Source organism: Falco punctatus (assembly GCF_963210335.1).
Source record: "Falco punctatus genome assembly, chromosome: 3".
Lineage (NCBI taxonomy): Eukaryota > Metazoa > Chordata > Aves > Falconiformes > Falconidae > Falco > Falco punctatus.
In genome coordinates, this window is record NC_137582.1 from 101,450,739 (window position 1) to 101,593,937 (window position 143,199).

Genomic DNA, 143,199 nt, shown 5'->3' on the forward strand with positions numbered 1-143,199 from the left:
TGTGTGACCCCGAGGAAGGGTGACATGCCCGTTTAAAAGTGGCATGTCACAGTGGAAGCGGGTATGTTATTGATTGAACTTTCACATCTCAACCAACCCGCTTGTCTCTCTCGTTTAGATAAAGCCAAGTCTATTTTAGATAAGTAAGGCAAGGAAATTTAATTACACGAACTTTTAAATCTCCACCAGCCAGCTTGTCTCTCTATTTTATAGATGAGTAGGGCAGGGAAATTTAATTGCATAAACTTTTAAATCTCAACCAACTAGCTTGTTTTTCTATTTTAGATGGATGAGTAGGACAAGGAGATTTAATTGCATAAACTTTTAAATCTCAGCCAACCAGCTTGTCTATTTTAGATTTGTCTATTTTAGACAGACAAGTAGGGCAAGGAGATTAAGTTGCAAGACCTTTACTGGGGGCTGAATTGTTCTACTCTCGGTAAAAAAAAAAGAAAAAAAAAAAGAAAAAAAAAAAGAAAAAAAAAAAAGAAAAAAAGAATTTTAAAGTACCCCTGTCCTCAGGCGGCTGAAGGCGGCAGGGCAAATCCGGGCCGCGGCGAGGCCCATGCGCTGTCGGCGGGAGGCCGGAGCGGCCCGGGGTGCCCGGGGAACACGACGCCGGCCGCTCCGCCCCGCCCCGCCCCGCCGGGCTCCTCCTGCCCGCGGCTGCGCGCTGCCGGGTGGCCGGGCTGCGCGGGCCTGGGCGGCCGATGCTGCGGGCCGGGCTGCTCCCCCGCGCCCTGCGGCGCCCCCGCGGCTGGGCGGGCGGCGGGCCCTGCCTGCGGGCCCTGCTGGGGCTGCCGCCGGGCCGGGGCTGGGCCGCGCCGGGGCCGGGCGCCCGGGGGCTGCGCTGGGCGGGTAAGCGGCCGGGCCGGGGTTCCCGCTGCCGGCCCCGAGCGCCAGGCCCCGCCGGGCCTGGTGCTGCGCGGCGCCTCCGCAGGCCCCGAGGTGCGGCCCGGGGCGAAGGGTGGCACCGAGGCGGTGGCCGGTGCGCGGGTGCGCCGTGCTGGAGGTGGAAATGCTCTGTCTTTTTTCAGGTAGATTCTACCAACATGCCACGACAGAGGCCTCCCAGGCCACCCTCGCCAGCGTGTCCCCTGTGTTTGCAGTGGTGAGTACGTGCGGGCGGCCCCGCGGAGCGCAGCTTGTGCAGGAGGATGGGCTCCGTCTGTCTTTTCTTGAAGCATCGTAAGAGCAGGCGGGCTCATCTCTCCGAGAACATCCCTAGTTCTAAGTTGCTGGTGTAAAGTACCCCGACTTGAGGAGCAGTTACGGTATACAGTGTTCATCACGATGTTTGTCTAAGATCCAGCATTTGCTGGAAGTTCTCTTGCCTTGTGAAGGCTGAGAAGGTCTCTCGTTAAGCTGGTCAAGGCTTGCTGATGCCTTTTAAAATTACTATTTTTGTGTCTTGGTAGCTGCAATTCTAAACAACGTAGGATTTGGGGGAAAACAAGCTCGCCATATGTTCCTTTTTAAAATGAGTTTGAAAGCCATTTGCAAGCTTGATTAACATTGTTAGTTAAAACATGCGAGGGAAGGTGAGGCCTCCTTGTTGAGAGCAAAGAGCAGTCACTCTGGATCAAGATGTACACACCTACATCCTTGTGGCTATGCAACCCCAGCTGCAACTCCACTGCAGTGTATGCTTCGGTATGTTTAATTCACAGAAAGTTATTTTTAAAGCTGGTAATATGGAGTTAAGCTACATGGCTGATGAGCAAAACAGCAAACTTTCTGATTAAACCAGACATTGTAGTTTTGGGTTTTTTAAAAAAAAAATTACTAGGAGATGCAAGTGTTACTGATTAATCTGAATGACAAATGCTAAGAGAAGAAGGATTTATAATGCCAGTTACTAGCTTATTAATAGCCTGTTAATGCAGTACTTGACATGAGCACGAGGCCTAACTACCTGATTTGTGGTACTTTTTAATATTTGTAAAATTTTCAAATTGTTCCAGAGGAAATAGAAAAATTTGTAATCCAGATTGTAAGATGCCCTGCTTTGCTTTTCTCCCTGGTCTCCAGTGATAGGATGCATGGGAATGGTTCAGAGCTGCACCAGGGCAGGCTTGCACTTGAAACAAGGAAGAATTTCATTACCAAGAGGGTGTTCAGACCCTTGCACAGGCTTCCCAGAGCAGTGGTTGAGGCCCCGTGCTGGTCAGGGTTTGAGGCATTTGGACCATGCCCTTAATAACGTGCTTTAGCTTTTGGTTAGCTCGGAAGTGGTCTGGCAGTTGGATTTGACCGTTGTTGTAGGTCCCTTCCAACTGAAATAATCTGGTCTGTTCTAAGTCTGATCCTCTGTAAATCACCTCCTTCCCTGTGTTTACAAAGGACCATGGTCATGCAGATGACACTGGTTTTCTTTGGTGTGTATACAAACACAGTGAAATACATGGCAATTTGGTGCAATGTTTTTCTTAATTGGGTTGAACTGTGAAGACAGGCATGAAAAGTTGCTTTTTCTTCATAAGGTGTTTGTCACTTAACTTCCAGGCAAGTGCAAACAATTTTAAAGTTGTTGTTTTATAGTAGCTCTGTGAAAAAGTTACATTTGTTTCCATTCCTTTAGATGAAGCTTGACAAAGAGGGAAATGCTACCTATTTTGGTGAGTTTTCATTGTATGTTGGTTGGTTGGTTTGTTTGTTTGTCTTTCTTCCTTGTCCAATAAATAAGAGCCCAATTGGGAATCTGCATGGGGTAGGAAATGATGTTTGGGTTACTTCCCAGTGTTTGAGATGTTGCAACATTGTTTCTTTTAGCTGCCTTCTATTGGTCTTCATAGTATCTTTATTGTTACAATTTTTTGTATGTTTTTAAGTAATGTTTTCAAAATAAGGTATACCATCTGTCACAGGACGGTCATTTTCACTTTTCCCTTTTTGACCAGCATGCTGCTTTCCCTGCTTTGTTTTTCTATAGGATTACATGAGCTTTCTCAAATAAGTCGCTCAGTTTCTTACATGAGATTCGTTGTCATGGCCAACTTTTTCACTTGTATCTAGAATTTTTCTCTTTCCACTCACTCAAGATACAGTCTTCTAAACTTTGTGAAAAAATAAATTACATTGAGGAATCAATGGGAGGAAGACTGTTTTAAAGGTAGCCTGGCTTTTGTTTTTTCTTTTGCGGGACTTATTAACACACTAAAATGGTATTTCAGAACATATATGCTTGTCTTCTAAATGTCTTCGTCTAAAAATATTTTTATGACAGAAAAGAAGAAAACAGAATTGTACCAGGAATTGGGTCTTCAGGCTCGAGATCTGAGGTTTCAACATGTAATGAGCATTGCAACTAGGAACAACAGGATCATCATGAGAATGGAGGTAATGGTTTCCCTGTAGCTGAATCTGAACTTGAACTGTGCCTTACTGTTCTTGCAGTTGCATTTTCTTGCACAGTTCTTTTAATACCAGCTTTCTGTGACATGCAGTCCAGCAGTAAATGTGTCTTTGGAGCTCTCCCTAGCAATCGGAGGTACAGGTTCACCAGCAGTACATATTAATGACTGTTGTCCTAGCTGAGCATTGGAGAAACATTGCAAAGATTGTTACAGAAGTGGAGGCTTACGACAAGCCTCTTCTCAGTCGTACCACCACTAACTAGCACAGTGCTGTGTCTGAACTGTGGGAGATACTAGTTTGCAGTTAGCTTGAGATTCTGTTATTTTCCTGCTGGAAAAGACATTTGAAGAGTGGGTTTATAAAGGCCTAAATTATCAAATGCACTACAGGGATTACAAGAAGTCTTTGAGGTGTTTTTTTCAGACTCCTATATGTACTGTCTTTTTCAGTTCTTGAAGGCTGTCATAACACCAGAGTTTCTTCTGATACTAGATTATCGTCATTTAAATCTGGAACGTTGGCTCATCAATGAACTAGCAGCTCAGCTGGCTGGGGAAGGTCAACTAGTTACATATTCCCTGCCCTTTGAATTCCGAGCCATAGAAGCAATCCTGCAGTACCGGGTGAGCTATCTCATTTTTATTTAAGTTGTTTTGGAAGGTGTTGCTTCCTAGAACAGTATGATTTTATTCTCGTGTTAATATTTATACATACACATTTGTATATGTGTTCCTCACTTACTGTAGGAGCTCTTTTTTGTTTTGCTTTTGTTGCTTTAGTATTTATGGGTTTGCGTGTATGTGTTTCCATTCCTTTCCCAAGAAAGTGCTAATTGGATGTGATGGCTTCACCATCCTTTGGACAATTAAAAAACGGGTCAGGGTACCTTTCTAGAGACATGCTGTAGCTGAAATGGAAGTCACAGAAAAGCGCTGAGGATTTTGGCCTCTTGGGCAGCACTCAGATGACAATTTCTAGCTATCCTTAAAAATACATGCTTGTTAATGGCAATATGACATTTCTAGTAGTATTTTAGCGGCAATATGACATTTCTAGTAGTATTTTAGCTTTATCAGCCTTGTTGGTGTGGTTGTTGCTGGGTTTCAGTTCAGTGCAAATTGCTTTTATAAGATACTGGTTTTTGCACTGGCTTTATCTTGTAAGTGATGTACGCATAGCAAGTATTTCCCGGGCGTTGGAAAGCCGGTTGTGTTAACTGCCTATTACTGTGAATTCTATGTTCAGAGACCAGAGTCAGTTGCCCAAGTCATTCTAAAGGGATTGCTTTAATTCTTATGAAGGATCATGTTGTTGTCTAGATCAGCAAACTGCAGGGGAGACTTAACACTTTGCAGCCTCAGATCGTTGAGACACTGGAAGCTCTAGTGGACCCCAAGCTTTTGTCTGTGGATAGGAGTAAACTACACATTCTCCTGCAAAATGGCAAGAGGTAAATAAGAGTAAGCCGTGAAGAGACTAGAAGATAACCATAGAAAATTATGTGCAATTAAATGATAGAAAAATGGTACATAATGTTAATTTCCTAGATTGCTGTCATGCTGGGTTGTGCATCTTCTTTGTAAATTTAAAGATCAGTATATGAAATACCTAGCGATATGGGGAAAAACAGAAAAAGGGTAATCTATTCCAACTTGTCAGAAATACAGTTGAGCTTCTTTGGTAGCATCTGGCAGAATGAAACAATACCTAACAGAACAAAACAACATCACAAAAATGTTCCCCATAATGTAAAACAAGATTAGGCTTTGGATTTGTGCTTTAAGATAACTAGTACTAGCACACTGGTACCTGGTGTGTTAGCCTCTTTGAATGACCGTGCAAACAGGCACTCACTACCCACTCACAGAGTGCTGGTTTTTCCTGACTTACAAATACAGCCAGAAAAAAACTTTTGAATCCCTTTTAGTGTGTGTCTGTAGCTCACTGATCCCCAGACAGGTCACTGCCGCTGCTCAGTGTGCGTGGCCCATAGAGGATTTTTTGAAGGAGCTTGTAGAACCGTCCAAGGAAGTCTTACCTGGCTGCTCCTGCTGGCGAGGGTGTTGGCTGGCAAACTCATTTAGAGATTACCTTTCTGCACTGGTGCCAGTGGGGATTACTTGATCTTTTGCCTGTTCTTTCTTCAGCTTGTCAGCACTGGAAACAGATCTTAAAGTTTTCAAAGAAACAATTCTGGAGATCTTAGATGAAGAAGAATTAATAGAAGAGCTCTGTCTGTCTAAATGGACTGATCCACAAGTATTGTATGTATATTTGAAACCACATACATTTTTAACAGTGTGTTTTGTTTAAGGAGAACTTGAACACTGTACTGGGTGTTCCCTGCCAAAAAGCAGAAAGAAAAAGGCTTCCTAATTTTTTAAAGCTCTAATGCTTGCCACTTCAGAAACCATTGTCTTTATCATGTTGGAGAGGGACTCCATTAGCAGGAGTCATATTATGCAGTTTCAAATAGTGCTTGGCATAACAGGACCGCTCATCTAGTATGTAATGGGATGGGAGCAGGATGGCATGAGGAGAAAAAGCAAATATTATTTTTCAATGCAGACTAAATTCCGGGAGAATTTCCCTCAGTTTCACAAAAAAACTCGAAGAGGCACGTTTTAAAGCTTGTCCTGAATAGGTCAGACACCATACTTCTGTTGTTAGATGTGTTATCAACACCTCACTTCTAGCTTTTTCTTGCCAGCAGAACCTGAAAGAAAGATGCCCTGGAGTGATCTTGTTGTGCACCTGAAAAGCAGCATTTCAGGAAAAAATATACATGCAGAAATAGTCCTATTGCACTCTCTCAAGTTCTGGTGAAAAGACAGCACACAACAGCAGCAGCACCAGTTGGTTTAACAAAAACTGAAAATCAAAAAGATAACGTATATCAGATCCCAGCATATTTGGGCTGAATTGTATTTAAATCTTGGGTATACAGACATGTTTTATGTTTAAGCAGATAACAGAAACTACATTTCAGGGTGCTTTGCTAAGTTGCTGATTAATACTTTTGCCTAACGTTGAATGTGGCTAGGAATACTGTTCACACAGTAGTATGGGTTTGAAAACAGGAGATAGTTTCTTGCCCTGCAGAGCTTAGTCTAAACGTGCAGCAGAAACTCAGCATTCCAGAAGTGGGATGTGGTTTGCTTTTTGGATGCCTCTGCAGGAGCAGTATCAGGAGGGCTCTGAATTCCAGGCTGCTCCTGATGCAGCAGCTGGTCGGTCTTTGTCCTGGTTTTGCTCACAGCCTTCCTTCGGACTTAATACAAACTGCTGGCAAGTCTCTTGCCTCATAGTAGGCAATGTGTAGGAAACATCTAGGAAGGACCAAAGTCACCTTGCACTCTCATGCCAGCAGACACCTGAAGTCATCTCTTCTTTCAGACACCGTTGCACAAGGGTAGGAGAGGTGGTGGGAGCTTTTGTAGAGTGGTAGAGCCACACTATGGGACGCAGTGAGGCAGTCCGTGCAGGAGGAAATGCCAGCTACAACAGCACGTTTGCAGGCAGGCTTGCAGTGTGTGGGCAGCTCTCTTGGCTCTGGGACTGATACAGGTGCTGTGTGGTATTTGATGGACTGGAGAAGCCTGAGAAGGTGTGGAGAGTCCCAGTTAGGTGTATAGGTGCCATCAGAGATCATCTGCAGCAGGAATGGTGGGCTGAGCCCAGGGCAGGATGACACAGGCATCGTGTCTGTGTGTGGAGGGATGGCAGATTGTTGAAGGCTCATGAGACAGCCAGAGGCTAGTTAAGGAAAGCAGCTCGGGTGGCAGTTATTTCCAGGTCCCTGTGCCTCTTGTTTCCCTTTGTATATCCATAGGGGAGCCGATGTAAAATGAAGTAAGACCTTGAGCTGAATCTGTAATAGAGTAGATGGTGCTCTAAGGCTTTCAGGTCTGCAACTCCTCTCACCTGCGTGCAGTAAAAGCCTCAGGGTCTGAAGGGCTTTAAAATCAGCCTAGCTAACTCTCAGCTTCTGGTCCATAAGAGAGAAAGAAACTAGGGGCTCTGTTAAAGGTCCTCAGGGAGCATATGTCAGTTGATTTTTAAGATGTATCACTTACTGTCTTGGAAAACCATTTCAGAGAGATTCCTGGTCAGCAATGCCAGGAGGAGATACTTTGGTCCCTCTAGAGAAATAAGGCCACACCACAAGAGAAAAAATTATGTAGAATCTTCCTGGCTTTGCTGCTAGTTTGAAAGCTCTTGTGAATCTCGGGTGCCTCAGCTTTCATCTGCACAGTGAACACTGCCAGAAACGTGCACACATGCTCCAGAGAAGGCTGCTGCACCAGCAGCTGGACCAGGAAGCAAGATGAAAGTCCCTCAGAAAAATTTCACTTAGGAGAGCAGCATCTTCCATTTGATGTTCACTCTTCGGCTCCTTCATGCTCCCAAAACATTTCGCAGTAATTACTGTGTATAGCTGACACACCTTACAACTAAACTATTCTCATAAACACGTAAAACATCTCCTTCACTGTGTAGTTGTTTGTGTGCTGACTTTTGGTTATGTTTTATCCTTGGAGGTTTTGCTTGCACTATTACCAGCTTCCACCACTTGAGGGCACCGAGAAATTAAGCATCTTCTTTCAAAACTGTTAGCCCTTTATAGTAATAATAATATAAACTTTGTAAGTAATATAAGATTTATATAACTTTATAACTTCTAATATCTGAAGAAGTAACATTTGTGGTGGTGTGCATGCCTTGAGCACAGCAAATGCTAACTGCTGTACTCAAAATAATTGAGTGCCTGTGCTGATCAGCTGATAGATATAAAAATATGCCTTTTATTTTAAGCTGTTGGTATTGATGGAAGTTCCTCACTGAAAAGACTGGATTTTGAGATCTGACAACACTGTTGTTGGCTGTTCCCTGCAACTCCTATGTGCCTTGTCTTAATACATCAGTAATACACTTGTATACAACATGTAGCTAACCAGAAAAATATAAATTGTTGCTCACAGTGAGGAGAGTACATCTGGGATTGACCATGCAGAGGAAATGGAGCTGCTGCTGGAGAACTATTACAGACAAGCAGAAGATCTTGCAAATGAAGCTCGTGAACTCAGAGTTCTGATTGACGACTCAGAAAGCATAATCTTTATCAACCTGGACAGGTTAGCTGCCCTCTCTGTTGGACTGCCTGAGCAGAATTCAGTGCTGCCTAGTCTTTCTCAAATCTGCCTGCAAGGAAAGTTAGGGAATTCCGTCTTTGTGAGGGTTTGAATGGACTTGGAGTAACAGCACGAGAAGCTGCGTTGTGCTTTTCTTATCAGTGAACTTGACAGAGCAAAGCAACAAGACACCCTAATCGGTGTGTGGAAAACCCTCCTAGCTAGACATCAGCTTTCCCTAGCAGGAGAAATCGGGCGTCTCGTAGATCCTTCTGCGGAGCTGTTCACTAAAGGGGATGTCTGCAGATTTAGGGGCAAAATAAAGTTCTGCTCAGGAGAGTTTAGTCCTAGGTCAGCAAAACTGAATTATTGAAGAGTCTGGCTAGGCTGCTCAGGTGTTCAGTACAAGTTGCGTTATCACTCTGTGGAGTAACTTTGTAGTGAGTATTTTCTCTCTCTGTATGTTACAGTTTTCACTACTGGTCAGCTTTCTTACTGAAAAATAATTGTAGCTTGCATTTGCAAGCACGTGCCACTCACTGTCTTTGAGGTCAGTGTTTAATAATCCTTCTCCTCTTTACTGGGGAGTTACCTGTAGAAGCAATTGGTGGATGCTGCACCAGGAAACCACAAAAATCCTTTTGGGGTAGACTTAAATATGGAATTCTCCAAAACTGGGTCAAGTTTATGGTCTGCAGCATTTACCGGCCACATCTTTGCAAGTATATTTGTTTGCAAGGAACAGAATATTTTTGTTGTGAATACAAACATAGAAATTCCAGGCAGTTAGTGATGAGAGAACACAGATTTCTGTGAACGTTTACTGTTACTCTGTGTATATACACCTCTGAGAAGTTGAGCGATGCTGGGAAATCTGATGATGATTAAGCAGAACCTGCTGCCTTAGAGGTATCCTGATGCGGCAATTTCAAAACAATAGTCTCTTTGTATTGTTGTATCATGAGCTTTGTGCCTGGGTTGCCTAATGCCAGCGTGGCTTCCTCTCGCTGTTTGGTGTTGGTGTATGCTGTATGGAAGCTGAGAACTGAGGCAGCAAATGAATTTTTGGGTTCCCCTTAAAGATGTTTCTCCTTTCTTTAGCCACCGTAATGTGATGATGAGACTGAACTTGCAGCTGACTATGGGGACTTTTTCTCTCTCTCTTTTTGGACTCATAGGAGTTGCATTTGGTATGAACTTGGAGTCATCTCTCGAAGAGGTAAGGAATGAGTGCTGCTTTTATTAGTGACATTAAACATGGGCCCTGCTCCTGTAGTGCTTTTTATATTCGATATTTCATTTTTTTCTATAGGTAAAGCTCCAGATTTACATAATTTAGTCCAGTGATTCATGTGTTCAAGCAGTCACTGCACAGTATTGCAGCCTTTTTTTCTATGTAATCTCCACAGAAAAGAAATGGAAAGACAGATTTATGGTTGTATAAGGACTGATTTAAAGCATTATTAAGGTTTCTTTAATGATCATCTGTTCTTCCGGAAGGACTAGCTTTGTCTGCCAGATACAAGGGTCTCTGGCAAGCAGCCAGGGCATTTCCAGCACACCAGAGGGAATACTCTACTGTCAGTTACATGTTTATACCTAGACTGGGGGGTACAAATTTACACTTGCACCTGCTATCTTTAAAACAAAAAACCCAAAGGAAAGCAAACACTTCTTCCTTTCCAAATCCATTAAACAGAAGAGCTGAATTTTCAAGCTTCCTGATGAAGCAAGGAAAATGGCGTGGGACAGTAAGAGAATCTAAATAAAATGCTTTGCTGTGAAACAGCCCTTTTCCCAAGGTGGGGCCTGGCTGTTGATGGTAGAGGGTTTACCACTTCCTCCCGTAAAGGAGGAGAACGCTGCTGGGGGGTGAGAGATTATCTTTGGGTAATCACTTTTCTGAAGATAGAGTTGCCTGACTAATGGGAAGGTTCTGTTGGTAGGACCCCAGAATATTTTGGCTGGTGACAGGGATTATATTTCTGGGAAGCGGTCTGATATGGCGACGTTTGCTTTCCTTCCTTGGGCGGCATCTGGAACCTCCGCTACCTCCTCACGTACGTATGGCTGCCTGGGGTTTCTGCTTCAGGCTCGGCACGTATGGTCCGTTTCTAAAGCGGGAATCATGCCGTTGTAGAGGGGTGGGCACAGAGCATGGGGGAATTCAGCTCAGTCCTAGCTGGATTGAATGAAGTGGGAATCCCCAGCACTGGCAGAGAGACACCTGAGCAGTAAGATGCTGCTCACTGTTGGCCAGAAGTGAAGCTGCAGGCTGTTCCTGGGACGTGCTGCGTTTACTTTCCCCTGGCAGCCCAGGGAAGCTGAGGCCAACGGTAGAAGCAGCCCTCATTTGCCTCGGCCGCCGCAGCGAGGAACATAACTTCTGCTGCTCTCCTCCCACCCACGCGCTAACGCTGGATCTGTAGTCCCCGTCTTGTAAAGAGAAGGTAGGGAGAAAAGGACACTGAGGACAGGTGCTAGCTGTAGCATCTCTGGAGGGTGCTGCCATGGCTGTGATTCCTGGCTCCCAGTCCAGGGTTAGTACTGGCTCCTCCCATGCCCACCAGCTGTCTTTGCCCCTGGCGCTGATGGCAGCGCAGAGCCCTGTCGTACCAAGCTGTGCAAAGATTTCCAAGGAGACCGTTTTCAGATGACATGATTTTGTATGGGTCACTTTCCCTGCCGATGACCTCCTGCCACAGCCTGTGGGACCGTGTTGTATTAGCTCTGTTGTGCACTCTGCGATTTGTAACAGCAAAGTATCAGTGGATTCAAAAGTTAAGTTGCTACAAGTGAGGAAAGAAAGGCAGCCCCAGATAAACTCCTCTTCTTCCTCCCTTGCCCCTACCGGGCAGGCGCAGCCGTTTATTGGGGATTGCTGGCTATGGCTACAGCTACCTGGATTATCCTCTGGTGTCGTTCGAAACCAGCTCCAGCACGTACTGACTCTGGCTTGGAGAAATGTACTGAAAGGGATGAGGGAAGGAGAAGCCAGGGAGAGTGTTCTGAAAATCAAGAGGAGAAAAATCAGGGTTTGGGCCTCTGTGAAGCTTTATTTCCTTCTGCTGCATATAGAGCAGCTTCTGGTGTAATCACAGGGTGTTTTGTATCTTGCCTAGGTTCCTGCAGTTCTGAAAAAAACCCAGTCAGCAGCTGGAAGAGTGGAGATAAAGAGCAACCTTAAAGCAGAAACATTTGGGCTGAGCAGAAGCACATTAACAAACCAGTAGGAACAGCAGGACTGAAGAGACTTTTACTGTTACACGGTGTTACTGTTACTGGTCACCTCTTGCACTTGTTCTTCCTTACTGAAAAATGCAAGAATTTCTAAACTTGCTAATTTAATACATATTTTGTGCCAAAACCTATGGTGAGATGTTAATGCTCACGCACGAAAGCCAAGAAACACAAGGGAAAACAGTGACGTGCTTTCCACAGCCGTCTCGCCTCTACCCCACTAATTTTCTGTATCACATACATGTACTTATTTTTTGGGCATTCTCACTGTAAGTGTTGCTGTCAAATACTTCTTCACCTAATGGCCTTTCTTAAAGAGAACAGTATTTCCAGCTTCAAAGATGACAACAGTCAGCAGTCATCAATAATTCTGGTTCTGAGCTGAAGGTTTAGGAAGCTGACTTAAAATGTCAAAGAAAAATCCACCCAAAAAGTGGCGCTTTTTTAATGCCCTATGTTATCGCAGAGAACACATTTTCCAAAGCGAAAAGCAGATCTGCATCTCTTGAAGCACCGCCTCGCAGTTGGCAGTAACCAGAAATAATAGTTTCCTTTATTTTGAGTGAGCAATAACAGGCTTGGAAGTGTAGCTACTTATCTTGGGTATTCCTTAATGATTAATTTAGGCCCAAAACATATCTAGTTTTAGTAACGGAGCACGTTGATTAAGTGTTGGTGGCAAACACAAGTGTGCATCGTCAATGTGCACTGATAGAGCTAGCTGCGATTTAAGGACTGGTAATAATCAACAGACTGGTTTGGGCGTTTCTCTTAGGCTGGGCCCTGCTTGCTCTTTCTCTCCGACAAGACACAGCACGGACTAGCCTGCGCCATAGTAAGTAGCCGCGTTAGTAAAGGGTGTGGAAGCCTGGTGTCCTGTGATGGGCTGAGAGAAGGAGTAAAAGTCTTGTGCCCACAGTTTGTGTTTTTTCTTGGGACTTCTCTCTGAACTCCTGAGGACGTTCAGAGAAACTGAAACCTGCCTGAAACTCTGGCAGGTTTCCCTCTGTCTGTTGAGGGAGCGTGAAATCCTCCTACATCAGGTCTCAAACTGTCTTGCTTCTTGTTTGGGTTTTTTTTTCACCTCTCTGTACCATACAGTGAGTAGCTCCTTAGGTGCCACCAGATAAATCACTGTCCTGGCAGGGGTTGAAAAGACAGTATCTGTAGCTGTGAACTTTTTTACTCGGGACTAACGAGTCAAAAATGGAAATAAAAAGGTATGTAAATTAAAATTATGCAGGCCTGTGATCTTAGTCTGATTTAAATTGGTTGTACGCATTTACTTTCAAACAGTTGTTCTTGCGCTCTATGTGATTTCAACTGTAGATGTAAAAGACATGTGAAGGTGAGAAAATTACTGGGGTTTGTTGTGTTTTTGAATTTTTTAGCTGTATTTTTTGGCAGCCTTTTTGCTGGCATGTAGAGATGTAAAGAACCCTCTAAACTGAGCAATCCAGTGGAAAAAACCAATGGCTCCTGTAGGTGGGCTGGTAAACCCAGGAGAACCCAGTGTGTGGAGCGATACGGGTGCGGATGGTTTGATCAAGCTGTTGTTGCATTAGGCCAGTGCTGAAACACACTGCTGAAGCCTTTGGGAAGCTTTCACGTCAGCTTCCCGAGCCCTGTCTTGTGCGGAGAGGCGTCTGTGAGCAGTACTGACTCCTTTTCCTGTACGTGACTGACTGAAAGCACAATAGAAGCACAGAGACACACATCTTGTATAGGACTGCCTTTCTCTCTACTGCTGTGCGAATGTTCAATGGTTTTCTTACAATTCAAGTAACCAAAATGTGTCCATGTGCCATAAAATTAATCTGAGATAATGCACAGAAAAACCCCCAAAGCCAGCAGAGGCTGTGTGTTGAGAGCAAAGCTGCTACAGAACGTACTGGTTTCATCAGTTTTCATTGAAAACCTCTGCTTTGTCCCTGTAACCACACATTGCTTGTTTTGCCTCACACCACACCTCATGGATCTGTAAGGTAACTGTACTCCCAGTTCCATCAAGTCAATTCTTTCATAAAGTTCAGATTTTAACCCTGGGGTTTTTTTTTTTCAACCAAAATAGATGTCAGAACGCATTATATAGCAAGCTAATAGTCACCTCGGTCTGTTTTCTTTTTATTATTCAACCAACATCCCTGAGAGAGACAATTCCTAAGAAGGTAAGTTGAGGTGTGTCATTGTGGAATCTGACTGTTAGAATTCCACGCTATTCCGCTGATTTGTGTTATTAAAGATAATAGTGATTTGTGAAGGAGGCGAGAGAGAATACATACATGTATGTGCCTAGGGATTGGTGTTGGTAATAATAGCATCACATCTTGCTGCTCAAGTTGTTTAATAGGTAATCGATGCACACTGTTAAACCTGCATCATACAAAATTAGTGTTAATTAGCTGAAGACAATACTGTTAATAATAAAAGCTGTTAACAATTCTAAGTTACCATGGTCATGGAATTTTACACGAAAACACAAAGAAAGGGTGTCAGAATAGTGTCAGCCACGAGTGCGAAAGCAGAAGCATTTCCTAAAACGTAACCAGTCTTGCTTGTGCTTTTTCTCCCTGGGAGAGCCCGGCTGTTCCGCAGCCTGCGCGCCCGCTGCGAGGCTTGCTGGAGGCGGAGGCAGTCCTGCTGCCACCTGGAATCCCCGTCTGTGTCGCTGCATACAAGGAGCTGTAAGTTACATGCTACTTGTCCCCGGTTTGGTCAAGTAAATACCCTGACCAGTAAAGAAGGTGACCACTGAATAGTCCTTACACAGCCGAGTATTACTGCCAGAAGTCCACCCGCCCGCTCATTGTGGCCTCTCAAAGGCTTTCAGACCAGCTTGCTGTAGGTTAAGTGATGCTGCTGCTCACAACAGAAGTAATTTGTGCTTTTACGTGGCTGACATAGCTTTGGCTGGTTTGTAAGTTAAACCACCAGGAAGGCCCATATTCCCTTTCACTTAAAAACGGTGCCCATCCCTCCCTTAGTGCCCTCTAGGCCCCTGGCCAGCCGCCTGGGACATCCCTCTGGCAAAAGCTCACTGTCCTGGGGTCGTTGGTTTGTGAAGGAAAGTATCGCAGACGCTACGGAGATTCTCCAGCACCAGACCGGCCGTGCCCATTCAGAGCGAGTAGACGAAAAGCCGGCCGCCCAGCCGGGCTCTCGCTGAGCTTCTCTCTGCTGCCACTACAACTTCTTTCTGCAGATACAGAGCAAAGGGTTACCCAGGGCGACTGCAGGGGCCTGACTGCTGTGAGCTTCCCTGGGGGGAAACCGGACTGTGTCCCTGTCATGGGCATCGCACAGAACTGCGATGGGGAGTCACCCACCTCATTGGAACAGCGGTTACCAAAACCATTTGGCAAACAGGCTTTATTTTGTTTGGGAAGCTGGAAGAAGCTGGAAACAGTTAAATAACTCCCCTGCCAATGCAAATGCTCTGGGATAAGATCGATACAGATGAAGCAGGAGCATGGTGCCGTGGCAAGGGAGCACAGCTGCTGGGGGAAGGGTGCTGCAGGAGCCCTCCCCACTGCCTGGGTTTCAGGTGTTGGATTAGGCACCCTGACCTCGTTTAGACGCATTTACAGTTCCAGGTGTTTCTCTGCTGCACATTGGAACAGCAAGAAGCCAAACACTGACCGCTGAAGCCCTCAGCCTGGTGCTGAGGCTTTCTCCGTACTCGCACAGAGAACCCCAGTTCCCACACCGGTTATGGCAGGGTGAGCAGAACATTGGACTCCCCTCAGCTGGACAAGCACTAAGTAACCTTCAAGCAGCAACAAAAAAGGATCCTCAGTGCATCACACAAACACAGGGATTGACTTTTGATAAAATAATGGGCACTTGAGGCAAACAGAGAGAAACGGGTACGCAAACACATCCAAAATCATTCAGGAAAGAACTGGGCCTCTCTGTGCTTGGAAATACACTGCACATGAACAGCGCTCGCTGCCAGCGGTAGCCAGGACAGCAAGTGGGTCAGTATTGCCTCACTGAGCACCCCTCTGCACGCCCGCTGGTACCCATGCTCAGCCTCCCGTGCCACCCGTCAGCACGCTCCTCAGCTCTTCAGATTTTGGGCTGTTTTAAAGTGACCTCTTTCAATTCAGGTGTCAGGTGCCAAAATTTTGGCAACTCCAGAGTTCATCCACCTTTTAAATGGTTTTATGTACCAGCTCAGAGAATGACTGATTTATCTATGTAAAGCACTTAAGACTTCTGCAAATGAGTAAGATGCATATACAAGCCAACACCTCTTCTTATGTGAGTTAGAAAGATGTTACAAAGTGAGTGACAACAGTCATTTTTCTCACCTTTCTTTCCGATTTCACAGTGATAACAGAACTCCCAAATCTTGATAGTTCCTGTAAAATAACATTGCTTGTTATAATGCAATTATATATATATTTTTATATATATATATATATAACATGCAAAGGTGTTTTTTAAAGTGGGACTTCTACTGCTTTCAGTAGTCTGTTTTCTAGTTACTCACCTCAGGAGAAATCAGGACATACTGGGCCTGAAGAAAGGAGAAAAAAAAAATAATCAGTGGAGAGACCCACACTAGGATAGCATAAGACCAGTGCAGTAACCCTGGCGCCTGAACAGCAAAGAAATTCAAGAACAAACAGGAGGAGCCAAATCACACAGGTCCAGAAACGTAAGTAAACCACCTGTTTTCTGAAACCAAGTCAGGATGCACTAGATACCTGTACTGGATGTAATTAACTAGCAGTCATTATGACCTCATGCCCTGATTTTTTAAATGCTTTTTATGTGTTCTTACCCAGTCTTCAGGACAGGGAGATACCCATGATTTGCAGTGGCTTGTCACATTCCCGGTGGATGCCTGCTTTCCGTTGTAGATATAAACACGGCCAGCCGCCCCGCTGAACAGTACCGTGGTGATATCGTTCGTTCGCAGCGGGGATGTCACAATCATTTCATCTGCAAATATGACAAGGATGACGTAACACATCAGAAGTGAAATAATGCTAAATCAAAGCACGAGAGAGTCAGCATTTACATACCGCTAGATGCCACAATTCCTATTAAAGACAGTTAAAAGAGTTCTGGCTGAGTTGCTTAGGATTTCAGAGCCGCCTCCCCCCGCGGCACGATGGAATAACGGTACAAGCCCACTGAGGACGCAGGCTGTGTTTAGCACGTGTATCAATACGTAGGTGACCAGTCTTCCCATTGCCAAATGTAAAACATTTCACTTCTCAGCTAGATTCATCAAGCTTTACCTAGTCCGTCATTATCCAGGTCACTCAAGTATACATCTCCTCCAAAGCGAGAAAACCTCCTGTCCCCACTGAAGGTGCTGAGCAAAGAAGGCTTGGTGCTGTCTGCCAGGTCGTACACCAGAGCCAGGCCAGCCTGGTGCAGCACCGAGGATATAAATGAAATCCTGGACAGGCTGTCTGCAAAAACACCAGCAGTAACAGAATGTGAGCGTCAGGTGTAGGAACTCAGGTTTAATACCTGCAATACACTGACAGCAGGTAATGCTGGCATTACATGATGTGGACAAAATTAATGTAATTTATGAAAAAAGATTGAACGTTATATGGCATTAAAAGTAACTAGCATAGAAACAGTCTCTTAACAATAGTATCGGGGGGGGGGGAAATGGGTTCAGGTTAGAATTCTGCATTTTTACTTTCCTAGTTCCTTACTGCCTGCTGCCAGAATAAGGACAAAATACTGTGGTTTTTTAACTCGCAGTCTACTAGCAAATCACTGCCACATAAATGATGCAAGGTGGTAATGCCACTTAAGCTGATTTTAAGGAAGGGAAAAAAACCTCCGTTGAAGTTGAGGTATAGAGAAAGAACTCTACATGTCAGGCACTTACAGGTGATTACAGCAATTATTTCTCACTTTTGGGTTTGTTGGTTTTTTTAATTATGTGGCAGTATAAAGGTCCCTTTTCTAACTTTTAACTTTGTATCTGTCCCTGGTCATGCAGAAAGAAACAACCCAAAACAGAAACGGTTTCCAGCTTTCAGGACGTACCTGCAGTAGGGGCACCCACCACCAAAACTGTCCTTGTGATCCCAGCCACAGACATCACACCGCTGGCCAGAGACAAACCTGTTCTGCCCATCGCCTGTGAGATTTTTCAAACACCTATGTCATTTCTACAGACTGTCACGTCACTTCCAGTTATCCCTAAGCTCCCGGACTACAGAAGCAGCCCTACCTTGTCTCCAGTCACTGCAAACCAGCGCTTTGTGCTTGGGGGGTTATAGCCATACACCTTCCCGACGCTCTGTCCCACAGCCGATGAGAAGGGATTGCAGCTTGAATTACGATGCAAAAGATATTTATATATTTGGCTAGGCTTGCTCCTCTTAAAATATTTTCCCCTTTTTAAGTTTGGAATAATAGCAGCTGCCAAATTCCAGAAATCTATTTTAGTGATTCCCATGCTTGTTCTAACTAGTTAACGTTTAAAGCACATACCTGCTCTGTCTATCCATTTACCACCCAATACATTTTTGTGTTTGGTTTGCTTTTAAAAATGCTATCTTGAAATAAATGCCACAGGATTATTTTAGCTGCACTTTTGTGCCCCTTCTCCCCCTCCCCAAGAAAATCCAAGAAATTCTCAAGTATCTCTAAATGACAAAGACCCTCTCTATAGTGGGTCTAAAAAACCCCTCTCCATAAGGAAGGCTGAAGGCATGAAAATATAATTTAACAAAAATATTCTAAGCAGGACAAAGAGGAAACTTCCTGAAAAGCTGGAAGTCTAATTATTACAAATGTTAAACATTGTAAAAGTAGGGCAGAATGGAGGAGAGAGCAAGCTGTCGTACACCACACACCTGGAACAATTCTTCCATGTAGGGCTACCGATCAGCAGTAACGTTATGTTCTCCAGCTGGCAGCTGCCAAGTGAAAATCCGAACCAAGCATAGTTTTCTTCCCCTGTTACCATCCAGTTGGCATCCTGTACTGACAAAAGTCCTGACAGACCAGAAAAATACGAATTAAATCTCGGTGTACCCTGGCATAGAAAAATCTGTCAGCAACCTTCTACTGATTCACCGTGGGACAAGTTTCTATACGCAGTCACACCGCACATGACCCGGCACCGTAGCTTGCTCAGCCGGCAGCTGGTGGCCGGTGACAGCATTTATTCACGCGAGAGCTGTCGGTCAAGCCTGCCCCAAACTAGTGACTCCTCCTTAGGGACAGGCCAGCACAGAAACCATTTACCAGAACTCGTAATTCGTCAGAGGCGGTGGGTGGGGTAGCTTCAGATAATCCTGGCTTTAAGGCAAATCATCCTGTTTTGGTTTCACAAAAATGTCAGTCAGCAGTGTTTTCAAACCCATTTTCCCTGTGGCTTCTAATTTTACATGAAGTAGAACAAGCCACAGAAATTAAGCCTTCCTGGAAGTCTCAGCTACGTGGCTCTGACAAAGCTCTGAACACCTGCGTATCCCGCCCAGCCCCTCTGGACCCGGCTTAGCCCCACACGTGGCCTTCCCTCCCTCAGCACGACGGTCCTCACCACCTGCACTCATTAGCTGTATTCACTTGTAGCGTTCCCCTTTAGCCACCTGAGGAGCACACAGAATGATAAAAATTCATCTTTGGAGGTACGTTTGCCAATGCCCAAGGCAGAGGTGAGCCTGCCCTGGTACCACCAACACGCAGCGGACTCGGCTGCTTTAGCAAGGCCTTCAGCGCCATCCCCTGCAGTGCTGCTGTACCCCAGCTGGGACACTGCAGCCTGTGTGGGTGGAAAACCAGAGGGGAAACTCCTGGCTGTGATGCCCTCACAGGGCAGTGGTTAGTGGGCTGAGACAGTGGAGTGCCTTCGGGCATCGACCTTTAGGCTCATCCTGCTGAACACTTTTATAAATGATCGGGAAAAGGCAACCACGTGCTCTTCCATGAGGTTGGTGGATGACAGGAGACTGGGGGCTATCGCTTGAGGGCAGGGCGACCATTCAGAGGGCCCCAGACAGGCTGGGGAACTGCACAGGAACCTCACAAACCTCACGAGTATGAACACAAAGCCCTGCCCCGAGAAAGAGATGCTCCAGCAGTGACGCAGGCTGGGGAGCAGCTGTGTGGAAAATGTCCTGGCGAGCCTGGCAGGCAGAGTGCTGAGCACGGGGCTCTGACAGCAGAGATGGCCAGCAGCATCCCAGGCTACACAAGCAGGAGCATGGCAAAGAGACTGAGAGAAGGGCTTGTCCCCCCTCCCCTCCTCCCTAGACCACACCTATTGCTCAGTTTTGAACCCCACAGAACAAGAAAGATGTTGATAAACTGGAGCAAATAGAGGGCCCCCAAGATGGCCGGGGGCTGGAGCACTTGTGCTGTGAGCTGAGACTGGCAGACCAGGACTTACTCAGCCTGGAGGAGAGGAGGTTTTGAGAGGACCTAACGGCACCTGCCAGTACCTATAAGGACGTTAACAAGGAGACAGAGCCAGGCTGTGCCCAGTGCACTGGGGTACCGATGCCTTCTGTGCCTCTGACTTCACTGGGCGTGGGGGGAGGACAACAGGCATAAGCTGAAGCAAGAGAGGTTCACACTGGCTGTAACAAGACATTTTTCCCCGATAAGGCCAACCAAGGAGTGGAAAAGCTGCCCAGAGTGGCTGCACAATCTCTACCACTGGGGGCTTTTAAGCTCTGACTGGACAAAGCCCTGAGCAATCCAGTCTGACTTCACAGCTGTCCCCTTGGGTAGGAGGCTGGACTAGGCACCTCTCAAGATCCCTTCAAACCTGAATTATCCTACGATTAGTTAGGAATAAATGAACAGTCACATGAAATATGGGTGGGTTAATCTACTCAATAGATATTACCTCGGTCACTCCTGTTGAAATAAGAGTAAAATGCAACCACAAATCCTCTCTGCTGCCCACCACCAGGTGCGTACGGAGAGCCCACAACCAGATCAGCATTTCCATCTCTATCAACATCAGCTGCCAGGAGGGACCAACCAAGATTACAGTAGGAATACTGCAATAAACAATTAGTTTAAGCCTGACATTGAACTGAAACCACCAGTTCTGTAAAAAAATAGAGCAATTTTCTTCTAAAGAGCTAACTTTGCTTCTGATCAAATTACCCTCCCACTCTCTGACTTCAATTTCATTTTCTTTGAGGGACTTTTGAGGGCTATCCATCTTTCTGTTCACCCTGTTGCCTCCCCTGCACTGGAGTACAAGTGTATTTCCCACGTACAATCAACCCAAGCAAGCATCTGCTTGCATCATCCCCATCAGTCTAAATCCCCTTGCAATTAAGAATTTAACATTCTTTTTTTTTTAAGCCCATAAGCGCCCTTCCCCCACCTCCTGCCTGGGTAGCCCTGTGTTAATCTGACCCATTTACCTGACAAGTTATGGTAACGTTTGGCTGAGATGCCAAGCCTCTTCCCTCAGTGCCAAAATAGACATACACAGCACCCTACAGCAGGGAAAGCAAACACAACATGAGAGCACCTGCATGTCCACACTGACCAAAATCTGGGACAAAGCACAAGGAGTAAAACAGTTCTGCAAGGGCTATTCATAAATATTAATTTACATATAAAATATTAGAGCCTTCCCCTGATACTGTCTTTTCCACCCCAAACCTAATAACACCCGTGCTTCAATGGGTGCTGCTATAACCAGGCAACAAACTTAGAGACGTACAGAGAAGTACATTTTCCTCATACTGTGGGTAAGGACAGTATACTGGATATTTATATTTGTTAATACACACATTCAGGTGGCTCAAATTTTGTTAATTATTATTTAATGCACTGGTGCACAGTGCCAAGTACAACAGGTGCATGCAATTTTCCATGCCAGTGGGTCTACGTGAAAGCATTTAAATTCCTATTTAGGCAGCTATTTTAGGATCTGAAATTCTGAAGAGTTTTAAGCTTAATGGATGTGGTTTAAACCAAAACATTTTGCTTCTCAGTTCGTGTGAGCTGAAAATACTCAGGGACCGTTATGTGGGCTTATCTGGTAAGCTGCAAGTCATTAAGCCTCTGTAGCTTGATTATTTTATGAAGTGTGTCTGTGTTTGTATCACACTTTAGATATCATATGTTGGCCTGTGACAGTGACAAGCAGATGACAAGGCTCACTGACCCATGATGCCCGTTCCAGACTCTCTGTTCCCAAACAAAAAGAGTGCACCTGTATTTTATGAACAGCTCCTTACATTTCCAGCGCATCACTGCTGCAAAGTTGGAATCTGATTTGGACTGCTAACGTGCAAAAAGGCCACTGGAAGAGACACACAGGCAGCTGCCACTGCTCTAGTCAAAGTACCCACAAGGGTTAATAACCCTTTGTGTTGAAATTGCAATGTGCCTTGAGCAACCACAGAAATTCTCATTTTGCTGTTCAAAAAAAACCAACGCATCAATAAAAATGTTCTGCTCGGAGGGAAAAAAACCCAAGAAACCCGTGTGTGTGGCTTACTTTGTAAGTAAGAAACTGAGATCCCACAGAAGGGGCTCCAACTGCCAGATCTGGCACTCCATCCACATTGAAGTCCAGGATGGCCAGGGCAGAACCAAATCTTCCTGAAGGCTGAAAGAAGAGGGAATGCTCCCATGAAAATAACAGACACTTTCAAGATGAAACCATCAAAACCTAATGCACGTCTGCAACCACAGCACGGGGAAGAACTGGAAGCAGAGATGAGAAAAATCTATCCCAAAAATCCTTCAGCTTTTCTTAGTGTCACTGTTCTCCCAAGCCACAGCTGTCATACTAAGACACTAACTCGGCTGTGGAGGTGCTAAAACGTGCACTACCTGCGCAGGATGTGGTGCTGCTTCGCTGTCGCCTCTGCCGAGCCTAATGCCCCCCTGGGGTTATACCTGTGACCCTTCCTGTTAACAGCATCATAGCTGTGAACCACCACAAGGTGAAAGGCAGCAGCTGGTAACGCCACAGTGTGTAAACCACAGAAAGAGATTAAAGGGAAATGTATCTCATCTCTCTCCATTCTCTTCTTTGTAAATATTTTGTACAGAGGATCGTCTTTATTACTCAAAGAGATGATTTGATCCTGCTTCTCAGTCACAAGCCAGTCACCATGTCGAATTGTAGTTTTCTCATTTTTTAAAATAACATGTACTCTTAGTAAGGACAAACAATTTTTTTGTGAGAAGTTATCAATTAATGAAAAAATGTAGCTTTGAAGGGATTGAAACTTAAGTTGAATTAATAATTTTCAATGAAAAAGGAGGGGAAAGATCACAGTATTTTCTTAAATGCAGGGACCAGCATGAGCTATACTGTGACTTACAGAGACACTACCTCAGTTTTACTCAAGGGCAAATTATGTTCTAATACTCACTTATCTGGCACAGCAATAAAAGTGAACCTACAGGTGACCATTGCTTTAATTGTTCCTGTAACTCCGGGAACAGTTCCTTTTCTTGAAAAGCATACAGCATCCTTTTATCAGGGGGGTGTATTTCAGGCATAATCCTCACCCATATTAATGACACTGTTGCTCAGTCAAAATTTACATTTTCAGGCAAAAAACCCCCCACAAACACCAGATATCTGATGTGACCCCTCACCTGATGACCCTGGAGCACTTGGTCAGCTCTCTCATCCAGATCCATGTCCTCTGGTGGCAAACCTGACTGGTTGCCGTAGATGACATACACCCGCCCTAGCTGAACGTGGCCCAGCGTGCTGTAGCCTGGCGCTCCAGCCACCAGGTCCTCGTACCCGTCCCGGTCCAGGTCAGCTGAGGTCACTGCCCTGTTCAGCAAGGGAGGCAACAAAATCATAGCGTGAGCTTCCAGACTACCACAACATTAGCAGAAAATATTTCCACTTCTTTCATGTAAACCAAGACCTTGTCTTTCCCCACCTATTTTTGTAAAAATCTAAACAGCTTTTTTCATTTTATATATTTGATTTTTGTTTTCTTGAATTAAATAAAAAAAAACCCAGAGCCTTGAACATTCATCTTCCATTACGGCACCGGAGATCTGTAGGAACTGCTTTTTACTTACTGACACAAGGCACCCGAGAGGAATCAGAGCAAGGAGGATGAACAAAAGCTGCTTGCATATGACACAGAATATAAAAGATGAAATTAAGTATCTTTTTAACAGAACCTCTGGTTTAATCGATGGACTTGACAGTAGATAAGCAAAGGGATCATGTGTCTCAGTAACATGCTGGAGTTTAGACAGGGAATGTGGAGACAGAAGAACTAACTACTTTTAATTTGGCTGGTGTGAAGTAAACTCAAGAATTAAATCTTCAGTTTTTGAGCCAGAAGAAATAAAGCAAGATGAGCAGCATTCCAAATTTATTTTAATTCTCTTCCCTGTTGCAGGTCAAGCCAGAACCTCTCAGGCAAGGAGAGAGAATATGCCTCTTTCTGCGTCCTGAATCTGTCTCCCTACTGGTCCTGCAGTGTTTCCATGAACACCTGCTAGGCACCACCAGTGATCAATTCGGGACAAACAATTAATTCTGCAAAAACATCAACTGATAACCAAAAAAGGGTAACAATGTTCCTACGCTGTTTAGAACTAGAGCCTGATCACAGACAGAACACTGAGCTCCTTCACTAAGGAGAGACTGCAAAAAAAATTACAAGATCACCCTTCCACAGAAAGAGGTTATCTGACCAGAACTCACAACCGAATGCAAATTTTGCTCTTGATACAGTTTTATGCAATACCGGCACAGAGAGGCTTACATTAACACCTGAAAGGTCTTATGGGTGAACCTGTTGTTCTGGCCAGATAAAATAAGCCATTCAGCCAGATTTGCCACTAATTGATTTGGACTATCACCTTTCAAGAGTATCCAAGGAATAAACATTAAAATTTTGGTGGGTACTCAAAATTTTCACAAATTAAGAGGGAGGCGGGAGGGAAAAAATTACCAACCATCCAAGTCTAGCGTAGGGTGAAGTCAGAAAATATGAAGCTGATGGCTTGGAGATGTGCTTAGATTTCCAAGGTGTTGCTGCTAATGCTCTCCAGACATTGGTTGCAAAACCACGGTTTAGCAAGCGGAGGGAATTCTGAATTAAAAATAATGGAGAGACACAAGAATGGTTAAAAGACAGGCTGAAACTCTAGAACAGGGGTCCTCAAACTACGGCCCGCGGACTAGATACGGCCCCCCAGGGTCCTCAATCCGGTCCCCGGTATTTACAGAACCCCCCATGCCCCCCCTCCACCCCCACCCTGGGGGTTGGGGGGGGAAACCAAGCAGCTGCAGATGACTGCCTGCCACTTCATCTGCGCGCTGGCCCCCTGTTTAAAACGTTTGAGGACTCCTGCTCTAGAACTTTATGGAGCACCTCAAAAATCAAGTCACCAACGGTGGAAATCACCACATTGATCTAAGTGCTCTCTGGCTCAGGTCATGAGCACCATTTTCTAGAAAGACAAAGATCTGTATGCTCTAAATGGAGCACTGCTAACTGCTCACTGCTATGCTTTGTTGGGACTTCTTACTCTCAAAAAGTGATTGTATGATTCTTCAATACTAAAGATACATTTCTGTTATATTTAGCACTGCAAGATGCATTCTAACTTCATTACGCAATGAGCAAAGCATAAAAATTTAGTATTTACAATGTACATATAAATATACAGATTAACAATGGTGCTGGAATCTCCATGAAGTGAAGTCAGAGAGTACTGTTGACATCCAGAGACCCTGCTCCACCATGCAGCACTTCAGACAGAAGTTTCATACAGAGCTGAATTCTACCTGACACATTTGTTGCTTCTCACTTACTGTTGCCCAAGGTTGCATGTTGAACTGAACTCCTCTCTCTGTAAAACTGATATTCTTTTCAAGTGTTTTTGTAAGCAAAGAAGTCGCATTTTTCTGATGTTCATGTTTTGACTGTTTGCTTCTGCTAAAATAAAGGCAGTCATAACAATTAATATAACTGAATTAATGGCTTGAGTATTTTATGACAAAGCTAGGATAAGCAAATATATTGCATCTAATCAGGTGACCATTTCTCCCACATATAAACAGAGTTCTCAAAAGAAACCAATTAAGCTGGTTTCTCTCGAGATGTTTGCCAGAGGAATACACACACTCGTGCTCCAAACAGCGGAGTTCTGTATTTCTGTACATAACCCAAAAGATCTCTAGTTATTAATAGTTCACTGTCCACACTAGCGGAAGACTCTCCTTTCATCAGTAAATCGTTGAACCTTCAGAGCCGTACTTACTCATAGCTGACCTTGTGCTCGCTTGTGCAGTTTATAAACAGAGGGTTCTCGGGCAGGAAGCAGCCACTGAAGAAACATGCAGAATGCATTTTAAAAGTTTTCCCACAATGGAAGTGAAACTAAAAATACACCATCCTATTCTTACTGGTTCCTCTGTTAGAAGTCGTCAGATTCCTCAAGAAAGCCTGCTTATTCAAATTCAGAGCACCACCATGATCCTTAGGAACCCCTTTGACATTTATTTTAATGACCTCCATTAGGTTCTACATGAATCTCACATGTCTTTATATAATGGAAATGTATTGCAACTTGTCCTGCTAATTCTATTGATCTAAAGCACTTTTAATGAAAGTGCCATTCTGGAACAAAGAACACAACAGATTATGCCATATTGTATTTCAAACATCATTTTCCCAAAACAGTTGCGGTGGTATTTTCCATATAAATGCATGGATTAATTGCCACTGTTGGTCTTACGAAGTCGTTTATGGTAAGGTTATACTTGTAACAGAGCAGTGCAAGACTAGAACTTCTATAAAAACAGGGCGTTCTGAGCTTCCAACACTAGAATAGATACCCTTACTCTTTCTCATCTGATTTTCCTTCAGTGTGTGAAGGCAATATTTGACCTCCCCTAGGAAGGGCCACCTTTGCTGGCTGATGACAGCAGCCAGAAGGGGCAGCCCCAGCCCCAGCCAGGCCCGGCAGAACCTCAGGGCAGGGCTATGCGAAGCTGAGGCAGCCCCTCGAGCACCGCTCAGCACCCCGGAGCCTTGCCTGGAGAAGGGAGGGTGAACACATAACAAATGTGAATTCAAGGTCTATGTCATCCTGCGTGCCCAGGTAAAAGACAGCCACAGAAATCCCTTTGTCCCAGTGAGGATTTAAAGCTCAGCACCTTTTCTAGGAAAGAACCTGCCTTCAGGAGAGCAATTAATGGGTGTCAGAATTGGACTACTGTGCTCATTGCAGGAAACACGCCGTACCTGGTTCCACTCTCCAGCATATGGCTCGTCAGCTCAAAAATATTATTTGTCCAGAATGCCATGTCATCCACTCCTCCCAGGAAATACTCGTGGAACTTCTCCACCAGAAACGGAGATTTACTAGCATATGTTGAAAAAAGCTAAGAGACAAGCCACATACTTAATAAGATGGATTACATTGTCTTCATGCTGTATGTTCATTTTTATAAAGAAAACTGAAAACCAACCCTGCTAACAGCAAGCCTTTCTCCAAACCTGAAACAACAAGAAAAAAAAATCAGAAACAAATTTGCTTAATTTAATAATATTTAATTATTTAAACAGTTCTTTGCAAGGCTTTGGTATGGGAAATACTATGCAAGTCATTACATTTCCTTGTTGGTTGTTAACATAATTTTTAAAGCTGTAATGTGAGAATTAATAATATTAACTTTATTGCTGCCCTTAGTTTGGAGGGATTCATTCATGGTATTTGTAAATGCTGTGTGACTATTGGTAATTAACTGAAATAAAGAATACAGCTAGGCTCTTTATGATATTCAAAAGCAGACATCGCCAGTCATCCGAAGCCTCTTTTGAATTATTCTTGGACTTGAAAGGATCTACATAAAGTGTAGGTAAGCCATCTGTTTAGGTATGCACACTACTCCAGTACATGAAATTTATATTGCTAACATGCCACAATGCAATGGTACCTGAAGATGCAGCTGTTTCGAAATAAATAGGCATAAATGCATTAAATAGCTAAGACGCTGAATATGTGGTGTAATTATGAATTTAACAGTCATTAAGCAGTCCAAATTTGTATTCTAGCCATTAAAAAAAGATCAGCTGTTTTACTATTTTGGGGTCTAGTAGGGAGTCTATATTGCTGGCATCAATGCAAAAGGCATATCAAATAGTATCATCATAATTTTCCTACATGAAAATTTTCACTTATGAAAAACCAGACAAAGCTATTCTACTTACAGTTCAAGAAACAGCAGGTAAGTACAGTCAGTAATTGTGCTTTCAGTTATGATCTCTTTTCCATAAAATTCCTTATAGATAGCTGCTAGGTCTTTGACTGGCACATACCTTAAAACAAGACAAAGGTATTATAACAAGAGAATTCCCACATCCCCTGATAAAAGGTTCTGTAACAACAGTAGCCTGCCTTAAAATGTTCTAAATTTCAAAAGAAGGTCATGCCCGCAAGCCCAGGACTGCAGGCGCAGTTACTCTTTGCAGCGCTCTCCTGTTGAAGCTCAAAGGCAGTGGCCCACAGAGCCGTTCCCCTAGGGCTGCTGCTGGTGGCTTCCACACTGCCCACGCTGGATCCCCGGCTTGGTGATCACCTCAGCCTGGAGGATGTCCTCCAGCTCTCCTCTGCGCCGAATCTACTCATGGCCAAACAGGCATTTCCCACAGCTGGGCCAGAGTTTTATTAATGAATGGTGCCTTCTACACCTGGAGCAACCACATCCTACTCAAACAAAACAACTCAAATGACCTACTTCATCAACAGGAAAAGAAAAGAGTTTTTTATCCCAGTTAAAAACTGTGAGGGAAAAAAAAAAAAAAGTGTACATCTAAAACTGCTGCTTCTTTTTATGCTTTTACAACCTGTCTGAATTCCACAGCATCTATAACCTTAGACATCCTCAACCGCCAAAACTTTAAATGGAAATCTAAGTGAGATTTGTTGAACTAATTGCTAGGACATTCCAGCAAACCATTTTCACTGATTATTTTATATATAATTATTTATAATTCCCTTCAGATAAAAAAAAATTAAATCCTTCTTGCTGTTCCTATACATAAACCACTTTTTTTTCTTCTCTCTTTCCATTTTTTTATGTCAGAGGACAGTAAATATGCATACAAGGAATACCAAACAGAAAAATTCCAAGAGCCGCAAGGATTTCTTTTGAAAGAAAGATAAAGGACAGCATTTTGTTAAAACACAGAAAGTAATCTCATTATCTTACCAATTCGATGCCAGATAACTGAAGTCCAGCTCAAACTGACTCACTACATCTCCTCCTGTGGATGGAAGAATGAAAAAACCCCACAGAGCCCAACAATCCAAACCTGGTAAGTACCTATGGTGGGTAACAGCATGACTGAAGCTGTGTATGGCCATGCTATCTATGCTTATATGGTAGATCCTCCAGCTATACATTTATAATACAGAAATGGTTCACCTGAAAGTATGCTGCATATCTTATACATCCAGAGAATAAGAATATTGTAAAATTTAAAATCACAGTAGTGACTCCATTTCAACATTAGCATCCTTCAGCCTGTGTTTTGGCTTTAGAACAAGTGTCCATATGTCCTACCACACCTCCTGCCACATGCAGCATGCGGACAGGTATAGCAGAGCTTCACAAGCTGGGGGGAAGAGTGAGAACACAGTGCCCACAGGACCCATTCCTGGCTCCCGCACTGCATGGGGTAGGAGCCAAAATCACCCACTATGGTTTTGAAGAGGACTTCCAATATTATTGCAATAGAAGGATCCAAAATCAGCAAACGGAAACGTTACCAAAATCGCCAACATTGTGAGCTTCTGAGTATGAACCATGAAAATCAATCTGGAGAAAAAGAAAACCAAGAACACTGTCCATTTATTTTACTCATTCTTCCATACAAATGTACAAGCAGCAACAAATCATCCAAGCAGCCCTGATGTTTACTGGTCCCAAACCTGGCCAACTTCATTCTTACAGAGTTTGTGACATTACGTGTCTCCAAAAACCTTCCTGAAACAGGGCTCCAGCTTTTCTTTTCCCTCCTCACCTATGTCCAAAGCTAAGCTATCTCTTCCAATAAACCCAGTTATGTCAAGAAATAAAATAACACAGGCTTACTTCTCCCATGGCCTTGAGAAATCCTTGGTCGATGCCCAGGCTATGCCAGCTAACATCTGCCACCATATGTGAGGCAATTCCAAACAGGAAAGCCACCAGCTTCTCTGTAGCCTACACAACAACAATCCACTTGTAGTCACAGCAGTAATTTCACTCCTATCCTTCAGAAGAGTTGAGCATTTTACAGAAGTACATTATACAAGCATAAAGGTGAGAAACTCTTATAATCCAAGAGTTTAGCCTGAGAAAGTGTTGACCACTCATTCCTTGATGCTGGAGACACGTTTTTGTGACCTGAGAAGCTTTAAGCACTTCATACAGCCCAAGGCCATAGAATTGCATGGTTGACATTAGGACACCTTGTATGCTTCCAAGTTAGATGTGTACTAAAGTGTTTTTCTGGACTGGGGACAAACAATTCCACTTCCAAGGAGCGAAGCCCCTCTGCCACCGTGGGTGTTGCATGGGCACAGATTGGAGAGACCGGCATTCCTGTGCAAGTGCTGTTCACCATAAAAGTACCTGATTAAAGTCCAGATATGAAATCACTCATTCTCACAAACAGAAAAGTTACTTGGAATAAATTTATAAGCAACACTAAATTTCTCCAGAAAAGTCTTCTTTGCCTTGAATCACTCTAGTTTCCAGAGGTCTTAAAAAATCTGTAACTGAATCATAGTTTTTGATGAAGTGATACTTCCCAAGAGTCACAAGACCAGTATCACCGCTGGCCCGACAAAAGGCAGGCAGACTTGTTTAGGTTTTAAAGAGTGCATACTCTCAAATGTTGCTCCACCTGGATGACTCTCCTGAGCAGAGAGAGAACAGCAAATTCTCCAGTAAGGAAAAGAAAATATTACCTTCAAAATAATTTTCACTTCTGAAAATTTGTTTTTCCTCGCCTCCTGTGTAGCTCATATACCATAAACAAAAGCAAATCAGGACTAAGTCCAAGGTTTCACAAGTGTGAATTCTAAAAGACACATGGTTTTCAAGCGGCTAACACACAACCAGATCCGAGAATAACTCAAGATCACCAGTCACATTTGGATGTTTGGTCCCAAGAAGTGTATCATAAGCACCAGACCACGCTGGAGATAACTGATAGTCATGGGAAAACCGTAACATTTTTGTCTGGTAAAGATGAAAACAGGATTTCAAATTTTCCTCTATCAGCACAGACTTTAATTTAAAAACATCTACTTTTTCTACACTTCCTAAAGGATCAAATTGTAACAAGTAGTGAAGGTGAAGAAAACAGTAGAAAGCAAAGTCAAAAGTTAATGAAATTTTCTTACTTCTTCCCAAGGCTGAGGGTAATTCCTTCTGATGTAGTGAATACTTGCGCTGAGAAATGGTGACCAGTGAGTGTCTTCAGACACATCATGGAATATTCCTATTGCAATAAAATTGTATCAGTATTTGATCTATTCTTGGGGTGGGAGAAGAAAAAAGAAATAGAAAAGGTTTTCCTCATGAAAAAAAATACAGACTCTTGTTCAATTTCGTATTGTAGAGATGATACATTTTGCAATCCACTTACATGAGAACAGCCAAATGAGATGTATTTTTATATGATTTATATTGTCAAAAAAGATACTAGATTTACCTTCTAAGATTTCAGTATGAAGCACTGGAAAGTTTTTTGCCTGCTCCCTTTCTGTGTGCCTGTGACTAGGTACAGTACAACAAAAAACTGCCTCCCAGATGGAGAGGATAAAGAGAGCTGACCGAGAAGCTTTTGACTAAATGAATGCATCAAATTGTAGGGCAGGGAGGCTGATGGGCATGGCAGCCAACTCAAAATACCCTACTTTCAGACAGGTAGCAGTTTCCACAGGGCGGAGGAGGGCTATGTCATCATAATCATCATTTTCAGCAGAAAGGCACACTTGCCAAGATGCAGTCAGTGTAGGAGCAGAAGGGCAGAGGAAAGCAGGAAAAATCAGGTTTTCCTTTGACGCGTCAATTATTACTCTCACTTAGATTTATGCAGAAGAGATTATGTAGGACCTAACAATGACCTTGCCTAAAAATTTCTGTGTACCTACATAAAGCTAAGGGCAAAGTGACGACGTGACAAGATCAAGCAGCATGATATTAAATTCTCTAGGAGGGAAGAAGGTGGGACTCACTAGACCAAAATTAAATGTTCACAGTGCAGACTTCTACACCTAAGTTTGTCTCCTGCCTGCAAAGGCAGTCTGGATGGCTTTGTTCTTGATCTAAACCAGCTCAGATCTGCAGAGGCCCCTATTTCTTCCACACTGACTAAGGAGACTGCTGACAAGTGCCCCAAGTGAAAACAAGGGAAGAAGGACCCCAGCTTCAGTGAGGGAATATGGGCTGGAGGCTGCAGGTAGAGAGGCTCTGGCTGCTATAAGGCAGAAGTCAAAACTGTTAGAAAGGGAAAGATGAGATGGAAATAATCAATTTAAGGTAGGAACTGAAGAAATCCCAGGAGAACATCAGTCCTGAAAACAGGGCAAGCGAGACTGAAGTTTGGGACACAATCTTAAGCAGGGCCAGGCAGAACACCAGGAACAGTGACCTGGTGACAGCAGACAAAACTGGTATTGAATGCCAGAGCAGAGGGGCAATCTGGATTTGAACTGGGTACCACGACGTAGCAACAGAGAAGATCCCCCATTAGGCAACCCAGATGGGGCAACCTGCCTGTCAGGATATAAACCAAACGGCCTGTAGCTGGCATAAGCAACAGTCAGCATCAACAACCTGTGACTGAGAAACAAGAAGTCTAGCTGCCACTATGTGCTTTTAGACTCTAAGTAAAGCAGGCAATGGGAAAAGATGAGGAAAGTGTCCTTGGAAAGACAAGGATTTTGCAGCTTGAGGCAGGAAAAACAAATACTGAGGTAAGCAGAGGCACTGGCAATCACCTAAAAAAAACCATAAAAGATGAGGCAAACCAAGGATCCTAAGAACACTTCGAATTTCATGGACCTGAATTTGCCTGACCCACTAACATAAACCACCTCCCCTGCTTCACACTTTCGGTAAGATCTTAGCAACCATCTGGCCAGATGCCCTCACCCGAACCAGGCATCACCGCCTTGTCTCTGCTGTGTGCCTGAAAAACCAACAGCCTGTTGTTGGAGCACGGACTGCCTTTGTCCCATTTGCTAATTGCCACTATCCAGATTTACCACTTCAGTAGCAAATACCCTGGAGCAAGCCCTAGCTGGCTGTTCTACACCTCTGGTGTTGCTGGAGAAGCTGATTACACTCAAGAGCTGATCCACCAGAGCTGCAAAATCAGGGGACCACCTGCCAAGTCAAGACATACTTTTTACAGCCATTGCAACAGGGAGGTAATTTTGTAGTGCAGTCTTTAGATCTTCAAGCAGCAAAACTAAGACTGACTTTTATTTCAAACAGGAACCAGTAAAATGTAGAAGACAGCAGTCTGGAAAAGAAAGGCTAACTAGGATGTTACTCCCCCCGCAGTAAGTAGTACACTGTTCTGGTTTGGTGGGGTTTTTTTATATATTTTCTTACTGTCTTTGTGACTGATCTGAAAGCAACCAATACTTCCTAATACAGAAATCAGCTCTAGGGTTTCCCTAAGACTTAGAAAAAAAGATAAATTTGTCCTCTCAGTTTCCCCCTAAGACAGCACTCAGTAATCTGACCTAATTTAATCAAACAGCATCCTTCTCCCAAACTGCCCTACACATTAGTTGAAATGACCCAAAAGTTACTTTCTACAAACATTTTCAAATGTATTATTTTCTTACAGAGTTCTACAAAAAGGCTCAAAATACTAACAAAAATGGTAGACGTTTTTGCAGGAAGGTATTTTTGACCCTACTTCATTTCCTACAACATAGCTATTTTCAACCCTACCAAAATCTATAGGATTTTCACATAAAAATACAGGTGTTGCAATATTTTACTTAAAAGCTTTTCTTACCTCTTTTGCAGATCATAGGATAAAAGGCATCAGGATAAATACTCCCAGCCTGAAATGCATCTTGGTGGTTTAGTAATAACTGGGGAAAGGATGGGGAAAAAAGGAATCAGAATGCCTTTGCAAAGCATGAAAACACAGTTTACTGCCAATATAGAAGAATTTAAAATATAAATATCCAGCAATATAATATTTTTATATTATATAATATTATGTGATATATTATACAGTATGCAATATATAATATAATAAAATATAAATACCAAACCTATAAATCATTTAATTTAAATATCCAGCTTCAGCAGCAGCAGCAGCAGCATCTCACACCATTCCCGCCCCCCAATCCTTGTAAGCAAAACTAAACTGATCGGTATACACTGCAATTTGAAAGGCCATTTAGGCAAGTATTCATATGATCTAACTTTAGGAGCTGGTGAAGTCACGAGTTCACCTTCTGAAGGTGCCCTCCTCCTGGGCTAAGCACAAAGCCTGGGCTGCTAACTCCCATCCTCTGAATCACAGCATAGCTGTCTACAATGGGAGTACCTCCCTGGAGCGATCTCCTTTGATAAAAGATCGAGTTATATAAAACGGTCTTCTTTACACTGCCCTAAAGGATATTAAAAACGCTTCAAACAGAAAACACATACAGGGGTTGCTCATACATTTATGAAAACTGTCCACGTGTTTACAGTGCTCAGCTGGATACAGCCCACGACAGAAAAAGCTATTTGCACCAAGCAGAAATCAGTTCAGTGATGTATGCGGTGCACCAAATTCCAAACCTTGCTGCCATTTTGCTGTCCTTATGTTTATTACATCTCCATTCCAAAAGTCCTCAAGTGATTCTAATAAAACTACTTATAATGAGCATGATTTAAGAAGATGGGAAAACATGCGAGAAAACACACAGAGTATAAACACATCATTATAATTGCTACATATTTGTAATAGTATTCAGAAGGAGTCAGAAGATTTTCAACAAAAAAAAAATGCAAAAATACAGTCTAGGCACAATATTTACACACATATTACTGAGAATAAATAATAAAGAAAAGAAAGGCAAGAAGACAGACAGAAAGACATTCAGAAGAAAGGTGTACACAATTAAGCAATAATATGCTTCCTACCTGTCTATAATTAACATTCCCTTCACGCCTAGTGAAAAATTCCAGAGCTCTATGTGCTGAAAAACAACATATTGAAGTATTGATTTACAGGTAGTGTGGCCAGGCCCCTGTTTTTAGAAGCATTATCAATCCCCGAACACACTGCATTGCCGTCCCCAAGCCAAGCCGCACAGGTGCACCTGTACGCGGCAGAGGGCACATTTCCTCACCGAGGGACCCAGGGAGGAAAGGCCGTTTCGGTGGCACCTCTGGGCACTGAGGTCTCCTCAGTCTGTCTCTAAGCCCCAGCTCCCAGGCCGACCCACAGAGCTGAACCCGCAGGGAAAAGGAACTCCCCACATCCAGAACTGAGCTACAGCCACGACCGACACCACCAGCCCCAGCGCGGCCCCAGCGTGGATCCTAAGGGTCCAGCTGGAAAGGACCCACATTAAACATATTTAAATATCACTGTTGCCCTTAATGTTGAAAAAGGTACTTCAGGAATCAATGCGGATGTTTAACAATTTGATTAATTTTTAATGTGTATGAAAACAAACAGAAATCTAAAGTCAGCAAGGTAAATACTACTATTTATTCACTGAATAGGCAGACATTCTTAATGCAAAAATATTTCTTGAGCAAGCATAACAGGACAATGAAATACACTGACATCGCTTTTCTTTAATGAAGTCTCCTTCTAATTAATGTTAGATCCTAAGGATAATCTATTAACACTATTATAAAAATGCCCAGCGTTGCCTTTAAAACTATTTGGTTGAAACTGCACATGTAGGTTATCTTCATGCCTTCCCACACTATTTACAAACTAAGGCTGATCAAGATAACCCAGAATATGCTGATTTTAATTGAATCTTTACTAAATAAACCACAACACACAAAAAAAAAAAAAAAAAAAAAAAAAAAGCACCCCCCCCCCCCCCCCCAATAACCCACTTTCAATCTGGAATAAGACCTAGACAAAACTATATGGGTTTGAATGATCTTTGACTTTGAATTTTACTCACTGATCTAAACCATCCTTAACAGATATGTTGAGATACCTTAAGGACCAATCTTGTACTAAAACAGGAATAACTTAAAAATAGAAATAAAAAAGCATTTTAAGGCTCAGCCATTTCAACACACATCTCCATTCCCGGTGTGGGAGGTCTCATCCCCCCCAACTTCTCTCCTTACTCCTGTGGGTCCAAGTCCTACACATTCACCTTTGGAATGAATTCCGTGAGTGCTCCCACAGCCCCACAGAGCCCCACAGCCCCACAGAGCCCGCAGCCTGCCACCAGCCCCGGCCTCCAGCGGCACGGCTGTGGCAAGTAGGGCACAGCACAGCTCTGCCCAGCATGCAGGACATGAGCAACATTTTGAACAGGCAGAGCTTTTCACTGTTTTAAAAGTACTTTCGGAAGTCTGTCCTGGATAGACTTTGGTGCTGGGTTTAAGTCGGAGGAGTTTCTTTCTTCAGACTGTTGGGTTTTCCCCCCCTAGGAATACTCAGTGTTTGGATTTGGTAATAGCTTTCAGTATTTATCATCATGGGCTTTTACTCGCACAGTAACAAAAGCACTGATTTTAGCAGCATCAGAGCTGACCCCAGTTTAATGTCATTTTCAGACAAACAGACAAAAGTTGTTGTAAACCATGACCCAACAGTTTGGTGTATGCACTACCCTCAGACAACCAACATTTTTAATTTATATAAATCCAGGGTTTCTACAATATGCTTCCTTGATTAGAAAAAAATGTCTGCTTTGGGACAGATCCGTAAACTGTTTCTCTTTGCAGATTTCTTGCAAATACACTCTATTCTAACAAATCTGTTATTTCAAGTTTCCAGAAGCTCATAGTAGTTAGACCCCCTAGCTTGCAATGATGTATGCACATGCCTAACCTCAGGCAGCGCGACGTATACCCATTGCTATGGGTTTTTTAACGTATGGTTAAGAAAAGCAAATGGCTGCAGCACGCTGACCGAGGGTACAACACTCAGCAAGGGAACATATTCTCAGTCTCAAATGAATGCCATTAATAATCCCAGCCTTTAACTTGTTCAAAGTGGTGTGCATTCAGTAAAGTCTGAGATTACCTAAACAGAGACAACATCATACGTTTTACTATGTTTGAGCAACAGATTTAGAGTCAGAAACAGAAGAACAAACAATTGAAAATGTTTCAGAATAACCTCACACTCCTCAAAGAGTGTTTTGCAAGAGCTACAGCAGAAACCAGATTTTAAAAATAACACATGTAAACAAGAAATTCAGAACAGAAATATTTCCCCACTTTGATGTTCACTCAGCTCTGTCCTTCATTTCTACAAATCTAGGCTGTTCAGGCTAAAGATAGCAACATACCAGAAAGAGGCACGGAACAAAAAATGTTCACAATGTTAGTTATAGATACAACCCCCTTACGCTATTTTATGCAGATCTGTTTTATGCAGATCTGTTTTATGCAGATATGGCAAAATTAATACATGATGGTTTGAAAACACAGCTACCACGGATGATCTGTGTTATTCTCTAGTTTAAATATAACAATCCCATAAACCGCATAAAGTATTCCTCTTCTTTCTCCAAAGCAAACCCAGTCTGCCTAAGCCTCACTGACACAAACACCCCAGTTACATAATGCCTGTGTTTTGGAAGACAGAAAAATACGCAACCAAATTGATTCAAGCATTTTGCTTAAAAAAACAGTAAATTTTTGAACTCCAAAGACAAACTACTCATTTATCCTATGTGCTATTCACATTTTTTTTAAATGATGTAGAATGCTCATTACTTTATTCCTTCCCTTAGCTTTCTAGCCAAATCCAAATTTACTTTTCCCAAGCAACTCAAAAGACAAAAAAATTCATCCCAAACACGACTTACCTATTTCAACATGTGTTGAAATTCCACTTGGGATACCTCTTTGACAGCAATAGCACAATATAACCAGCAAAACAGACCAAATCTTCAAACCAGCCATGACGCTGGCTCCAACGGTGATTTCCAGATGCCTGGAGCGGTAGCACCGTGACCTTTGAAATGTGGGTTACGGAGCATGCCTTTTCTTTCGGACGTATCGCTGACACAGCAAGTAAACGACTGCCGTTATTTGAAAGGCTGTTTTATACCAATGCTTTTCTTTACCTCAGATAAAGTCACCTATAAAAAAGAAATTATCTAGAGGTGTTCTTCGCTCTTGAATTCTGCAACCTCTCCGGGGTTTGGGCAGCACAGCAGCAGTCAGCTTTCTGTTAACGTACAAAAGCACAGCACAGAAGAGCATCCTCCCAGTTTGCCCAGCTCATGGTGAGCTGCCCTTACAACAGATATGTCAGAGTTCACAAAAAATCAAAGCCGATTGCCAAAGCAGGATTAGTAGAAACACACTCGCTCCCGACCCGTAGGCAGCACAAACTCTCATGCTTTGCTGAGCTGACAGGCCATTACACACGTGCGTTTGGGTTTCGCGATCCAGACTGAAAGGCAGACTGATACAGGGGGAGATCCTGCGCGCTCCTGCCGTGCGTATTGCTGCGAATGCCTGCCTGACTGCAACGGCTGGGCATGCTGTGGCTCCCAGCCATCCTCCATCCCCCGGGCCTGGCCGCCAGGCCGGGCTGCTCTGCTGGTGCCCAGCAGGACCGTGGCACCGAGCACTGGCTTCACATGGCCCTGTGGCTGCTGTGGGACCCAGCAGATGGAGGTGAGGGCCACTAGCCCTCATGGCAGAGGCTGACCATGGCCACCACGGGACCCAGCAGATGGAGGTGAGGGCCATGGCAGAGACCAGCCATGGCCACCACGGGACCCAGCAGAGAGAGGCAGGGGCCACTAGCCCTCGTGGCAGAGGCTGACCGCAGCCATTATGGTACCCAGCAGACAGAGGTGAGGGCCACCAGCCCCCTCAGCAGAGACCGACCATGGCCAGCACAGGACCCAGCAGACGGAGGTGAGGGCCAGTAGCCCTCAGGGCAGACGATCAACCACAGCCATTATAGGACCCAGCAGACGGAGGCGAGGGCCACCGGCCCTCACGGGGCACTGGCCGCTGCCGCCACGGGACCCAGGGGACCAAGGCAAGGGCCGCGGCCCCAGCGCGACCACAGCCCCCCGCGGGCCGGTGCCGCTGCAGCGCAGCCACCAGCTCCCCCGCCGCCGGCACACGGGGCGCCGGGACGCGGAACCCCCCGCCCCCCCGCGGGGCAGCCCCCGCGCCCCCGCCTCGCCGCCGTGCCCCGGCCCCTCCGAGCTCCGCCTCCGGGGCGGGCTGGGCCGCGGCGCCGCCGCCTGTCAGCGCTGCGCGGCCATGGCGGGCCTGCTGCCGGGCCGGGCTGCCGCCGCCCGCCGCCGCCTGCTCCTCGTCCCCCCGCCGGCCCCGGCCCCGGCGCGGGGCGGCAGCTGGGCGCTCCCCGCCGGCCTGGTGCGCCGGGGCGGGCTGGTGGGCGGCCGCTGGGTGGAGGCTGCCGGCGCCTTCCCGGTGCGGGACCCGGCCAGCGGCGCGGAGCTGTGCAGGGTGACCGACTGCGGGGCGGCCGAGGCGCGGGAGGCCGTGCGGTCCGCGCACCGGGCCGGCGCCGCCTGGGGCCGCCTCCCCGCCAAGGTGAGCGGCCGCGGAAGGTGGCGGAGGGGGGTCCCGCCGGGGCGGGCGGGCCGGCAGGCGCGGGCAGCGGCCACGGCAGCCTTCTCTGTCCCCAGGAGAGGAGCCGGCTGCTGCGGCGGTGGTACGAGCTGGTGGTGGAGAACCGGGAGGAGCTGGCGCGGATCATAACGGCGGAGAACGTGAGTGCGGCGGTGGGGTGGCCCCGCCAGCCCAGCCTGACAGGGCTGCCGGCACCGAGATAACCCCAAGCCGGCAGCACCAGAACACCCTGCGTGCCCGTCACCCGCTAGCCACAGTACCTTCCCTCCTTCATCACTTAAAAAAGCCGAGCCCAGGGGACACGTTGTGCGCTGGCGTCGCGCCCTTGGGTCGGCGGGTGACACCTCGGGTGCCTCCCTCGGACACACGCAGGACACCGACTGTGGCAATGGTGGGACCCACCGGCCAGCAGGAATGGGCCCATGTTGTGCTCTGCGTGGTGCGCCTGTGCTTTGCTTCGGTAGAATTACTCTAGATAATTACCATCAAACGTTCGTTGTGTGATGTTGTGTCGTTAAGGGAAAGTTAATCAATAATTCCAAGAAGGCACTAAAACAGTCTTCTTGCGAAGCCAGATCTGAAACCAGATTTGGCAAAAGAAGTTCAGCCATGGTCAAGATAAGTCTGTATGGGGAAAGCAAATTGAGGTTCAGTCCCCGACAGCTGTAACTAGAGGGTTCACTGTTTCTTTGAGACCCCCAGAAGACTAAAATACATGTAAGGAGCATGCATGACACCTAATTAACACAATACCACCTATTTCTGGGAAATGAATGAATATGTATGGCTATTCCGACAGGTCTAATGCATAAACATACGTATGGTCTATATAACCTTGCCTAAATGTGGCACACACGTTAGGTGGAGCAATCCCCTGTGCATCCAGCACTGCAGTAAAGGATTGCCGGCTGCTTAATGCTACATTGGCATTAAGGAGCTTTCTTATTCCCAATATTGGTGACAGTTTTGGCGACCCAGATGGGTCTTCACAGCAGAAATACTTGTGTTTTATCAGTTTCATTAACTCGGGGAAAAAATTGCAGTGCTATTAAAGCAAGTTGGACTTGCTCGGTGCGCTTTGGTTTGCATCACAGAGCAAACTGGGAGCTTGCAGACTGGTATCATTTTGGATGAAACCATGCTGGAAGATACTTCAGCAGCTCCTCTGTGGTGTCCCAGCTTCTAATGGTCATTCAGTCTGTGGCATCAGACCTGGAGGTAGTCCAAAGTAATACTTCCCCAAAACAAATGTCCCTGGCATAAACTTGGAACTCTTTCGCCATGAGTTGCATCTTCTTCAGAATGGTAGTAGCAGCTAACTGCAGAGACACGTGCTGCGTTTGCTAGTCTAGCTCCTTGTCACAGGCAGGTATGAACCAACATGCAAAATGTTGAACATACAATGCTGGTGGATTCGAGCTGCGCAGCTACTGCTGATGTAATCACATAATCTTTTTTGGAGATCACAGTGTACGTGTTGGAGGTATTATAACATACTCTGAAAAGAACAGAAACTCCAAAATTACTTGAATTCGGGTTTATTGCTTTGGTCTGCTGCTTACAGTGTGTCTTCAATCTGATCTAATCAAAGGGGAAGCCTCTGAAAGAAGCACAGGGTGAAATCCTGTATTCTGCCTCGTTTCTGGAGTGGTTTGCGGAGGAAGCTCGCCGGGTTTATGGTGATGTCATTCCAGCATCTGCGAAAGACAGAAGAATCCTGGTGCTGAAGCAGCCAGTAGGAGTGGCAGCCATTATAACCCCAGTAAGCATAGCTGAATTTTTCAAGTCATGCGAGGGTTTTTGGCTCAGCCCGCAGTGTGGGGCTGTGGCCTTATGTCTCCTCCAGCTCTGGTGAACACCCTTGTGAAGCTTCTTTTGTGCCTTCTACTCACTTCTTCCTGGGTTGGCAGTGCTTCTCTGTAATGTTCAGTTAGATGAAGCACACGATGCAGGTCTGTTTAAGTTAGCGCATAATCACAGAAAACATCAGCTACTTCTGCAAGAACGGGAGGCAAACTTTTCTCCAGTTTGATTGTACTTTTTTCTCTCATCCAGTGGAATTTCCCCAGTGCTATGATTACCCGGAAGGTTGGTGCAGCTCTGGCAGCTGGCTGTACGGTGGTGGTGAAACCTGCAGAGGACACACCTTTATCAGCATTAGCTCTTGGGGAGGTGAGCTTTTGTGCGAAGGTGTACCTTAGCAGTGAGCTGCAGCTGTAAGTGGGGAGTCTGGTGGGCTTTGAAGATAACTTCGGCCAGCTTCATACATGAAGAAAGGGCAAACTGGCTGACTTGAGCTGCAGGTTTTAATTTAGTAAGAATCTCTGAAAGTTGCCTCTGACATGGCCTAGAGCCTCAAGGAGGACCTGGCCGTTTAGCTACTCAAAACATCTTTATCTTTTTCCCTTGGTTACTTTGAATGACAGCCAGCCTTAAACCAGAGTGAAACCGCTCTTTTGACACCATGGCATCTGTTACTAGTTGTGCTGTGCACTTTGGGCTTCCACTGACTTACAGACTGGCTTCTTCAAAACAAACAAGTGTTAAATGACTATTCCTCATACTAAATGCACTGATAATGCAAATTCTCTGTTTCTTTTGTTGCAGCTTGCAAACCAGGCTGGAATTCCAGCGGGAGTGTATAATGTTGTTCCTTGTTCCAGAGAGCAGACACCGGTTGTAGGGGAGGTTCTGTGCACTGACCCATTGGTAGCCAAAATATCTTTTACTGGCTCTACAGCAACAGGAAAGGTACATAAGGGCACAGAATATCCTTGAAGATTATTACTGTGGTTATACTGGAAAGGTAGGGGCAAAGTTTGTGCCTTTATACAGAGCCGCCTTCTTTTCTGGCTGCTGTACACAGATTGTCAGATTGTCCAAATAATTGTGTGCTTGAGATACTGTCTGTTTACTTTAATATCAGTACTTCACAGAAGGATGCCTGTGTGCAGCTTCGGATAACTGCCCTTTATTAAATTATAATGTGAACAGTTCTGTAGAGATGCTCTTGTTCCATATCATAGCATGACAACATACTGATAAGAACACTGCAGTTGAGTTCAAAGGTGTTATTCAGAAATGGCTTCTGCAGTTGAGAGAAAGTATTAGAGAAGTGAGGCCCTTGAATCTCTCCTGTCAACCTTAGTCAATAAGCAATCTTGTCACCATCTCAAATGAAATCAGTAAAACAGAGTGACAAGAAGATGATAGAATTCTATGGGATAGCTATATGCAGAATGAAGAACTCTTGGTATCAAGGCAAATCTTGATCCCAAGTTCTGTCGTATCGTGGAAGAATTTTCTAAGAATAGTCAAGATTTTTATTACCAAAAAATGAAAAGAACGAGCAAACAAGAGTGACGATATTAGTGTACAAAAGCCTGACCTGACCTGAAATTGATGAAAATCCTTCTCTTTGTTATTTCTTGGCCAGAATTTGATCTGTAAAGATTTTACTGAATGAAATTAGTCCTTGTTTTATATGAGAAGGCAGATGGTCCAGCATTATAGAGAAGATGCAGATTAATTCCCTGCCAGAGTTAGTTTTTCACTGCTTTCCATCTGTGGTTCCACACTTTACATGTGGTAGAGGTACAGACTCCTCTGTCTCCTCTGTTGCCTGCAGATACTGCTGAAACATGCAGCTGGCACTGTGAAGCGAGTTTCCATGGAGCTTGGAGGACACGCTCCTTTTATAGTGTTTGACAGCGCCAACGTGGAGCATGCTGTTGCAGGAGCCCTTGCTTCCAAGTATAGAAACTCGGGGCAGGTAAGAGTAACCTTTTTGTCCTTGATTCTGCAAAGCGAACTGCTGTACATGTAGTTTAAGCTGTAAACAAGTTATTTTATGTTAAAGGAAAGCATAGAACATTTCATTGAGAAGAGAAAGATGCTGGAGTCATGCATGGCTCTGGGCGCTCGAGCGAGTTGTCAGCGAGTCTGCGTAACACCACTGTAACATCCTGTGTGCTTTCACAACATAGTGGCAGTCAGTAATATCCGTGAGAAGGAAGATGTTCACCAGTCATACGCTTTATTAGCATTACATTCATTGGAGAACTACAGCTCTGAAAAGACACCATCCTGCCTGAGTCCTCAGGATTATATTTTGTAACATGTGCCTAGCTCTTTCTTAAAATCATGGCTTCAAGGCTCATGGTTAAATGTTTCTATCTGTAAGACTGTGTGTTTGATTCAAGTCTTTCCTTAACACCCAGCAGGAGTTAAGGGGATCAAAATCTGTTAAGACACTCGTGGCTAGATTTTTCCACATTGAGTAGCTTAAAAAAGTGATAGACAGGATTCAGTTGTACATTGCTTCAAATGTATTTTACTTGGAGTAAAAAACTTTTTAAGAGCATCACTTTCCAGAACAGCTGAGTAGGGCTGTGCGGAGACTGGTCCAGCCTTGTAGGTATTAGCCCTACACATGAGTTGACGAACTCCAGCTTTGGAGAAGCAGCAAGGTTTTGGCGGGATTGGGAGGTCATTTGATTGGGAAAACGTTGCTTGAATAACACAAGAATTAAAAATAAGACTGATCTTGGGGAGAAAGAAAGGAAACAAAACAATGGAATGTGGACAAGGACCACTGAGTCACAGATTGGACAAGATCTAATGTAAAAGGTGCCTCTGCTGCTACATAGAAAGATAAAGCAGCTGTTCTTTGTGAGAGACTGTAGCCATCAAAATAGGACACAGTGAGAGCAAAGGGGTAGCACAAGTAAGTAGGCTACTGAAAGCACTTAAAGACAAATTCCAGGAAGAAAGGAAACTCAAACTCAATTCATGAAGGAGTTAGAAAAAAGACCCCACACCACCAAGCGTGATCTGAGGTTCTGCTGCTCAGCCCAGCGTTCTGCAGTCTAATTAGAAGGCGTTTCTTGCAGCTTCTGGACCTTGGTTGATCCATATATCGGAGGCAGAGGACAGGTCACTGTAGTAACCTGATACTGTGGCTTGGTGGCCAGAATTGATTAATGGGTAGATTAAATAGAATATAAACCACTGTTTGTTTTTCCTTTTTGTGTTTGTTTTCAGACCTGTGTTTGCACTAACCGTTTCCTAGTACAAAGGGGAATTCATGACCAATTTGTGGAAAAGTTTGCAGAAGCTATAGAGAGAGAACTACATGTTGGAAGTGGATTTGATGCAAAAACTACCCAAGGGCCACTGATTAATGAAAAAGCAGTGGAGAAGGTATAAATAAATATTTCATTTTTGGTATCTTAATTTTCTTTTTGTGAGCTATAAAGTAACTAGATTTAACAAAACAAGCATGTAAAAAAGTGCAATATAGAATGTATTTGCAGTGTGGCTGGAAGCATGTTCTCTCCTCCAAGTCCATGTGCACAGACAGCCAAACAGATGCGGCCAGTTAATGTATCATTCCCGTTTCCATTAAGAGAAGAAGAGATTCCTGCTTTAGGAGAAACAGATTCCTCCCGATTATTCCTAACTGTTCTCAGGAATCTTTACTGAAATTGGATATACTGTGAGAGTTGTGTGGTGATCCTGCAGCTCTGAAGCACTGTGAATGACAACTAACTTTGAAGAACAGTGCCTCTGTTTTGGAAAAAGCTAAGCCAAATAATAAATTGAAGTTAAAAATACTAGAACTCTGGATGTTGTAATGACTTGAAACATTAACGTGCATGGTTTGGGTCTTCTGTTGTGGGTGGCTCATGACTTCAGGAAATTATTTTTTTGTAAAATCACAGTAAGTCACATTTTCTGTAATATTTTACTTTTCCTTAAGATTAAAGATTATTAAATTATGTGGTTCATACTTTCTAAGATACTATGGCTCAGTTATACGCAGGCTTGGTTTTAATCCTGTTACACTCGAACGCTGCCAGAATCTTTCTGCTTATCAAATAATAGAATATGGAAATATTCCGAGTTACCTGGGAGACAGAGGATACTCTGTACTTTAGGTCTTTACTTCCTGCCTTCCCTTTGTGCATCACAGAAGTATAGTGTGTGTGTGTATGATATACATCTAAATAAGCAAGGACTTGTATATACACACGTATATAGTCACTACCTGCCTTTCTGTAATTTCAAAGGACAGTATTCTAGGTGGTGACTGCTACTTCAGTCTTCTCATTACTTTCTCATCTTTGGATGAATTGTAGGTGTAGGGGGTAGAAAATGTTCTTGCCAGTGCCATCTTGAAAGTTGTCTGTTTTTCTTTAAATGACAGATGTGTAAATCTGTTTTCATAATGCTTGATCACTGATACCAGGTGTACTTAGTCCTGCAAAGACTTTTTTTTTGTTCTCGTAATAGATGTAACCTTTTCATTTCGACAGAGAAGCTGAATCTATAATATCCATGAGACTGGGGCCATACTTGTAATTTATCCCTCTGAAATTGTCAAACTGAGAGAAATAAAAATCCAAGGGAAATTTTAAATAATACTGAAAATGGTGTTCTACAAAGTATAAACCTCCTAAAAATCTTCTATTGAATACTGAAGAGTATTAATAATTTTGTCAGTGGAAAATACACTATTGTTCATTCCTAAATGCTGCGTTTCTGTTTTGCATACCTCAGGTAGAGAGACACATAAATGATGCAGTTTCTCAAGGAGCATCTGTTGTGACTGGAGGGAAACGACACAGCTTGGGGAAGAACTTCTTTGAGCCAACATTACTTAGTAATGTTACAACAAAAATGCTTTGTACCCAAGAGGAGACATTTGGCCCTTTAGCACCAGTTATCAAGTAAGATTAGTCATTTTCCAGATTAAAAATTGCAATTAAAAAACCAATGAAAGATTATTTTGAATAAATAAGATTTGAATGACAGTTTCCCAAAAGATGCTTTTGTAGGATCACACAAGTCTTGTAATAAGACTAGGTTACACATGTGAAGACTTACTTTGGTTATGTGGCTTGTTTCTCTTCTGACCCAATTTTAGCATCTCTGCAGCTTTTTGAAAATTTTATTTTAAATTGTATTAGCAGTTAAGCAAGGGTAGAGAACAACAAAATTTTCATCAGCTTCATGATTAGTGCTATGAAGTAGGAGGCAGGACTTTGCAGTTTGTCCTGTGATTTGCTAGTCCAAAGTTTTTCTAATGAAGGGTAACTTGGAGCTCTCTTTTCTCCATAAAACCTTCCCTGCCTCCATCCAGAGCAGCTGGATGGGATAGAAGAAATACAGTTACCTCTTAGCTGAGAGTGCTTGTGTAATTGGGGAAATTGGTGGGGTGACCCATGTGAAGTAAATGTTTTTGCTACCAGTATCTAGGGAGGAGAAAGGCAATCTGAACGACGTAACCACAGTTTAAATTAAGAAGAAGTGGTAGGAACTCCTCCATTGCTTCAAAGTGAAAATTACATTAGATGTTTAAAATACACTTTTGGGAAAAGCCTGCATCTTGACTTTCTTATTTCTGGTAAGGCTGCTGCTTGTTTGTAAGTCAGCAAGACGGCAGATGAACCGCAGGCCTCATTTTTTTTTTTTTCTCTTTATATTGACAGATTTGAGACTGAAGCAGAAGCTATTGCTATAGCGAACGCAGCTAATGTGGGTTTAGCAGGTATGTCCCTCTGTCAGATAAATGTATTTCTGTGGGTTTATGAGTGTTATGGGGTGATGATTCTTAATGTCAGTAAGTCTGTTTTTTACAGTCTTCTGCAACTGTTCTTCCTGATTTTAATTTCATTCCTGTTATGTCTGTGTCTGCACGGCAGGATATTTCTACTCCCAAGATCCAGCCCAGATCTGGAGAGTTGCAGAACAGCTGGAAGTTGGAATGGTTGGTGTTAATGAAGGCATAATCTCAGCAGTGGAGAGTCCTTTTGGTGGGGTAAAGGAGTCTGGCTTAGGGCGAGAAGGTTCAAAATACGGCATTGATGAATACTTAGAAATAAAATATGTCTGCTTTGGAGGCTTATAAAAATCTTCAAAAAGCACAATCCCAACAGCTTGGAAAAGAGTGCTGTAGTTTTAATAAGCTTCTTGAACCAGAAATAAGTATGAATGCAACTTCTGCCTTTAAAACTAAGCAACCCTGTTCTGTATGTGTAGAGCTATTTACAGTATTATGTGCTGCTGTGTTTTTACACGTTCTTTGTATGTTTTTTCAGCAATGTGATCACAATGTCCATCATTTTTAGTAAGGAGTAGGGAAGAATGCACATTTATTATTCTCGGATTACCTCTGTGTAACTGGGAGGACTTGGAGACTTGTGCGTAATGAAAACAGATCATAATCTATGGCAAGGGGAAATCAGACCCCTATATTCTACTGCCTGTAATGTTTCAGTGTGGATGTGGAACGCTTTTGGGGATGGCAGTGTCCCCTTTAGAATTTTGTGTAAATACTCACCTTTTCTAATGTGGTTATGTGAGTCTCTTTTAGAAGCAGGAGTGTCTTTTTCTTTTCTTTTTTAATTTTGGGAGAATCTGATGCTTATGAAAGGTAAGGAATTGCTTTTAGCTACAGCTCAGTATCCACTCAGGCAAACTGACAGCTTTTTCAGCGCACATTAATGCTGGCTGTAGAGCTGCCACCTGCTCAGCTGTAGTTTGTGCCTAACAGCTTGCACGCCTGGAATTAAACATCAAACAGCCCTTGATTGATGGTTTGTGAGCCCCAGCATCCTGGGAACAGGACAGTCCAGGACAAGGACTTGCTGGTTTAGTGAGTGGGAGGAGGCAGATGGGATGCTTACTTGCAAGAATAACTTGCAGAATTGTAAGGGGATGCTGTAAAAGTTGTATGAAGGAAGCGCAAACGGTGACAGGATGATACAGATAAGCTCCCTTTCATGAAAACAACTTGGCTTTCCTTTGGGAGAAGTACAGTCGCTGATGCAAATGTTGTTCAGTGTCCAAAGGAACGTGACTCACCACCTCCAAAGAACACGAGCAGAGAGATGGTTACATTCCATGGGCTTTGTGCCTTGAATTGGATTTGTGGTTACACAGGTGAATGTCCATTAGGGAGGAATGTTTAAAAGCCTTTAAACTTGGCTAACTTGTGACCTAATAAAGATTTAAATAGAAGTGATAAGAGGTGAGACTTCTACACATTGCCTCACTATTTTATCACCTTCAAAAGATGACATAAAGCTTCTTTAATACAAAAGCAATGCTGTTTTAATGGCAGTCAAAAGCAGCACTTCAAAAACCATGCAATGTTAATTTGGCAAATAAGTCAGCACTGCAGAAGCTAAGGGGAATAAATTTCATTTGTGTTGGTTAACTTTACTTGGTGGGGCTTTACCCATTAATTATTAAAAATAAATAGAAGGAGGCAACAGAGCTCTTCTTCCTATACAGTAATGAATGTACCCTGTGAAATGGGATATTTTAAGGTATTTTATCCAGTCAGGAAAAGAGGTACCGGGTAGCAAAAGACCTGGGGGGGGTCATGGGGGAAGCAAAGCAAGTCAGAACTGAGTTTCATGGGGGTTTTAAAAGCGCACATAAGGTAGCATTGATTGCTACTTATTATTTCTAACTATTTTTTATGGTTCTATTTGTGTAACACTTGAGACCAGGTGGGTCTGGAGCACATTATCTGGCAGCGGAGCATGTGTGCACATGATGCCAGCCAAAGGGCGGTTATAGGATGCTTGCTGCCCTTCCAGTAATTTCCAGCGCACCAAAGATGCACATTTAAGATAGCAAGGACTTAATACTGTTACCAGTTGCAGCATTATGTGCTTGTCAAGAACAGGAAAAGGATGGCCTATTTATACACTAGTTGCAAGAAACTTATCTGAACAGCCAACTTCTAAGCTTATGCTATTGAGCGCACAAGGCTGCCTGAATTTGGGGAATACGGTGGTGTGGAAGAGGCAGCTGTTTGCCAGCCCTGGCTGCCACTACATGTTTGTCCATTACTGAAAAGAGTAACTAGGAAGGCGGCGGCCGTACTTGGTGCCTGGGTACCAGAGCGCAGTGATGCAGGCACACTGCTGTATGACAGTGCAGTCTTGAATGTGGGTGTACTTGTTGCATGGTGCAACTGGAGGATAAATTCTTTAACGCATGCTCTATTCATTGCAAAGTTATTGATCTGATGCATTGGTACATTTAAAAACTTGGTGTCTTTCCCCTAATAGCACTGTTAAAATTAATGAGTAAATGTTTACTTTTTTCCTAGCAAATGATACCTTTTACTATGCCTGATAACAAGCACAAACCATAACTGAAGATAACATATGTAATAAACTTTAAAAATATCTTTGTCTAGATTGGATTGTGGTTGGAGTCCAGCATTGTATCCTTGTGTCAGTAAGGTCTACTTCAGTTAAGCACAGAATAATCTTAAAGTTGTCTTCATGACAAAAGCTGTGATTCTTCAACAAAAGATACACTGGAATTCTCACACCTCAGTTATGTTGATTACACCTGTGATAGTTTAGCGATTTCTGGCTGTTAAAACTGTGATAGGAAAAATGTTTTCATTTAATAAATAACTTCTGTGAAAGCACTGGATTATGTGGTTTATTACCTTATTAAATGTGGACTCGACAATCTGACAGCAGCCACATTAAGTTCAGTCTCAGATTTGCACAGAGTATATTTTTAACCCAGCTTTAACACGGGAAAGAAGACACTTCTTTGCATCCACATGTTCATGAGGTGTAAGATTTTGGTTACCCCAATTACGGTCCCTTGCACCTACATCAAATCAATGAGACCACTGTGACATACCAACACACCATCAGTCATTTTGTGTGCAAGTCTTTTATCTGAACCAAACATTCTACCACACGATCTAGGCTTTGTGGATTAGAGTGGCTTTCCCTGCTTTCAGGATATGATTACTGACATAATTCTTTACTGCAGATTTTACTTAAGATTTAAAAGAGATTTTTGGAAGCTTTTTTATTTTCGTTTAGTTAATACAGTTTTGAAGCTTCAGAAACCGTCTTCAGTTTCCATCCTGACTTAGTCATGGCCAATTTCTATTTTGTTTTCCAGTATTACCCTTTAAAGAGCTGTTGTTTGATCCCCCACTGCCTGTCCTCTCTGTGCAATAAACTCTTGAGAAACTATGTTTACCTGTTCTACTAGGTACTGGCATTTTTAGCTTTAACAGGCAGAAGTTACCTCCAACCACAGTGCACAAGCTTTTTTTTTTTTGCAAGTCACTCTAGTAACACTTGTCCATGGGTACGCTAAGCTGGCAAGGCTACCCTGGGTGCTCAGGATGGGTGAGGGAGGCTTTTGATGCTGCTAACATTGATCCAATACCAGTGAGGACAGACAGTCAGTCTTACTGAGAAGTATGTCAAGCCCAACCACTACCTAGTACTTAATTTTGTTCACAGTAGCTGGCAGACTGCATCTAGTTACCTCTTGTCACCAAGGTCAAAGACATGTTTAAGCAGGCCAGTGTTCTGCAGCCTATTTCCCAGACACTGGTGGTTTTAGACACATTTTATGATTATGATTACCTGTATGTTTTGTGACTTACTTATGAAAGCAAATAGCAGTTTAAATAGTTTGCACAGACTAAAATATTTTTTACTGTTCTAAATCAACGGGGCATCCTTTAAGTAAAAGCAGCTCCATGCTTTGACTTGGCATCAAAGTAACTGTCTTGCTGAAACTGGCAGAGCCAGAAGTGTAACCGGTCATGCCCTTGGTCCCAGCCCCACAGCTGAGGGAATGATTGAGCTGTCTAAAGGAGGAGGTTTAAGTATGGTGCTCAGAAGCTCCAAGTTCAAATTTAACACTTGTGTAAAGTGTTTTCAATGTCAAAACTCTCTGCCTATGACCTTCCAAGACAGAAGTTTTTGGTGGTTTATTCACTGTATCAGCGAACGCTGAAGCTACTTGACCCTGCTGGCTGGAGGTGTCAGGAATCACTGCAGCAGGTTCCTGACAGTGCAGGGGGAGGCTGCTGCTGTCACCACCATCACAGTGCAGGAATGGTCGGGCAGGCTCCATCCCTCAGCAGAGGACACTATCCCACCAGCTCTCAGCAGCCATGATTCCCCTGCAGGGGCAGAGCGTGACTGGAGGAGGTACCCTGTGAAGTGCGGCACCACGCACCCAAATACCCTTACCGCTGCCTGATGCGTTGCAGGAGCGGGCTGGAAACTAGGACCATGCGTGGCAATCAGCTGAGGGGAACGCGCTGGAGCTTGTATAGACACAACAATTAACACGATGAGTCATGCTGAGAGAGCACAGGGGAGCGGGGGACAGATGGCACCAAGGGTGGCACCAAGGAAAGGTAACACCTTGCTGTTGATTGATGGTAGTTAACCACCAATCGGGGATTGCCTAGTATGCAATGCTTAGCTCAAAAGAACCAATCTGTTTAAAATGCACGACTTCTGAAAGTATATATAACTGTGTTTCTATACAATAAATTGACATTTGCTTGCATCAAGCTGCGTCCTGTCTCTCCATCGCAGCACCACTTTGCTTTTGTCAGTTGGAAGGGAAGGGATCAGATCGTGCACTGCTGCTATGTCTGAGTACAGATAGGAGCGATGGTACACAACTTACCTCTGCTGGGCTGACCTGAGTGTTGCATCCAATACAGAATACCATGTCTAAAAGAGTACCTGACAAGTTCCAAGAAGGAAAGACAAAACTTTATTAGTAGTTACATAAATGTAGTAATTTTGGCTCAGAAATGGTTCCAGTTACAATACATTATCATTTGCAATAAATAACATTTTCTAGAAACAGATTCCTAATAATTCTGTAATTGCTCACCCATCCACCCACAGGGAGAAGCGTTTCCATACAGAGACAAGTGCCTGATGTGTGGCTCACCTGCAGCTGATTTGTAGCCTGTGCAAGAGAAAATTATTTGCCTTTTCTCCCTCCTTTTTTACATTTTATTTCTAAGCTTTAAGGTTCCCTCCCTTGCCTTGGGGAGTTCAGGACCAAAAGGAATGTAAAATAGGTTCTCCTTTGCTGCAGAAGTATGGGATTAGTATTCTAGTTAGGGATCAATGATAAGCAATAGCTGGTCTTAGGAAACTAATTCACCTCTATTGCATTTCCCTTCTTCTAGAGGAATGTTTAAGTCTCTCAAATGTCACATAAACGGCTCACAAAGACTAAGGTAGCTGTCATCTTATTACCACCATCCCGAAGGTCCAGCTGACTACTGCCCATTATCATTATATTGAGGGGCGAAACTGGTTTCACTTGAGGCTTAAAACAGGAATAGGAAATTTGCCCAAGAACTTGATGATTTCAAGATCTTCATAACTGTCTAAGGAACATTTAAATTCAGCATAGAGAACGCACGCACGCATTGACTCTCTTTCTGTCAAGCTCCTTGCATGTGTGCGCACTTCTGTTTGCCCACTAGAGACCAAGAAAGGAAAATTAGCATCATACAAGCAAACACAGCCTGACAGCACAAAACCAGATGCTTGAACAGTACCTGTATCTGATGCATCACAGACTGCTAAGACTGTTTACCTAAAAGGACACAGTTGAAAATGTACTCTTACACATGAAACAAGAATAACCTTTTTTCTCCTCCCCAAATAAACAAACCTCTACAATTAGACTGTTCACATTTTGCTTGAATTTCTCAGCAATTCACTCAGTTAATATGAAAAGCTGAACCACAGGGCAGAGAATCTGGATGTGCATCTCAGCAGATTTGCCAAGGTAAATTCTGTTTCATACTGCAGTAGCATTTTGGTTAAGAAAATTAAAAACACAAGCCAAGAACCTGTTCGCAGCATGGCAGTTTCATGCTCCATATCCACTGTGTTAAGTACTGAACCTGTTTAACACTGCTGGCAGTAATGCTAAGGAAGTTTTTTTTCCAAAATATACTCCTTACTTAAAACACAAGCACCTGCAGTCCTTCTACATAGCCAGACAATCTCTGCTTGTGCATGCATCAGCACATATGAATGTAAAACCCAGATGTAAATGAAAATCCAGTGCTTACATCAAGGCTGCGAGGGACCCTAAGTATCAGCACACTGTCTGCCTTCAAAGAGAGGCAGTATCTTAGCAGTGCCACACTGAATTTATTCTTTATTTTCAGTGAACTTTGAGCCATACATGACAAGTTATATCTGGTTTCCTCTGCTTTTCAGTGCAGACAAGACTGTTGGGAATATCCCCATGCTTATTTCACAAAGAAGCTGCCAGCACACCTTCTGTATGTGAAGGAAAAAGGCATGTGGAAGTACATGTGAGGACTGAGAACCTTCTTCAATCGCACCATAACCCAAACCAGAAGGCTAGCATCAGAATCTACCGTTGTGTTTGCACCGTAACAGCTAGCCCTCTGACCCTTTCAGTCCAGGTATGACCTGACATTCTGCAAGAAAGCAACAGTTCTAGAGATTATACTGAATCAAGATACAAGGCTTGCTACAGTATCTCCTAAAGTGCTGATAAAAATGCTTGGTCATGTGACACACACAGTATCACAAATTCAGAGCCAGAAACTATTAGTTTCAACTTCTGTGCAAGTTTCATATTAAGAGCAAGCCTGATTTTATGTAAGAGGAATGAGTACTCCTTCCAAGGAGGTGGAAGGATCAAACTAGTAGAATTAGAAGCAGATCACAAATGTAAACTATATTCAACTTTCAAAACATACCTAAAATACCATTAGCAACAAAGATGTCAAACCATCATCTAGGGAACAATTTAATAAGCAACTTCCACTCGCTAGGAACTTATACATTGAGAATTGGTCAAATGTTTCTTATTTGTTCAAGTCAGAAATACTTAGCCAGATCATGCTTATGTTCTCATGGCACACGAACTTACCACTGATCCAACAAGGATCTGAACCCACAGCATATGTTTGTGTGGGAGGGGGGAATAGCTCTGGGAACTCTGCAGCTTTGAGGAAAGCAGGTTTATGATTCCTGTAGTTGTTTTACAAGAGAATCATTCTTTAAGTTTGTTTTTAACAACAACAACAACAAAAGGTATGAATTAAGCTATGTTTATAGATGAAGGCACACTGGATACAGTATTTAGCAGAAGCATTAATGGCACTGTGGCCAATACAAAGTTGTGGTTCCTAATGCAACGTTCTTTGTTTGTTTGCTTAAAAATGCATGTTTCCTAAAGCATAATTCCTGCTACAACATTTTTGGTATTTGTGCAGAATGGATTAAGCCTAACAATTTAATTTAAAAAGGAAAAACAAATTAGTATTTTGAGTGGGCCTTAACTTTCTTCAGGAATGTTTTAAAGTGAACATTGTGTTATGATGTTAATGCATCTGGAGCAGAAATTGAAAGGCGTTTGATACAAGCTGACCTTACTTTTACTGACCAAGTTATTTAAAAATAAATATATACACACACTGAAGAAAGGAGAGGGTGAGATAAAGTAACTTGTTTCAATAGTCTACAACCTCCACACAAAATGAGTTAAAACTTGGCTTCTGAAGAACACAGATCATACCATTTATACTGCATCTTGCTGGTGGGCATGGGGAAAACGTGGAAAACACTTGCATTAGCCCTTTCTAGGTCTTCACAGCCTCTCCCACCACTATGACTCCTGTGGCCACACAGCTCTCACAGCTCTCCAGAGAAATGCAGGGCTGGGCACAGGATAAGTGTTCCTCAGTGCAGCCTCAGGGACTGTTGCTGGCTGCATTTGAGAACCAAAAGTATGAAAGCAGTTAGGAGCATGCTATGTTGCTGCAACTTTTGACTACCAATTCCTTCCAACCCAGACAGTTATTCTGAATTTTGCCCAGTGTTCAACCCAACTACTCTGTTGTGCCAGACTTCTATGAAAGGATGGAGAAAGCCCCCAAATTCTCCATCAAATCATTCCTTGCGATGGAGGTCAGTCCCCTCACTGACCCTTCCCATCTCCTCCCCCTGATTTCTATACTGGTCCACCCTTCTGTTAATGGATTCTCCACCACCAGATCTAAAAAACAAAAAGGTTTATATTTAAACCCAACAAAACTACCTGTCCAGAGGCATGTTTTCTCCATCAGAACACACGATTCCTCCAGCTCAGTTCACGACTCCTGCAAGTCAGTAAAGCAACCCCAGGAAAGTACTATCTGGCCACGATGTTGGTCTACTGACACAGATGCCCCCACAAATGAGTTTTACATATAGAAGTCAGGATTTCAGTTTGGGATTTCAAGAAAAGTATTGGTGGCATGGCTTTAAAGCCTAACAAGCATGCTGTGAAGAAATTATCCAGATTGCGAACAAGAACATCAGAACTCCAACACATCTATCCTTCCTGAACACTGCAAGGGATCTCTCTAGTCACTGAATAGCAAGAAGAAAGAGTAAAACAATCTAATGTTCAAGCTAAAACCTTCCTCAGCACCAGTTCTCATGACAATGGAGGTAGGTGTTGAACCTCTGGCTCCACATAGCATATTTTGCCACAATCAGTTCACCACACAAACACCTGGCACATTCTGTAATTGAGCAGTGAAGCTGACAATGAAAACCCATCTCAGCTGAGGGTTCACTCTCAAAAGTTCCAGAGCTCTTCAGAAGTGCTCCCTCAGCAAAAGGTTGTTTGAAGGGTGCTCAAAATGCTTCTGGAGGCACATCTCAACGAGTCCTTCCTGCCTTTCTGCTGCCATTTCCTGGCTGGATGTGGCAGACTCCAGAGAACCAAAACACCTTCACCATCACAGAAGCAACCTAAGGCTGGACTTCCCTGCAAGCACCATCCTTTCTACGTAAATACAGGGAACGCTGCATCCTACAGGACACAGATGTATCACAGTACAGATGATTAAATGCAACTGCTAATTGTAAACTTTCTTTGAAACAAAGACATTCCCATCTGATGAGCGCTACCCTAGAAAAGGAGGTCACAAAGCACAGTCAGAGATAAATACAATGCACAGAAGTGCTCTCTGTGTTCCCAACCTAAACTGAAAATGAAGATGGAGCCTGTGGTCACATATTGCTCTCCATAGTTGTAGGGGAATTTACTTATGCTGGCTTTTGCTGCTTTAGGCCAGCATCATAATCACATTGCTTCTCTGACAGAGAGAGGGAGGAGCACAGGACACTAATCTGTATGCATCTTAGTTACTACTCTTAGTAGTGTAACTGCCCTGGCTAGTTTTGTAGCAGCGATACAGGAAAAGAGGCCTTCTGAAGTTCAGACAAACACTCAGCATGGAACATGCAAGAAATAAGATGTGCTTTTCCTTGTTCCTATAACAGTGATAAGAGGAGTTAGCTGACCATCTAATCTTTCCTTCTTCCTTCCCCTAACTGTGCTATAAATCTACCCTTTCATCTGCAATTAGTTGGTATTTTAGGAAGCTTTTGGTTCTGGAAAAACAGAGGTGGGCCAACATGTTTCAGATGTGTTGGACGAGTGTGTTCTGTGCTTTTACCCTCATTCAGTTATCTGTCTTTGGAGCTGTAGTTGAAGGAAACTCCATTTCTGATGGATCCATTCATGAGAGTTTTAGGATTCTCTCTTTCAATCTTTGCTCTGCTGAAGATAGTGTCCTGATCACTGTCAAACTCTGATTCAGAGACCATCAGACTGGAGTTGTGTTCTGTACTTCTGTGTTTTATACCTGACAATAAAAAAAAAAAGCAAAACAAGCTCATTTGAAAGGTTTCACTTCTTAGTAACAACTAACCATCCTCTCCTCTGCTGTGGTATGAAAGGTAAATGAAAACATTCTCTGCAATCCAGCACAACAGTGTGCACCACCATCGATACAAAAACTGGCCTAGGAGGTACCATGTACAGTTGGGCAGATACTCTTGTGACGTCACTGAAGGCCCATCACTTTGGGGCTCTGAAACGTGAATATATGTGTTTCAATTTGAAACAATCGGATGATCTTAGAACATAGCTAGTAGACTTCTAATAGACTGAATTTGGAAATTAGTCTGTCCACTCAACTATCTGATTAACATGAATGGCAATGAAAGGTCATGGTTGCTACAGAAATGTGATGTCTGTCTTTCTAGGGCAGCAGTTTCTCAGGATGATTTTATTTCCCTGGATTCCAGTATTTCCCCTGCTAAAAACTGAAACCCAGGTAAATGAAATTAAGTGTAAATGAGAGGGTTGCTGCTGAAGTTTACAGCTCTTTAACAAGGCACTTACGGGCCAGGAGGGAACTGCTGCATAGCAACAAAACCAGCTCCACATAAAAGTGGGTGCAGGAGAGGAGGGGTTACATGGAGAAAGCGTGTGGGACAATCAGATGGTCTAAATTAAGACTAACAAAGAAGGTCAGAGCAGTGGCTAAGCGCAAGGCCTCGCGAAAGAAATGAAGAGATTCTCCTCCAACCCTTTCATTGTTTATACTTGTGCCTGCCATTCCCAAACTTCTAAGCCAGCTTCTGAGCTCCTCCCAGCTGCGGGTGTAAACCCAAACACACTGACTGTAAGCTTGGTGGGTGAGCTCCTAGCTGAAACACTTACCGTATTTGGGTCGTAGCTCCATTCTCTCCTGCTCATCTATATTATCTAGGATGGTGTATTTTGTTTTCTTTCTTATCTTAGTTCTCTTCCTGCTAAAAAAGAAAGTTACCACAAAGACATTCAGTTCTCACATAAACCTGCTCCCTCTCCCTTTTCATACACATAGCTACATAGCCCAATACACAGAACCTCATTGTACTTCTGCACCTCCACTCAAAAAGAGCTGTTCCAGTTTATACCTGTATGAAGCAGCTGTGCAATCTTGACCAGAGGGTATAACTTAATTTTTTCTCTGATTTCCAAAATGCAAAAAAGCAAGAAAGTGACTTGTTTTCCTAGGCCAGATGGGTTCAGTTTGTTCAATTTCAACATAGTAACTAGACACAAGGTAGACATACATTCGTTCGTTTCCAAATAAAATTTCTGTAAGAATTGGTTAGTCCCAATTTTTATATTTTTAACTGAGAGTATTTAAGTGGTGCTTGTCTGGTGATGCTGATAGAGAAGACCGGACAAAAACAGAGACGGGCTCCCTCATATATAACTCAAAGCCTTTAAAACCCCCAAAACTCCAGCCAGATCTTGGACTACAGCATATATTTTCCCTGTAGTTTCCACAAGGCAAAGGGCATCTCCTCCCATTCTGTCCTGTGCAGCATGTCCCGCTTTTTTTTACGTGTATCAATAAGCTCTCGCTCACTGGCACAAGCCACATAAGGACAAAGGACAGAAACTCCATAAACTATCCCTTTCTCATCAAATCCACACAAGCCTGTGAGGCTCCACCCCACAGCTGTGGGGGTGAAGTGGGGACACACTTATTTAAACCTTTCCACTAACAACACTGTTCCTTCAATCACAATAAGGAAATCAGTATCAACTCCCATGCATTTCAAACCACATCCTTTACATACTGCGAAGACACCCTAGAAAAAGTTGAAAACCTGGAAATATTTTGACAGCATTTCATTTTTGCTAACACCTGAACAAGCTATTTATTTGCTGAGCTTTCTGAGCAGCCTCAAGAACACTTGCTCTACTGACAGAAGTTGCAGGGGCTTGTCAGTTAAAAGAGAATTTCTTGCTGGCTCACTAGGAAAGACTGGAAGGGGTGGCGGGGCAGAGAGGGAAATGACTTACAGTAGTTGGCAAAACTGTTTAAGGGAAGAGGAAGTAAGAAGTCTGTGTGACTGAGACCACTGGACTCCTCTCCTTGCCTGTCAGCCAGATGCAGCCCACCTGCCCACCCTTCCCGTTCAAGGGAGACACCAGGTCGGGAGCAGCTCCCTTCCCAACATTCCTACACAAGTGACCTTCGGGACATGCCTATTTTTTCTTAGCATAGAGTACCTGGAGGACTCAGGGGGAGACATGAAGATCTGCAGTGTATTCTCAGCATTTTTACATAAATTATCTCTTAATATGAAAGATACTCCAATATCAGCTTTTTGGTGTTCAAAATGCTGAAGATCACAGCGCCACAAATGGATACTCCTTTTTTTCAGTGAAAGTGTGTCTATACAGAAATAGCTACAGGAAGCTCCTCAAACGTCTGTAAAGAGTTCAGCGGTATAGTACTAAGGACTGGACTAAAATGTTGCAGTTCTGTGCAGTTTTTGTGTGTACCCCATCAAAAAGAGACAGAAATCATGTACCTTTTGCAGCAGCAGATGCAGAACCAGGCAAGCCCTATCATGACCACAATCAAAATGAAAACAGATACAGTCACATAGAGTATACTCCACTCTGAAAAAAAGAAAAACATCAGTGCTTTGTAAAGTGGTATGAATAAGATAATTTCTAATGCAACTTTATTAAAAGAACCAATCCTGAGGAATGGGGAGTGGCAACAGGGGTTTAGGAAAACTTGGCACCTCCATATTCTCAGAAAAATCCCTAAAAATTCTTAAGCTTCCAGAGTGGAAGTGCACATCAGAAAATTTTCTTCCACTCCAATACATTTTACCATTCCCCAAGATACCTGAAGCCTATGTGGGAACTGAAAATCAAGAGGGCATCACTACCACCTCAGTTATTCTCTAACTGAAATAAACACAGGTATACTCTGGGTCTGGCATTTTAGCAGTACTTTAAGAGAACAGTGGGTTAGAGATGCACCCTTCTACCTGCATGCTTACATTTGTAAATCCAGGACAACATGAGAAGGATACAGAGATGTGCAATGATGTGAACTCCAACATGTGAATAGTCACCATTTCAGTGTTACTATTATGCTACGGAACAACACAGCATTAGGGCAGGGCTGCAGGAGATCCCAGCCTCAGGCTTAAAACCTATTGTGCCATTTTAGTTGGTCAATTAGTCTTTCCTCACTAAGACACAGACACATGATCCTCTAATGGCTTGTAGCAAGCTCCTTATAAACGTCTATAGATTTACTTGAAGACTAGTGCATTGCTCAGCAAATATTTCCAAGCCTGCAGAGAACTACAAGCTGAGATTTATTCCAGCTTAAGCAGAAGACCAATTTAGTTAAAATAAAGCTATTAAATATCTGAAATAGTTTTAGCTGATATGTTAGGTGTGCTACAAAATATAAACGTGATTAAGCTGATGAAACTAAATTGCATTTCCTGGATGCAACAGGCAAACTGAAAGAAACAGCGAAATTAATCACAATAAAAAGCTGACATTTTAAACGTGACTATATTGGTTAGCCCAGAACGCCGGTGTTTTCTTCCTTAGCTCAGATCACATTTCTGGCACAAAAGCATCAATCACCTACTCAAAGAATCTAAATTGTTGCCTATTTTTCAGCTTTGCAACTGTCAGATGAACACTACTCAGCAGCTTCACAATGCCCAGGCTATTCAGCAATCCTTCTTAACCGGCCCCAAACTGTTGCAAGATCTCCCCCACATGACAAAGTTTTCATGCTTTTTTTTTCCTCCTCAAATAACAACACTTTTTAGATTTTAACATTTAAAAATAATTTAAATACAGGCTATCACTATCAAGACATCATTTCAAGACATTATTTGAATATCTTTCTATAGATACTGCTGGGCTGGAAAACAAAGAGACAGTTTGAGTCTTCCCTCAGCATCTACCTCCCAAGTACTCCCCATTCTGACAGCAAATAATCAACGGTCTCACAAAATGAGTTATTCCTGAAATACATCCCACAACACCCAAACTCACCACAATTACTCTCTCCATCATTTAGGTAACGATGGATCACGTTTTCCATCCATAGCTGGTAGCAAATGCAGCGCTTTGTTATGGGGTCACAGTGTCCGTGCCCAGAGCACTTCAAAAGACAGGCTAAGAACAAAACCAAACATAGGGTCAGTTGTGTAAATGGGCAACTTGTCACACATCCTCTTGCTGTGAGATTAGATTGGTGGTAAAGCATCTAGCTCATAACATCCCGATACATTTTAAATCTCCCTTTCCTTTGCGGTTACATTTTAAATAAATTTATAGTTCAGCAGACCCTGGCTGTGAAAAGAACGATAAGAATATATCTTATGCATACAATATCAAAGTTGCGTTCAAGTCAAGAACAGTTTATTCTAAACAGAAATAAAGATGAGTTTAAGTTATGGAATTCAGACCTGGCTCCTTTCTTTATGGCATTTGTAAGAACTTCTAAAGTACCTGAGAACTGAAGAATATCAGCGTTCTCAGGTACCAGAAGCCAAACATCATACCAATAAACTAGAGTGTATGTCAGTATTTCAAAACAGAATTACAGCATCTGAGGCCAGAACATTTACATAACTCATATGCTTACAGTAGTAACTATTGCTAGATCAATATGTCTTACCAGATTAAAATAAAAAGTTATGCCCCTTAAAACTTAAGGGTAGCAGATTTGCCATGTTGAGAAAAACATTAATGCATATTTTCAAGTGACCCTATGCATTTCAGTAATCCAAGTACATTTACAACAGAACAGCAGTCCTTTTCAACAGGTAAATAAAGACAGAATTTACTACAGAATCAATGACTATTTTATTACTAGAGCTCACTCACTTTGTATTTGGATCATTATGTCCTGATTTTAAATTATGGAGAAATTATATCTATAATATATGGGTATCACAAAGGATTCAAATTATTAGTGGTTTAGAATAAGCTTAGAAGTGCATGCACCTTTCTGTGGAAAATAAAAGGGTCTTTATAAAAAACCCCAGCAGCCTGTCTACATATTAGACTAAGTTATAACAGTGGTCGCCCAACCATTTTGCCCCATACAGACAGACAAGAAGAAGTTACGTTACAAGCCCATTACTGAACGCTAAAAGGCCTGAATGAACCAGAGACAGGAAATATTCTATATTACGGCTGCATTAAGTTTCGCTCATCTTCCAACAAAAGACGCAATGAGTGGGATATCTTCATGCTCATTCCCTAGGCCCTCCTGATGCAGACCAGATTAAGGTGTGCTTTTAACTGCTGTTACAGATTTTGCCTTTCAAAAGAACAGAAGTAACTGGCGCCAGAGTACCACAAATGAACAAGCATTTTAAGTATTATCTTCAGTGTCGTCTTTCAGAAAGCTACATCCAAGGCCAGACACCAGATGGCAGACAGAAGGCCTTCATGCACTGTTTCTAGGTGCTGTGTTAGCCAAATACCTACAAAGTTCCAAGATGATCAAGCATGATCCAAAACATACCAGCAGTGTCAACCCTCAGGACTTTAAAAAGCAGAAAGTCAGCCTTTTCTTTCAAAAGCTGCATGTGCAGAGTTCGTGAGACATCCGATGCCTCGATCACCTTGGAAGGATGCCCGTTCTGCACGTAGAACACAACCGCGGTGCTGCAGAAAGAACAGTTAAGGTCACGACTACTGTCAGAGCACTTTTGTCAGGCATGCAGTATACAGACTTTTGTTCCGTTTGTTTCTGGGAAGTAAGTATCACCACTGATAATGATTAGGGAACTCTGTCCATGGATCAGTCAACTCCATCCAAACGCCATGGACTTCATCCTCAGCCGGCAGGACCAGCAGTTCTCTGGCTTCTCAGTTTCAGAGAAGGCGAGGACAAGAGCAAATGTAATTCCCTCTTTGGTCTTCCTGAGTCTTGCTCTAAGAGCCATACGTACACATTTGCTTTCCCCACTCTCATCTATAACCTGTCAGAAAGCACTCCAATGCAGTTTGAGGAACTTAAAAAAACCCTGAATTTGAGGCGCGGAAAAGCTTGGAAGCAAGGGAGCCAGAGAACTTCATGCAGCAGCCCTCCTCCCACCCCTTCACTAAGATGGTGTCGATCTCATCCTGTATCAAACATTTCAGGGAACATCTTTATCTGAAAAGCAGTAATTGGAAGCTGCGATCAAAAATATCATAGCTATAAATGCCAGATTTTCCAAACTCTTTGGTTTTAAATTTTAAGAGATTCCCCAAAAGCTAAATAGACACCAAAATAGGTTTTAAATTACCAAATAGTTAACAAGAAGCAATTTAAAGATAACTTGTGTCAACAGGTTCTACCAATCATGCTGAGAAGCTTCTCTGGGTACGCACAGCCACCTCTAGCCCCCTACATCAAGTAGAGGGGGTATTTCTACTTCAGAGTAAGATAACACACTTAGGAGTACCCACTGTGTAGGTTTTTTTTCTGCAATTAATGGATTTTCGTCACTGGTTATATGGGAATATGTTTATAAAATAATTAAGAGTATCAAAACTTTAGACAGGAAGTAGAAAAGGGGAATAGGTACAGCTAGAACCCTAATTTGAAATATAATACTTGCTTCACTGTGAAAAAGTCTGCCTGTCTCCATCCAGTATTTAGGAAAAACTAGCAGCACTGTATGAAACAAAGACACTGCCATATACACGTATATTTCTTTAAAAGAATAAATAATAAAAACTATATACAGAATTTTAAGTTATTATTACTCAGAAGTGTTCTGAGTCTCCAGAGAGCTTAATTCATCAATTTTCTACAACAGCAGAAGAAATTCATTTGAGAGCTATAGCATTTTTTGTCATCTTACAATTAGCTGCAAAATGATCTTTTCTGAGCTGTGAGTCAATGAAAATCACAGATCTTCCAGACATAGCAGGATATCTTTGTACCTTATATCTGAGTAGGCTTGTATCTTCTGAACTTTGATATCTGAATCCAAAACATTCAGCAATACAGCCAGCTGTCTCACCAGGGTGTCCTTCTGCTGCTCACTCAGCTGTCCCACTCCAACTTGCAGAATCAGCTCCACCAGACCACTCCTTTTGGGATCTGGCAGAAGACAAACATGCTATTCTTTCAGAGCCTGGCAAATATTTCAGTACCACCTGAAATACAGTGTGGCCAGCAGGACCAGAGCAGTGACCATCTCCCTGTACCTGGTACTGGTGAGGCTGCAACTTAAATCCTGGGCTCAGGTCTGGCCCCTCGCTGCCAGAGGGACGTCGAGGTCCAGAGACAGGCAATGGGTTTCAGGCACCAGGCTGAGGTGGGAAGCAGGGGGAGCTGGGGGGGGCAGCCTGGAGAGGAGGAGGCTCGGGGGGGGCCCTGATGGCTCCCTACAGCTGCCTGACAGGGGGCTGTGGGCAGGGGGTCGGTCTCTGCTCCCAGGGAAGGAGCGACAGGAGCAGAGGGAACGGCCTCGAGCTGCGCCAGGGCAGGGTTAGGGTGGGGGTGAGGGGACATTTCTGCCCTAGAAGGGTGGTCAGGCACCGGCACAGGCTGCCCAGGGAGGGGGCACCCGCACTGGGGGTGTTTCAGAGACACGTAGATGTGGCGCTTGGGGACAGGGTTTAGTGGTGGCCTTGGCAGTGCTGGGTTAAGGGTTGGGCTTGGTGACCTCAAAGGTCTTTTCCCACCGAAATGGTTCTGTGATTGTAAGACAACATGCAGTACTCAAAAGTATTTATTAATACTATGTTTTCCTGCATAAGACCCATATCCCTTATAAACCCAAACCTTTTGTGTTCTTACAAAAGTACTTAACCTACACTTTCTCATTCCCTCTGTAACAAACCTGGTGGGTCCTAAGATAGCAACCCACCTCACCAGTTGGAAGAAAGCGCTTCAGTGTGTACTTCAGTTCAGCGTTACCACATTTCTGTGCAGAACAGCAAGTTCTGTTCCCCTAAATGCTGTCATCTTAAGGTCAGAGGTAAGTGCTAGACAAGCCTAATTCTTAAGTCCCCTGCTAGTTATCTACTGCTGGCTACCACCTAGGAAAAGGGAGGCAAAGATGGACTCACATGGTGGCATGCAAGACTGTGTGAGCAACTCTAAATGAGGATGGTCGATCTGAGAAATATCAAATATGTTTACCTTCATAAATTGAGTGTTCTGTTAAGTAATACTTGAACTTCTAGAGTGCCTTGCAAAAAAAACAAGCTTCACAGATATCCAATGAGAATCCTGTGCCAATTATTGTGACTACATTCAATGATAAAGTGAGGAACAGAAATAAAATCATTGCCTGGGAACCAGACAAACAAGAAATCTCTGACAGATGGAAGGTTTCAGACTCATTTCCCAAAATGCCAACTTATGCTTCCATCACAAAGCCATTTATCGTGCACTTGAAAATAAGTCTATATATCAACAATATCAAACCATGAAAAGACAATTTAAAAATCCTTGAAGCCTTTGATGTTTGTTTTTGTCCTTCATGATGAAAGAAGGAAAACAAGTATAAAAACGTGCTTTCAACCATCAAACACAGAATTGCAGCATTTGAACCTAAACTTAAGGCTCAGCTCCCATCTCTTTCCATTGACCAAACTAATTAACTATAAAAAAGTAAACAAAAATCTACAGTGAATGAAAAGCAACAAAAAACCCTAATGAATATATTAACTAGGAAGTATTATTTTTATTTATTTATGCTTCCAGTAAGGCAATGGTGTAATTGACAGTTAAGAAGCCTTATGTCTTTTTCTAACTCCCTCAGCCCTACAATAAGAAGGTAGGAAGAGAGAGGTCTGTTTGCTTTTGTGTTTTAACTTGAGACAATCTTGTCAACATTGAAATAAGTAAGTGAAAAGGAGAACAAAAGATGGGGTATCCACAACGTATCGATGACCTTTTAATTGTCATACCAGGCCGCACTTCAACAGTTGCTGAATCAACATCTGAGTCTCCTTTGGCATCCGTCACTTTCAAGTGAAAAGTATAGGTTCCTTCCACCAGATTGGTTAGCTGCAGTACTGCTTCGTGGTCTGAGCCGTGGATCACATCCTGCAAAAAAAAAAGGTAGCGGGATGACTATAACCTCAGAGAAAGTTGCAGGTATCACTATCAAGTTGGGTATCTGGTATGACAGCGTGAGTTCTTGCTTTGGCTTTTGCGACAAATGGGTGCTACCGACAGTTTATAGCAGAGCAATGCAAATTTTGAGGTGGCAGTTAATGAGGACGTCTGCACAGTATGGGTATTTCCATTTAAAAAAAATCTCCACAGAACAGCTGACATTCTCAAGTACTCATCAGCTTGAAAATCTGAAACAGGTACATTATTCTTCATTTCCACTCCAGTATCCTTAGTTCTGCTTTCTTAGCTTCCAAGTTACTACCTTTCCTCAGACTTCATGTATTTCCAACTATCATCTCTGCCAGCTATAATTAAGCTGAATCTCTTCAATTCTTCTCATACACTCACATGAATTGCTTCTAGAAGATTAGTTATCATGCGCTGTTTCTCCTCTCCCAGTTCTGGCTGATTCGCTACTATCTTCCTGACTGCAAAGAGCTATCCATAACGCTTTGTGCAGGTAGACAGAAGAAGTTATCACAGTTTTAGTAGCTGACATAGAAACTTCAGCTTCCTGAAGTCCCTACTCAGAGAGCAGGCTCCACTGCCCTAATGATCCAGGCTACTCACTGTGGTCAGCCAGGCAAGGTATCTTAGCGTCTAGTGCCAAACACCATTTTCATCGTAAACGGCAAGTTTCCCCTCATCTGGCACCAGACATGATTCCTTAGTCTTTATTAGGACTTTTTGCACTCTCAGACCCTTCCTCTTTTGGACTATTTGGATTTCAGATTATTTTTCTCTCAAACACATTAGCTTGGTACTGTCACCAAATACTCCTAAAGAGACACGACTTTATTCTTCTATCTCAAGCCTTACCCACCTAAGTCTACGCTGCTACAGTCCTCTTACTTGGCTACCATATTCTGTAGCTGTACTGAACATACCACAAGCTCCTAGAACCAAAGCATTAGAGTGTGCAGGGGAGACAAACCAGACACAGACACCATGCCTCATACCATCTTTTAAGTTGTACGTGCTTGCCCTGCTGCAGTAACACTACACGAGTAACAAGAGCCAAATCTGACTTGCTACAACCTTCAAGAAACTTACCCCAGCTGCTGGGCTTCGACCATCCCGAATCCACAAATATGAGACAATCCCCTGGTCATCAGCAGACCTTGAGCCATCCAAGGTAACAGAGTTATTTGGAAGCACTAGAACATGCTTCCCACCAGCATGCGCCCGGGGTGGACTGTTGTTTTCTAGCCATAAAAACAGTGGAGGAGAAGGATTTGCTTTCAAAACATGCGAAATGTGACATGCCATTGCCAGTACACCCACACTGCAATTCTTTATCTGATGATTACAGGCAGTAACGACAGAATCTCATGACAAAGGTACAGGGAGAGGATGAGTGCGTACACAGAATTCGGCTCCAGGATTAATACAACCTTACAAAAGCAGAGCTGCACTATGAGGAGAATACCAATAGGAGGTACGATCCAAACAGATCTTTTTCAAAAAGCATTGTGGGGTACTCTATTTACAGTCCACAATAACTCAACCATCAGGTCTTCTTAGTCAATCAAAAAGATTTTCTTACTCGGAAACACAGCCCAGCAAGAGATCACCCTGCTGGGCTCTTCTCATCTTCAGAATCACTTATTACCTGATAGAAGCTTGTGTAAGGTCTTATATCTTCACAATGCCTGTATTTAAGGCAAAGTGTAATCGGGAAACTTCAGAGTAAACCCAGTTCCTGAATGCTTTTTGCTTACTGCTAGCAGTGAAATTAAGGCATGCATTGGGAGTACAGCCAAAGAACACCAAAGAAACACGAACGCATTCTCTTTCCAGAAATGAGACATCACTGATCTTCGTGTAGAACACAACTGATATGACAGAGCTCCAGGAAGCTGTGAGGCTGAGTGAAATACCTTGCTGGTCTGAGTATTAGGTTGGACATAAATAATTTGATTTTGGGCAGATCTCTAGAGCATTGGCTGTAACTCTATTCTTTAGAATAGCAGAGTTCTCTGTGATACAAGTGATCTTGTCTCTTCAAAAATAAGCCAGTTGATTAAACTTGGCTATTGGAGCACTGAGTATTTTCCATACTGAACCTGTGACTGCGTTCAGTACATTCTGTGGCTACACTTCACAGCATCAATGAGGCCATGAGGCACATTTGGGCAGAGCTGTTGCCATGTGTTTCTGACTAAACACCTAACTGAAATCCTGAAACAGTTCAGCCAGTAATGGACACGGGTAAAACTGAGTTCAGCTGCTTCTCCAAGATGCATATTGGGGCAATCCCAAGCACAAATATAGGCTGGGTGGAGAATGGTTTCAGAGATGCTCTGAGGAGGATGTATGGGTGCTGGTGGATGAAAAGCTCAACGTGGCCTGGCACTGCACGCTTACAGCCCAGAAAGCCAACCAAATCCTGGGCTGCATCAGAAGAAGCATGGCCAGCAGGGTGAGGGAGGCCATTCTCCCTCTCTAATCTGCTCCCATGAGACCCCACCTGCAGTGCTGCATCCAGCTCTGGGGTCCCCAAGATGAGAAGGACACAGACCTGTTGGAACAGGTCCAGAGGAGGCCATGAAGATGCTCAGAGGGATGGAGCACCTCTCCTATGGAGACAGGCTGAGAGTGTTGGGGATGTTCAGCCTCGAGAAGAGAAGGCTCCAGGGAGACCTTACAGCACCTGCCAGTGCCTAAAGGGGCTGACAAAGCTGGAGAGGGACTTTTTACAAAGGCATGAAGTGATAAGACAAGGGGTGATGGCTCCAAACCGAAAGAGGGCAGATTTAGATTAGGTATTAGGGAGAAATTCTTTACTACAGGGTGGTGAGGCACCAGCACAGGCTGCCCAGAGCAGCTGTGGGTGCCCCATCACTGGCAGCGTTCAAGGCCAGGCTGGATGGGGCTGGGAGCAGCCTGGTCTGGTGGAAGGTGTCCCTGCCCAGGGCAGGGGGGCTGGGACTAGATGGTCTTGAAGGTCCCTGCCAACCCAAACCATTCTGTGATTCCGATTAACTCATTCTGCAGTGATACCAAGTGAAAGAGAAACAAGGCTGCACTGTTTTCAAGACAGTAGCATCTACAAGTCTAATGAAACTCTATTATCATTTCATAAACGGTATAGGTACCACACTTGCAGAGCCAGAGTGCATCGCTACCCTCAGAAAACAAGGTATGCAACAGAGCACCAAACTCCGGACCAAACAATATTTGAAATGTATTATGCCACCTTCTTTAAAATGAGGCATAGGTCCACAGAGACCGCTAAAATCACTCATAAGGAACATGAGGCAAAAGATGGTTGGATTATCACCACCTGCAAACTTGAGGATGCAATGTAAGTCAAAGCCATAAAATCTGTCAGAAGTACCTGACAGTACCTCTGCCAGAAGAGCAATGGAGCCATGGAAGGGGTTGGGGCACCAGGCTGAGGGGGGAGGCAGCCTGGAGAGGAGGGGGCTCGGGGGGGCCCTGATGGCTCCCTACAGCTGCCTGACAGGGGGCTGTGGGCAGGGGGTCGGTCTCTGCTCCCAGGGAAGGAGCAACAGGAGCAGAGGGAACGGCCTCGAGCTGCGCCAGGGCAGGGTTAGGGTGGGGGTGAGGGGACATTTCTGCCCTGGAAGGGTGGTCAGGCACCGGCACAGGCTGCCTGGGGAGGGGGCACCCACACTGGGGATGTTTGTAGATGCAACACTCAGGGACAGGGTTTAGTGGTGGGCTGGGCAGAGCTGGGTTAATGGTTGGACATCATCTTAACAGCGGGTCTTTGCCTACCTACACAATTCTATGATCTCAGGGAACAGGTATTATTATCATAAAGCCTCTTCTACAGCATGCATGTTAGGGGGAAAAGTTAATACAGAAATCCAGGACAGTGACTGTTTCTCTGTATCAAAACCCCCAAACAAATACAGGTCTTTTAATATTAAGATTTTAAATGCAAATTGGCATACTCTGAGACCTCATTTCTTGGATGTTACTTAAAAACCACAGTAAAATTGCATTTCTGCTCAAAGCTTAATGAGAATAAAATAAAAAAACATATCCTCTTAAAGTAGACACACAGTGGTCAAAAGCAGTATTGTGGAGCATTTTTGTTACAACTAATCCTGCACATACTTAACTTTTAAAAAGCTTGCAATAAGCTAAGTTGATTCTACCAATCACATACTACTTTGTTACAAAATAGCTGTTAACTCTTCTTGAATACCCTTGAAATATGACAAGAAATACATTATCCCTTTCTGTCTGGTTTCCTTCACAGCCTGTCAGTGACTGAACCAACCTGCAAGGTGCCTATGATATTCCAAGCAGCAGCAGCTAGGCTTACCTTCCTTCACAGTAATAGACAGCACAGATGCGCTGCTTAAGCCCTGTTGGTCTTTCACGGTCAACCTGAAGCGATAGGTACCAACCTGAAGACCAGTCACGGTTGCTATTGCTTTGTCACCATTTTCCATCTGTACAGAGCTTGGTCCACTGAAACAAAACATCTCAAAAATAATCCTGCACAGCGAACCAAATCGTTCTTTCAGCAGTATTGCTTGTATCGTTTGCTTTTATGCATATTGTAGTTCTACAACCACTATAAGAACTGATGGTTAAAGAACTAGATGAGACATGAGTTTAGTTCAAAGAATTCCTAAATCCATTTTTTCAAGACATTCAAAGCATTCAAACTTCACATACCCAGGTATCAAAAGAGTAGAAAAAAGTACCCTAAAAGTTCAGCCTCCTCACTACACTATTTTATGGGAGGAGGCAAACGCTGTTGCTCTAAGAGCCACTCAAAACATGTACAGGGTGCCAGCAAACCTCCTCTTGTACCACAGACGTGACAGTTGTGTGAGCAAATACCTTGTTCTTTTAGTAAGGATCAATTGTTTTGCATATAACAAACTTTTGTAAAACACTTTCAATGATCATTCAAGAGCACTTTAGTCACTTACTATTGAAAGCTCAGGCTAAAAAGATTTCACTTTACCTTATTATTCAACAAACAAGTGAGTAAGAAAACCTAGTTCTAAGGACAAATGGGAAAACTTTGTGTATTACAAGAGGGTACCCAAGCCTGTTACTCGCTTTTTAACAGGAGACAGAAGAGAAAATGGCAGGAACTTAACTTTGTAACAGTAGGCCTCAAGATGACACATTGCAAAACAGAGGCAGAGATTGCCTCAGCTTTCCAAGTTGACTTTAAAATACCTGTCTCTCACCCTATATCCACCTGCATGGGAAGATCCTCAAAGCAGTTCTCCAACAGTGCATCACCTAACACAACTGCATAAGAGGCTCTGACACCCAATCACTTTCACATTGTTCTCTATTTTACAGAAGATTAGTAAAACATCTAGATACCTGACATTTTCCCAATGATAGAAGACGATGCCTTGGTCATCTTGGCTTTTGCTTCCATCCAGTGTAGCACTTTCTACTGGGAAGATCAATTCCTTGTCAGGGCCAGCCACTGCTACTGGAGGACTGTTATTTTCTGTAAAAGTAATATTTAGTGTATGACATTTGCTAGGCAGTCACTGGCAAGGACTGCCAATCTCTTTGCCCTTGAGGAAGACACTGGCTCAGGTTTTCTGCTACTCAGGGCCAGCAGCATGCCACGAATTGGTGCCAATTCAGAGCCTTGGAGGATTTAGTACAGGAACGTATAACTTATTTTGTTTTCACCCTCTGCTTTTGTGGCATGGTAGAACTGGCAATGCTACCATTTTCCTGCGTATTTATTATACCCTTAGAGTTGACTTCAGCAATAGCACCTTTCTAGTTTCCCACTAAAAGGCACCACCACACACTGTACTTCCAATCTGTGTTCTTGATTTCTGTGGCAAATGCCCACTGTAAAATTTTCTGAGAAGGGGTCATCTACAAAAAGATGTGAAATAAGCAACAACAACAAAAATAAAGCACTACCCCATGGTGGAATGCAAGACCTTCAGGTGGGCAGAAAAGGCCACTTTGAATGTAATCGGCAAAGACAAAGAAAAGCACAAAAAAAAAATATCTCATGAGGCCCAGACCATTTGGGCCTGTTCATCACTTTGCTCCCAGATCTAAACAGACATGTGAGAGATGTAGCTTTTGAAAATTCCTGGCTTGATACTTTTCCCTAGAAAGTACAACACAGTTCTAACTCAAATCACACAAGGATTCTTGAAGGAGGACTGCAAAACACTAAGAAAACTGAGCACAGCACTGATTGATACTCTGAACAGCTTTGTAAAAACAGACTTTGTAGGACATTAAACTCAAGAGCTACATTTTAGCTCTTAGCAGCACACTCAAACACATCTCTGTGTAGGTTTCCTTATGTAACAAGGCCAGTGTGAGCTCTCAGGACCACCACCTGGACTTTCTATGATTCTACATCTGTTATAATTGTTTGCTTTGACAGAATATGGAGCCGGAAGAGTCCTCGGTGCAGGGATACCAGACATTCTGACTGCTGTTTCAGTGGTGCAATGCCAGGAGGTGAGGCATTTGAGGACAGTGCTAAGGCATCAGGCAGGCCCACCCCAAGGGACCCAGACATGCCTGGCAGCTGACTTACCAGGCTGTACAATCAGTGTGACCTCAGCTGTGGACCGCTGCCTCACAGAGTCTGTGACAGTCAGCTGAAATGTATAATCTCCTTCCTGCATTGCAGATAATTGGAGGTACGGTGTCCGCACTCCCTACGTGGCATTTATGAAGACAGAGAGTGTGAGATAAAACAGAAATGCTCATTATTATGAAACACCTTACAGAGCAAATACTAATTAAACCCTTCACAACTAAGAAGTTTGAGCAAGCAGTTCAAGCACTTTGTAGACAAAGACTTAAAATTTGATAACAGATGTAACGTATTCACTATTACAATTGTCCCTACCAATCCAGAGAAATACCCGTAGACAATAAAAATACCTGTAGACAATAAACCTTAGTTTCTTACGTTGACCTAAGCACTGCAGTTTTTCTGAACAACAATAATTGTGAAACACATGGGATAAACTTTCTTAATTAGGAAGTTAAACACTGTCGAAAATTGCTAGTTTATTCCATTTCCTTAGAGGTATTTTAAAAACAAACATCATTATTCAATATAATATTTACAAAAATTGTTAAATAAAAGACCAATCTTGATTTGATCCCAGGCTTATGGAATATTAAACAAGATGACTGTCCCAAGTACACTCTTCCAGCAGTATTGATTAATAGCTATACAAACTCGTAAAATGACCAGGCTCAGCTATAGGTCATTTTGTTAATAAAATAAACATTTGTGGCATCTCTCATATGAGGAATAACGAATCACAATGCAATTAGGGGTTTGGGTTTTTTTTATATAAAGATGATAATGAGAACTAAGGGCCTCGATAAACGATTAACTGACAAGCAGAGGTACTTATTACCCACAGTTAGTGTACAATGTGACATGTAACACACCTGAGACCGGCAACCTCAGCTTTAGGGACATGAAGATTACTAGGCTCTTGAAAAAACTGTAAAATGCTCTTGCATTTCCACATTAAATACCCAATAAATCCATTAGATATGTCAAACAGTCATTCCCTTCTTTCAAGAAGGCTTCTTTATGATTGAAAAGCTCTTAAAAACTACAAGTTCAGGCTGCATGGATGCTTTTGGAAAGTTTTTGTCTTGGTAAATGAATAGAAATAAACCATTACGCTATCAGCCCTTCCATAGATTTGTAAATGCCTCTACAGCATAGGCTTGTATCAATATCATTCCTTTCCTAAAATGATCTACAATGTGATCTCTTTCCAGTTCTGAAGGTCTAAAGCATTGGCAATGTAGCAGAAATAATTTCTTATAAACAATGGCTTCTGAGTTTCAGGTGGCTTCATTATGCTAATTACCTCAACTACCTACAGAGCTACAAGAATCTCCAACTTACTGAGTGCAAGTCCACTGAAAATTTTTATTAGCTTTCATCAGATTAAAAATAAAAAAATACAGCCACACAAATAAATTCAGTTAGCCTTCACAGGAAACCCGTGGTTTACCAAGCATAAAAACCCCCATCACAGTGCATGGCTGCATAACATTGCCACAAGTCTTGTCATCTTTCACTCAGAGAATTAAGTTTCTGTGAGTCCTACTTTCTCCAGGAGCAAGTGTTACAAGAAAACTCTGACAACCACCACATTCTCCCCAAACCAGTTTTCAGCATGTTCAGTGTCTCAGAAGAGAAACCTGTGGAGCAGGGTCCAGTGACGGATATAGGGAACTCAAAGTCTTTCCAAACCACCAGGGAACAAACAACAGCAGGAATCAGAAATGGCCATAAGGAATGAAAAAAAGTGATGAGAAGAAATTAAAAGTTGTATCTAAAATAAGTGGTGAATACATCAGAGGGGAAAAAAAATACACAAAAAAGAATAACAGCACTCTAGATCTTTCAGTGCTTCCGAGTAGTTACTTAGGTATATGTTTGCTCATGTTGGAGATGAAAGAGCTTTTCAATCCTATGCAAGAAGAAAGACATACCTGCATTGCTACAACCTTGCCTTTGCTTTTGGGACTGAGTGACCACTCATAGCTGACAATTTCATGGTCATCACTGCTCTGGTTTCCATTCAGCGTAATGAAGTTCTGGGGCAAGGTGACTGCCTGATTAGGTCCAGCATTGGCAATAGGTGGGTAATCCACTGGTTTGTTAACAGTCAGAGATGCAATGGTGGAGTTGGCTGCTCCATCTGAATCAATCACTGTGAGTCTGCAACAGTAAAAACAATATTGGAAATCTGTTAAGGTGGATCTCTGCCAAGTCAAAGTTCAAAGCACTTTTTCAAACACCACCTAACACCGAGCCACTGATTCTATGAACTTCAGCTTCAGAAACACGTATCGCTCAGCTGAGGTAGAAAAGAAATTCAGAAGACCGTTTTCAAACACAGCTTTCAACCTTTGAAAAAAAAAAAAAACCAAACCAAAACCCTAGCTATTCTGTATTCTGGATCCCAGATGAAACCCTTCCCCTGGCAACTTCGCCAATTTCCAACAGATTTAAATACAAATTCTTTAAAAAAATTACTTGGTGAGAAACAGGGATTTCATTCATCAGCCACAGCAGAACAGTCCCAGTTAACACCTATATCCAAAACTACTGTGGATGTTCAGAAGCTCTGCTTATAGCACAGCAGCGGTTCCTAACTTCTTACTTCTCTGTGGCACACTGCTACTGATTTTAATGAAACTTTGTGTCAGCTCAGATTTTTTAATATGTCAAGTCACAAAACTAAAGTTCAGGGTTTAAAAAGAACCACTACTACCTCTCAGAAACACGAGGACAGATCAGCTTCAAATGAGATTGCTGCAGACACCTGAAAGCGATGGAAGACTGTCCTCCGTAGTATGGGAACCAACTACATCTCTAATTCACCTCTGCTGTGAAAAGGGAACCACTCTTGAAGCTTTTCCCAAATGGCAACAAAACTAGTTAATTCTGTTGTTTATGTTTGAAAAAATGTTAGTGCTCGTTAATTCTTGCGGAACACATACTTTTGCTGTCAGTGCACATCCATGCATCAGAAGCACTAGATTTTGTTGACCAGCTCATTTCCTTTAAGTCTGAACATGCTGCTCTATTTGTTCAAGTACCTCAGCCTCCCCCAGAGGTACACAGATACAGCAAGTGATTTCTTATTTCCCTGAGGTTTGGAACACAATTAAGAGCACTGCTTATAAGCAAGCTCAGCCCCTCTTAATACAGAAAAAAAATCCTATGGTCATTTCTGCCTCTGTATAATAAGGAACAACTTCAGTAAAGAACATATAATGAAAGGTGAAGCTATGCAATTTTTGGTGAAGCTTATGCAAAGCACCACATTTAACGTATGCATATACTGGCTTCAACATTCTGCTGATGCTACACTGATACATAATACAGTGACTGGCAGGCTGTCACCCACTGGCAGCCAAATAACCCAGGCTGGGTCAGTGGGAAGTCTGCCTCTGCACAGACTAAGCTTTAAGTTAAAAAGTTCAGAAAATGAACTTTGATTTTAATTAAAGCACACAGAACTGCAAACATTGCTTCCACTGTCTGGACAAAATCCAGCTTCAGCAATGCATAAATGGAGAAAAAGAGTAGCAAGGCAAAGGCTTTTATGAAGAACAGAATGACTTATTGAAATCAGCACACAACGATGCCTTGCAGGGATCAGTCTCCCAATATTGTTCTGTCTGCCACCACCCTTCAGGGGATGACTTTCACAGTCTGACTGCAGATTTTCATCTCAGGACACTTGCCAACTTGTAAGCTGGAAAAAAATAAAAATAAAAAAATAAAAGTGTTCTGTCACAGTTGTTATTGGTGGGAGCGGGAGGTATTTCATTTCAGATGCCTTGTTTTGCATAATGTCGTGCTGTGAAGTATCACTTCACCAGTATCACAAAATCACTGCAAGCACTTTTTAATAAAACTGCTTCCTATGCCTTTCCACTATGCAAAATGAAGGGTAACAGCACGCAGAAGAAACATTTAGTTTTTTGTTTAAGGAAATATATGTAAGCACAATGAGAAACATTTAACTGACATCACAGAAATAGTTAAAACACCAAAAGGAAAGCATCTGTGCCGGTACCTGAAGGTGTAGTTTCCAGGAACAAGGTTAGACAAGTGCAAGACAGGTGTGTCAGCAGATGCCTTCTGCTCTCGTAAAGGACCTTTAATTTCCTCCCAGTGGTAACTCACTATCTTCGTATCATCTATACTTTCTATATTCATTAAAGGAAAACCATATCAGTTTCTTGTAGCAATTGCTGAAATGAATACTAAACCTTTCATGCACTGATCCCTAACACGTTTTCTACAATTATCTTTTCAAGCATATTCAAACAGGATTTATGTACCATAGCTGTTAAACCACAGATTACAAGTTCCATTTGGTATGGTTTGTCTAAACAAACAATTCTTCACACACACAAAAATCGGTCTCAGACTCCGCACATTCCAACTTGCCTGCTCTCAGTAATTATGAATGTAATTATGACATCTCTTCACACCCTGTGTGACAGCTCTCCACCATGGCCCCAGCTGTACTGGCACCAAGGCCTTCTGGGCAGGACAAGAGGCTGTAGGAATAGCTGCTCTCTGGATACAGCAGCCTCCGACACACTGCACCTCAATCCCCAAGCAGGGATTTTACCACTTTTTTTGTTTGAAGTAATTTATAACTGAACTCAAATTCCCACAGTAAATAATGATTTAGAAGACTTCTGCATAGAGCAAGAAGGAATTTCACTTGTAATTGACAAATACTGTTGTAATGGTGTATTACAAATCCAGAATATAAGCACAGGATGGTCCAGTACATACGACTGCCATCAATGAAGGTAGAAGTTGTAGGCAAAGAAACTTCTTGTACTTCGGGTGAAGCAACGGCAACAGGTGGCTGGTTAACTCTGACTGCTGTGAGACGGGGAGGAGAGGAAAGAAAAAAAGAAAAAAAAAACCAAACAGTAGTGAAAGCCCTGGCAAAACTAATCTATTAACTCTACAGACCAACATTTCCCAGTGATTTAAATCTAGGATTGACAGCCTTGCAGAATCTGCTGTCTTTTTTGGACAAGGGAGAGAAAAGGTTACTGAAGAGTATGCTGACGCAGCAGAACTGCTGCAGCCACTTCTAACTGGTATAATTTAGATAAGATCTGTGCCCTGTAACTTGCAGCTAGAGCGGTTCTGCACTTAATTGCTGTTCCTAGCAATACTGGAGAAGGGAACCATAAAAGGTGACATGATGCTATCTCAGGCCTTGCCTGGGGAGGTTACAAGACCAGAGAGCACTTTAACACAGTGAGCAAGGTCCTTCACAATTTCCTTTAAACGCTTTATAGGCACCAGGATCTGAAACATATCTGCGTGACTGGACTACCAGATGCCCTTGACAGACAGTAAATAACAAACTGTTAGATAAGCATGTTGTACTTGTGTTGAAGAAACTAATTTCATTATTTCAGCCAACTGATTTACCTGGTTTGACTGTGACGTTTACAAAACCTTCACCAAAGGCATTTTCACCAGCAACTGTCACTTTGAAGGCATAAAGTCCCACTGATAACTGAGACAAACAGAACAAACTGGGTTACATGTCGAATTATACAAAAGCAGTATGCATAAATCTGCCAATCATATTTTAAACAGAAAAAAACAGATATCTGAAATCTAGAGCTCCTTTTACAAATACACACACAAAAGACCACAAGTCAATGCTCAGAAGTGGGAATACAAAGCAAACACTTAGGAATTTTTATTCTAAGAAAATTACTAGAGAACTCTAAAAAAAGCCACTTGTAATCTGGCAAAGATTTGGTGACACATGCAAATGAAGAGAGTCTGGCAGTCATTCAAACTCCTTGAATCAAGGTGCCCTTCCCCAGAGGTTAGAATCCTGTGAAAGCACCACACAAACACCATGAGCCTGAGCTTACGCTCACTTACATGAGAGAGCTTCAAGGTCTGGCTGTGCCTGCGCTCCATTTCACCACCATAGTCAGCGGGGTGACTGATTAAGCTCCACTCATAGGTGTAGGCTGCTTCTAAGAGCAATAAAACAGCATAAGAGTAATCAGCTTTGCCTTCAAGGTAAGCCCATGCAACAAAAAAATCAAGTTCACCATCTGTCAGATAAAATGCTACAGTAGGAAATCATGACTGCTACTGATTAGCCTGCAAAATGCAGTACCAATACATGTTAAACTTCCACAGTATGCTGTAACTTGGTAAAGCAGCAAGGATGCAACAGACTTCACAAATAATTGACTTCTTCACAAAAACCAGCTTCATGCGAAGCAAATGCATGTAACATACCTACCTACAAGATACCTTAAAACTACAGCTTCCAAACTGCAGCAGCAAAGAATACGTAAGTATTGTATTCAGAACCTACTTTTCCCCACCTCTGCTTTACAGCAAGATGCTATAACCTGCACCACATCATCTTTTGGTAGAAACCACAGGCCTTTTCTTGAACCATCTGGTTAATGAGTTCAGGTTCTGAAAACAAAAAGCCACTTAAAAAACCCAGCAACCTCAAAAATCCAAAGGCGGCAATCTTCTCTGTAGTTGAAGCCACAAAAAAGGGAGTAGTAGGAGATGAGAAAGACTGTTTTATCTTGAGGTGCAGATGTTCACATAACATCAGACTTGTCTGCATTTACAGGTTGGTGGTGTGTGCATCTCCTTGCAACTCACCTGTAGGTGGTGGCGGTACAACAAAGGCATTCAGTTCAACCTCATTTTTGGGTAGCATCACTTGTATGTTATCTCCAGCAGACACAGTAAGTTCTTTTATTGTATCTAAGACAAAATGAGAATGCTATGTTTTAACAGATTGGATGGATATAAATTTAGTATCTTCAAATATTACTTGTAATGGATTAAGTAAAATCTGATAAACACTCTACAGTGAATAGGCACAGATAAGTAAAAAAAAATATTTGCTTATGTATTGAGCAATTTCTTCTTATAATGATGACTACGGCTCCTTCACCTTTTACCAAACAAAAAAAATTTTCTTCTTCCCAAAATATGAAGTGTCATTTCCCCTACTTTTGTTTTAGAGAAAAGCATTCTAAATATTTCTGTCTATCACAGGTAACATTGCTCTGCAAAAAGAATTATGCATTTTTCTTAGTAACTGGATGGGACTGCAGGAATTAAAAAATACGTGATTACAGAAGACAAAGCCATCTGCACCAGGACAAACCTCATTAAATAAAGTAACATAGTCCATACTAGAACTCTAATATCACACCTTCTTTCACGAAGATGACTTCTGCGCTTGTGTGGCACTTGTGAGGCATGCCTCAACGTCCAGTTCAGTGTTCCTTTAAAAAATTCCACTTGTATAGCAGGGCAAAGGTGTTACTTCATAGCTGAACCGCAGGTTCAACCAATACACCACCCAGGAACACCCTCCTGCTTCTCATCTGTGAAAACTCTTTCCTCTTTCAAAAATGCCAAAGTTCACAAATCCAGACCGCAACAGAAACATACCAAGCACAACTTCAGGACAGGTTCCCACAAATCTGTATTTCAAAGGTTTTCAATGTCTTCCTTTTAATATTGGGAACCCACAGAACAAAGTTTCTCCAATGGCAACATTCTCTAGCATCTAAACATCCAACTTACAAACTCTGAATAGATGAGCAAGAACCTACTCAGCAGTGGCAGCAGACAGGTCTAAAAATGGATGAAGAGGCCACATTGACATCATGTTTTCTACCACTGCTATTTAAATGCACCCAAAGCTCCATAATGGCTCACAGGACACCAGTGGAATGGAGGTTTGTACCTGGACCTCCACATGAGGTGAGAATAAAAATGGCCAGATGAGGGTGACGACCAAAGGAGAGGCTTGAAGACTTGCGAGACAGTAGAGCTGAGAACACACAAACTTGAGGCAATCCTTGCACAAATCAGTACTTACAGTGAGATTTATCACAACCTTCCCTTCGGCTTCTTCTTCTAAGCTCCTTTTTGAGTACTCTTCAGCCTCCTCCAGTGAAGGAGGAGCTGCCTAGTCAACACTCAAGGGTAATTGACCTTGGAGAGGGATCTCTTGTAGCTCATCTCCCTGTTACCTGCTACCACTATCCTGGCTGGTAGGTTGAAGTCTGGCAGATGGTGCCAAGAACATCCCAAACCAGATCTGCTCTACCAGGAAACAAAGAGCTTAGCTCTCCATATCCCTCAGTACATCAGGAGTGCAGAAGAACACACATCCGTGCTGCTTTGCTTCTTATGGCCCCTCCACCTTTTGTCAGGGTGCACAGGGAGGCAGGGAACTCAGCAGGAAAAAGGAAATATGCTTACGTACACACAGAATTTAACACAGCTACAGAGGACATAGTTGTTAAACATGCCCTTTTCAAAATAAACACTTTTGATCTACGGTTAGAAGTCTGATAAGCTTCCTCACAGCTTTGAAATCAGAGCAAAACATTTTTCCCCTCCAATATGAGGAGGCCACCTTCTCCCCTACTAAGGGCTAGGCTTCTCTTCTACTAAGGGCTGAGCTTCCTCTGGTCCCACCTATGTTGCTGCATGGTATCTGACTATATATAGTGGGAACTCTACTGAAGAGCTGCTGAGAGGGGCTAGTGTTCTGAAGAGTCACACAAAAGTAACAGCATGGCTAGAACAGACTATTCTGAAACTCTGGAAAGCCTCAGGTATTTCTCACCAAGTATAAAAATGAACCCATTTCAAAAAGGCTTTTAACCTCTGCTTTTTACTTTGCTGTATTTACTTGAGTTATCATTTCCCATTAATGGCCTTGGTAAGAGTTTGGCCTCAGAAGTAACTGTCCAAGAGGTCTGGAGTTCACAGCATTACTGTAAATCTACAGGCTTAAAGTGCAATGATGTTACATTTGGATTAAGAGCAAGCTCATAACTAACAGGTTGGAAGCCTGACGGTAGTAAAGGAATCCCCGCCCTCTGTCCAACCTGCAGGTATCCCTCAGATCTCCAGCTATGCTGAAACATTACCTGCTTTAGCAGCAGTAGCAGGCAGTGTGAACTGCTGCACGGGCTCAGATGGTACAGTATTAGTGGGAAGGAGCATGATCCCATCTTCAGTGACATTCTCTGGGGCTGCTGTGGGAGTCTGCGTTTTCTCTGACACATGCGGGGGAAAATCCGGTTTGTCTGAAGAAGGGGAAGGCGTAGCAGTCTGAAAAATGAATTATAGGGAAAGAGTTGTCATAAGTGAGCCGTTTTCCACGTTTCTTGATCTAGAGGTATGCTCTTTCTAAATAGCACGTAGGGTACACCTATTGATTGATGTTACTAGGATGTTTTATTCATACAGAATATTTATGAAAGGAGGACTGGTTTTTTCCCTATCAGGCTTTGTAAGCAATGCTAATTATTTGCCAAGTTTCAGATGCCGAGCAGTGTAGCCTACAGTCATCAAAACAAGGTACCCTGGAATACAACTAAAGCTAACAATCTCAAGAAAGAACAGTAGGACAGGTCTAAATAGTCATAAACCTTTAAAAACCAATGACAGAAAGTCTGTGTGGTATTATTGTCTTCATGCTGTACACACAGAAATGTTAACAGAATCCCTGCCGCCTACTACATCTGTTCTGACCAACACTTGCTCATGTCTTACTTCCTCACCACTAACACCCTAAATCTCTACTTCGGTCACCAAGCAGTAGTGTTGTTCTCACTGACCCACCGTTAGTAAATCAGAACTGCAGCAATGCACACAGCAAGTTTTGCAGGTCTCAGCACTGCGTTAACCTTGCCCATCATCTTGTCCCTCTCTCTCATGCCCCAACACCTTTCAATGACACGTAAGTCTCACCAGGCCAATAGCTTTTCCTTCCATTCTCAAGGTTTATTTCTGACTGAAATTTAGAGAAAAGCATTTTGCCAATTATGGCTACTGTGTGGCACATGAAGACATAACATACTGCTAATATTTGTACATTATCTATTAAATGAAGAATAGGATTATTAAGGTTGGTAAAATGTACACTCTTATCACAGAATGGCTGAGGTGTGAAGGGACCTCTGCAGACAGCCAAGCCCAACCCCGCTCCTCAAAGCAGGGTCCACTACAGCAGGCTGCTCAGAAACATGTCCAGTCAGGTGCTGAATATATCCAAGGACAGAGAATCCACTACCTGTCTGGAAAGTCTGTTCTTTCATCTTCTGTTTGACCACCCTCACAAGAAAAAAGAGAACCATTTTCAGTGTTCAAACAGAATTCCTTGTACTTCAGTTTGTGCCCATTGCTTCTTGTCCTGTCACTGGACAGTGCTGGAAAGAGCCTGGCTCCATCTTCTTCACTCCTGCCATAGTCATTTATACACATTGGTAAGATCCCCCTGAACCCTCTCTGCCCAATGCTGAACAGTCCCAGTTCTCAGCTTCTCTCTGTATTTCAGGTGCTCCACTTTCATTCTGCAGCCTGTTGCCTCCTAGGTAACAAGAGCAGCTCTGCCTTAGATTTGTGCAGGATGGAAAGCTCCCCATGCAGCTGGGAATGGGAAAGCAAAGTCAGGGACTGTTGCTTCCCAGCCTGTGAGGGCACAGAAAGTGTGGAAGTCAGAGAACCCCCTCTCTGCCTTCAACAAGGACAGAGAGAAAACATCCCTGCACAGCTGGGACAGTGACACAGAGCTTAAACTACAAATGTTAGCAGGCAGCGAACTGCCTAGCAGGTAACTGGGGCAAGGGCAGTACCAGAAATTGAGCTCTCGGGCAGAAACTATTATGGAGAGATAGGCTAGAACAGATGTGGAGGGCAAGATTAACCTAAATTCCAGGAACTGAATGGAAAAAGGAAGAAAAGAAAGACTCCTCCTGGGAGTGAGCAGAGTAGGCAGTTCGGCTGATATGGGCTTTGGGGGCTTTTTGTTTGCTTTAACCCACCTGTACAGCCACTGTTGCTTGTTACAAAATAAACACACCAACCATGAGGGCCCACATCCTTCAGTTCTCAGGGTTTGACTTGAGCACAAATCTCTTGAGAATTCCAACAGAAAACAAGAACACCTTCATAATCCAAAAGGAAAGAAACATAGTCATGCAGTTCCCTGGAGAAGCTCAAAGTTACCGTGCTGGCAACAGCATCACACCAAGGAGAAATCCTTCCCCACTTCTGGTCCCTGGCTGACCTCGTAGATTGGCACTCTCATTTCTCCCTGTGGATGGGAAGGATGAGCCCAGCCATGTTGCCTTGCTCCATCCTGATCCTCCAAGGCAACCCACCTTACCCCCTCAAGGGAGCATGAAGAACTCCTGAAGACAACTGGTCAGGACTCTGGTGAGTCGATAGCTGCTGGTGTTGCATTTTTTACGACTGCTTCCCCAGCACTGTTTCCTCCATGCCCCTCTGCACATGACTACTACATAGAGCAAGTGGTACTACAGTTTTCTCGTTCACCTGGAAAATCACACGAGGAGCAGCCCTGTCAGCAGTGAAACTCTGCTCTTTCACTAATATGCTTTTCCATCCTTCTCTGCATTCAATTATCTAATGATTTCAAGCAAGTATGACCTCTACTAATTATGTACTTGGGGAGCTGCAGAAGTGCAAATCATCATACTGTATGACAAGAAGTGCAGACTTCGAGAAAGAAATAAATATTTTTGACAAGTAAATCTAAATATCAAAATATCCTTCAGGGCTCTTATTCCTGATCCTAGGATCCCCTAGGGATTAAGTAAATGCATTTTTAACCAAACACAACTGTTGAGCATTCACAGGCCTCAGAACTGAAATAAAGCCAAAATAAGATATGAACATCTCTGATATTTCACTTCATTCTAACCCTTAAATATAAATTCTGAAGGCATACCAATTAGACTTTAAAAGGCTCATTACGTATATTCTCTTAGCCATCTTAAGCTTTCTTAGGTAGAGCTTTATGTATTTTGAGTGCACCATTATTCCTGCAAATCCAATACACTCAGGACAAGTCAGGCCTAACCTACTGAATAAATGTTTGACACACTGCATTATCAACAGAGCAGTAGCTGGAATCTAAGACTTCAAAAACTTTACCTTGCTTAACAGATCAGCAGGTAACTGGAAATTTTAGAAAGATGATGAATATTTCACAGGTATCTCACTTCAAGGATGGGAGCACTGCAGATTTCTGACTTGGCCAGCTTGACAACATTTAGTCTCTACAGATTTCTAAATGTATACAAGTTACTGAGCTGCTAGAGGGTGGCAGACCATAAGATCACTCTGAACTCAATGCTCTATCCCAAGTCACATACAGAACCCCCTATACCTGACTGCATTTATGGCAAGGATGCTCCCAGGGCACAGACTCCGGAGGCCTGTGTTTGGTTGGTCTCGCAGTTTAAAATCTCTCTTCAGGTTCTTGCTCAAAAAACACAGCACCCAAGGACACTGCATCCTGATGACTACTGTGAAGGGAGGAACAGCATTTTTGCCACCTGCTCTGTCTTGCTTGTCAAAACAGCTTTGTCTGGAAGCTGCAGAACAGTGTGTCAGCATGGATTTAGGAACAGAGCTATAGAATAGCTGTGGTAGAATTAAGCATAGGATAGGAAAGTGTATAACATGCAATGAACAGAGGGTATTTCATTAAAGTTATTAGCAAAAACATTTTTAAGACCTTCATATTTTCTTAATCTATATAAAAAGACCACAGTTTGAGAGTTTTCTTGCTGGTATATAATCCAAACTATTTGGAGGCATCCCAGCCTTTTCACTCCAGTATAAAAACTTAAGATTTCCTTAATAACAAAATTTAGTTTCCAAAGAAACTTTTTTTGAGAAGGAAACACAAATATCTCCATATGAGATTTGATTAAAATATCTGCTTGCTAGACAAAGAGACACATTAAAAAGGAAAACCTATCACCAGAATTTATCACAGGCAGCATCTTATTTTACTAGAGTCACAAGTGCCATTCCCAAACCAAAAAAACTTGAAGGCAAGCCAGAAGTTTGTGTTAGACATAACTGGCAGGGTTTGGGGGTGTCAGGGGACTGGCTACAGGGGTCACCCCTGCGGTCCCTGTTTTGGCAGTGGATGAAAACAATCCACCACACAGCAACACTGCAACCACTTGGACACAATTAAGAAAGGGCAATATCCACCGGGGGCAGGAACACGGAAGGAGGTGGGTGGGATGGACAGCAGGAGAGGGGTGATGTGGAAGGGTCATTATTGGGCACAGGGCTGGAGACAGACTCTTGGAAGAAGACTCCACGCCACCTCCCAGGGGACTAAGACACACAGAGAAGCCCACACCGGAGCAGAGGAAACAACGAGGAAGGAACAGTGGCAGAAAAGAGAAAGAGCCAACAAGTGGCAAAAGAAAATTTCTGCATACTGACCCCAACCTCCTGTGCTGCCTGTCACCTTACCAAAAGGGCCGAGCATAACATGCAGTGAAAAGAAGGGCAGTGGAGACTAGGAAGGGGAAAGGAGATGCGTCTGGACTGAAGTTGAACCTGGGGAATGCCAGGGAAAGGCATTTGCCAAAACCGCTTGCCATCTTCACTTCTTTATGGATGTCTAAATTCAAAGGATTCCCACTTGGGAAACAAAGGCTGCACAGGCTTTGGCAGTTTCTCAAAGCCTTCTGCTTCTCCAGATTCTATACTTTTTTCAACGTTAATAGAGTCATTTAGAGTCATTTCACGATTCATTTAATGAACAGCTTTCAATGCTATTCCATCAACTCTCTACAGCTCTGCTAATGGAGCACTGCCCTATCACCTTAGTTCTAACTACTGTCTTATCAGCTCTTCAACATCACTACCAGGTAGAGCTAAAAACTGACCCAGTTGTGGAGCTTCATCCCTTCTGCAAGAAGCAAGCTCATTCCTCAGCCTTTCCACAGGAATTTCAACAGCTGTGTTAGCATAACATTAGCATAATATAAAGGCCACACAGGAATGCCTCTGCTGTGTCCCAGTGAGAAATAGTTTTCTCTGCGTTTCACTTCACAATAAACTCCCATCTACCCACAAGTGGTGCACGAACAAAAAGAAAAATCTTTCTATGTTGGCTGGGATGGCAAAAAATGAAAGTAAAGACTTAAAAGTAGGCTTGGCCAGATAATATCATTACCATTACAAGATGTGAAATTTCAACTATCATAAAGCTGTAGTCACATGATCCCTTAAGAGATGGGGAACAAATTCGCTCGGCTCCGTTTGTCACACTTCAGGTGAACTCAAAGTTGTATGGCACAAGGCATAAGCAGTTCAGTCGGCAGAGATCCTGGCAACTGGCTAAAGCTTAGCACAGTGCCCATGTGGCTGCCATTTGGCAGCAACATACAATGGGGACAAGCTTCAAGTCTTACCGCACACCCAAAGTGCACAAACATGGTGGTGCGTGAAGCTACTGCAGGTTCTTTCCACGACTTGACGTCCAGCACACAGCACTGGCAGTAACCAGAAGATGCTTGTTTGTTTTCCCTAGCAGGTGGAACAAGAAACAGGATATGACCTTGGTACAGCAGTGGTTGGTTTCCTTATTTTTAACTTTTTAAGAACAGCTCAGCTATTGCTCTTTGTTATGCAACTCTAGTACATGACAGAATGTCACACCAAGTTCTATCCATGGGAACAGTATACTTCGGGATCACACTTTTCATATGTGCATTTATATGTACTTTTTCCATACTAATAGAAAAAAAACCCTAGTATCTACCCCTCTCACCTAAACTCCCATATTAATTTATGCTCATTTCAAGGTCTGCATGGTAGATACCTTTTAAAACAAATCTTCTGTAGTGAGCTCTGCTTGCAGAAGCAGCACCCACTTTTGAACTTGCAGTAGCACTTTATCAAGTATTCTTCCATATGTATGGAGACAAGTCCTAATCTCTTCTCACTTGTGCCAACACATTCCAGACAACTTGGTCAATCATAAAAGCTGCAGGCTATCTTGAGCCTGGAGGAGGTGATCCCTGAAAAGCAACCCGCTCTCATGGTCCCCACTTATCCCCAGGACAGTCCCCCTTGGGATTCTTCCAAGCAGATCCCACAACAGGCCAAAGGCTGCTCTCCTGAAGCCCGTGGCTGTGACACTGCTTTTTGACTCATTCCTGCCCCTCTCAGGAGTCTGAACTCCACCTCCACTTCATGGCCACTCCACCATCCCTGACCAATGCCTCCTTGCCTGCAAGGGTGAGAACCAGCAGAACCTCTCTCCTTGTCAGCTCCACAATCACCTCTGATAACTTCAAGAAGTTATCACCAACACACTCCAGAAACCTCCCACATTTCTCGCACCCTGCTCACTTGCCCTCCCAGTAGGTACTGAGGTGGTTTAAATCCTCCAGTAAGGCCAAGGGACTGTAAATATGAGGCTCCTCCCAGCTGCCCGATTCACCTGCTTCTTCCTGACCAGGCAGTCTGGAGCAGACATGCACCCTAATGGTGCCCACAACAGCTGGCCTGCCAGCCCCGACCCATATAAACTCTTGACTAGCTCATTGCTGTCTCTAGGCAGAGCTCCTAAGCCTTGCCTTAGAACATGCTGAAGAAGAACCCTCCGTGATCACAAGCCAGCTAGGGCAAAAGCCCAAAGCATTCTTTGATCAAGAGCAGCTGACAGAGCTTCTGAGAAGCTGCTAGAGGCCCCAGCCCCTGCTAGTCGTCCTTCTTCCAGCTGCAGGAACCACTTAAGTTCCTCAAGCAAGAATCCCAGAACTTCTCAGAGTATCTAGAAGATCTTGAAGCAGAGCCCAGGAACTGCCGCACCTCTATGCTGCAATGGTATCCAAGACATATTGTATCTTAAGCCTTGCTGTTCTCCACACAATTTTGCCATTTCAGTCACCCCCTCTAAGAACCTCAGTTGTCACAGATGTCATGCAACTTTCTTACTTACATGTATTTTTCTTCCCTACAGTAATGGCAATACATTATCTTTATACAGCAAGAGACAGGTAGTTGCTGGTTACAAAAATCTAGTGGAGTTTAGAGCAATCCAGCTAACATTGCTTAATTTCCTCTTCCCTCTAGCTGGAGCGTGTGTCAAACCCAGTAAATGCTGAGTTTCAACTTTCTAACTGATCCCACTCTGTTCTTCAGGAACCAGAGCCCCTTTAGTCTCAACTGATCTACCTGGGTGGCATAAATAGAAAACAAGTGCATCTCACTGAAGTATTTAGGGTTGAAGTATTTAACTTATTTTTCTTATTGCCAGACTCACAAAAAGGATTCTGAGACTAAAAACATCTTATCCACTGTACTCCACTGTACATCATGGTCCAAACCCACCACTGTCCCTCCTTATGCCTGCCTCTCTTAGATGTTTTAAAAGCATTACAACAGGTGTTTACCCAGCACCATTTCACCTGTAACACCACTATGTGTTAGTAACATGAAACCCCCAAAACACGGTGGATTTTATTGGTGGAGGAGCTTATGCTTACTGGTCTTGGCCTTTGGATACCAGATAATCCACGATTGCTCAGCTAACTTCTAATGAGTCACCAAGGGTCAGAAGGAAGGATATTGTAACATTATTACACCAGGTCCAAGCCCAATCATCTGTATACTTTCAAGCAGACCCCACAATATCCCCAAAGGAGCTCTGCTCCTTATATAACAGAAAAATTAAGAGTCCTTTAGCGATTCATCTGCCTATTAAGACAATCCTCTCCCCTTCAGCATTTTCTACACTGTAACAGCACTAAGTTATGTGAGTGTTGGGGTTACATAACAAAGCAATAACCTAATTTGATTTGAAAAACAAAACATTGCCAAGTGGCCTCACCATACTCTGCCTGCTTCCTGAAGGGCAAACATACCTCTTCTTGCAAAGCATCATCAGGTTGTGCAAGAAGTTGAACAGCTGCTTCGCCTTCAAATGCCTTCCTGGGGAACGGTGTAATCTCTGGGAGAGATGACCACCTCTCTATGGAGTATTCAGTGGCAGAGTTCAATTCAGAGCTGTTTTTATTCAGAAGGCTTTCCACCTTCCCAGTCTCCCCTTTGTTTTCAGAAAAGTCTTCCTGATTATCTCCATCACCACCCACGGAAGAGTTGAAGCCATTTTCACCTGCCACCATGAGGCTCCAGTCAGCGTAATCCGTGCTCTCCTTCTGCTCATGTTTGATGCTCACCTGAAAGGGGTCCTGTTCCAACTCTTTATAATCATCAATGTATTCAGGTATCTCCTCAAGGCCGGGATCTTTGCCAAGCAGAGACAGCTCCTTCAGGCTACTCACTTCCTCAGACAGCTCATTCTGGAGTCCCACAGAGTGGACCATGCCTGGGATCGCTTGCCCAAATCCTAGCAGTGAGGCTTGCCTCTGAGAAGGCCTCAGCACAAAAGTAAGATAGGACTTCACAGTTTCAATTTTTTTAGGTTCACAATTCTCTTTGTGTTGGCAGTTCACGATGTAACAGCGTCGTTCAAACATCCAGGACAAGTCACAACCAGAGAGGTCACAACATGCTGCGATGCAGTCAGACACTGACATAGCACGAGGAACTCGCATAATTTTTGTGTTTTCTAAGTTGGGAGATATTACTGCACCTGAGTAAGTGGCTCCTTCTCTGCACTGCTCACAACTGGAACCTGAAACAACACCACCAACATAAGACACAACACTACAACCAAGCCATAATATAGTTTACTGTGACCAAAAAATGGCTTATCACAGGAGACAAAGACAGGTGGTACCTCCTTAAATAAAGTAATTTCCTTTCACTAATGTCACTACTACTTTTGTTTCAGCATGCCCCTTTGCAGTAGTATTTATACTTTAGAGGATTTTTCAGTGTATGATCTCTGTATGTTTTTCATCATACCTCTTGCTCCCTTGCTACAAATACATACAAGTGAAAGTGAGTTGCCAATACTTAAAAACTGGAGCAGAGCAGGGAACATACAAAAAATAAATCATGGAGTATCTTCATTACCCCCACAGCACAGTGAGCAAAACATGTTTTAAAACAAAACTCAAGTAATATTCTGTAACATGTCATTGTTTCATCTGAAGGAGAAGGAAGCAGAAATCTACATAAGAGAAACATTTACCATCTCACCTGAACTTCATGAAGAGGCCCTCACACCAACATAATTGCTGGGCTAATATAAAACCTGGATCAAATTCTCAAACTTTTGCTACTTTACCCACTAGTTCTTGTGAAATCCTAAGAACTTGCTCCAATAGGGAGCATCTTTCCTTCCTTTGCAGTGAAGTTGTCATCTTTTCGTATGACAACAGAATTATTTTCATAGCACATCACAGACTGAGCGTGAAGTGTTCAAGTCAGGCATGAATCTACATACCGTATATCTGAGGGAATTTTTAACATCTCTTCTAGGTGTTTTTCTCCTGGTTATAACAGCTCTTCAGAACTCCTCTCTCCAAAATGCAACTTAAAAAAATCTAATCAGGCTACAAAAAACACTTGAGTAAACCCAGGACATTCTTCTTAGCAAGTCTTGATGAAAATCATGTTAACTCAATCAATGAAAACAAGATGTCACCACTGTGGAGCTAAGACAGCAATGGAAGACAGAATTATTCTGCCTTTGCATTTCATTAACAGTTGAATTCTGGCTGCAGAAACCTCATTATTCACAACAGTATATGGCAGGGGAAAAAGAAAAAAAGCAGCTTGACTAACGGATCCCAGCTCAAATCTGTTGAGCTGACGGGCAGGAAAAATGAAATCAAGTATGAATAGGCTGGCAATCGGGTTTAGGTCTGGCCATGACCTTAGAGATGCAGAGATTCTCCCACACATGCAGTACATTTAACCACCGCCCTACAGTTCCACTCACATCTTCTGGGCTGAACTGTAGTATGGTCCCTCACAATACATGACCTGAATACAGCTACTGAAATACTTGTGGGGCATCATACTGCCCGGGATGAATGTACAGCTTCCAAAGTAGGTTTCAGTTCAATGCAAAAACCCCAAACCAAACAACCCCCACCCCCCCCTAAAAAAACTAAAAATTGCACCACACACTGAGGGATAGAGAGGACAAGACTTTACAAAGGTTTTGCAGAGCTGGATATTTGGGATGAGGAAAAGACAAGAAACAAAAACAAATTTCAAGAAAACATCAATTACTTGCATACAGGTATAACTGAATAGGAAGCTGACAAAAAGGATAAACAGCTTCAAGTACCATTTTTCTGACTGCAGCTGCTCCTTCACACACAGCTGGGATGCTATTTACTCTTCTATTTTACACTTTCAGTGAAAAATCTGTCCAGGGGAACATGAATTTAAAACAACCTATCCTGTTCTAATATAGCCCCGACATGAAGTTTCTTTACCTGTACCCAGGAGATGCTCAGAATTTGTGCATTTATTTATTTATTTATTTTCACACTGCATGTAAATAGTTCCTCTACATTCCCTTTCACCTCCAGGAATGTAAGAACCTGGCAGAGACTCTGAACTGTCATCACAAGTCTTTCCTTTAAGTCGTCTGCACAACTTAGGACAGGGGAGCCAGCAGAGCTCTGGGTTAAAATGAAGTATAGGAGTCAGGCTGTCCACTTAACCATTCGGTCCTTTTTCAACCCATATCAATTTAGTTAATCCTGTAAATCAGTAGGGATATGAGAAACAGGCCTTTAAAACAGGGTAAAACAGAAACACAATTCTGTGCGAATGTGCAATATTAGGTCAATAACAACTCATTACAATTAATTCCTTAGGAACAGCACTATTGAGGTGGGTCGAAACTCCTCTGAGGGCTGTTTTCATCCCTTCCCTTCTTTACCTCACCCCTGAAGGAGAAAGTGACCAACCTGTTAAGAAGTTTTGAGGTTTCATTATTTATTTGTTCAGAAAAGAATGGCCAAAAATTCTTGTCTTAGAAACAGACTTACACAACCGGAATAATCCAAACCTCTAACCTGAGGCCAGACTTCAAGTCCTCACTCAGCCTGATGACAAACAAAGCTTCAGGTCTCACACTACCATGTTCAGTTTGACACACCAGCTACCACACTGCATAGTCAAGCTCCCACAAAATTAACGGTGTTTCTTTATCCAGAGAAACAAGCCCAGCATATTCCTAAGGTAATGCATGACTTCCCCAAAGCAAGCATCCTAGCCACAGGCCTTAGCTGCTCCCTTTTTCAAATGTCAGAAGGCCTTGGTTTCATCCCAATATAAAATGGAAAAAACATTAAACTTCAGAATTTCTGTACAACAGGAAAATTATTTCCCTGCCAACTCTAAATTAAACGTAACAGTGTAATCCAAATATCAAAGTAATCAAGGTTTCATGTTCTGCTTCAACTAGGGTTTTACCTGAGTAAAATTCTAGCAGTAGGTGGACAAGAAAGGGTGAATTTAGCAGGCTATTTCAGCCTGACACTAGGTATGTCCATTAATTGTGTTCAGATAGAAAACAGGTAAGATCTACTTCGAGTGAACTTAGTCTGATCTCTGATTTCATATTCCCCTCACACTGTCCAATCTTCAGCCTGCAATGAGCTCAACTAAGAGATAGCAAGGTCTCTTATTTACAGAAAATTTACTGAAAGCGTGCCACATGAATGGTCACAAAGTGAGGTCTGTGTCTATTAACACATTACCTGCCCATTACCTGCTGTCTGAGGTCATAGCACAGCTGTTTTCCATTAGTTAACCGAACTCAGAAATTAAAACACTGTTCTATTTTAACCAGTAATGGCAAAAAAACCCAGCATCATGCAATCCTGTTTATTGTTTCAGAAGTACTCATCTGTGTTACCAACAGAAAGACTGCCTCCCTTTATTATGAGCCCTGAAAGCCTTCTGGTGCCTGGGCTAGCAATATCCTAAAGGTTCTGCAAACCAGGTGTTCCCCTCCCTTTTAGCTGTACCTTGTTATGTCTAAAGCACGTCAGCACTGACCCAGAGACCTAGTCAGGCAAGCTGGTTACCCTAAAATCCCAAATCCATACACCCCACCAAAACCCTAATAAAAAGAGTCACACTGTGGAATACAGCTTCATTTTAAAGAGATTCCTTCCTTTAGTGAGGAAACATCCACACCCTTCTTGGAGCTGTATGCTACAAATCTTTCATATCTTGGTGCGCAAGCCCACGGATGTCAGGAGTCCAGCAGGAACACAGCTGTTCCTGTCACAGCTGGCTGGAGACCTTTCCTCAACTGGACATGGAGAGTAGCTGCAAAGCCTAACAGATGCTCTCTCCCATCTCCACCAGGCTCACACAACCATGAGGGCCTGGAGCGCCTGAATGACCTGGAGGCAAATATTCTTCAGTCAGTAATTAGGAAACTGTGACAGCGCACTAATGCTGGGTTTACCATGGCTAACTACCCCAGTATGAAACCCTACAAGGACAGAGCGACCCACTTTGTGGGCTGGTCTATTTGTTTTCCCTAGCAGCAAGCAGTACAAGCAGCAGAAATGGGATTGAGGAAATGTGCAATAGAGGAGAGCTCAGATTCAGACCCTGCACCAAGAATAGTCACATTTGACCAGAATCACCTCCCACTACCTTCTTGCTAGCAGCACAGCACTGAGAGACCATGTGGCACACTGTTCTCACAGCCTGAGAGCCTCTGAATGATGTGCACATGGAAGGTCCTACAGCAGTTTCCTACAGGAAGATCAGGATTGTCCCTGCTTTCTTGACATCTGCTCCCTCCACTCTAAGCAACAAACTAGTTGTATTCTATTTTTAGGGTTAATTATTTTTTTAAAAATCTATCCAAATAACTTTTACCTTATTTTGTTGAGTTTTGAGATGAAAGATGCGGTATCACTAAGAAATAACTTTTTTTCCTACCACCATAACACGTTGAAACAATTTTTTTAAAGTTCTGGAAGCAAAAAAAATATTTCAGTTGCTTCAGAGGAGAACTTGAACTCCAATTTTCAAGCTAGGGCCAATCCCACAGCAGAGTTATAAACCACCAAACAGCACACTTTATATCATAAATTCTGAAAAAGACTTATTTTCCAGCAGCTTTAGCAAAGGCCTATAGAAAGTACTGTCCTAGAAACCGGAAAAGCTGTATTACTGAGAACTTCATCAATAACTAAAAAGTCACTGCATTAGTTCCTCTAACAACAGCTAACACCTCTGTACACCACAAATATGTTTTCATTCTTTTTTCTACAGGCTGCTTTTAGGTTATTTGGTGTTTCCCCTCCCTTTCCCTGAAATCTCACAGGACTTTAAACAGGGATACATCTGGCATACCAAAGTGTTCTTTTGGGCCTCAGTAACGATGCTGACTGCAGATTAATCACTGCAAGAGGAGGAGAAGGAGAACAAACAGACAAAAAAGAAAAAAGCTCAGTTACATAAAAGCAAATTCTCAACACAAACCTAAAGCCAAGAGCATTCTAGTTAAATCTACAAACAATGAAGCTGCAAAGTATTTCTGGCCATTACAGCAGCCTTCATGATGTTTATCATTCACTTGGTGTTCAGGATCAGTTAAAGCTCCCTAATTAGTTCAGTGGGCCTGACAGTCCTCTCCAAGTATTGTTTTCATTGCATGAATTGTTATCATCCCTGTTTGCCACTGATAAATCAACCAAGTGCTATCTAAAGACAAAAAAACCCCACCTAAAAACAACCACCCAGCCCCTAAAGAACACATCTCCCTCCCCCATTTTTTTTTTTTTTTTTTTTTTTGTAAAGCAGGCTGTGGATATGCTCACGATCCAAACGGGCCCAAACTGCAGACCAGGACCTAGCCTGTCAAAACAATTCATCCAACCCATGGCCCCATTCTTCCCTTCATTTACACACAAGCATCTAAGCCCAATGAACCACTCAACAGACAGCTTGTCTGCCCCATCAAGGACACAGGATATTTGCAGTTGGAGGCTAGAAGGGTCGATGCATAGGTGCAGCCATTACATCCCTCCACCAGGAAACACCAGACCACTTCTAACAGACATGGACAATGTAAACTAACCTGGCATACTGCATAACTCACTATAATCTCAGAGATCATAATCAGGCACTACACCATCTTGTCTCTCTGGAAAGATCTGTGTGAACCAGAACACATTACTAGAACATCTAGCCATGGCAGTACAAGCGAGAAGAACTGCTAACCTGGGGTCACAGTGCATTCTAATTGGCATTTCAGAGGCATACTACGTTTTAAGGCATCCTTTGACACTCCATGAACTTTCATGCATTAAATACATGGGAAGAAAACAGTATTCATCTTGTTCTTCAAAGTCCAAGACCAGCAATAATGAAATGTGTTGAAAATTGATGGCTTGTAATGTATTTAGAAAAACACTCCCCTAGAGCAAAGAAAAGTATACTAGTGATGTGCAGCAAAGACTCTGGGAGGTCATGTAATCTACAGCTGGGCTGCATGGAGACTAGACTGCACAACACCTGTGACTGCAATTACCCACTAATCCATCTTTGTGCCTTTGTTGGAGTGGCTAGTCTCAGAACAAAGCACTACAGTATGAACACACAGTACGAGAAAACTGAGAATCAGCCATGAGAATGCTATTATATGTGCAGAAATGCATTTCAATAGCAGTATCTGCAAGTTCTGCCTCAAATGCCAGATTAGAATATGCCTGATAAAGATGAGAGCTAGACTGAATGGATTTCAAGGTGTATTCCGAGTTGCAAAATAAACCCTTGTTTCTGTGGTGGAAAGCAAAGTCTTCTATATCTCTCATAGGAAAAAAAAATAATATTTGGATGCATTAGCTTAAAAACTATTGATTTTATTAATGGCCAGAATAATTTAAATCTGTTTCCATACAAGCTGATTTCATCAATGAATGGATATAAGCCAGTGAAATGAGACTGGCATTACAAAGAACACCTGCATGGCGAAATTGGGAGCTGCATCCACAGGTTTCGATGCTAAAAAAGCACAAGCTCATATGCAGAGGAAAAATTGCTAAATGAACATCCAGAAAATTCTGAGCCTGAGCCAGGTCACCATAAAGCTTGCACTAAAAATAAGTCCTTCTGACTTAAAGGTGAGCATCCATTGCTGATTTATTTCAGCAAACATATCCTGGAACCAGCAAGTACCTTCCATTTTAGGTAAGGGGTAATATTAATTGGACAGAAAATACTGTAAATAAATACTAAAATTTTTACTAAAATAATATCTGATGCTGGAAAGTATTAGCCCCTAAACATTATTGCTGGTACCTGAGACACAGTGAGAGGCTTGGAATACAGCCAGCACCTGAGTATAATGGTCATGTTTTCAGATAAATCAAGAGAACTTCGCAAAATTGCAATTACAGAATGAAAACAAGACTTTTTATATGCACATGGAGGATATTCTAGCCTGCTAACAATTACCAGCATTATAAAAAGCACAAAATTGTGACATGGTCTACAGCCAAAATTCAGTATTTACTGCACATTATTACCTTTTATTGAGGTGGCTGTGGTTTGGTTTTTTTAAAGATAGGGCATAGACCCTATAGCTGGTACTCATTATGCCATCGGACAGCATTTTATTTATTTACAGAAGGCATATTTATTGTTTACTACAGAAAAAAAACATCAGCTCCATGTTCCCTTCAAAAAACTTAGCACCATGAGATCCTCAGGGTGATCTAGCTATCCCCCCATCACCCAACATTTCCAAATTCAGTAGTCAGTTTAATTCCTAGCACATTATAAAGGCTCTCTCTCATGAAACAGCCATACCTGTTTATACCACAGGAGATGAAAGCCAGATTACCGAGTATTATTTTCCCAATTCTTGCCAATATAGACTCTGCCAGTATCTCAACAGCCAGAATTCAAACACTGGCTTTTAAAGAAATAAACCTCATCTTTGCATATATTGTCCTGTAGGCACCCTGTCGAAACTGCCTTTGCCAGATTAAGTCTTCCTGTGACATGGGGGCAGTATTAAGAATTACTATCATTCTTCATCTGATTATGGAAATAATTTACCTATATGTGCAGCTGAAGCAGAATCTTACAGAACTTCCCTGTGGTCTTTGAAAAGAAATACATGTCTGTAAATCTGATCATGAGGTGAGAGAGATAAACAAATGCATTTATGCTTCTCATAAATCATTCTATAATACTTAAGGAAAAATGTAGCTTAGAACACAAACAACATGTCATTCTTTAACTGCTGTCCTGCAAGAGAAAGGAGAACTCTGAACCCTCCCACCACCCCTCTTGCCCCATGCATCTCTCCTGAAACAGCCCTACTGAGATTGGCTCCAGCTACTCACAACTGCCTCCCTGCATTGCAATCAACCGCCAGTTACAAAGCTGTACCTTACAAGAACTTTTTGCACTGAGGAGTCACGAGATTTCCCAGCTCATGCCTTATTCGTATTTCATTTGCACCTGTATACACACTCCAGGAGCATGTCTCACTCATTCCATGTGACTCAGACACACAAGTAGTAAACTCCTACCTGTTATTGCCCACAGTAACAGGCAGAGAACACCAAGTCCAAATGCCATGCTGCACCAGGAAGGCAGTGACAACTGCTTTTCTAACCAGCCGTGTGGATTTAAGCCATATGTCTTAATGTTGGTTTCCTCTATTATCGTTTAGTACCCTGCTGTGGCCATGAAGCACTGCAACAGACAGCATAGGAAAAAATAGGTCAGATGTGAGCATTAATTGGAATGTCACAGTAAGAGCCAATAGATAAGTTAAATGCAGGCTTTATTATTATTTCCTGACTTCTTGATGGATGACGTAGCAGATCAGGCAAGCTGAAGATCGAGAACAAACTACTTACCTGGAAATCTCATTCTCTGAAGATGAGCAAATGTGCTAGGAAGATTTTCACGCTTGGGCTCCTGTACCTCAAAACCCACAAATATTCTGTCTGCAGTTACCCAGACCCTGGTTTTGCTCTGACTAGCAGGTATCCTTACCTGAGGAATCACAGACAGTATCATCCATGTTAAAATCCATGCAGTACTAAGTCAGCTCTTGAGGCAGCCCTCAAGCTGTTCTCTCCCAGCTATCAAGGTAACACAAGCAGACACTTCTCCAAAACTTCTAAGGAGATATTCCTTGACAGGACACTAAATTTGCCACATAAAGCAGCCTAAGCAACAAAAAAAGGCAGTTCAGCCAAACTCACAATTCCCTCACCCCCCACCCACCCCTGCTCCCCCCAAGGATCTTAAGAACTTAAGTAGATGCTTGACCAAATAACCACTTCTGTAAATGAGAACACAGGCAGTGCTTTTGCCAAAGAACAGCCATTCTCAAGGCAAAATATCCCAGTAAATTCCCTTTGACATTCATTACATGACTTGGTAAAGGTAATGACTTTCATATTTCAGTTGCCTGGATCTACATATGATAGAAATGCTGCTAACTGGCTGCTTTTGGCAGGTTCCTTACCATACATAATTTTATACGATGAAAGACCATCTTGCTTTTCTCCCCTGAACTACTTACTCCTCAGTAGGCCTATTTGTTGCTTAGGCTGTCTTATTTGGAAAATTTAAGACCGGTAATGAGAATCACATTGGTACTGTGATTGAACTGTATACTGCCATTGCTGTATTTTGCCAAGCGTAATGTACATTTACATTGTGATTTCAGTATATTTTGTATTGTTCTAAACCAGAAATCCGCTGTCACATCAAGTACCTGAAATTAAAAAAATTTTTATATTAAACATCACATCCTCCACACATGGAATATCTAAAAGAACCCCATCAGAGAGTACTGGACTCTGACAACTTCTCCTCAGGTCTGTGGCACAAACACTAATTCTGCTCAAGACAAACAAAATGACCACAGAACGTCACTAGGGGAAGGGGAAGGAAACCCCTTAGATTTAGGAACAACTCCCAAGTACAAAAATGTAAGACTTTGGGCAAGCTCCCCACTAAACCAGGAAAGATTGTATTATTAACTTTCCAAATGCCTGATATTTGATTTAAAATACAGCTTCACTTTTGTGACCTTTTTTCTATCCAACATCAACAAGTCCCCCTCCTAAGGCAGCTGCAAAGCAGCCAGAACACTGAAGAGTAAGCTGGTCTCCCAATTCCCTCACATGTTGCACAATTAGAAAAACTATCTCTGATCACAAGGAATAACTGAACTGTCACAAAAAAACCCCGAGAACACAAAACCACCACCAAAATGCACCAGACACTACACTGCTTCTAGTATAACCTTGTTTTGATATCTGCAGCTAGATATTCTCTCAGGAAGCAGCTCCTGACAGAACACACATAGCTGTGTTTCTCTGCAGCGAACAGGACTCATTTAGCAAGGCTGCACACTTCAGAAGGAGCAACAGGTTGTCTGGATGTTCCAAGATAGCACACTTCAGCAACAGGGCCTTTTTTTACTGTCTTGCATTTCCCAATTGCTCTTCTGTCCTTCCATCAATTATAAAGTTACTTGGTTCTGTAACAGACAAAAAGCCCCAGAATTCTTGAAAACTTTAAGCCGTGTCATTCCAAATGTCCCACTTGGAAGGCAGGCACTGAAACTGCTGAGCCCTGAGCAGTGTCAGGGTACAGTATCATCAACAACTGAACAGAAATGAGCACTTGAGCATACGAGGGAATGTGTTTAAGTCAGTCCTGAAGGTCCCACACTGTGGAGCATCCTCTTTATTTCACTGTAAAGGTGATGCACAGAGAATTGTTCCATTTTGCACTACAATGGATTACACAGACTCACACAATCAATCCACAGAATTGCTGAGTTTGGAAGGGACTTCTGGAGGTCACCTTGTCTCCGCTCCTACTCAAGCAGGGCAGCCTGAAGCAGGCTGCCAAGGACCACATTCTGACAGATCCCACTATCTCCAAGGATGGAGGCTCCACAACCTCCCTGGACAACCTGTGCCAGTAAGTGCTCACCCTCACAGTAAGAAAGTGTTTCCCGAATGTTCAGGGGGAGCCTCCTATGTTTCAGTTTGTGTTGCCTGCTGACCTGTCACTGGGCTCCACCTGGCTCAATCTTCTTTACATCCTCCCTCCAGGCACTTGTAAACACTGAAGGGTTCCCCGCAAGCTTTCTTCAGGCTGAACAGCCCCAGCTCTCTTAGCCTTTCCTCATAGGAGAGATGCTCCAGTCCCTTAGTCATCTTCAGTAGACTCCCTCCCATAGCTCCATATTAGTCCTGTACTGGGGAACCCAGCACTGGGCACAGTACTCAAGGTGTGGCCTCACCATGCTGAGTAGAGAGGAAAGATCACCTCCCTTGACCTGCTAGCAATGCTCATCCTAACACAGCCCAGGATATCATCAGCTTTCTTTGTGGCAAGGGCACAGTGCTGGCTCACAGTCAACCTGGTGTCCACCAGGACCCCTAGGTCCTTTTCTGACAATCTTCTTTACAGCTGGGTGATCCCAATGGAGCTGATCTCCCCCATGGGCACATCCACTTGCTGAACTTCATGAGGTTCCTGACAGCCCATCTCTCCAGCCTGTCGAGGTCACTCTGGATAGCAGCACAACCCTCCGCCCTCCACTCACCACTCCTCCCAGTTTCGTGTCATCAGCAAACTTGCTGAGGGTACAGTTTTGTCCCATCATCCAGATCATTAATGAAGCTGTTAACCAGTACTGAAGATGGACCTAGTATTGACCCCTGGGGTACACCTCTAGTTACTGGCCTCCAACTGGACTTTGTGCCACCAACCATTATGCTCCAGGCACAGCCATTCAGCCAGTTTTCAATCCACTTCACTGTCTTGCTTATTCCAGCCCTTCAACAGCTTCTCTACAATGATGTTATGGGACAGTGTCAAAAGCCTTACTGAAGTCAAGGCAGGCAACATCCACTGTTCTCCCCTCATCTACCAAGCCAGATTTCTATAATGAAATGACTAAGAGGTTGGTCGAGCATAATTTCCCCTGGTGAATCTATCCTGGCTCTCAGCTATGCAGGCAGTGATCTCCAGTGAAAACAGATTTCTTAAGCCTTTCCAGCTGAACCCACTAGCATATGCCTGCCCATGCTTAGCATCTGCTCATTTATTCTAACACATTGCTCAAAGTGATTATTTTTATTTAGTGTTGTACTTCAGAACATTTAAACTAAACCGCAGAGCTGTACAGAACATACAATTTGTATAGACTCTACCTTCCAACAGTTTTTGGAGTGTTTCTGTTGCTTTTGAGAATGAGAACAGAGGAACATAGATAGGATAGACAACTGAGTAAGTATTTACAACTTATTAATGCAAAAACTCTATGTATCTCAGCAGACTGAGGAGAAGAGAAGATGATATAGTGAGACCGTTAATTCCACATGCAGCCTTTTTCCCGATTCTATGGATATCTGCCTAGATTTGGAAAAGTTGTTAGCCATCAAAAACTGATTTGCAGAAGAGCTCATAACTGAAACACAAGGTTTCTGAGATATTGTGCATTTGCTGTAACCTTCATTCATTCCCAGAAGCAGGCAAATGGACCAGATGCCTAAGAGAGAGTTTCAATCCTTTAGCCCAAGGAAAAACAAATCAGGCTCAGTATCAGAACATCAGGAGGTCAGAACTAACTGCAGTTAAAGGCAGAAAAATAATTTTGTTGTTTTTATAGGTCTTTTTCCTCTGCAAGGCCATATTTGCTATCTCACTGCCGCTAAAATGAAACAAGTAGCAGCTTCCATATCCTACAGAACAGTTGAATGAGAAATCCACATCATTACTTCCAGCAACATGAATAAAAACACTGACAGACAATGCAAATGATCCAGATTTTTGAAGCATTACTTGTCCTGAGTTCAGAAACACAAGTAGTTGTAGCAAACAGCTGTGATTAACAGTTGTGGTGGTGTTTTGTTTTAAATTTATATTAAGAAAAATATGTTAGCCAAGTTACAAAATGCCAGACTTTGGACTGCATGCACACTCTTGATTGAATCCTTACGGAACATACCATATGAGGATACAGTGAATGCACAAAACCAGCACTGTGTCCTCCCATGCTTTTTTGTGGCTACACATCTATTAATGTTTAATTTCCACGTAATAGAAGAGCTTGCATTCACTGCAAAATTGGCTTGCATTTCCTAATGTTAGGATCAAGCTCATACACGGTCACAATTCAGTGCATAGTTTCTGATCCACAGATGAGAACACAGCTACCAAAACCTGCATGCTTTCTTAAGCAGTTAAGATAGTAAACACTGCTGCAGTGTACGCGTGCAATGCTCCTATCTTCCCCGTTACTATCCCCCACAAGTGCAAGTTTCATCACAAACGCAAGAGGCATTAAAATTTAAGAAGGCAGCCAGCCTTAAGATTTCAGCAGTTAAAAATAACTAAGGCCACAAGATTAATTTTCTAGCTGAATCTCTATCCTTCACTGATATCAAAAAGCCCATTATTTTCGTAACAATATGAGCAGACAGCACTGCTGGTAATGACTTTGGAATGTCTTGGCACTCTTACCTAGGTAGATATGGCAGCCTTGAGAATTATATAGGCAGGTACAGTAACTATGTTACACACATATTGCCTTACTCTGAAAGCCATGGATTTTTTCTGTTGCAGCTGGCAGCTTTTGGCAGCGCTCTAGCCAATAGAAGGGGAATTCTGAACTGATCTCCCAATACAAGCATTTCAACTTCACAAAGTTTTAAACATCTGCAGTTGCTGGTCAGGACCTCAACATCTTTTGGCAGGTAACACAGGAATTACAACAGCTTTCCATGGAAAAGGAATTGCCTCTATTGTCTCAGTCTTCTCCAATCCAAATCTCACTCTGCATTTTATTCACCTGGACTTCAATGCAGACTCAATTTTCTCCCTTAGAGAGAGAAAGAGGTCAGCCAAGCAGAACTATGTTGCTACCTCGAACACATAATGAGGCCAGGGCAGGGCTAAAACAGTAAAAAAAAGTGTATGGACCAAATGACCTGTATCTGGGAATACATTCAAATCCTAGAGCCGCCAAACAGCAAATACAGCATCAGGCAGTACACTGGCACCCTACAAAAGGTGCAGCCGAACCCCTTCACGCTAACAGAATCAGAGACAGGAACAAGTAGTGTCATGAAATCAGGCAGAGAGCAATGCCAGACAACAGAAACCTCAGGGACAGCGATGGCCCTGAATGCTGGGCCCAGCCACACTTGCATCGGTGGGAAAGGCAAGCAAGGGCTTCTCACCTCCTTGCCCTTTCAGACCTTAGCAGAGCTAGGCAACGTGCCAAAAGAAATACTGAAACAGCATCTGACAGTCAAGCCACAGCTAAAGCAAACCCCCTATTTTTCAACTGACAGCATCTCTTAAAAAGCAGGGTGGCTGAGTAAATGAACACATTACCGATCTGGTGGTCCTACACTTAATGAAAGTGTCTGTATACATATATACACACACATCAATATTTCTATTAAACACAAGACAATCCTTCAGGAAATCTCATGAAAAAATGAAATTAGTTATTTCATCAGCTACTGTACCTGCATTAATACTCAAGCCAGTTAGTTAACAGCTGAGCATTAATACTGCAGAAGAAAGAAAAATATAACTTTAATATGTCCCTAATAACAGAGAAAAACAGGACATGTGCAGGCACTAGGAGTTCTAACATTAAACAGGTACTGTACAAACACATACTACCAAAAGAGCCACAGGTGAGGCATCTAAATAAAGGGGATAATTTTCAAGCCCTTCAGCAGATGTGGAAGACATCGGTCTCATCAATGCTTATCACCTGTGCACAGTAACCTTCCTCTCACAAAATTTTCTAACAGTAGGTACCTATACTTGAAAACAAAACCATGACTACTGATGAAAAGTTATTGCAGCTATATATATATATATATAGGATATAGCTATAATTACAAACATCTCTCTGCTTTATTCAGAGGGGCTCCCACAGGTCTTGCTGAAGGCTGACATTAGATTGGCATTACATCCCAACTCTAAATCAATTTCCTCAATCAAGTTCAGGGCACAAACAGCAAGTTAATGGTGACAGATAACAAACTGAATAGCTGAAAACATCCTGCCATGTTAATTTAACATGCTACATGTTAATTTAACATTAACATGCTACATGTTAATTTAACATTAACATGCTACATGTTAAATAGAATGGTTTTAGTTGGAAGGGACCTTGAAGATCATCTGCTTCCAACCGCCTGCAGTGGGGAGGGACACCTTCCACTAGCCCTGAATGGACTACATGCTCCACTAGCTCCACTGACATCCCAGCTCTGTCAACTGCTAAGTGACACCAACCAGACAAATAAAACCAAAACCAATAGTGCTTCATGAAAAGAATCATTCTATTCTACAAGATTACAAAGCAGCCTTCATTACAACTGCTGTGGAGAGAGCAAACAGTGGAAATCCTAAAGGTTAGCAGGTGTATGTAGTGTCAAGAATTATTTACAGGGAAGAAAAAAAAAAGATTTGAACTGAATGGTGGAACTGCTCTGCTGAGAAATTAAAACACTATTATTGGTGTCAGGATTTACATCATATTATGGCATACAATAATACGTTTCCAAAGTTCAGAATAATTCAGGATTGTTACTCCTTGATTTGTAATACAGACATTTCTATAGCCCTGAGGTCAGCCAGACCAGCTGGGAGGGGGCAGCAACTAATCTAAAACTACCCTTACTAAGAGTTAGCAGGACAGAGTGAGATCTTTAGACACCTGAGAGCCCCACACTCCCCAGTGACAGGCCAGGGATGCAGAAGTATCTCACCTCAGAAGAGAGGCAAACTATCAGACAGTTCCTCTAAAACAACATACTCTGGCTTCCATATGTTTTCCATTTTCACAGGAAGATGGCCTCACTTACTAATTCTCTCTGCTGTCATCAAGTAAGTACTCTGCAGTGAAAATGAAGTGAGACCTGGAAAGGGAAAGCTTGAAGGAACAAGACTGTATCTTGTCCCTTCCACAGCCCAGAAGCAAGACAAGCATCCTTACATCCTCCTCTGGATTTTTATCTAACCTGTCCTAAGCTTCCCACGAAGGTTATTGCAGAATTTCTCTACCTATCTTCTTTCACTATTTAGCTATTTTTACAGCAGGAAAACAGACCACAGAATAAATCTATCCGTCAGGTATACACAACAATAGTTTTGAGCTTTGGATGGGAAAAAAAAAAAAAAAAAAAAAAGATTTAGTAGACTGCCTGGAGGAAGGAGACATAACACAGAAGAGGTGGTACAAATCTTTTCCAAACTTGCAGAGCTTAAAGTTCTTGCTGTCCAACAGCTGACTGAAGGCTTGTGTGACAACTTTGCGTGGTCTCAATCCACTTCTAAGTGCCATTATGACAGAAAGCAACACACACAGCAAGCTGCTCTGCACAGCGGGCTCCAACTAGAGACCAAGACATCCTTCTGCAGCAGAAGTACAATTTGCAGGTGAGGGCTGATGCTTCTGGAGAAACTTCCATAAATTATAAGGAGGGTTAGAAGACAGATACAAATGGTTTAAGCTGGATCACAGAAGTGCACAGAACACAGTAATTTACCTATTTTGCACTCGTTCAAAGTAAAAAATGACCATACTAAAACTATGATAAAAAATTTGCTGTAGTGCTGGGTTGAAAATGAGTGTTTTTCTCTTCTAAAATGATAAACCCTCAGAAATAAAAAGGAACTATTAGTTGATTCAAAGCACCTTTGTACTGCATTTCTCAGGATTTTGACAATTCTTCCTTAAGTGCTGTTTTCTAAACTACAGTAATTCTTGAAAAAGCCTCAGTCATCAGCAGGAAAAAAAAACCAAACCACACTCTCTCTCATCAATGCAGAGAAAGCCCTATAAATTTGAACCTACAAGATTTGCTGTCTTTCACAGACTATCAAGACTTTAAATACAGGGGTTTGGGTGTGTTTTTTTAAAGGAAAACTTTATGAGGCATGAATTTTAAGTCAGTGTCAGGATTTAGGAGATCTCATTTATAATACATGAACCCTTGCAATTGTTAATACTGCTATTCAATAACTAATACTTTAAAATAATCAACTCTTCTTGTAATTTGATCTCTACCTAAGTATCAAAGCTAATCTTTACAGATCTGGAGGATGAAAGCTGGTAAATATGATATGTAGGAACCCTGGACACTGATCTCAGAAGTGCTGAACACAGACATGTTCGCAGTTCAAAGGAAACTGCAGACACTTGCTATCTCCACAACGTAGAGGCTAGCTACCACGTAAAACATGAGGTTGACTTGAAACAACTAAAGTTCACAACTTCAACCAAAGCAATACCAGCTACAGAAAGGGTAGCAAAAGCTTTTATGTTATTTATTGCCCAGTGCAATTTGAATTGCTGCCATTAAATCAACTACTAGATTTTACTTCAACTTTATAGTGGCAATAGTACTTACCCTGCAAACATTGTGGAAGAAGACAATGCAGAACGAATACATTAAAATCTTACTGCAAAAGTTCATTGTAAGTGAAGTTGGTTCCAGAGAAAAGCAAAACTTTCTGTTCTATGGACTTCAGGCAATCAGTATTACCGTCACTAATTAACAATACACCATACAGTAGAAGAAACAATCTGACACAAAGTCAAATGGATGTGCTAGGATTTCAGGTAATATTTTTGTATAAAAAGACTATGGTGTTATAAAGCCAGAATTAGAAGTTATATAAGTACATCTAATTTATTACAGCTTTCAAGTGCTGTTCACAGACTGACTGGCAGAGACTGGCTCAAGCAATACAAGTAGTTATGTCAACAAAGCTAACTGACCATTTTTGAGATTGGAATATTGAACATGCAGATAGTCACTGCCCGAGATACAATCACACACACTATAGAAAAAAACCTTGCATAAGGTGGTGTGGGTATAACAGCAGATAGCCAGAAAAGCCAAAATCTTGCAAGTGTATAAGCACTCTCTCCATTTGTGTCTTGCTATTTTATCACCAAGAAAAGACTCTTAATGCAGTTGGATGCTGTACATCCATTTATAGACTTGAAATCTTGTGTGTTGATATAAGAGCAGAGAAATGAGTAAATTTCCATGGCTAAGGAAGGGCAGGGGGAGGATGGGGAAGTCTTTTCACCCACATAACCATGCCAAGTTTTATGTCCATTGTTAGCTTGGTCTCCTGCAGAGAAAAAGCTTACTTGACCACTGTGTAAATAGATATTTTTTTTTTTTTTTTTTTTACTTACAGTACCCTTTTACACCATCACCTGATTTCAGCCAGAGAAGAACAGATTGCCAGCATGTAATTAAGTTCCTATCACTTCTATAAAAACAGCCAAGCCAGAGAAGGCAAAATTGTAATATGAACTTCTACAGGCTCAACCCCAAAACATGTCATCCAGTTTCCGTAACTGAAAATGGTAGCCCACATGTCACCCTGTCAGTGCAGTCTGTGGAAAGGGGGAATTGCATGCAAAAAACATACAGGCACCTGCAAACACAATGGAAAAATCCTTGTTTGACCTCGAGACACAAATTAAGCGCAATCTTCTTCATTAACTCTCCTGTTCAGAAAACTACTTGCTTTTTATAAACAGGTGAAGCACATGTGCCCATGCACAGCCACTCCCCTAAGATGCAAAACCCTGGAGCCCCACCTCAGATGACTCACTAATCACATTTTACTTCTTTAAAATCCATCTATTATTTAACCAGTGGAACTCCTTGTACTGTGCAGATAAGCTGATAAACTGTACAGAGGACAGATTTATCAAGGAAAACACATCAGGACAGGAAAAATCCACTAAACTGCCCCTTCATCAGCATTAGGCTAACCGCATTCATATTACTTCCAACTGGATTGACTGAATTCCTATCTGCTCAAAGTCAGATCACCCTGAAAAATACTCAACAGTCATGCCCTGGCACCATTCAGAAAAAGATTAGGTACTTAAATGGAAAAGCAACTATATCTGCAGTCAAATTAGATTATAAAATTGTACAGAAAGACACTTTGTGACAGAAATTGAAAGCTAACTGCCTGAGAGTAGGAAGGATTTCTCCCCATGGGTACAATATCCATTACAGTGGTTCTGTGCTTCCTCTACAGCGCTGAAATTGGAGACTGCTGGATATACAGCACTTGATCACAACCCCACCTTTAATTGCCAATTTCCTAGTAAGGACATACATTTGGTACTACTAGCAAACATAAAGCATCACCACATGCTTTCTTAAAGGAAAGACCTAGAAGCAAAGTCCATATAACTAACCAGTATGTGAAGAAGCCCACAGCAAGGCTACTTTTTCAACATCACAGAAGGTACAGCTGGAAATAACCTGAAGGGCTCCCTACTTGAAACCAATACCATGCCTGTGCACCTGGGGAGGACAGGGAATCAACTGGTTTTGAAGCATTCCTGATGGAGATTTCACTAGCAGGCTCAGAAACCTGACCATGCAAACTCTGTCATCTCCACGCCACTGAAACCTGCAGCCTGCGCAGACAGCATCCAAAACCAATACAGCAAGAAGTCAGCTGTATGCAAAGCTGAATTAAAATACAGCATCTTCAGGTTAACAAAACTTCACTCTACGTAGCTCATTAGAATTGACAGAATTGCAGCTCATTGGTAGGCAACTAATGAAGATGTAACAGATTCATACTTGCTTACATCCGTTTTCTGTGGAATCTTAAGTTTTCAAAGTGTTACAGAAGTGCACCTCCAGCCCTCCATCACAGTACTCCCTGAAAGAAAATATGGGGAAAGACTAAACTGGGTAAGCATCCCCACAGCACAGCCTCCTCCACAGACCACAACCATAACTCCAATTAGCTTCAATAATGTAAAATCCAGGCTACATTGCATTTTCTGTGCTCACCCTACCCGCACCACTCAGACATACTATTTGACGTGCAACATGCTGAGCAGCTCAACCCCCATCATCTGAGGTACCAAAATTTAGTATGGCCAGTATCAACTACTAACTTTGTATTATGCCAGGTTTTTAAAGATTCAGATGCAGCCCAAGAAAATGCCTAAATGTGAAATATCAACTGCAACAGTCAACCTTCTGAAACATGAGTGGGTAATTAAACAAGACAAATGTCCATTAGACTTTTAGTAGGGGACTGATCCTCAGCTATGCAAGATATTGTAAAGGCAAAGGCAGATACAGACCCTACCCCTGACTTTAAAAGCCAATATATCCTGTATGAACTCCACTATCTGATCAGTAGAGTCAGTACGAGGCACATAGAATGGTTTGGACCTCAAAGATCATATAGTTCCAAGCCCCCTGCCGTGGGGGGAAGACACTGAGAGTGCTCCTACAGTACAAACAGAGAGAAGGAACACAGGGCAAAGCAGTTGGTGCCTGATTTTGTTCGCTCAGCTATGTGGCTGTTCATAGGTTATCTGTAATATGCTCCTGAAGGGGGTCAGGGGAGTGACTGAACTGCCTTCTGGTTTTGTAAGCGATCACAACATAGACGGGACCCAAAACTGCAGTGATATAAAATTCACACATAGTATTTTCATGTATTTAAGCTCTGCTCTACCACTCAGAACACAATCTGACAATGCACCTGACACACAACACATGAGCACTGTGCCCACCGGTCACACAGAAATTACATGTTTAGGCTGCAACAAACACACTTTGTCAGAAGACTGGAGACAAGAGTAATATTCTTACATTCTTTGGATATGTAAATATTCAAGTATCTATATACACACACATATACATGGAGGACAACAAAGCTATGATTTCTTAGTTCAAATCAGATATTGCCACACAGACAGGCACGCTTAGGAAACATCCCAGCAAAACTATTTGATCCTTCATACGCACATATATATAGCAAGATATACTTTTATATATCCATATGAGTAGATCTACCTGCAATGAAATACCAAAGCACACACACCTTCCCCGCAAGCAGCGCACGGCTGCTCCTGCCCGCTCCCGGCCCCCCCGGCTGCCCCCCCGCGCCGCCCCGGGGCAGGGCGCAGCGCTCCCCGCAGCCCGGCTCCTGCTGCCCCGGCGCCCTGCGGGCCGGCTGCGGGCGGCGCTGCCCCGCGGAGCCCAGCGCCTCTGCGGGCAGCCGCGGTAGCTCAGCTCGGGGAGGCACTCAGCCGCTGCCCAAGCGAGGAGCCGGGCAGCACCGAGCCCGGTTTTCCACCCGCTCCCCACCTGCGGCGGCACCTGCGGCCGCGCCCAGGCCGCGGCGACCAGCCTACCTGGCAGAGAGCAGGAGCCGGCGGGGCCGCCGCGGCCCGCTTCCTCCCCCGGTGCTCGGTGCCAGGGAGGGGCTGGAAACCGGCGGGGTGCCGGTGGAGCTCGGCGGGGCCGGCCCGGGCGGCGAGGTGCCGCCCGCCTCCTCCCCGCTGCTGACTCAGGAGCGGGCGCCTTCCCTCCCCGCAGCCTCCCGGGGGCGGCCACCGCGTTTCGCGCAGGATCACGGCCCAGAGACCCCCACCCTCAGCTCGGCACGCACCGCCCACCGCCGCCCCGGCGCTGAGGCGGCCGCGCCCGCTGCAGCGGTCGGGAGCTGTACCTGTGGGCAGCGGCTGCCTCAGCGGAGGGGAGAAGAGGCGGGAACCGGCCCCCAGGCAGGGACGCGGGAGCTTCTCGCCGCCGGCAAGGCGGGGAGCTGCCGCGCGTCCATCTTGAGGAAGGGGCGCGGGAGAGACGCCGGGCGCAGGGGGCAGAAAATGGCGCCGCCCGCCGGTAGGGCCGCCAGCCCGGCACGGGGCCCGCGGTGTGTGGCCCGGCTGCCTGCCCGCCGCCGCTGCCCGCCGCAGCGGGGTCCAGCGACTGTGGAGCTGGTTACCTCCCACAGGGCTGCCCTGTGAGGAGTTTTACCGGTCCAGAGGCTCTACCGCGGTGCTGCTGTGCTGGAGATAGGTAAAGCAGCGAGGGCCTCGCAGGCCTTAAGACCTTACATAGAAATTCTTAAAGGCGTGGACTCAACAAGCCTTTGTGACAAGGTAGCCGAGCCCTCCATGCTGCCCAGCTTTGTGTGCCAGTGCTCAGAGGGCAAGGGCAGTGTCCTTGTCAGCCTGCCACCGGGCCTCGACGGGGGTCCCCATGGTGTCACTGTACATATGTTTACGTATTCTGTTAAGGGAAGGTTGCTGGCTCAGCAAAAGGTCTTAACCTTTCGTTGTGTTCAGGTTTATCTTGAAAGACTTTTGCCATATAAGGGACAGGATGACTAAACCCCCCAGTTATCAGTCACTGATTTAGTGTTTAGCTGTATGTTAAACAAATCTGTGCACACAGTTTAGGCCAAGCTGACTTTCTGAAGCTGTTAAAAGTGATGAATGAAGGGACAGACTTCTAATCAAGGGAGTCAGCCTTGGGAAGGAGGGGCAGCAAAGAATGGATGGGGAAAAGAACTATGTTATCTTGAGTCATGCAGAAAGAAGCCTCCAAGTGAGGAAGTTCTGGCCGCAAGAGGGGACAAGCTGATAAGGTCTGCAATCCACGGAAAGCTGGTTGAAAGTAGGACAAAGGTAATTGTGGCAGTGGGAGACCACGACCTCTGACTCAAGGGGCTTGCCCGAGAGAGGGCAGATCCCACGTGGGGACCGTGTGGAGTTGATAAAAAACTTCAGCAGTGCTATGTGAGGGTGTGTGCTAGTTTGCATTAGAACCCAGAAACTTGTAACCAATCCTGTACGTGAATGAAAATGAAAATGTAACACACAATGGATGTGCAAGTGCTCTGCTGTATCGAATGTGTACCCTTGAGTAACTCTGTGAGTGCGCTTGTAAGAAACATTCCCCCGTGCTCCCAGGGCTGTAATAAAGAATGCCTGCCTTCTAAAACTTCAGATCAAGTCTTAGAGGGTTTTTCTCCATGACTGACTTTATGGTGTTGCCACCACCTGTGTACGGTCATGCTGCGTGGTCCCCAGCTCTCCACCACCTGCGTGGTGCTTGGCAGCCCCGTGTCCACACACAGTGTCTTGGGGACGCTGGCACTGCTGGCAGGGCTGTTCCGCAGTGGCTGGGCTGCGTGGTGACTGCAGCGGGAGGCTCGCACCCGTCTGGCGTGAGCTGTGCTGGGGCAGGCCCTCCAGTCTACACATCTTTGCACCTTCTGCTTCTTTACAATTTTCTGGAAAGCATTGGGCCAGAGACCTGATGTTGCTTAGCTGGCAAAGCTCTGCATCCTAATAAATATCTCTGGACCCTCTATAAGAGTACCCATAGCTTGTTCAGCACAGGTTTTCCATAAAATATTCAGCATTTCTGCATCTTTGATTTATCTCTGTCCTGGTTCTCGCCTCATTCATATTTTCTGCTGAGGAGCTCTGTAGTGTTTGCAGTCAGAGCATGCAAAAATAGTTTGTGTCTTTGATTTTTACAACTGCACTCTGAAATAACTGGCCTATTTCCTTTTGGAAAGAGGCATTTTTCTACTCAACACCAAAACCCATGTGCCATAAATAAGTAGTTTTATGTTTGTCCATCTTAGCAAAATTTTAAAAAAGAAACTTCAAGTAAAATAAAATGCATAGAGCTGTGAGTTTCAAGTTTTAATTGCAAAGGTTTCATGCGGATTTGCACCAGTCTGTCAGTGTCCCAAATCCTCTCTTCCACCTGCTAGTGATGCTAGTGTATTGCCAAGTTCTGCTTAATCTTTAATGAACTGCCAACACTTGACTCAGGGTAAATGGTATTTCACAGGTGCTATAGGATGATGAAAAAAAAAGTGCTGTAAAGATGTAAAAATGTCATCTCTTGAGCATACAGCTGCTTTTATCTCCTCTTCTGATTCCCACTTTACCGACTTTTATTAACAATAGTCTGTATGACATTTCCTGAAGCTACTTAAATACTCTTGGCATGGGGAGCCCGTAACTCATGTGCTTGCTCTGTAAAGCAAGGAATTAAATCTCTGAACTCTAATAGTGGATTGCATGTGAATATATGGAAAGGAGCCAAAACAAATTGTCTGTTGACTTTTTTTTAAATATATTTTTTGCTATGTGGTTATGCCAGTTTGGATTCCTTTGATTCCACAGGATCATTTTTTGTGATTTCTTTGTTGGCTGTTTGAGCCAGCTTGTGGAGGCTGAAGTTGCTCATTTGAAGTAAAAAGGATCATGTGCATTCTTAAGAATTATCAGAATAATAACAACACAAAAGGATTGATGAGAAAACCGCTGTATTTTTTCCGATGTTGACCAAGGCCACTTGACTTTGAAGAGGAGGTGTGTGCATAGGAGGGAAGCCTGGCTAGCTTTCCCTTGTGAGGCAGCCCCATTTCTCTTGCCTGGCAGCCTTCCTGCCAGCACTGAGGGTTGATTTACTGACCCACTACGGGAAGAGGATTGTCCTCCAATGCTTCGCGTCGTTCTGTGATCCTAATTTTACTGACCGTAAAAGCACCAGATACAGTGGCACAGTTATTTTTTTTTTTATTTCTTCTGCAAGGAAGATTATTCACTTGTATACTCAGCACTAGCGCTCTTTGAATCATCTGTGCAAGGATCCAAAAGGCTCCTTAGCACAGCACAGGCTTAGGGAGGCAAGTTCTCCGTGAGCCCTGTCAGGGGGCACCTCCCACCGCCTTAGCGAGAGCAGGGGGAAGGGGGCAAGAGCCGTAACTGTCCCTCTTTTTGCTTTCTCTGCACAGAAGGAGCTGATCCAGTGCCCTTGACTTTCTTGCACGCAGACTGCCTTCTCCATTAAAAGAACGGGGCACCGCTAGTCCTACGGAAATGCAAAGGCACCAGAGCAAACAGCTCCTGTTTGAGAAACCCAGCAGCAGCACCTGGTGCCTGTTCACAGTCTGCAGACTCTAGAAACGCTCTGAAATGGTGGAACAGACTGAGAAACCAGGGGCGCTGCAGATGGCTGAGGCTAGGACATTTTCTTGCTGAGCCAACTCTTGCCTTTCGTATCATTGATGAACTAACAGGCTTAACCCTCATGAAGTAATAGGCTCAGCATGCTGTAACGCTATCTGAAAATCATTAAAACTTCAAAATGTAGGTAAATGTTAATCTGGTTACCTCCAGCTGCCTTCCCACAGTAAGCACATTCATTTGGTAAGACAAAAGCCTTGTGAAGCTGTCATCACCCAGCACAGCTAACTCACTGCCAGACATCCAGGGGCATTTCGGAGTCTGCCTCTGACACGCACCCCCCCATCACTGCCAAATGGCCCTTCTGAGCAGCTTGCTGCTGTGACAGGGAAGCCCTGGCCTGAGGCAGAACATCACTGCAGCATGCAGAGAGGTTCTTCCCATCCCGGGGGGCTGGCACAGCCCTCCCCTTCACCGTGCACCCTGCTTCCTTCCCCCTCTCGCCTGCTTCACTGAACCAGCTTCTTTGAAGTTTTCTATGTGACATCTATTCCAAAAGAAAGAATTCTGGGAGATACACTGCTTTGGTTGCCAACACTTAACCTTAGTTAGACTGTACTGTGCTTTTCCAAAAATGCCCTTTCCCCACCTTGCGTCTTAAATAGATAAAAAAACCTTGATCTGTTTCAGTTGGAGGGAGTGTCTGCCAACAGTGAAAAGGAGGGTAGTATTCACCTTCGAGGTATCTGAGACAGATTTATTTCTGATTCCCAATACTTGTCAGAATTTTTGAAAGTCTCAGTGAGGTGAGTTCCCCTTCTTGGCTGTATTTGGCCACATGTTATTTCCAGTGTCAGTTCACATAAAGCTTCTGTCTCAACACCTGATGTCTGAGTAAGTTTTTATTAGCTTCTCTGTCCCACTAGGGACAGTATCAGGAGATCTAGTAGAAGTGCAAAAGATTAGAGTGACATGGTATAATCCTTTCCTTCTTTCTTTTATTGAAGTATGTTATCTTTCATTGAGGCAGACGTATACCCTTTTCCTTAACCAAAACTGTAGTTTTACAACATTTCTTTATGTTAGTAGGTCCATTTCTAGCCATGTATGCATGAATCCGTAAGTAATGATACACTACTGACTTTACCATGGGTTGGTGCAATACGGTATTAATTTCATTTCAATTGTAATTCAGCAACTCTTGTCTACTGCATCTCCTGTTTAAGCCTCCCGTTTTCTCAGCCGTTACTGGAATGGCAGCATTGCACTGATGGCTTCTCTGTTGCTGGGGCTGTTTCCTCTGAGCTGATGTTCCACAACGTGCCTAGTTTCCGAGTAAAAAGATGCTATTTATGAATCTTTATTAATTAGTCTTTTTTTGTACTCTTAGTGAACACAAAACCTGGAAACCTGTACCCTAATGAAGTTCAGAGGAGTCACTCTGTAACCTCTGCTTGGGGTTTACGGGCACTGGGTGTTTCAAGACAGCACCTGCATGCACTGTGTCTTTGATAAGATTTTGTATTGGATTGCCTGCCACTGGGTAAAATGCACCAAAATACAAAGAAGTGGTAACAGGCCTTTAGAGATGGAGATTTTAAAATCACATTGAGCTGATACAGTTGAAAATAATGCCAATTACTCATCAAAACACACCAATCTGTTTCTGTGTAATTGTTCCCATCTTTGTTCTCTCCTGGTTGACAGTTTCCACTTTTTGCATTGTTTTAATTTCTCAGTTAGTTAAGATCTATAGGGCAAAGCCTTTTACTTTGTGCACAAACCATAACAATAGTTATGTTTTTTCAGGTGTTGCTATAAGACAAGTAGTCATGTTTGTATTTTGATCTAGTAGGTTTGGATATGTCTTCTTTGTCCTTGTGTCAATTGACTTCCAAACCTTTATATGATGTGTGATATTTATAGCTTTAATCTTCTATGTACCTCCTCTTTGTAAAACAAATTTTTATAGTTATGGTTTCAGTTTACTCCATGTAATTAAGAGCATAAATGTTCTTCAGGTGTATACTTTGAATCATGATAACATGATTTTCTGCTCTTACTGTTGTTTTGCCTCCTTTTTTTTTAATCCATCTATTTATTATTTACCTCCACTGATGTTTAACATTTCCCTATTTTGTTCTATGTATATCTCTTCTCTTTTAGTAATTTCAAGCTATTTTGATGTAGAGGTGTTTTAAACTTTGCCTGGATCCTCAGAAGAAGCTGCTTCTCTTGATGTCTGAATCAAAGCATTAATAAAACAATGCCTCCGATAGCACAGGATTCCTCAAGATCCATTGTTAGCACTGATTATTAATAGGAGACAATTACTGCATTTTCTTATATTCCCATGCTTGTATAAGTCCTTTGGGGTTTATAGTTGGCAAATATTATATCACTGAATCAGGAAAAGAAATCAAATTATAAGTTGTAGCCCAGTAAGCGTTTTGCTTGGTTTTACTTTGCTGTTTCTATTCCTTTAAATATTTATGATGTTTTCTTACAAGTTTTAGTTGCCATATTCAGCAGCTATTTTACCTTTTACATCAACGTAAGAGGCAAATTGATATAAGGGCTCTGACTCTTGATTGTCAGCAATTTGGGTACTTATTAAGTGGCTTAAAGTGTATTTAATTAAAGATGTAGTGCTTGCTTAGCATTCCATACTCAGTAAAACATTTAGCATTTATGACCTCTTAATATTTTTTAAATATGATTGCTTTTACTGTAGTGCAAGAAGAGTTTTAAAAGCTGTATGCGTGATTTCCTCATTCTGGAAGAATGACTAACCACTAATTACACTGAATATAGTCTTCTTCTTGCCTGTCTTTATAGGTAGACAAATAAATTGTCCCTTACAAGGTGTTACGACTTTGTTTGTTCCTAATAAAAGCATTATGTCCCCACTTACTCACCATTCCAAAGGTGAAGAAACTTGCCAATCAAAGGAGGGATCAGTTAGTCGATGCTAGAGATGGATCCACAGTTTAGGCACTGTCCCAAGTCACACACAGGTCTGAATCTTCCTTTTTCTTCCTTTCTTCCACAAATTAAAACCTATCCTACAACATCAGCCATTAGCCTTTTTCCTATCTTTTAAAATAGTCCAGAGGGTACCCGGTACCCACATAAACAGAAGTAGCCCTAATGCAGGAGGCCATGTAAACTGGTGTTTCTTTGACAAAGCACGAGTTTATTGTGCTTTCCTTTTTTCCAGGATCCTTCGGAATGTTAAATTGCCATCCCCTGTCTTCACTTGCCTCATGAATCCTTTGGCTGCAGCTACCAGGGAGGTGAAGGAGATGTAAGTGGTGAAAGTAAACCTCATGACATTTTGTTCTTCTTAGTGGGGATGAAGAGAGTGTGCAGCAAAGCAAAAGGTGTGAGCACTGCTTGCTGGGGCTGGCTTTAGTGGCTTGTGCCGGCGTGTTGCTGACAGCCAGCTGCAGGAGGACAGGGAAGACTTGCTCTGGCAAAGTTACTGATACAGGGAGGTAACATCTCTGGTGATCTAAAGTCAACTGGTACCGAAGTAACTCCTTAAAAATGCCAGTAAATATGGACTGACATTGCAAGGCTAACTAGGCTGTCTTTTTTGCATTACATGGCACTAATGATTTCATATTAGACTTCCAAATTTCATACTACTGGCACAGTCCCAGTTTTTATATCCATGCAAGGGTTTGGATTAGACCTGAATATTGGTACAAGAAAGTGGTCTTTCTACTAGGTTCAGTCCAATTCACTTAGCAATGTTCCCAGTTACTTAAACTGGGAGGGATTAATTTCATTTAACATCAAATTCATTCCTTGTAAAAACATACGTAGGCCAAAAGAGTGTAAAGGACATGTATAAAAGACACAGTATGGCAATGTGGGAAATGATGAGCAATGTTAACCCCCCCTTTTCTCTATCATTATCATTTCCTTAAGCAAGCAAAACACCCTTTCAAAATGAAAAAAAAAACAAAACCAAACACCCAAGGACTCTTTCTTCTTCTGGTATGTTTCAGAGCTGTTCTGTAAAAAGCAACATGTATCTTAGGATTTTATGAGATTTTAGTTATTTGGGAACATAATTAAATTAATCAAGTGCTGAGTTTTCTGCCTTAGTTTTCATGGGGCTTCACACTGATGTTTCTAAGCTGAGTGTTATTGCTGAGAAGCTTTTTGGGCATGGTGAGAATAGTTCCTTTAAAATACTATGGCAATGTTATTGCAATTGTACTATCATGGCTGCCCTTCAAGAAGCCAAAAATAATGGAGAGCTGTGTTTAGATGTGGCTTTTCTTTACACCTGGGCAGCCTGTTGAAGCCAGGAGGTAAGCAGGGCTCCTGACCTAAGAGGAAGGGTTACTTCACACTTGCTAACCCTCTCCTCAATCCAAATGTTCTTGGTCATCTCCCATTTGTGGTTAATGTCACGACCTACTGCAGCAGAGAGGCACGCAGCCCCGTGGCTGTAGGGCATGGGCAACCTATAGCATGAGCATGATGGGCGAGCCCCCTGCCCCAGTTAACTGTGCCCCAGAGGGCATGACAATGCCTTGTTCAGCAAGGCCAGGCTGGCACCCCAGGGTGGGCGTTCAGGCCCCCAGGCGGCAGGAGGGGTATGTGGTGCTGACAGGAGCTGGGACAGGGGCTTCTGATCCCCACAGCAGTCTTTTTCTCATTTCAAAAGTTTGTCACTGTTGCATGCAATAGTTGATTCGCATAGTATTATTCAGTCCTCAAAAACAAGTTGGCTGTGGAAACAGAGGAACTAAAAGAGATTGGCACAGTTTACGTGCCTTTAAGTAGAGTAAAACAACTGGCCCTGCTCCCTTTCTAGTTTCTCAGCTGGCTTTGTGACCTCTAGTCGGTGCTGGCAAAGGTACTCAACCAGACATGGCCCTGTGAGGCTGCCCTTCCAAAAAGGAATAGCAGACTGGAATTACTAAATTATTATCTGTTAATAATATTATAATATTGTTATATGTTATATATAATATATATAATACAATAAGTAATACTAAAGCAGAGAGATATTTTTCAAAAAAATAAATGTTGTCATGATCCATTTTTGTAACCATATCACTACCATTTATGGTTATAAGGAGCGATGGAGGGCCTGGAACAGGAAATCCAAGCTATTTGCAATTAGCCAGGCTGAGCTTCAAGTGGTTTTGTATCTCACAGTGTAATTTTATCTTGAGCAGAATCTTTCATTCTTATTTTCTTTTTATGTTGGAGATGTGTTTGTTGAAATTATATGTCAATATTTCTTACATAAGCACAGTCAAACCAAAGGTCGATAGTACCCTGTCCTATACCGTTGTCAGAAGTAGATGGCTAAGGAAAAATATGCATCATAGCTTTAACGTCTGCCCAGCATGTAGCCATACTTGGCTCATTGTGAGCTGATTGTGGAATTTCTGTGTCTGTGTATTTCCAGTCCGTGAGTACCCAAAGTCCTTTGGAACCTGTGTTAGCTGTTGGCTTCTATACCATGCGTTGGCAAGAGTCATAGAATCACAGAACCATTTAGGTGGAAAAAGATCACCAAGCCCAACCCTTAACCCAGCTCTGCCAAGGCCACCACTAAACCCTGTCCCCAAGCGCCACATCTACGCGTCTCTGAAACGCCCCCAGTGCCGGTGCCCCCTCCCCAGGGAGCCTGTGCCGGTGCCTGACCACCCTTCCAGGGCAGAAATGTCCCCTCACCCCCACCCTAACCCTGCCCTGGCGCAGCTCGAGGCCATTCCCTCTGCTCCTGTCGCTCCTTCCCTGGGAGCAGATACTACCAAGGCCCAGGCAGACCCCCCCAGCCTGGCCCCATCCGCTGAGCGGGTCACCTTGCCACAGGAGATCAGGCTGGCCATGCAGGACCTGCCTTCCATGACCCCACGCTGGCTGGGCCTGATCCCCTGGCTGCCCCGCATGTGTCGTGTGGTGGCACTCGGGGTGAGCTGCTCCGGAACCTTCCCCGGCACCCAGGTCAGGCTGACAGGGCTGGAGCTCCCCGGATCCTCCTTCCACCCTTCCTGTGGGTGGGCAACGCGGCTGCTGACCCCCCGTCAGCCGGGACCTCCCCGGGGTCCAGGGCTGCTGAGAAATGGTGGAGAGCGGCTCGGCGAGCTCCTCCGCCAGCTCCCTCGGGACCCTGGGTGGATCCCACCTGGCCCCACAGAGCTGTGCGTGTCCAAGGTCACGGACTGCTTCCTCCTGGACCATGGGGACTTCATTCTGCTCCTCGACCCTGTCCTCCCACTCAGGGAGCTGGGCACCCTGGAGGTAACTGGAGTTGCTACTAAAGACGGAGGCAAAGGCAGCATTAAGCACCTCAGCCTTTTTGGCAATGTGCCCCCCACCCCAGCATCATATAAAGGATGGAGATTATCCTTGGCCCTCCTTTTGTTTCTAATGGATTTGTAGAAACATTTTTGTTACCTTTTACAGCAGTGACCAGCCTGAGTCCTAGCCGGGCTTTCGCCTCTAATCTCCCTGCATAACCTCACAACATCCTGATAGTCCTCCTGAGTTGCCTGCCCCTTCTTCCAGAGGTGGTAAACGCTCCTTTTTTTCCTAAGATAGAAAGAAGGAGATCCAAAGCTTCAAACTGCCACAACTTGGTAGATGATAGCATAAGGAGGTTGGATTTTCAAAGAAGTGGCTCAGAAGAGGCATCAGAAAAACCTGATTTCCTGAACACCTACACCATGCACTGTGCAGCATAGTTTCCTTTATACTGCTTTCTTCAGTGTTGCTGAAACGTTTCTCTGTTACTAGGCCTATGCAGCTATTCTCTGATGCAGAGAAGCATGTTTCATGGGCTAGAGTGCAACCTGTCTAGAAAGGTGGTTTCAGCCAGCTCTTGAATAACGGCTCACATCAAAATCCTGGACTCAAAAGCTCCCTTATGCTGGAGCTAAACACTCAGATTTTATTTTTATGTTCAGGACAAGCCTAAAAGCAGCACAGATTTAGCTCTTTACTTTACATCAACACTTCTGACAGTGTTACTAGAATGCTTTCTGCTTGGTCCGGGGTGTTTCGGGGACTAGCTTGCACATAAAACTTGCAACTTCCTAATGAATTCCCGACAGAATTTTAATGCCTTCGGTTTATAACACTGGTAGCTTAAAAAGTCTTTTCCCAATTACAATTAATAGAATTGAATTTGATCTTAAACGAAGTATTATGATTATAAATTTGCAAATCTCTTCATGGAGCTGTTTAATCAGCTGGCTACTAGCATTCTTAACAAGCTGAAAATGCACACTTGGAGGTAAGTCAGTAAAATATGTTTTAAAAAGGAAAGCACACAATTGAGAAAAGAAAAATTAGTACCTAATTATATTAAATTAACCCAAACAACCTTTCCTGTTCTGCAGCTAATCAGACTCCCCTCACAGATTCTTTAATATCTTAGTGTAAGAATGGTCAACCATTTGAAAGTGCAATATATTATTTTAAAGGGAAAACTGTGGGTCTCTGGAAATTATATTATATTCCTAAGAAGAAGGTAAGACTGTCTAGCTTTAAAAGGACAGCGTATGTTTCAGAAATGAAAGCCATTTCTATTTTTTCTAATTATTGCATACATTTTGTGCATTAAGAAAGTTACTTGTAGGGAACAGAGACAGTGGGTTGTTTTGACATTGATAATGTGCAGCTGTGGCCTTGCTTTGGCCATGTGTAGCTGTGATCCTGCAGCAAAGAGGTAAATAACTTTGAGGGAGTATGAGAAGAAACCTGGATGAGACAGAAGCAAAGGAGGAATGTGATCTCACCTCTAGAAGATAAGGAAACAGCGTGAACAGCAGAAGAGTCACCTATAGTGAACAGCAGCTGGGCACGTGGACAGTAGAGTTTGACCAATAATAAATCTTTTAGCAACATGTGTACAAAGTATAAACTTATGAGAGCTGTAACTAACTAACGATAAAAGCCTTTGCTTCACAGTCCTTGCAAAGTCTGTGCCTTGTATGCCACAGTTACTGTCAATAGTATGTTTTAAACAATATGAAGAAATGCCTAAAAATTTCCTGTATGTATTAAAAAAACCTCTCTCTGTGTGATCAGATTTAAATATAGCATCTTATAAAAGGAAATAAATCCATTGACAAGAACAGTTCAAAAAAAATGACAAGACAACAAAAACAATTCAAGATTTTATTTTAGACACTCGATACTCAGGATTTCTAGAACTTAAGGCAGAAAATGACCATCCTTAAAAAACTAAAATGTTCTTTTTCATGGGAGGAAAGGATATTTTTTTAAGAGTCACGTTATGGGTGAGAAATGTGAACTGTCATTTCAGATAGCAACAATATTCATAAAGTTTTTAAATTATATTTTGGTTGTCCTTTTAAGAGTAAATATTACAGCTGCTAGGATGATATGTGCTATAGCACACTAGCAATTTTTGAGTTTTTACACAATAAGAAGCCAAAGATTTTCAGCAAGTTGTTTTTATGGGGTCACATGTCTGAAAAGTATCAGCATTCTTTTATTGTTTTCAATTTGAAAGAACTGAAAAGCTTAGATCTTGGAGAACTGTGTTTACTGAAAATACAGGGGTTTATTTTTTAATATATATGAACTGCAAAATTACAAGCAGCATCCATTTCTTTCATGCAATCTGATGTAGATCATTAAGGGTTCAATTTCTAAATACAGTTATCGCAGCTATGTATTCCTCCCACAGTTCAGATACTTAAACATGAACGTCCACATAAAACTGTCTTCGCAATTTTGAGGTTAGAAAAATGTAAACCCAGCTATGCGCACTTTCTATTCTGCCCCTTTTTGGTTTTATAGGCAGTTTTGCCTCATTTTGTCAGTTTACATAGTGCAGCAGACATTTAGAAATACTTGTGATTCTTTTAAACAAGTAGCTATTGTACAATGCAGGAGATTATCCTGTTGGTAAGGTAATACTGGCCTAAAACGCAGAAAGCATTCTGCTCTGATTCAGTCTCCTCTGTTCTGGGTTGGAATTCTATTTGAGAGGAATATAGTTCGGATCAGGATACTCCTCTGTCTTTGCCAGAAGTTACTGAAGTGCTTAATTTCAGGCAATGTAGTTATGCCCTATGTTTTACATTTGATAGTTTTGGTGAGCATCCTCTCCTTTTACAACAAATTTATTAACTTGGTTAATTCAAGTTACTCCACTAAGAATGCCTTCAAGAGTCAAATGCCATGTCAAGCAAGCTTTATTACAGACAACTGCCACATGCGGAAGGACCGGTAGCTGCTGCATTTTATAACAGCTTGTATCCGTGGCAACCACTGGTGTGGAAGAAAAATGCCAGATTCACCTGAGTAACTATGGAGACCGAAACAATGTTTATGGGTAACTGGATAATCTAACCTACCTACATGACATAAGAAATACTTGATATTTAACACTTAGAGACACTAGCTTGAAATTAATTGTTTGGAATGAGTTACGCCTTACCATTATAAAACGTGAAGGAAAAAGCCACATAACAATGCATACGCTAAAGAAAAACGAGCTCTCTCTTCCTTCCTGCTGACCCTCAGGTAGAGTACCAATCCTGTTGTTCTGCATGGGTACCACTGGCAGCAGAGCACCTGTGCACTCCTGCGCAACGGCTTCCATTGCCAGCCTGCTGCACCAAATGCACACACACTCCTGCACCTCCCTGCACAGACTGGCATCACACAAACACCAGAGCAAATGTTTCCCAGGAGCATCCCTCTGAAGGAATAAAATACCCTTACACTGTGCAGATATTCTTTTGTCAGTATGCGTTTTAGATGTCAGTCAGGGAATTACTGAATTCTGATCTGGCCTTGAAATAACCAATTTATTCTCCCATGTCATTCAAGAAACAAGTTTCTGAAGGACTAAGAGTAGTCAAATCACATAAAGTACTTTCAAAATGAAAAATGGTATCTGTTGCTGTTTTGAGTGAGATGCTCAGAAAAATGGGGGAAGACAGCCTAAAAGAAGAAATCTGAAAATCCTCCAATCTGTCTGGTCCCGACTGCTCTCTACAGTTGCAGCAGAAAACTGCAACTGGCTCCGGCTGTACTCAGAGAACTGCTATAGGAAGCGAGTCTAAGTTTAAGTCCCATTAAAGAAAAAGACGTTTAACTTAGTTTTTACAGGCTACTTTTATCTAGGAACAACAATACATCCTTTGAGAATCAACTGGCATGGGGGAGAGCTAAAAGCTGGTGTGGGAGGCTTGATCCTTTCTTTCTTCACCTTAAATTCTCATGCTGCATCTTTTGTGTGGATCTGGAATCCTTACTGCGAAGCCTGGTGGGCGAACATGGCAGGGACAAAGCAGAGAGACTCAAGTTGCTGCAGTGAGATAATTAAACTTGCAGCTGAAAGTTAATACACACAAAACTGTCTTTGCATCATGATGGTCAGCTACTGCATCCCAGTGGAAAGCATAAAGGCAATAATTAAAATATTTTAAATAAACATATAATAAATATAAACTTCAGAAACTTCAAAATACCTAAAAGGGTATATTCATGCTAGCTTACTGCCCCAGGCTCACCCCAGGATGTTGGAAAACAGCCACAGAAGCTGGGAAGCAGACACAGGACTTGCATTGCTCTTATGGTGGTCCTTTGTAGCATGAGCACACCACAATTTTGCTGTTGTTTCCATGTAAAACAGTTACACTGCCATGGATCTACTGCCCATACTTAATGGGATAATGTATAAATAGAAAGAGGAGATGCAATATGTCTGCCAAGAATTTTTACACAATGATTGCTTTTGGTAACATATAATTCCGATTTTTCATTCAATAGATATAACAAGCAAAATTAAATCAAAGCATCAGAGGAAGGCCTGTGATTTACTCAAATTACTTGTGAAAAGAGCAGTTTGGCTCTTGCTAGACAGGTGCCAAAAACCATAACAGTGCCATTAAGTACTGTGGTAACAAAAATATTCTGGGCAGGGCATGAGTGGCATTTTGGACAGCACTTTGAGGAAGCAGAGAAGCAGCTACTTGTACGTATTGTTATCAGCTATTAATAATATACCACTTCTGAAAGAGGAATATTCATTGCCATGGCAATACACGTATGGCAATTTTCAAAAACACCCCACAAGCAAAGAAGGTCACTAAGGACTGGCAACTGCCATCTATGTGCCTTTAAAAATACACTTTTCCAAGATAAATTAGTATGATACAGCACATATAGCAATTGTGAGAGTAGCTTTTCAGTTTTGAAAGTATCTTGTCAGTGTGCCTTTATTTTGCTTCTATCACAGCTCATGATGAGACAGGAAAACAGGAGGAGAAAATTGCCTCAAAGGTGGACAGTCAAAAGGTAACTGGAAGTGAAGGTCAGGGACAGAAGAAAACAGAGAGGACGCTCCTTGCTATTATAAGCAAATTATAAGAGCTCTTGTAAGAACCCCCTTACTCAACTTTTCTTTATTCTTCTGGTGATGGGAAGGCAAAACATTTCCTATCCCTGTGAACCCATTCTGTACCCTGCTTGTCCCTACAGTAACAGCGGGCACCTGTGATTCTTCTCCAAAGATATTTACCCATACAAATCAGTTGAGTAGTGTTATTATGAAAGCATAAGGCGCAGTGAACAGGATTTAGATTCAATTATGGTTTTGTCCATCATGAAAAAATAAAAACGGAAATTCTTTACTTTATATAAATTCTCCTAAAGTAGTAGTTGCCCCCACTATCTGTCAGCTTTTTCTATCACGGGAGAACAGATGCAGCCAAAAGAACAGTTACTCCAAAATGACTACTCCCAACTACACAAGCAGGCACGGGCAGCACAGCTCCACTTCGTGGTGAAAGAGGAGCCACCGCTGACAAGTTTTAACACCAGCCTTTCCCCACCCCCGCCCTTTTTTTTTTTTTTGGGGGGGTTGGTTTTAAACTTCCCCCATCCCCCCGAACATGAACCAGATCTGGTCTGTCCATCCTCACTTGCCAAATATCATGAAAGTACCTTTACTGTAAGAAAGTATATCTACCAAGCAAAAGAAGTCCCGAAGACCTGAACGGCAAAGCCTGCAGAACCAAAGCTGCTAAGCATCAGATGCATCCACTTTGAAGAGCTTTCAGCATTCTCTAGCACTCTTAACACGTGGATTCCGGTGACACAGCCGGAGGCCATGTTTAAACAAACGATTCAGTTTAGTATCTGCTTCTACTCCAAACAATAACAATCTCTTGGCTCAGGACTTGTGTTTTACATAGACAAACAAATGCAACAGATGTAGAAAAACTGAAGACTGACAGCAACTGAAATCTAACAATTGTTTTTTTGTTCCATCAGCCAGTTACAAAACTATCCAACTTGCACACATACATACTAGAACACAATAACAAAAATAAAGCCTTTTATTCAGAACAGATTAGTGCATCTTTACAAGAAAGTAAAGAGCACAACTTAAGCATTATCATTATCAATGCACCTTTCCAGAAGAAGAAATCCTTGTGTTTTATCAAATCTCAACTGCAAGAATGTGTAAACAAAAAAAAACCCAACCCAACCAACAAACCACCCACACCAAAACCCACCCACACCCATACCCCAAAAGCTCTATTTAGTTTATATATATATATATATATAAAATCCATGTCTTCATAGATAACAACTGTATCAATTCATACTTCAGGCCCTTCTCCTCCAGGAACCAGCTATAAAAGAATAAGACAATTTTGTGAGTGCCATAGATCCGAGTTCTACAAACCTGTATATAACAGTTATCACTTTACAGCATTCTAGCAGATGGAGACTTCATGGTAGACCACAAACACGTTTTTTAGATTCAGTATTATCTTCCTCTCCCAACAGAGGAAGTTTGTTACTGCCAGAGAAGCCCATGCCAAAAAGAATCTCCAAAATACAAAGAATGTTTAACAAAAAACATAAGGAGATCCTAGATAACACACATTTTGGTTTTTGTCTTTTGTTCTGAACTTTAAGGAGATGATTCTGTCTAGAAACATTCTATGTTCAGACCAGTTGATTTTTAAAAAGACAAAGAATATACTTCCTTTCATGAAGAATTTCTCCAATAGTGACATTCTGGGGAAGAAGCTGCAATACTGGGAAGTTGGTTCCCTCTTTTCAACTTCTATTGCTGAACAGAGCTCAAAAAATAACAAAGAGCTTGAACCCTTCCACAGGCAGTGTGGATTAAGTCAGCATTTTCGCATGAAGAAAGTAAAGAACTAAACAATAGAAAAAGAAATACAAAAGGAAAGACATGAAGGGGGGGGGGGGAAGAAGAGGATAATAATTCCTTTTACTTTTTATATATTCCTTTTAATATATTTATATATTCTTTTTTTAATAATTTCTTTTCATATATTCTTAATAATTAGCTGAGCACTTCTAAAGACAAAGAGCTTCACTGCTTTTCGGACTGAAGCAAGAAAGAGTCTAAAGCATAGCCTTCCTGATGTGGAAAGATACGTCTCCAAATGAGACACAGGTTTAATACATAAACATATCTACGTTCTGCTGAAAATCTGCACTCTAACTATTGGCAGCTTCTGCTTTGAGGGCAGTATACCACCAGCTTAACTGGACAGTTCTAATTCTACCCCATAAAAGAAGTCAGCATACGCACTATCCTTCAGGGATGCAGAAGGATAAGCAAAGTGGAAAAAGGCTTTGAAATTAAGCCAAGACAGCACTTGCTCAGAAACACAGTAAGGACATGCAAGGTATGTGAAACTGCAAAATGGAGATTATTCTTCATTCATACAGAGCCAATTTAAGACTCAAGTCAGTCTTCCCCTTCCCACAAAATTAGGAATGCCCTTATGCAGGAAGTCCAGATGTTGTAGACATTTATGCAGACAACAAAGAACTACTGTGGGTATGATTCTGCAGTATTTAGGAAACTGCAGAGCTCGGCAGCTGCGGAATTACAATATTTAATTACTGTTTCAGTTGTGATCTACATACACCAGCACATGATAAACTAAAAATCATAATACTTCTAATTTGGTGTAATCCAACAGACCTCCAGTATTATTTTCAGAGCACACTAAGGTACAGCTCTCTGGGCATCACATAATTGCTGCATGACTTGATGAGTCTAGAAGCATCCAAACTGCTGCAAACACATTTATACGTAAGATAATGGATGAAACATAGATGTACCCCACCTACGTACTTATGCAGGCAAACACTCAGAAGTTAAAAGCCACTGAATGAACCAGCCTACAATGCGCACAAGATCACCGATGCCCTTGCACACCTGAAGACCAGAAATGTATTCACCCAAACAAAAATCAGGGCCATGCTCTTTTCATGTTTACAGCAACATGTACCAAGTAAGGCAGCAAGATCACTTTTCCAGCACTTTCATACACACCCATACCCTGGAAGCCACTGGGAAACAGCTTAACAGAACTGCCTGGGAAGCTAAGCCTGAAGTAGTTGAACTCAATTACTAGTCAATTTACAGTACAGAAGATAAATGCATGCAGCTTTTTAACAACGATGACTTACCATTGTTATGTTATTTCCATTTAGCAAAATCTGGTCTAGCTTTGTGATTCGTCTGCCCTCAGGTGTAATCTCACTGAAACAGCATTAGAAAAACTATGTAAGAACACATAACCAGGGACAATGACTACAGTTTTGATTACAGAACTGACATAAATCTCTGCATTAAGATGACACTCGTTGGAACTCACAAATACATTAGCCACACCGCAGCATAATCTTGCTAAATTGACCAGCTGGGTCAAGAAAGCTAGCTGGCAACTAAAAAGATACATTGTAATTTTCTGCTCAGTACATAAAGCTACAGATTTAGCCTCTAATCTTGGCAATTTCTGGCATACCACCTATAGTCAAAATAGGTTTCAAATAGCAACATGGCGTAACAAAGTAATAAATACTGATCCCCAAGTCTGCTGGCTTTTTAAGTATTTGCCTAGGCCTTAAGGAGATGTAAAAGCAAACTACTGGAAAGTTCAACATACAAACTGTGTAGAATTAAGGCTACAGATTAGGAGCCTGATTACAAGTATAAATCATGTAACAGCTACTCTATGACATGGCTAGCTGGAACAGATCACTTGCTGTAGTTCAACTCCATGGTATAAACTATTCAGCTGGGAAGTATTCGAAAAAGTACAAACCCACTTTGCTTACAAATTTTACACAGTATTTTTCCTCAGGAAACCAAGCACTAAATTACAAGAGGCAGAAATAATACTTACAATTCTGTAACGTCTTCTAACACCATATCTGAAAATCCACTTTCAAGGAAAGTGAGGCCCATAAAGTTAAAAATCAAAATATTTAAAGTTATTTTCATTTTATACTGAACTGTGATTTTATCCGGAAAATAAGCAGATACAATTAAACCGTACAAAAAGGTTTCATCCAGTGAACTCAAACCTCTCACAAGCAACAAATGAATTAACAGCCCGCAGCGGCCTCACATCTCCCTCAAAGGATACTGACAAAGTCATCAAATCCCAGGAGCGTTCCAACAATTTCTTTATCGCTCTTCATCACAATGTGAATGCGCGAACCTATGCACTTATCCACAAGCTCTGAAAATAAAAACAAACAAACTGAAAGGTACAAGAGATTATTTCAGAGAACGTGTACTTTTTAGAACAACCCCCCCGACATTGTGATGGTACAAAAGTAATTGCCACGGGCGCTAGTAAAAAAAAAACAAAAAACAGAGAGGGAAAAAAACCACCCAAACCCAAGAAAAATATATTTTAAGAGGGTTTCATTGCACACTTGACTGCTGCTCGTTGGCGATGACGGTTCTGAGGCGATCAGGCCCACCGGCGCAGGGACGGGCCCCTGCGGTGCGAGCGGCGGGGCCCAGGCCAGCCCCCCCGAGCCGAGCCGCCCCAGCCCGGCCGGCCCCGCTCCGCCCGCCGCCGAGCCGCCTCACCCCGCGGCGCCCGCAGCCGGGCTCCCCCTGCCCGCCCGCCGGGAGAGCGCGGCGGCCGCGCCGGTTACCGAGCGGCAGCAGCTGGGAGGGGTTGGTGCTCGCGGGGGCCGCCATGTTGCGCCCAGGCCTGACCAGTCGCTGCCGCCGCGCAGGTGCGAGGGCCCGGCAGCCCCACGAGCCGATCGCAGAGCCATCGCTCCGCGGCCCGCGCTGCCCCGCAAGTGCCGGGAGGGAGGTGGAGGCGCGACAGCCCTGTCACCTCCGAGTCGTGCGCGTTCGGTGCGTCCCCGTAGGGATTCAGAAGAAAAGCCCCGTTCCCCTGCCCGCTCTTACAGCCGGCAGCGCCGCCTTGCTTACAGCGGCCCCTCGGGCGCTCCCCAGCCCTCAGGCCCCTGTGTGTGGGGGAGGGCTGGTGGCGCCATGTCGGGTGGCGGGGAGGGCCCGACCGGAGCCGCCCGGCGGTGCCCACCCTGCGGTGCCGGGCGCTGGGACGCCGGGCGGCCGCAGGCACGGCTCCCGAGCGCGGGGCCTCATTGTCCTGTGGTACCTGCTTGTGTGCTGTCTCTTGCTGTCCCTCATTTGCACCAGTCTTTTTTTTTTTTTTTCCCATACAAAAGACTAAGACTGGTGAAAAGACCATCTAAAAATATGACTTTGCTTTTGAGGGCTGATTATTTTAGTGGAGATCATTGCAATGACAAAGTGCTCCATAAAATTTTTACCAGCACATCTGGTAGGGAAAGGGGTTCTGCAGGAGCCAGGGGAGCACTGAGGAGCAGGAACTTCATAAGCTGACTTTGCTACCAAAGGAAATACCGTAAAAGAACAATCTCTATGTGCTATCACAATTTTAGAGATGTTTTGCCCATTGCTTTTATGACATCTCTGCTTGGTAATAGTATAATGACTTTCGTATGTTAAAAATTAACATTTTAGCTGTTAAAATTGAACTGCATCCCTATGATATCCCTCTGATTCCATGTAGAAACGTTACCCTACTCCCTTGTAGGTAAATCACTTGCAAGGTACCTTCAATATTTTTTTATTTATTTAATTTCTGACTAATCAGGACAGAATAAATCCTTCTGTTGACTCTCAGTTTGAGAATACACGATTAATGTAGCTTACAGCAACATTTCATATTAAGCCCCCTGACTATGAGATTTTAATCATGCCAATTAGTGAAGTAAAATTTCAGTTTTTCAGGATATCAACATTTCTAAGTGGTAAGTAAGATTGCTATGATCTAACTGCCAACTATTTCTCTGCGTTGAAAATAATATATGAAGATGTATCTAGTGCTAGGTGATTTCACAACGAGGTACAGAAATTTTCCTGACTGATTATAAAATGCCAAAATATTGACACTTTGTGAATGAGACAGACTGAAGATAACTGGCATGTGTCTTCTTCAAACATAAATAACTTGTACTAATAAAGTTGGACCCACCTCAGTGATTAATAGGAGATGATTACTTCCTTTTTTTTCTCGCCACTTGGCCTTTTGACTTGCCTTAGTAACTCAGCAGTGACTGGGGGAGAAGAGAGAAGTGTTAAAATTAATATTACATATTTTTAAGAAGTAAAAAGATTCATAGCATTGTAATGATTTACCTTAGAGCAATTTTAAGTACTACAGAACATAAGTTTTCTTTGCTTCCTTACATGTACTTCTATATATCCACTAAGAAACAATCATATGGATATTGTGTAATCTGGATGTAAAAAATAATATTAGAAAGATGAAGCTTACAGACACTTAAAGATACTTAAAACATCCTGGATAGCCAACACCCCAAGCCCTCCATTTTTATAACTAAGACCTAAACACAAATAAACCCACATATATTTGTGTATTGATACATCTATTGAATGACCAGTGTGCAGGTGGAAGCCTGAGCTGAAGAATCATTATGCATTTCCAGAACGAGTTTCTGATGGTATCAGCTTTTTGAGATTTTATTTTACTTTCATTTTGTATTTCAGCTGTGCCAAACATTGCCAAAACAGAAATATTTCCTAATTGAGAATGGATCCTGAGCGTTGTAGGACCGTCCTTTTAAAAGGCTAAGCAGAGGGTTCATAGGCACTGTGCAACTGCATCCCCGCCATGACATGGGTTGGTCCAAGCTTCCAGTTCACACCTTTTGGAAGGGGTAATTCTGCCCTCTCCTCTCCTCTCCTCTCCTCTGTTCCCCATTTCATCATTTCTCCATTTCATCCAGGCATGCATTTCCATCCTTCCCTAAAACTTCCTTGATGGGCAAGGAGCAGATCCATCTTGCCACACCGGCAGGTGTTTGGCTTACTTGAACTAAGCACAAAAGTCCCTGCTTGCAGTTTGTTTGAAATGTAGACGGTGCAAGATGGTAAGTGCTTTGCATTGCTTGCTCAGGAGTCTGACACATACAGAACCCCTCTCTCCCAACACATGACAAGTATAAAAGTAAAATTATTGGAGAGCAAATTTCATAGCTTCCACATAATTTTTGTTTCATTGATACAAAGACATATTTCATATGGGAGTGTGAGGGGAAGTATGAGAAAGAAGCATTCCCTTGGTATGTTCTTGTTTATGACAAAAAAAATTAATTGTAATTGTTAACTTTATTATGTATGAAATGTAAATAACTACACATGCTTATAACCAAAAAATAGGTGTAAATTCAACTCTCATTAGCTCATTATGTTAATTCACTGCTTTATGAAGGCTACTCTGCAAGGTCAAAGAAAGCATCCATGGCTGGATAGGAAAACACTATTTTTTAAAATTGATCTTTTCCACCTCTAAGTTTGTTGCATTAAGAGTGAAAGGAGAATCGAGATTTCCTACCTTTCTGTAGCATTGTTGTGAAGGTGTTTCAGGGCCAGCACCTTTTATCACTTTTCATAGAACAGAATTGCAGAACCATTTTGGTTGGAAAAGACCTTTAAGATCACCAAGCCCAACCATTAACCCAGCACTGCCAAGGCCACCACTAAACCCTGTCCCTGAGCATCTACAAGTTTCTGAAACGCTCCCAGTGCGGGTGCCCCCTCCCCGGGCAGCCTGTGCCGGTGCCTGACCACCCTTCCAGGGCAGAAATGTCCCCTCACCCCCACCCTAACCCTGCCCTGGCGCAGCTCGAGGCCGTTCCCTCTGCTCCTGTCGCTCCTTCCCTGGGAGCAGAGACCGACCCCCTGCCCACAGCCCCCTGTCAGGCAGCTGTAGGGAGCCATCAGGGCCCCCCGAGCCCCCTCCTCTCCAGGCTGCCCGCCCCCACCCCCTGCAAGTTCCCCCCAGCTCCCCCAGCCCCCCATCAACCTTGTAAAGAAACATTTTTCATTGATACCAGCTCATTTAAGGGAAAGAATACAGTGCCCGGAGGGAAGCAGCATCACTCTTTAGTGGACCTCACATCTAGTATAGATTTCAGGAATCAGAGCTCTCAGAGATGCTCTAGGGGGTGTTATGGGAAGTTATGAAATGGAGAAGCTGAAAGCAGACTTTGAAGGCTCTTAGGTTTTGGTCAGTGGTTTTGTATTCACTTCAGGTTCTCTAAGCGAAGCTCCTTCAAAGGTAAGTGAGATAAATGCCACAGACCCCAAAGTTCTGGTTTCAGTCCCAAACATGAATTCCGGTTGCTTCATTCGTTGCCCCGTTCAGGCTTTCAGAACTGCCAGGCAGACGCCAGGTGACAAGGTGCCCAAGGACTCTGCAAGGACAGAGCACAGTGGAGGTCGCCTTGTAGCTTTTTAGAACCTTGGTTTGGCACATATTTTTCAAAATCATCTCTGCACTTATTTAGGCCAGAAGTTCCCTTACATAATCAAAAGATCTTTGAAAACTGGAATGGTAAGCTCTGAAGTATTTGGTCTGTATGAACATTGTGAGATTCCATCTTTCCATGCTAAAGGTTGCAAGCACTGTTATCTGACCTCTTCACGGCTGGTAGTAAGGACTGTGTTTGCAGGTATTTATGTTGTCTGTTTCCACCTTTTTCTTCACTTTTTTAGTTTTATTCACTTCTTACAGAAAATTTTTGGTTTAGAGGGTCTTTCTCAGTCTTGAGTTCATGCTCAGAGCGTTCCAAGATGTGCTGAAGACTCCTTGTGAAACCAAGAAACAGATTTTAAGGAGAGATCATAGGTGTGGTTCTAAAATTTATGAGCAAATAAAGTTAGTAGTTGCAGTTCTAGTCTGTGACACTAAATCCCTATGCAGTCCTGGGCTGTTTCTGTGCCCGTCTGGCCTGTAGCAAGGCATTTCAGGGCACTTCATTGTCACGGGATTGCACTTCTGTAGCATTTAGTGTGTGTCATTTAGCACTGCTGACATATAAACAATGATAAGATTCTTATAGTTAGTTACAGGTCATATATGGTATGAACATTTTATCCCTTCTTTCATGATACAAAAAGTGTAATTGCTTTAATACAGACATTATGTTAACCCAAACTATTCCTCCTTAAAAAAAAAAAGACCAACCACTTTTGTTGAAACCAAGTGCATGCTCTTCCATTGCAAATCTGAGAAAATGTTGTTGTGGGTTTTTTTATTTTTTTAATATATTATTTGGTATTCATAGTCCTGTCAGGCTTCTGTTGAACCTCTATGGAAGAGCTGCAGGAACAGAATGTAAAGCTTATGATGAGCACAGAACTTTTAGTGTTTTTTAGTATCTCAATGCCAGTAAATAGTAAATAAATAACATTTCATGGCCTTTTAGAAGGTCATTAATCAAATACTGTAAAACAAATAGGTTTAGTTTCATTTAAAATAAATTTAAAAAAACCTGAATAGGCGATAAATTGTCAGGCTACAAACTGTATGTAACAGCAGAGTGATGATAAAGAATATTTAGCTCTTTAGTGGTTAAATAGAGAAAGTTACCTGTTAAAAGCACATCCAGAGGAGAGCAAACAGTAGCTCTAAATCTGAAAAACTGTGGGACTGCTGCCATCTTCTGGGACGGGACACAAAGGCGTGTCAGTGCTGCACAGTGAAACACTCTGCTTGCAAGAAAGAGCAAAGAGGCTCAGCTTTTCGGATATGGAATAATCAAGAGTTTCTTGAAGGCTGGCTCGGTCTCCCATGGCTTCTTACACATACCGTAATCCAGTTCCTCACTGTTCTCGTGTCTGACTTCTGAAAACTAGGTTAACATAATCTTACCAGTGCAGCGCAATTATACTGCTAAGATTTCAGCTGTGGGGAAGATGCTTATAAGCACTTGTTGCACTCTGCTCCTGGGACATTTCTCACAGTAATTGCATTGGAATAGTGGAATTTTTTTCATTTATATGACGCTGATTGAAGTGGCTTGTCATGGTTCATGATTAGGGCTTACTGAAGTGCTGTGATAATACAAACATGTAATTCAGTATGTGTGCGTGATGCATTTTGTAGTAAATTTATTGCATATTACAAGCTTTTTCTGCTTTGTGAAAGGCTCCAAGCAGTGAGACAAGTGGATTCATTTATTCATTTTTTTAAAAAAATTTACTACCTGTTCTGTGCTTGTTTATCCTGTAAATCAATTGTGAAAATTATGTCATATGAATTCAATACTCAGCATGTATGATTTTTTGTCTATGACTGGTTTTGTCATGACTGACACTGACGAATTGTTTGCAGTCTCCTCAGATGAACATAATTAATTATCTGGAGGCAAGTGTAAAGAAGTTGCCTAGCACCAGGGTTCTCAGGGACACCTTAAATTTTAAGACCAGAGAAAATAAACGGAGTTAGTACTCTTAATTCTTTCTGAGTAGTATAACACTCATTTTAAAAAATAAACTACAACCCCTGCCCAACCTTAAGGTCTTGCACAACCGCCTACTAGAACAGGCTGTTTAATGCATGTACCTGGTGCTGAAGGCATACAACGCTTCTGCCTGCCTCTTACCATAGGTAAACCTCGGATGTTTTCGTCAGTTTTACCAGTTTCTCCCCATTCTCCCTTCACTGCAGGCTGGATGTCTCCCAGCCAGAAATTTTGATTGCCTCCCGGGCTTCTTTTATTAAACAATGCAAGCAAAGAAATACAAAAACCTACCTGGTCAAGACCTCTGCTCGCTGGGGGTGTGTGGTAAGAGAAAAACTCCAGCTGTCTAGCCACGGCACAGCAAGATACATGAGATCTGGGGTGGCCTTTGGGACAGGGCTACCAAATGCATGTAATGCAAGTTGTGTGATTCTTGGGACCCTGCCTTGGGATTATCATACTGGTCATCGGTTTTGTTGCTCCTGAGGGTGACTGTTCCTGTAAGAAACTACTTTAATGCCGCCCACTTGCTGCCTCTCACTCATTAAAGATGATTTTATTCTCTTGGTGCAGCTAAGAACATCTACCTGTTGGGTCAGCTGAAAACCCCGGGTCTTGAAAAAGCCCCCCGTGCTCAGGCGAGACAGCAGAGGCAGGCTGTTACAGAGCCTGAAGGAAATCTGGGGCTGAGTTTGTGATAACTGCTCAGTGACATATATATATATATATATATTTTATTATATAAAAAAATAGATGTGTAATAACAATAAAAAATAGATCTGTGACAAGCTCTGTACAACATTTAAGTGTTAATAAGATCTCATCGTTAAAAGTCCCTGTACATTTCCTTATCATACCAGCTAAAATAAGCTACAGCCTGGCAGTTCTCAGTGAGGTAGTTTATCAGTTATGTGATGCAATTTCTGTAGTATAGAACTGTTATTCATGATATCCCAGGGCTATGTCATACTTTAATGAAAAATAATTTTTATTACTATGAACATCCATAGAAAAAAAAATCAATCATCTGTGCTTGTCTTTTGGCACACTAGTTGATACAAAATTTATTTAATATTTCTAAATCTGCATTTACACTATTTGCCCCACTTTGTTGGACTGAGATACTTTAACGTAAGAACCCTGACAAAAAGAAAAAGCACCTATCAGATTTTAGCTTAAGCACTGCTTTTGCTGTAGTGAGGAGTATTTTGCAGAACATCGTTCCCATAACTCTATGGAGACAATCTGTCATCTGTCAGTAGGAGTTACCCAAGTCATGTTGTGTCCCTAGGAAACATGCAATACAATTTAGTGTAAACTATTTATTGACTCATTACCTTTGAATCTTACGCAAAACTGTTCTGTACTTTCTCATGTTAATGGTTTTGCCAGTTATTACTATGTTGGCACCATTGTTTACAGGGAGGAGGTGAGTTTATTGCATCAGGCTGTCCCAGCATCTTCTCAGAGTAAAGCAACGTGATTTCTCACTGTGCTTCTGTTTCCAAGTGGAAGATGGAGAGTATAAGATTGTTCAGAGATGACCTTCGAGCTGTTCATAGGAGTATAATGCATAAGGCAAGTATGCGTGAATATATGCCTGTTCCTAGAAAGCTCTCTACTTCCTGAGGATGCCGAGATACACACATTTAGCGTAGGAGTAAAGAAATGTTTCTGGTCTTTCTTTCTTTTCTTCAGTTTTGTATAACTGGAAAAGGATACTTCAACTGGAAAGCCAATTCATTAAAATTCACTGAACAGATCGCAGTAGCTCAGAAGTAGTAAATCCTCAGGAGCATCACCCCTTACTTGTCTGCTGCCCCACAGGAGCAGTTGTACGTGGTAGGGGTGGTCTGGCCGATGGAGCCTGAGCTGCTCTTACAGGATGTCGGGTCTCAAGCTTGGTCTCCTGACTTGGAGTCTCGTCGTTGCTAGAGGATATTGTGGAGCCCAAATGGATCATGTTTAGGGAAAAAATCTAAGAAAAAATGGACAAAAAGGGATATAATGGTTTGTTTTGTTTTGTTTTGTTTTTCTTTTTTTTTTTCAGATTTGCATTTCTGATGAGTTCCAAATAAGGTATTTGATTTGAACAAGGTATTTTGAAATACCCAAAATACTCCATTTAGGAAGTGTGGTATACTGTAACTAAAGTTCTTTTTTGCATTTAAGAAATTCAACAAAAACTTCTATTTGATTTTAATGTAGACGTTTTTGAAAAAAAGTGAAAGAAATACTGACAACATCTGTGTTCATATTTCTGAAAAAGACTTTAAAGAGATATTACATTTGTAAGTTATTTTAAATATAAAGAAAGTATAAATGTATTGTCCTTTAGGTTATGCAATAAAAGCTCCCTGTGCACAGCCACAAAGGTGAAGAGGGAGACAATGGTGGGTGGGGGGAACCCAAATAATACCCTGCCAGGTTGCTCCCAGGCCCATCACAGGTGCCACCAGCCCACCAAAAGCCCACTGCCACAAGCCCAGAGGAGCCCAGGGATCCACAAAGGCAGACAGGAATGCAAACTGTGGCTTTTGCGGGGGGGGCACCCTTCCTGGTCCCTGCCAGGGCTGTCCCAGGCGAGCCTCAGCCCCAGTGCCGCCGGTGTGATACCCATCACCAGGAGCCGACCCTGCAGCACCTTTGGACTGGGGGAATTTGCTGCCTAGGGAAATGGGGCACATTATGGAATGCAAGGCTAGAGCATTTTCAAATTGCACAGATTATTATGGGGTGCTTAGGGGAGAAAGCAAATGTGAGAAAAGAGAGGAATTTAGATGATTTGGGGAGGAAGAAGTATGGGGAAAACAGAGGCATAAGGAAATAAAAGGGTTAGTTGCATGTACATTTGGCCATGCCCTGCTCCTGACCAGTGCAGTCTGTCCCATCTTCTTACTAAATACCTTTCTAACAACTTCCCTGCATGAGGGACTCTGCACTGGGGGGACTCTGGGTGGCACTGGTTGAAGCCAGACCATGGGTCAGAGTTGGTGCCAGCCACTGGAGAGACTGAAGTGACTGAAACCAAGTGCCAGCCCCTGGGACAGGACCATGGGCCACAGGGATGTGTGTTCCCCTGGGTGCCTGGGTGTGCAAGTAAGTGTGTGAACACTAGCACACATCAAGTGTGACCAGACAGTGTGTAGGTAAAAAGGTGGGTGGCTCTAAAAGATGAGACCACAGTGGAGTGGACTGCTGGGGACCGGGAGAGTCCCAGCTAGCTGATGGGGAGACCATAGGGTCTCTAGGAATGAGACCCTTATGCACGTGTGTGCCTGCAGGACCAGGGCAGCCTGGGTGCCCGTGCATGCCTACGTGCTGGTGAAATGGTCTGTACCAGCACCTGGAGCGGGGCTGTGGCCTTAAGGTCCCCTATGCCCAGGTGCCAGCAACTGGGGAGACTGGGATCCGAGCTCCAGCTGCCAGGCAGGCTGAACATCTCAGCCCGGCTGCTGGTGAGATCCACCTCACATGCATGGCTGTGCCACCAGTGGATCTCCGTCCCACTCCACATGAGCTGCTGGCTTCGGCTTATCACCCGGCACTGCTCCTTCATGGGGCTTTGGGTCTCCTTATGCAGAAAAGCAGCGGTCTGTTTAGAGCGCTGATGGATTAGCAGGGTGGTTAAAAAAATGAAGCCTGTCCAATTTTGTGGTCTCAGAAGGAACTGAAGCCTTGCTGGTCTTCCCCTGCTAGATGTCTCTGCGGGCAGCACTGAGAAACATCTGAAAATAATGTCCATTGCCAACGGCTGCTGTGGTATCTGCTTCCATGCAAACAACTGCCTGAGAGACAGTTGCTGCATTGCTGCTTTATAATTGTAGTGTAAGTAGATCCGATTGCCCTAACGTTGATAGGTAGCAATGTTTACATGTGACTGATTGCTTTCTGTGGTGCTGCACCAGGTGAGGACCTCAGCTGGGATCATCAGTTAAAAGGATTAATCCCTGTTTCCATGGGTATATGAACACCAGAAGGACCAAACAACAGCCACTCTTAAAAATTAATAGTGAGGCATCTTTGGTTTCTTAAGGACATTCACTCTAAGAAGAGATCCTTTACCCTTAACAGATCCTGATTTCGCTACTTTTTAATCCTGTTAGTTTTAGCAGGGTTACTGGTGACTTGAACTGGATTTACTGGGAGGAACTTCCCTTTCTCAGACCTGTGTAACTGCATTTGTTTGTGTGATGTCTCCAGTGTGGGTAGCCATTTATGACAAATACCTGACATTGTACACACCCTAACTTAATTCACATTTATTTAGATAATTAAGCCTGCTTTGCTTCAAAGAGCATTATAAGGTGGAACATGGGCGCAAACAGCAACAGACTCCTGCATGCTTCAGGAAGATGGTATAGTCTTTCTCTGCAGAACTGAAATTTAATTTCCTATTTATTATTGCATGCAAACATTCTGTTTCTGTTTTGATTCCCAGAACTTAAACATTTACCAGATTTTCTAGACTGTCTCAAATTCAGATTTGCTAAGCAAGAAGCAGAAATGAGCACGTCCTGCATAAATGGGACAGAGAATGCTCTAAGTGTATAACAGAGGGAAAAGTGCTAGAGCAAAATTGCTGAGGGATAAGTGATTTGCAAAACCCCTTTGGCTAGGTTTAAATCGGAAGGCTGTTGTGCTGACTTTGCATACAACTAACAGCTGGGTGCATTTGAACTACCCCCTGCAGTGTGTGTTCTGCCTTGGTTTCCACTTGTAGGAAGGTTGGATGTGTAGGCTGAGGACAGATGGACCTCGGGAGCCCTGAGGGAGGCCATGGAGCACATCCAGTGATCAGTTCTGATGTAGCTTTGACACTTCTGAGGCAACTGCAGAGAAGACAAGAAAAAAGAAAAAAAATCCTTTCTAAACCAGCATCAATCTAATTAATGTTGTGGAGGATTTGGGTAGCGAGTAAAGAGGTTAGATACAGGGACGCAACCTCCTGTGGAGCCTGTGATTGCAGAACAGCACAGAAAGAAAAAAAATCCTCACTTTCAGATACTTTCAGCGAACCTCAAGAGCTGGTACTTTGTGAGCAGGGTTATTGGAGGAGAGGACGTGACCAGAATACAGCGATACAACCTGGGGCTGCATGGTTTCTGAGCACAGGTTTGTTGGTCTACCCCAGTGAGGAATAAAGAAAAACTCCTTCCCAGGTGGCCAGACTACTCCGCTGCTGCTAGCTCAGAGCTTGCAGTTTCAGGTTTCCTAAAAGTAGGGTATTTTGAATTACCATGAAGCACTTTTCCTACTATGACATTAGATGTGTTCAAGTTGCTCAGTGACTGCCAGCGTCCCTGTGTTTTGGTATACAGGTTTGTACACAAACCTGTTGTGTTCTGCTTGCCGACAAGGACCCAAAAAGCGCATGGCATGCTTCACTTCTGTTGATGCAGAAGTCTTGCTGTTACTAAATGTCTAAACACTACTCCTACATTCTGGCAAGTTTAGATATAATTTATTCTTGATAGAATTGAGAAATGTAGGTTGGGTCTTGTGCCAGAGAGGGTTGCAGTTCGCAGGGGAATTCATCCTGCCTATAAGACACACGTAAGCTCATATTGCCCTCAGGGTACCTGCTGGGTTGATAGAGCTCTATGGAATGGGCAGATGGAGGGTCCTGCATGGTTCCAGGCTCTCCTTCATCCCCAGAAGACCTAACTAGCAAAAGTCTAGGCTTAAGACTGGGGATAAACGGAAATTTGTATGAGCTGGATTCCTTCACTTTTGTTACTGTCATAACTCCAAATTAAATGACACTTAAGAGTATTTTACAGTGATTAGCAAGTGAAATCTGAGCATTTCTTATTGACAGTTCATTTATTCCTATACTGCATAAAAGAATAAAAGACAGCCATAACTGTCCTCAAAAATCAAGCTGAGCCATGCTGAATTTAATGTAATTGCAAAGACAGTTAAAAGTGCAAGTCATTTTATTATGGAATGATGATGTATTTTATACCCTGATTCAGCAAGATATTTAAACTTAATTGTAACTAAAAGCAGTTACCTTGTTCCGTTGGATAGCCACAGCGTTAAAGTTAAATGTGCTTTAAATATTACTTTGAAATACAGCCACTGAGCCGCATCTGTGCACCTGAAAGGCATGTAGCCATTTTTTGCAAATAATAGCAAATTGCTTTGAAGATAAAGAAGTTGCATTACATTGCTATGCCGGCTAATTTTGAAATATCTTATTTAGAAAGAATTATGCAATATCTGATACAGAGAAAGAACCCTCCTGTAGCAATATGCAGCATTTCTCCATTTTAACTATGTATATTCATATTACCCTTTGTATATGTATGCACCACATCTTTCTTCTCATTAATGAAGTTTGACAATTTGTGACAGGACAGAAAGGGAATTCATTATATTTAGTAATAGAAAACCCATTTCTCATTTTTCTAGCACCAAGCAGCTGCAATGAAATTGCCTAAACCACTATATCACAATTCCCCACCTTTGTGGTTCTTAAGGTCACCCTCAAGGGTCTTCAATTTCCTTATGTTCACAGCTTGGCACCTGGTAATTTTCAGAATCAGGAAATATAAGGAAGCTATATATTTTTATTCTGGGAAGGATTTTTTTTTTTATTTGAGAAGAAATAAATCTGTCAGGTTGAAAATATTAAAAATCAGAAGCTTGACTGTAATAATCACAGCAATGTCAATGCCAATTTTGTTTAGAAAACTTTGGAATGAAAATTTTCTGTATGACAAAGAAACTTCCCCTTTCCCTGAAAGAAATTGTTGATGTGTAAGGGAAATGGAATTTTTATTTCAATAATCAATGGGGTTTAAGAATAATTTATGGTAATAAGACTGCAAGGCACCCAGCATTACTTTTCCTTAAAAAGTTGCTCAGTATTCTCCTTGCTGCCAACTTCAGTGGACTATATCAGCTAAAATAAAAGAAAATTAGTCTTTTAGACAAAATTTAGCGTAATTTTCTGTATATATAAAACACCCATATGCTTTGTATACCGGTGTTAGTTATTGAGGGAATGCAGCAAAAGGCATCGGTACAAAATTAAATTGATTTCCTTAAAGATGTCTTCAGACAGTCTCCAAGATAATTAATTCCTGTAGCATAAACTGAGAAAAACACTTGGTTTGGCTCCGCAGTGGGATAAAGGGAGATTTTACTTTTTATCTAACTTTATTTCTGCTGGAGATACAGTTCCTAATTCTTTCAGTGTACAACTTGGAATAAACGACAAGAAATATTTCTGTTCCAGTAACAATTTTGCTATTAGCAGAAATAGAAGATATTTTGAATGTGAGGACAGTAATTAAAAGCAGTAAAAAA

At 42.8% G+C, this 143,199-nt stretch overlaps 5 protein-coding genes across 14 annotated transcripts; 2 read left to right on the forward strand and 3 right to left on the reverse strand.

Annotated features, from left to right (window-relative positions):
- The first annotated feature begins 443 nt into the window (after positions 1-443).
- Positions 444-12,967, forward strand: MRS2 (magnesium transporter MRS2). 2 transcript variants are annotated; one of them, XM_080379832.1, is made up of 11 exons: positions 444-858; positions 1,042-1,111; positions 2,582-2,618; positions 3,227-3,339; positions 3,807-3,980; positions 4,677-4,807; positions 5,505-5,621; positions 8,340-8,492; positions 9,591-9,708; positions 10,436-10,549; positions 11,612-12,967. In XM_080379832.1, exons 1-11 carry the CDS (start codon positions 566-568, stop codon positions 11,720-11,722), a joined length of 1,431 nt encoding a protein of 476 aa, XP_080235958.1. In that variant the 5' UTR covers positions 444-565; the 3' UTR covers positions 11,723-12,967. The 2 variants fall into 2 exon arrangements, with proteins under 2 accessions (XP_080235958.1, XP_080235959.1); XM_080379833.1 differs by having other exon boundaries at positions 658-858; positions 1,038-1,111.
- A 78-nt stretch (positions 12,968-13,045) lies between these two features.
- GPLD1 (glycosylphosphatidylinositol specific phospholipase D1) lies at positions 13,046-38,503 on the reverse strand. Of its 4 annotated transcripts, none has more exons than XM_080379829.1 (25): positions 37,731-38,503; positions 34,855-34,910; positions 33,728-33,806; positions 31,092-31,189; positions 29,794-29,904; positions 29,469-29,517; positions 28,909-28,963; positions 27,908-28,015; positions 27,166-27,193; positions 26,939-27,078; positions 25,953-26,018; positions 25,504-25,624; positions 24,642-24,778; positions 23,307-23,493; positions 22,192-22,302; positions 21,104-21,178; positions 20,572-20,728; positions 18,569-18,710; positions 17,941-18,040; positions 17,754-17,847; positions 16,982-17,158; positions 16,519-16,679; positions 16,225-16,251; positions 16,043-16,093; positions 13,046-14,925 (listed from the first exon to the last, which is right to left on the reverse strand). In XM_080379829.1, exons 1-25 carry the CDS (start codon positions 37,825-37,827, stop codon positions 14,848-14,850), a joined length of 2,505 nt encoding a protein of 834 aa, XP_080235955.1. In that variant the 5' UTR covers positions 37,828-38,503; the 3' UTR covers positions 13,046-14,847. The 4 variants fall into 4 exon arrangements, with proteins under 4 accessions (XP_080235955.1, XP_080235954.1, XP_080235956.1 ...); XM_080379828.1 differs by having other exon boundaries at positions 25,504-25,627; XM_080379830.1 differs by lacking the exon at positions 34,855-34,910 and having other exon boundaries at positions 25,504-25,627; positions 37,731-37,842.
- Positions 38,504-38,785: 282 nt separating this feature from the next.
- ALDH5A1 (aldehyde dehydrogenase 5 family member A1) lies at positions 38,786-49,950 on the forward strand. Its single transcript, XM_080379835.1, has 10 exons — positions 38,786-39,447; positions 39,543-39,626; positions 41,078-41,248; positions 41,542-41,658; positions 42,094-42,237; positions 43,115-43,258; positions 44,530-44,688; positions 46,048-46,217; positions 46,980-47,038; positions 47,193-49,950. The coding sequence occupies exons 1-10, from the start codon at positions 39,154-39,156 to the stop codon at positions 47,396-47,398; spliced, it is 1,548 nt and encodes a 515-aa protein (XP_080235961.1). The 5' UTR covers positions 38,786-39,153; the 3' UTR covers positions 47,399-49,950.
- A 2,095-nt stretch (positions 49,951-52,045) lies between these two features.
- KIAA0319 lies at positions 52,046-98,068 on the reverse strand. The gene is made up of 21 exons (XM_080379834.1): positions 97,961-98,068; positions 89,381-90,153; positions 81,596-81,779; positions 79,296-79,400; positions 78,543-78,640; positions 78,075-78,162; positions 77,418-77,510; positions 76,684-76,816; positions 74,585-74,813; positions 72,645-72,768; positions 71,441-71,573; positions 70,413-70,561; positions 67,166-67,317; positions 65,902-66,040; positions 63,922-64,081; positions 62,510-62,652; positions 61,027-61,149; positions 59,520-59,610; positions 57,865-57,956; positions 53,414-57,001; positions 52,046-53,279 (listed from the first exon to the last, which is right to left on the reverse strand). Exons 1-20 carry the CDS (start codon positions 98,007-98,009, stop codon positions 56,823-56,825), a joined length of 3,237 nt encoding a protein of 1,078 aa, XP_080235960.1. The 5' UTR covers positions 98,010-98,068; the 3' UTR covers positions 52,046-53,279; positions 53,414-56,822.
- Positions 98,069-126,572: 28,504 nt separating this feature from the next.
- Positions 126,573-130,736, reverse strand: LOC308061178 (U6 snRNA-associated Sm-like protein LSm5). Of its 6 annotated transcripts, none has more exons than XM_080380744.1 (5): positions 130,469-130,736; positions 129,681-129,776; positions 129,438-129,465; positions 128,719-128,791; positions 126,573-126,890 (listed from the first exon to the last, which is right to left on the reverse strand). In XM_080380744.1, exons 2-5 carry the CDS (start codon positions 129,733-129,735, stop codon positions 126,858-126,860), a joined length of 189 nt encoding a protein of 62 aa, XP_080236870.1. In that variant the 5' UTR covers positions 129,736-129,776; positions 130,469-130,736; the 3' UTR covers positions 126,573-126,857. The 6 variants fall into 6 exon arrangements, with proteins under 6 accessions (XP_080236870.1, XP_080236866.1, XP_080236865.1 ...); XM_080380740.1 differs by lacking the exon at positions 130,469-130,736 and adding an exon at positions 130,204-130,429 and having other exon boundaries at positions 126,573-127,427; XM_080380739.1 differs by lacking the exon at positions 130,469-130,736 and adding an exon at positions 130,204-130,418.
- Positions 130,737-143,199: the final 12,463 nt, after the last annotated feature.

What these genes read in the sequence shown, in the direction of transcription:
- KIAA0319 (XM_080379834.1), bottom strand. Translation starts at nt 98,009, where the DNA reads ATGGCATTTGGACTTGGTGTTCTCTGCCTGTTACTGTGGGCAATAACA. An exon ending in GCAAGGTTGTAGCAATGCAG is followed by an intron (nt 72,769 to 74,584) that starts GTATGTCTTTCT and finishes AATGCCACGTAG; the next exon opens with GGAGTGCGGACACCGTACCT. An exon ending in CCTGAGGGTTGACACTGCTG is followed by an intron (nt 61,150 to 62,509) that starts GTATGTTTTGGA and finishes TTTTGTTCTTAG; the next exon opens with CCTGTCTTTTGAAGTGCTCT.
- ALDH5A1 (XM_080379835.1), top strand. Translation starts at nt 39,154, where the DNA reads ATGGCGGGCCTGCTGCCGGGCCGGGCTGCCGCCGCCCGCCGCCGCCTG. An exon ending in GGGGCCGCCTCCCCGCCAAG is followed by an intron (nt 39,448 to 39,542) that starts GTGAGCGGCCGC and finishes CTCTGTCCCCAG; the next exon opens with GAGAGGAGCCGGCTGCTGCG. An exon ending in GGATCATAACGGCGGAGAAC is followed by an intron (nt 39,627 to 41,077) that starts GTGAGTGCGGCG and finishes ATCTAATCAAAG; the next exon opens with GGGAAGCCTCTGAAAGAAGC.
- GPLD1 (XM_080379828.1), bottom strand. Translation starts at nt 37,827, where the DNA reads ATGGCTGGTTTGAAGATTTGGTCTGTTTTGCTGGTTATATTGTGCTAT. An exon ending in ACCCTCAGCCTTGGGAAGAA is followed by an intron (nt 29,905 to 31,091) that starts GTAAGAAAATTT and finishes GTTGTTGTGTAG; the next exon opens with GCTACAGAGAAGCTGGTGGC. An exon ending in ATGCTGGAGAGTGGAACCAG is followed by an intron (nt 26,019 to 26,938) that starts GTACGGCGTGTT and finishes ATGTTTCTTCAG; the next exon opens with TGGCTGCTTCCTGCCCGAGA.
- LOC308061178 (XM_080380739.1), bottom strand. Translation starts at nt 130,249, where the DNA reads ATGGCGGCCCCCGCGAGCACCAACCCCTCCCAGCTGCTGCCGCTCG. An exon ending in TTAGAAGACGTTACAGAATT is followed by an intron (nt 128,792 to 129,437) that starts GTAAGTATTATT and finishes ATGCTGTTTCAG; the next exon opens with TGAGATTACACCTGAGGGCA. An exon ending in ATGGAAATAACATAACAATG is followed by an intron (nt 126,891 to 128,718) that starts GTAAGTCATCGT and finishes ATTCTTTTATAG; the next exon opens with CTGGTTCCTGGAGGAGAAGG.
- MRS2 (XM_080379832.1), top strand. Translation starts at nt 566, where the DNA reads ATGCGCTGTCGGCGGGAGGCCGGAGCGGCCCGGGGTGCCCGGGGAACA. An exon ending in TGGAGTCATCTCTCGAAGAG is followed by an intron (nt 9,709 to 10,435) that starts GTAAGGAATGAG and finishes TTCTGTTGGTAG; the next exon opens with GACCCCAGAATATTTTGGCT. An exon ending in AACCTCCGCTACCTCCTCAC is followed by an intron (nt 10,550 to 11,611) that starts GTACGTATGGCT and finishes TATCTTGCCTAG; the next exon opens with GTTCCTGCAGTTCTGAAAAA.